General features: G+C 34.5%; 13 protein-coding genes and 2 pseudogenes across 18 annotated transcripts; 7 read left to right on the top strand and 8 right to left on the bottom strand.

Moving 5' to 3' along the window:
- Positions 1 to 7,882: 7,882 nt before the first annotated feature.
- On the top strand, positions 7,883 to 11,176 carry LOC140812436 (ATG8-interacting protein 2-like). Of its 2 annotated transcripts, XM_073170698.1 has the most exons (5): positions 7,883 to 7,987; positions 9,516 to 9,972; positions 10,027 to 10,325; positions 10,694 to 10,771; positions 10,919 to 11,176. In XM_073170698.1, the coding sequence occupies exons 2-5, from the start codon at positions 9,516 to 9,518 to the stop codon at positions 10,931 to 10,933; spliced, it is 849 nt and encodes a 282-aa protein (XP_073026799.1). In that variant the 5' UTR covers positions 7,883 to 7,987; the 3' UTR covers positions 10,934 to 11,176. The 2 variants fall into 2 exon arrangements, with proteins under 2 accessions (XP_073026799.1, XP_073026798.1); XM_073170697.1 differs by having other exon boundaries at positions 9,516 to 10,325.
- An 815-nt stretch (positions 11,177 to 11,991) lies between these two features.
- LOC140811450 (cytochrome P450 86A8-like) lies at positions 11,992 to 15,666 on the top strand. The gene has a single exon (XM_073169338.1). It carries the CDS (start codon positions 13,572 to 13,574, stop codon positions 15,228 to 15,230), a length of 1,659 nt encoding a protein of 552 aa, XP_073025439.1. The 5' UTR covers positions 11,992 to 13,571; the 3' UTR covers positions 15,231 to 15,666.
- A 4,898-nt stretch (positions 15,667 to 20,564) lies between these two features.
- On the bottom strand, positions 20,565 to 23,613 carry LOC140811718 (probable glycerol-3-phosphate acyltransferase 8). The gene is made up of 2 exons (XM_073169773.1): positions 22,945 to 23,613; positions 20,565 to 21,679 (listed from the first exon to the last, which is right to left on the bottom strand). Exons 1-2 carry the CDS (start codon positions 23,611 to 23,613, stop codon positions 20,804 to 20,806), a joined length of 1,545 nt encoding a protein of 514 aa, XP_073025874.1. The 3' UTR covers positions 20,565 to 20,803.
- Positions 23,614 to 25,637: 2,024 nt separating this feature from the next.
- LOC140811751 (signal peptide peptidase-like 4) lies at positions 25,638 to 31,313 on the bottom strand (annotated as a pseudogene).
- A 441-nt stretch (positions 31,314 to 31,754) lies between these two features.
- Positions 31,755 to 39,758, bottom strand: LOC140811749 (U-box domain-containing protein 33-like). Its single transcript, XM_073169813.1, has 9 exons — positions 39,037 to 39,758; positions 38,562 to 38,683; positions 38,195 to 38,316; positions 36,994 to 37,098; positions 36,337 to 36,778; positions 36,076 to 36,213; positions 34,073 to 34,603; positions 32,451 to 33,209; positions 31,755 to 32,139 (listed from the first exon to the last, which is right to left on the bottom strand). Exons 1-9 carry the CDS (start codon positions 39,335 to 39,337, stop codon positions 31,957 to 31,959), a joined length of 2,703 nt encoding a protein of 900 aa, XP_073025914.1. The 5' UTR covers positions 39,338 to 39,758; the 3' UTR covers positions 31,755 to 31,956.
- A 7,205-nt stretch (positions 39,759 to 46,963) lies between these two features.
- LOC140813313 (uncharacterized) lies at positions 46,964 to 47,784 on the top strand. Its single transcript, XM_073171815.1, has 3 exons — positions 46,964 to 47,307; positions 47,405 to 47,472; positions 47,553 to 47,784. The coding sequence occupies exons 1-3, from the start codon at positions 46,967 to 46,969 to the stop codon at positions 47,594 to 47,596; spliced, it is 453 nt and encodes a 150-aa protein (XP_073027916.1). The 5' UTR covers positions 46,964 to 46,966; the 3' UTR covers positions 47,597 to 47,784.
- An 11-nt stretch (positions 47,785 to 47,795) lies between these two features.
- Positions 47,796 to 67,650, bottom strand: LOC140811297 (ribonuclease 3-like protein 2; annotated as a pseudogene).
- A 12,537-nt stretch (positions 67,651 to 80,187) lies between these two features.
- LOC140811515 (uncharacterized) lies at positions 80,188 to 85,158 on the top strand. Of its 2 annotated transcripts, none has more exons than XM_073169443.1 (7): positions 80,188 to 81,003; positions 81,404 to 81,635; positions 81,747 to 81,814; positions 81,904 to 83,521; positions 83,612 to 83,811; positions 83,972 to 84,158; positions 84,251 to 85,158. In XM_073169443.1, the coding sequence occupies exons 2-7, from the start codon at positions 81,482 to 81,484 to the stop codon at positions 84,820 to 84,822; spliced, it is 2,799 nt and encodes a 932-aa protein (XP_073025544.1). In that variant the 5' UTR covers positions 80,188 to 81,003; positions 81,404 to 81,481; the 3' UTR covers positions 84,823 to 85,158. The 2 variants fall into 2 exon arrangements, with proteins under 2 accessions (XP_073025544.1, XP_073025543.1); XM_073169442.1 differs by having other exon boundaries at positions 81,895 to 83,521.
- Positions 85,159 to 88,629: 3,471 nt separating this feature from the next.
- LOC140812854 (pentatricopeptide repeat-containing protein DOT4, chloroplastic-like) lies at positions 88,630 to 91,276 on the bottom strand. The gene has a single exon (XM_073171218.1). It carries the CDS (start codon positions 91,151 to 91,153, stop codon positions 89,225 to 89,227), a length of 1,929 nt encoding a protein of 642 aa, XP_073027319.1. The 5' UTR covers positions 91,154 to 91,276; the 3' UTR covers positions 88,630 to 89,224.
- Positions 91,277 to 93,030: 1,754 nt separating this feature from the next.
- On the bottom strand, positions 93,031 to 96,259 carry LOC140812537 (uncharacterized). Of its 2 annotated transcripts, none has more exons than XM_073170833.1 (5): positions 94,944 to 96,259; positions 94,710 to 94,768; positions 94,478 to 94,606; positions 93,957 to 94,092; positions 93,031 to 93,476 (listed from the first exon to the last, which is right to left on the bottom strand). In XM_073170833.1, exons 1-5 carry the CDS (start codon positions 95,646 to 95,648, stop codon positions 93,366 to 93,368), a joined length of 1,140 nt encoding a protein of 379 aa, XP_073026934.1. In that variant the 5' UTR covers positions 95,649 to 96,259; the 3' UTR covers positions 93,031 to 93,365. The 2 variants fall into 2 exon arrangements, with proteins under 2 accessions (XP_073026934.1, XP_073026933.1); XM_073170832.1 differs by having other exon boundaries at positions 93,031 to 93,471; positions 94,944 to 96,258.
- Positions 96,260 to 104,075: 7,816 nt separating this feature from the next.
- Positions 104,076 to 104,864, top strand: LOC140811296 (uncharacterized). The gene has a single exon (XM_073169162.1). The coding sequence runs from the start codon at positions 104,076 to 104,078 to the stop codon at positions 104,862 to 104,864; it is 789 nt and encodes a 262-aa protein (XP_073025263.1).
- A 346-nt stretch (positions 104,865 to 105,210) lies between these two features.
- Positions 105,211 to 114,689, top strand: LOC140811628 (acyl-CoA hydrolase 2). Of its 2 annotated transcripts, none has more exons than XM_073169635.1 (17): positions 105,211 to 105,346; positions 105,459 to 105,551; positions 106,300 to 106,367; positions 106,465 to 106,546; positions 106,843 to 106,889; positions 106,971 to 107,096; positions 108,262 to 108,339; positions 108,557 to 108,644; positions 109,296 to 109,408; positions 110,711 to 110,773; positions 110,853 to 110,908; positions 111,741 to 111,845; positions 111,943 to 111,999; positions 112,986 to 113,087; positions 114,125 to 114,173; positions 114,249 to 114,317; positions 114,393 to 114,689. In XM_073169635.1, exons 1-17 carry the CDS (start codon positions 105,223 to 105,225, stop codon positions 114,468 to 114,470), a joined length of 1,398 nt encoding a protein of 465 aa, XP_073025736.1. In that variant the 5' UTR covers positions 105,211 to 105,222; the 3' UTR covers positions 114,471 to 114,689. The 2 variants fall into 2 exon arrangements, with proteins under 2 accessions (XP_073025736.1, XP_073025735.1); XM_073169634.1 differs by having other exon boundaries at positions 106,837 to 106,889.
- Positions 114,690 to 115,191: 502 nt separating this feature from the next.
- On the bottom strand, positions 115,192 to 120,317 carry LOC140811627 (ferric reduction oxidase 2-like). Of its 2 annotated transcripts, none has more exons than XM_073169631.1 (8): positions 120,027 to 120,317; positions 119,836 to 119,935; positions 119,545 to 119,742; positions 119,127 to 119,361; positions 117,079 to 117,406; positions 116,650 to 116,893; positions 115,676 to 116,382; positions 115,192 to 115,537 (listed from the first exon to the last, which is right to left on the bottom strand). In XM_073169631.1, exons 1-8 carry the CDS (start codon positions 120,196 to 120,198, stop codon positions 115,398 to 115,400), a joined length of 2,124 nt encoding a protein of 707 aa, XP_073025732.1. In that variant the 5' UTR covers positions 120,199 to 120,317; the 3' UTR covers positions 115,192 to 115,397. The 2 variants fall into 2 exon arrangements, with proteins under 2 accessions (XP_073025732.1, XP_073025733.1); XM_073169632.1 differs by having other exon boundaries at positions 119,545 to 119,736; positions 120,027 to 120,316.
- Positions 120,318 to 120,747: 430 nt separating this feature from the next.
- On the bottom strand, positions 120,748 to 124,977 carry LOC140812203 (ferric reduction oxidase 2-like). Its single transcript, XM_073170425.1, has 8 exons — positions 124,697 to 124,977; positions 124,181 to 124,283; positions 123,433 to 123,624; positions 123,074 to 123,308; positions 122,655 to 122,982; positions 122,044 to 122,287; positions 121,199 to 121,905; positions 120,748 to 121,110 (listed from the first exon to the last, which is right to left on the bottom strand). The coding sequence occupies exons 1-8, from the start codon at positions 124,884 to 124,886 to the stop codon at positions 120,971 to 120,973; spliced, it is 2,139 nt and encodes a 712-aa protein (XP_073026526.1). The 5' UTR covers positions 124,887 to 124,977; the 3' UTR covers positions 120,748 to 120,970.
- Positions 124,978 to 138,975: 13,998 nt separating this feature from the next.
- LOC140811887 (probable serine/threonine-protein kinase At1g01540) lies at positions 138,976 to 142,753 on the top strand. The gene is made up of 8 exons (XM_073170010.1): positions 138,976 to 139,687; positions 140,032 to 140,333; positions 141,045 to 141,149; positions 141,227 to 141,349; positions 141,598 to 141,768; positions 141,883 to 142,012; positions 142,111 to 142,320; positions 142,419 to 142,753. The coding sequence occupies exons 1-8, from the start codon at positions 139,397 to 139,399 to the stop codon at positions 142,569 to 142,571; spliced, it is 1,485 nt and encodes a 494-aa protein (XP_073026111.1). The 5' UTR covers positions 138,976 to 139,396; the 3' UTR covers positions 142,572 to 142,753.
- Positions 142,754 to 144,179: the final 1,426 nt, after the last annotated feature.

Here is a 144,179-nt window from a genome sequence, read left to right as displayed (position 1 = left end):
TTAAAATACACTGAATCTTTATATTTAATCTATAATTTTGGGCCATATTATCTTCGGAGCTTTACCAACTCAAAAAAAAAAAATATCCCTTGAATTGTAGATGTTATGCCTTTTTTCTTAGAATTTTCTTAGTTTTATGGGCTTTGTTGAATTGTAGCCTAACTTCATGAATAATTAATTTGTGTTTATTTATTTATCTTATTTTAGGTAGATTATTTGCTTATATTTCATTGGAGTGAGTCTCATGTGAGACCGTCTCACGGATCTTAATTCGTGAGACGGGTCAACCCTACCCATATTCACAATAAAAAGTAATACTCTTAGCATAAAAAGTAATACGTTTTCATTGATGACCCAAATAAGAGATCCGTCTCACAAATATGACCCGTGAGACCGTCTCACACAAGTTTTTGCCATTTCATTGACTTCCGTGTGCTTTAAACAATAAAACTCAAAAATGTATTAGTTATTAATATTAATTAATTAACAAGACAAAAAAGATAATCCGAGAAACTATCTTAAAATCAATAAGAATGATTTAGGATTAAAAAAGCCATGAAAATGTAACATAAACTTAAAATGTTATTAATTATTAGTGTTAATATTAATTAATTAATTAACAACAATAAAGGGAAACCAAGAAGCTATCTTAAAATCTATAAGAATAATTTAGGAGAAAAAAAATCAACAAGGATAAATATTTAAAGTTAAGCTAAGATTAACAAGAAAAATATATGTGGTGTGTCTGTACGTTCAACTGTCCCTGATATATTTAAACTAATGATTTGGCGCACATATTGTGTGCTTATACAATATCTGATTTTTTTGAAAGTTTTATTTGTAATATAAATTAAAAAATTGTTCAGATTATTTTGACAATTTATGAAATTTCCATCGAGTCAAATGTCATTCTAGTTAACACCTAATTAAGACGTTTAATTAAGTGTTCTTAAGCACAATTAATCATATCTATTTATTTTTAAATTTTTTATTTTGAAGATATATATTTTTATTTTAAAATAATAAATTTGGTTTATAATTTAGATGTTTATTTTTTAATTTTAATTATGATTAAACATGTCTGATAATGACGTGACAAATATTTAACATTTTTTAATATGGTCTAATTGCAAAAACAAATGAAGATTATAATTTTGAGATTTTCATGCATTTATAAATATGAGAATTAATGTATCAAACTTAAATTTATCATATTTATGTATTATTTTATTTATTTATTAGTTTGAGATAATTACAATTACACTAAAGATAAAAAATGTTTTTTCACGCTTAAGCATGTGCTAATCTCACTTAAATTTGAAATGCTTGGAGCTCCACATCCGCGCTTCGAGACGCTCCACGCTTTTTAGAACCTTGCTTATAATATTAATCTTTGTTCTTTTTGTTGAAATATTATTTAAAATGTGAAAAATATTTGTGTTGAAAATGTGAATGTTGAATGTTGAAAAATAGGTGTTGAATATTGAAAATTAGTGTGTGATGATGTAGGTAATGATGTATTTTATTTTTGGATTATGTGTAAAGATTTCCTATAAATAGATCTCTCATTTGTGAAGAAAATCACAATTGAGTAGAGAGAAAAATATTATAAAGTGTGTAGTTTGGTAAATTTTGAGTGTTTGAGATTTTTACTTTTTACCATAAATTTTTACTTTTTCACAACACGTTATCAGCACGAAGCTCTAAAAGTCCTACATATTTTTCCAAGCTCCAAACAGAAGAAAAAGGTAACAAAAGTAATTATATTTATTTTACTGTTATTTGTTTATTGTGTAATTATTTAATATACAATATAATGTTATTATTAGAAATAATAAAAATAAATTTTTCATAAACTTGTTATAAATCCTGGGAGGATGTTAAGACGACATCCCACACTCCCGGCAAGGGATACAACAAGTATAAAAGCCTATAAGGTTTTTAAACAAAATAAATTATGACAGTCGTTATAATATTATGATATGATATATATAATTATTTAAACATGTCTAATATTATATATACCATATTATTACCATAAAATTATACAAATACATACATTTATTCTTTTATTCACCAACGGTTATAAACGGTAACAAAACGGCTAGTTTTTGCCCTATAAATATGATCTCTCAAACTCATTCAATCACCCCAACTTTCTCTTCTTCTCTAAAAATTATTCTTCATCAAATTTTCGGAGAAAAAAGAAGATGGCTTTCGCAAGGTTATTTTTAATTATTTTAGTTATCATACTCACGAGTCTTGTATTTATCGGAGAATATCCTCCTCGTGTGTTTTCTTTATTTTTACGAATACTTGTACTTGTTGTTTATCCATTACTTTGTATTGCAATATTCATTAACTAATAAAATGCATCGTGATTTTTAGTACCACCATGGCAAACTTGACAAAGCTCGAATTCATCGCTCTTGACATTACTCGGAAAAATTATATGCCATGGACTCTCGATGTAGAAATGCATCTTGAGTCATTAGGTCTAAATGAGACCATAAAAGAAAATGGCATATGCACATCATAAGAAAAGGCAAGAGCCATGATATTTTTGCGTCGACATCTCGACGATGGATTAAAATGTGAATATATGACTGAAAAAGATCCCATGGCTTTATGGAAGGGATTAAAAGAAAGATTCGAACATATAAGGGAAGTTATACTTCCGATCGCTAGGGATGAATGGAATACATTAAGATTCCAAGACTTTAAAAAAGTCAGCGATTACAACTCGGCGATGTATAGAATAATCTCGCAGTTGAAATTTTGTGGGCACGAGATTACAGAATTGGAAAAGCTTGAGAAAACATTTTCCACTTTTCACGCATCGAATATAACTCTACAACAACAATATAGAGTGCGTGGATTTTTGAGATATTCTGAACTTATTGCCTGTCTCCTTGTGGCGGAAAAGAATAACGAGCTATTAATGAGAAATCATCAGGCACGACCTACTGGTTCAACGGCATTTCCTGAAGCAAATGTCGTAAGCAAAAATGAATTTAAATCTGACAACCAAAATCAAAGTTATAGACAAGATTTTGGTCGAGGACGAAATCGAGGTCGTGGTCGTGGTCGTGGACGTGGTCGGGGACGTGGAAATAGTCGTGGTCGTGGACGCGGCCGTGGTTTTGAAAATAATCGAGATAGTTACTTCAATAACTCATCTCAAAGGAACGTCCCAAATCATCCACCGAAAAGGCATCAAGAGAACATGAGTGTAAATGAAAATCACTCAAAAAGATTTGAAAGTTCTTGTTTCAGATGTGGTACTCCAGGACATTGGTCCCGTATTTGTCGAGCCCTTGAGCACCTTTGCAAACTTTATAAAGAATCAATAAAGGGGAAAGAAAAGGAGACCAACTTCGCTGAAAACAGTGAACCTTTGAGTAATTCAACTCATTTTGATGCTGGAGATTTTCTGATTGATTTCTCAGACAATGATCAATTTGCGGGTGGAATAAATATGTAAAACATTTTATTTTTCATGTAATTGTATGATAATATTTTATCGTGTGTTATATTTTGGCATATGTATTGTATTGTATTTTTATAAATGTATTGTCAGTAATTTTATTTCATTGCATATTTTTTTGAAGTTCAAATATGGAAAATACTATGAACAAAGATGAAGTTTGCATACCTGATAGTGGTACAACACACACTATCCTCCGAGATAAAAGATATTTCTTGGAACTAAAACCAACAAAAACAATGGTGAATACAATATCAGGTCATGTAGACTTGATTAAAGGTTGTGGTAAAGCACAATTTTTGTTACCTAATGGTACAAAATTTTTTATCAATGATGCTTTATATTCACCACAATCGAAAAGAAATTTGTTGAGTTTTAATGATATATATTCCCATGGGTATGATACTCAAACAATGAATGAAGGGAATGAGAAATATATGTGTCTTACCACATATAAATCAGGAAAGAAATATGTAGTTGAAAAACTACCAATGCTACCTACTGGATTGCATTATACATATATAAGTCCAATTGAATCAAACATGGTAGTTGATAATTCTTCAATACTGATCAATTGGCATGATCGATTAGGACATCCTGGTTCAACAATGATGCGGAGAATTATAGAAAATACACATGGTCATCCATTGAAAGACCAGAAGATCTTTCAGAATAATAAGTTTCAATGTAAAGCATGTTCTCTCGGAAAACTTATTATAAGACCATCACCAACCAAAATCCAAACTGAATCACCAATGTTTCTTGAACATATTCAGGGTGATATTTGTGGACCAATCCATCCACCATGTGGACCATTCAGATACTTTATGGTATTAATTGATGCCTCCAGCAGATGGTCACATGTATGTTTATTGTCAACTCGAAATGTTGCATTTGCAAGATTACTTGCTCAAATAATAAAATTGAGGAATCAATTTCCCGATTATACAATCAAGAAAATTAGACTTGATAATGCTGGTGAATTTACTTCCCAGACTTTCAATGATTATTGTATGTCTATGAGAATCATTGTTGAGCATCCTGTTGCTCATGTACATACACAGAATGGATTGGCTGAATCATTGATTAAACGTCTGCAAATGATTGCTAGACCAATGATTATGAAAACAAAACTCATTATTTCTATATGGGGACATGCAATTTTACATGATGCTGCATTAATTCGTATCAGACCAAGTGCATATCATAAATACTCCCCATTGCAGCTTGCATTTGGTAAAGAACCAGACATTTCTCATCTGAGAATTTTTGGATGTATGGTGTATGTGCCTATTGCACCACCACAACGAAAGAAAATGGGACCTCAGAGAAAGGTTGGAATTTATATCGGTTATGATAGTCCATCAATCATTCGATATCTTGAACCTCAGACAGGCGACGTGTTCACAGCACGTTTTGCTGATTGTCATTTTAATGAGGAAATCTTCCCAATGTTAGGGGGAGAACAGAAACATACCGAAAAGGAAATTACGTGGTATGTATCATCATTGTTACATATGGATCCAAGAACAAAACAATGTGAAAATGATGTACAACAAATTGTACACTTGCAAAGAATAGCAAATCAAATACCAGATGCATTTGCAGACACAAAAGGGGTAACTAAATCATATATACATGCTGCAAATGCCCCTGCTCGAATTGAAATTCCAAAGAAACAAATTGAAAGTAATCATGATGTCATTAAACGCCTGAAGCGTGGAAGGCCAGTCGGTTCCAATGATAAAAATCCTCGAAAAAGAAAATTCATAGAGAAACACGATGATCACAAAATAGATAATGATGTTCCTGAAGAAACACATGATGATCACAAAATAGATAATGATGTTCCTGAAGAAACACATGATGATGAAAATGTTCTGTCAGAACCACAAACTGACGAGAATCGTGAAATATCTATCAATTACATTAATACTGGAAAAATATGGAACCGAAAAGATATAGAAGAAATTGATGATATATTTTCTTATAATGTGACAATCGACATCATAAATGATAATGAAGATCATGAACCAAAATCTTTTGGTGAATGTAAAAATCGACAGGATTGGGTAAAATGGAAAGATGCTATCCAGGTTGAATTGGATTCGCTAAATAAACGTAATGTTTTTGGACCTATAGTCCTTACACCTGAAGGTGTAAAACCTGTTGGATACAAATGGGTTTTTATTCGAAAGCGAAATGAGAAAAATGAAATAGTAAGATATAAAGCTCGACTTGTTGCACAAGGTTTTTCTCAAAGGCCTGGAATTGATTATGAAGAAACGTATTCTCCCGTGATGGATGCAATTACGTTTCGGTATTTGATTAGCTTGGCGGTATCTGAAAATTTAGAAATGCGTCTTATGGATGTTGTTACAGCTTACTTATATGGATCACTTGATAGTAATATATATATGAAAATCCCTGAAGGATTTAAGATGCCTGAAGCACAAAGTTCAAAACCCAGGGAATGTTATTCTGTGAAATTACAAAGATCATTATATGGGTTAAAGCAATCAAGTCGAATGTGGTATAATCGACTAAGTGATCACTTGATGAAAAAGGGATATGTAAATAATTCAATATGCCCTTGTGTTTTCATTAAGAAAACAACATCCGAATGTGTAATTATTGCTGTATATGTTGATGATTTAAACATCATTGGAACGAATAAGGAAATTCAAGAAGTTGTGTCATACTTGAAGGAAGAATTTGAAATGAAGGATCTTGGAAAAACCAAGTATTGTCTGGGTTTACAAATTGAACAAAAAGAATGTGGAATGTTTGTTCACCAGACAAATTATACAGAAATGATCCTTAAACGTTTTAATATGGATAAAGCAAATCCTTTAAGTACTCCAATGGTTGTTAGATCATTAAACATAGAAAAGGATCCATTCCGTCCATGTGAAGATGATGAAGATATTCTTGGTCCAGAAGTACCATATCTAAGTGCCATCGGTGCCCTTATGTACCTTACAAATTGTACAAGGCCTGATATATCTTTTGCCGTAAATCTGTTGGCAAGATTTAGCACATATCCAACAAAGAGACACTGGAACGGAATTAAACATATATTCCGTTATCTACGAGGAACGACAGACTTGGGACTTTTGTATTCAAAAGATGATAATTCAAGTATGATTGGTTATGCTGATGCTGGATACTTATCTGATCCACACAAGGCACGTTCCCAAACTGGATATGTATTTACTCGTGGAGGCACTGCAATTTCTTGGCGTTCACAGAAACAAACGCTCGTAACTACTTCATCAAATCATGCTGAGATTATTGCACTACATGAAGCAAGTCGTGAATGTGTGTGGTTAAAATCAATGACCCAACATATCCAAATCTCATGCGGATTATCATTCGATGAGAAACCTGTGATACTATATGAAGATAATGCTGCATGTGTTGCTCAAATGAAAGAAGGATACATAAAAAGCGACAAAACTAAACATATTCCTCCTAAGTTCTTCGCATTCACCAAGGAGCTTGAGAAGAATAAATGTATTGATGTTCGTCACATTCAATCAAGTGAAAACTCATCAGATCTCTTCACAAAGGCACTTCCTACGTCAATATTCAGAAAGCACATATATAATATTGGGATGCGCAATCTACGAAATTTGTGAAGAATTGTTCATGTCAACATCAGGGGAGTTTACGTGACTGCACTCTTTTTCCCTTACTATGGTTTTTATCTCAATGGGTTTTTCCAAGTAAGGTTTTTAACGAGGCAGTACAAAACACGTAATGAAGACATCATCGTATCATGATCATCATCACAAGGGGGAGTGTTGAAATATTATTTAAAATGTGAAAAATATTTGTGTTGAAAATGTGAATGTTGAATGTTGAAAAATAGGTGTTGAATATTGAAAATTAGTGTGTGATGATGTAGGTAATGATGTATTTTATTTTTGGATTATGTGTAAAGATTTCCTATAAATAGATCTCTCATTTGTGAAGAAAATCACAATTGAGTAGAGAGAAAAATATTATAAAGTGTGTAGTTTGGTAAATTTTGAGTGTTTGAGATTTTTACTTTTTACCATAAATTTTTATTTTTTCACAACACCTTTAACGTTTTTATATTTCAATCATAACTTGATATTTTTATATATATATAATTTTAGTTTTTTTTTTCAGATATGGCGTAAATGTTTTTTTTATAAGATAACGTTATTATTAGCACTTCTGATAAAAAATAAAAATAAATTTATAGAAAAATTGAAAAAAAATTATAATATTAAAATTTGACAAGGTAGAAAAATAAAATCAAACTTGCAATTGAAAATGTAATTTTCCAATACAATAATATTTTATTTTTATTTGTTTTAAAAAACACTATAAGATGTGCTACCGGCAATGCCGGTTATCTCGCCGGAAAAAAGGCCGTATAAATTTCGGTTTCTCGTTTCTTCTCCTCATTTCTGAGTCATAGACATCACCTCTGCCCCTTAGCTTGGAAGTTTCTTCGGAATTAATTTTGTGAGTAATCAAAGAGTAGAAGATGCTACATAATTTTTTATTTTTTCCCCAAATTGATCGGCTGGAGTTGATTCAATTTTTTTTGTTTTTTTTTGTTTATTACTATCTTGATTCAGATAAACACGTAGATCTGAACTTAGTCACCAGCAATTTTTCACCTATTTGAGTTGTCGCGATTTCATATGTTTTTTTCTTAAGTTGCTTGATTTTGTGATTTTATGAATAGTCACCGTTGATAAAAAAATTTGCTTTATTTTTTAAAATTGTTTATATGATCAAGTTTTGTGTTTGCTGCTAGTTTACTGAATCTTATTTATACATCTAAACGAAGGTGTTGTCTCTACCGATACATAGGATTTATGGTGGTTATTCGCTTTTATGCTTGGATTTTTATTTTTCTAGCCGCTTGTTTAAAATTATATGATTCTGATTTTTTTTTTTTTTTTTTTTTTTCGATGAGCTGTTCATTGTTCTGTGCACAGTGCAGAGTTTTTGGAAGAATGAATTTCGTGGATTTTTTTAGATGAATATGATTTCCAAAATATATGTTTTTTGGTGAATATGGTTTCCAAAATATATGTTTTTTCCCTTACAAATACATTGAACACCAAGAAAGGAAGTGAATAAGGAAGGCATTTTCTTTAATTCCTCGTGTTATAATGGATGATCTGAATCGAAGTAAAGAGGAGAATAATGAAGACAATTTTTGTTCTCATCTCATAAAGGAATTCGAGTAAAGAGAAGACTTTAACCATTAAGCTCATTGAAGATGTTGAATTACAATATTACTGTATGAATTTTATGCGTAATTGTTACCAACGCTCTCATATTTTTAAATATCACTTCTGTAGATAGAATAGAAAAATGTGCTGAATCTTAAAAAATATAATAGTAGTTTTGTTTGGATGATTTGACATGTAAATGATGGTGATGGATTAGGGGGCCTGTTTGTGGCTGATATTTTTACTATTATGTCTTGATATTTAAGATTTTCAAGCATTAAGTATTAAATGATTAGTAGAGAACTCCAATCATAACACATTGTAAGAGAAAACATAAGCTAGTTTGATATATTCTTTGATTTTTTTTGTGAATTTTAATTTGATGTTGTGTTATTAATTTGGTTACATTTGTCTCTAATGGGATAAAGCGGAATTGCATGCGTGTACCATGTAGATTGTGAGTTTTGTGTTGAAGCAGCCTATATCCTTGCATTGGCTCTTGTACTTGTGTGAAAACACAAATTTGATTGTCATAAATCTAGCATATCAATGAAAAAAACTTTCTTCGAAACATTCCCCGAGTAGAAATTAAGGGACATATGTCGACTTCACATATTTTATGCTTGAAGTTATTTCCTTCCATAATGTGTGCTCAAAGTCAGCTGTTGCTTATAATTTCTATGTAGTGCTTTACATGGCCAACCTTTTCTTTTCTCACGAGCTTAATAGGTTTGAGATATTGCACATTTGTGGCCTTATCTTGTCTGTATATTGTATATATGTTCATGACTGAGAGATTCCTATAGATGGCTGATAAGGAGGACGAAACCATGCCCAAGGGAAATGAATGGGAGGTTTTAGCTCTCACGAACTCTGAGTATGCTGCTGCTCCTGGTCCCAAACAAAGCCCTCTGGATGATAGTCAAAGCATTTTAGTTGGGGATGACGCTGCTGAAACTTCAAATCCAATGTTTATGTCAGGCCATTTTGTATTTCCACGTAGTCAGAATGAGAACTTGCAAGAAAAATCTCAGCACAAGGTAGAATATAGTGGAAAGGGGGATTTTGATGATGTTACTGAAGTGGCGGTTAATCAAGAGGGTACACCGGATTCAAAGCATGAAGAAGATTTGATTGATGAGGGATTGATTCCTGATGAATTTCCTAGAAGTTCAAATGTTGATGAAAAGGGTGATGAGATGTTCTTTAACTTTGCCGATGATGCTTCCTCCAATTTGTTAGGAAAAGAGCAGAGCGTGCAAAGTAGTGTGAAGTTTGATTTGCATGACAGCGAAGCAACTTCGCTCAGCAATGAAGAATGCTCAGGAATTACTGAACCATCTGAGTCTCTGGACGATGCTGAGAAGGCAAGCCTATCAAATGCACAGCAGCATGGCAAAGAAGTTGATGATAATGATGAATTGCCCGATCTTCCGTGCGAAGCTTGGTGGAAAAGGCATGCTGCTTCTTTATGTGACCATGCAAAAAACACAACTCCATTTTGGTCTATTTTTGTAGCTGCAGCTGTTATGGGACTTGTGATTCTTGGTCATCGGTGGCAGCGGGATAGGCAACAAGCTTGGCGACTGAAGCCACAGTTGGTTATTGATGATGAGGTACTTAACTGATGTCAATTGTTTTCACGTGCTGTTCCTTGCATGTTTTGTTAGCATTTTATGAACAATGTTTATATCATTATTAAATCAGTACCATGTTACCTGAAATTTTTAGGATTCAAAATGACTCAACTTTCCTGCTTTGCGATTATTTCCTCTCTAAAGTATGATTAATAGTTCTGCGACAGACCTTAATATTTAGCTCTGCCTGATTTAAATTTATATCAGATTATTATTATTATTTCAAAAAATGGTGTTCCAGATCCATCGACTGGAAACTACAAACTTCGAGGCTGTGAACACATGTACAGCATGCCTGCCGACAGACTATCTTATCTTCTCTCGTATCTCATATTTCTTATGTACAGGGCACAGGCTGGATACTTGGTCCAGTTTCTCGACTTAAAGCTGTTGCTTTGGGTGGCCAGCCTGGTTCATACATCAGAGTAAGTACCTCTGATAAAACTTAAATGCTCGAAGGATAGCAATTTATTGTCGAAGTTTCCTTCTAAAAACTATGAAGTCAGTGTGTTCTGACCAACTGTGACCTGTCTTTTTGAACACTTGGCTAAAGAAATAGTCTGAATTTGCAGTTCGTATCTCAGTAGAATCGAGATTTGCAAATGGTTCGACTCTCCAACGTCAACACCCATAAGGTTTGCCGTCTTGGTAGCGTTGGAAGGCGAAGAAGGACATTCTTATTGTAATGTAAATTCGACTTGTGTCCCTGAGGCCTTGGAACATTCTACGTGTGTTTTATGGTGATGGAGCGACTGCCGTGATGTTCTTTATACTCAGATTATTCTGTTTTATGATAATATGGGTGTTTACGGAAATAGTTTTGGATTTTATTGTCGAAAATTAATTCCACGCAACAATATGTGTGAAATAAAATACTAAATATGGTCTTTGATCAATTTAAAAATATCAGTATATTTTTAAATATATTTTCTTAATATTTATTAGCTTTAATTACGAGGCTTAATCTTCCCAGATGTTACCCTGGTTAATATCCAAATTGGTAAACAAATTTTGATAATGTTCTCATTGCTTGATAGCCTTTTTAATTCAATTTGATTGCATTTCCCCTTGTCTTCTCTTCAATCAACTAGTTCTGGCGCTAGTCAGCCAACTTTTTGGATGCTACCCGAGGTGGGTACATGCATTGCTTGGTCACCTTTCTAATTCAATTTGATTGCATTTCCCCTTGTCTTCTCTTCAATCAGCCAGCTTCGACGCTAGCAAGCTGACTTTTTGGAGCTAACCGATGGATAAATGCAGACGAGAATATGATGATATACTAATCTAACCCATATGGCTAGATATGTCCGTTCATGCTAGTATTACCATTTCTAGCACGTAAGACTGATCGTCTTACACTATCTCAGATTTTTTTTCACTCAAAGCCCGTGTTTTGGTTGCTGTAAAATAGACCAAAATTTCACGGTTTAACTGGAAATCAATCGTTTGGGTATGCTATTGATTGTGGTTTAGTTTATCGTTGTAGTTAAACCTACGTCTGAAAAAATTCCACGAGTCAAGTTTTGGGCGTTGCCACAAAGCCCAACAAGAACTGTCAATATCTGCATAACTCGGATAAATACGTGTCCTTGCCTTTAGAAGTATTCCTAAATAAAATTATATACTGGCTTGGTTTGTTTCAAAATGAGTGGATAACATGCATATCCTGGTCGATGGTCGTGCAAAAAAAATCATATGGCGGTGTCTTTTCAATCTTTAAACCACCTAAGACTGTATCCATTTCCTTAAACTTAGCGATTGCTTGCAAACGATGTACTCTCTTGTCAAGACTCTGATGCCCTCTTTAATGGATACTGATTCAAACTCTTATCTATATTCAGTTGATGAATGTGAAAATTTGTCAAATGTATCTCTGTTGATTGTCAGTGACCAGAGGGGGAAATATTATATCGAAATCTTGTTTTTTACACTTGGTGGGTTCTCAGATGAAGTTTTCACGTGTCGTATGATTGAATGTGTGACTAGTGTCCGGTACATTGTCGATAATGACGTCATTACCTTTTCAAATGCAAATATTTTATGCTTTTAAGTTTCTTAGCCTGTTATGGAATTTGAGGTCCTGTGTGTTTGATTCCTCTGAATTACCATATCTTGATTGCCCACAGATTGGCATGCCAAAAGGCTCAAAGTCCAACAGCAGGTAAAGATTTGTGTTTTCGAAAAAAGAACTGACAAGGTCGACCTTTTCTTGGCAGGAAAAACATGGCAGAACGGTTGACTTCCGTCTTCTGCACCATTAGCATTGAAGAGGGTCGGTCAACTCTAGGTTGTGAAACCGAGATTAACATAGAAAATTTACTGGGTTTTGTGAGTAAATTCCAATGGAAGAAAGATAAAATTTTGGTCACGCAATTTAAGCTGCTTATTATAAATTGTTGTTGAGTTGTTCACCCAACTGTAACTAGCCACAACCCATGTTTCATTTATGATTCTCTAAAATTATGTATAAATCAAGTTCACGGAGTGAAAAAAGAAAAGAAAAGAAAAGTGTTGTATATAACCAAATCATTACAGTTTTCCTTATTTTCTGCATTTTGTCTATGTATACCGAAATTCTTTTTTTTTTTCCTATGTAGTTTCTCAACCAATCTCATTTATTTCCATTAATTGAATGCTCGAATTTAATGCCACCAGCTCCTTTTTTGCAGAAATTAGTTGGAGAGAGAGGGAGAGGAAGTGGTTTGCTTTGATGAAAAACCACTGCGAGTTTCTTTATTTTATTTATTTTTTATTTGCTGGTTTTTTAACAGGGTTGTTTCCTCATTTGGTTGTTTTTAACACTTCTTCCTTAAAAATCTTCAACTGCTTCTGCAATGCATTTATGGTGGTGCCATCTGATTGTTTAAGTTGCACAAAGTAGGGGGTGGAGTAATTCAAGACACTGACTGGCCTTAACTTATTACCTTTCATTGTCTTCTCCTCTATAAATTCCCTTTTCTGCTTATCTTTCTTCATCCCAAACACAAGTATAAACTCGAGTTTTTTTACCTCTTCCTCCTCCACAAGTCTTTCTGGTTTTTCTTGTAACTCGTTTCCTCATATGTAGGTCATTTTTGAAAGTTCACTGTTTTTTTGTCATACCAATTGCTCCACCATTAATGCAGTTCTTGGTGGAGTCATTTTTATTGTTGTGCGTTTTATATTGTGGTCAAGGTGAAAGCCTTGTTGTAGTTTGGAGATTCTATAGCGAAAACTACTGCAAACATGGATTTATCCTTTGCAGTCCTGTTATTTTCTGGTGTCACTTGCTACCTGATGTGGTTCACCTTTATCTGCAAATCACTCAAGGGTCCTCGTGTGTGGCCCCTATTGGGCAGCCTCCCGGGTTTAATAGAGAACGCCGAGCGGATGCACGAGTGGATCGCCGACAATCTCCGAGCATGCGGTGGCACATATCAGACATGTATATGCCCTATACCTATTCTTGCTAGGAAACAAGGCCTTGTGACGGTCACCTGTGATCCCAAGAATTTAGAGCACATTTTGAAAACTCGGTTCGATAATTATCCCAAGGGTCCAACCTGGCAAGCAGTTTTTCATGATTTTCTTGGCCATGGCATCTTCAATTCTGATGCTGACACTTGGCTTTTCCAAAGAAAGACTGCAGCTCTCGAATTCACCACAAGGACCCTGCGCCAAGCCATGGCCAGATGGGTCAATCGAGCCATCGACAATCGTTTCTGTCCAATTTTGAAGGAGGCTCATCTTGCAGCCGAGCCGGTGGACTTGCAAGACCTGTTGCTTCGGCTCACTTTTGACAACATATGCGGTTTGGCTTTCGGGAAGGACCCGAAAACTCTGGCTCCAGGGCTACCTAATAACATCTTCGCATCGGCTTTTGACCGAGCTACCGAGGCTTCTCTGCAGAGGTTCATCTTCCCAGAAGTCGTATGGAGGTTGAAGAAATGGCTTCGGCTTGGACTGGAAGTCAGCTTGAGCAAAAGCCTGGGCGAATTGGACGAGTATTTGACCGGAGTCATCAATGCACGCAAGCTTGAACTGACAAATCAGCAGAAGGATTCTAGCCAACATGATGACCTGTTATCAAGATTCATGAAGAAAAAGGAATCATACTCGGACAAATTCTTGCAACACGTGGCACTCAACTTCATCCTAGCTGGACGGGACACGTCATCGGTGGCGCTGTGTTGGTTTTTCTGGCTTCTCACGCAGAACCCAAGAGTGGAAAGAAAAATTCTACTCGAGATATGCTCGGTTATGATTGATTCGCGTGGCGATAATATGAACTCGTGGGTGGATGAACCACTGACATTTGAAGAAGTTGATCGTTTCGTGTACTTGAAAGCTGCATTATCAGAAACTCTCAGGCTGTACCCTTCGGTGCCGGAAGATTCTAAGCATGTTGTGGCTGATGACGTCTTGCCTGATGGCACATTTGTTCCGGCTGGATCATCGATCACTTATTCTATATATTCTGCTGGGAGAATGAAGTCTACTTGGGGTGAGGATTGTCTGGAGTTTAAGCCAGAAAGATGGTTGTCTTCTGATGGAACCAAGTTTGTGATGCATGATTCTTACAAGTTTGTGGCATTCAATGCCGGGCCACGGATATGTCTAGGCAAGGATCTTGCGTATTTGCAAATGAAATCAATAGCAGCTGCTGCCCTGCTCCGCCACCGATTCACAGTGTTTTCCGGCCATAAGGTGGAACAGAAGATGTCATTGACGTTGTTCATGAAACATGGGCTTAAAGTCAATGTTCATCAAAGAGACTTGGGTCCATTGGTTGCAAGTATTAGGAAATATAGAGTAGAAGGTGAAACTTGTGCCGGTAAATGTGGTGGATACGGTAGTTATGAGGCAGATGCCGGCCGTGGAATAGAGGCTGAGGCGGTGGTTTGAAGTGGTGGTGGTGGTTGTAAATGTAGGGTGGCCTATTAATGACTGAGGTTTTTAGCATAACTCAGTGTGAGGCTGGCGCTCTGACATTTGGTGCAATAATGGGACAATGTCACATGGAAGCTTAATTTTTTGCCATGAATGCATTAAACTGTGTTAGCTACTCAATACACATGGTGTACATGCTTAGAAGGTACAATCATTCAATTGAGCAAGATGAGAGGTGGTGGATGGAGTCATTAATGAGTTGAACAAAGAATGGTTTCTCTCTTAATTTTCTCTTCTTTTTTTGTGAGTCCAATTGTTCTCTTTATATCACAAAATAGTTTTGGCACTTTTAGTTTTTGTTACAAATTTGGTTTCTTACCATTGTTTTGATTCTTTGTAACTTTTCTATATTTATTTGGGTAACAATAATGAAATATATCTTTTCAAATAAGTGTGTAGAACATAGATAGATGTCTTTACTTTATCTTGTACTTGTGAAAGTATATGCTTCACCAAGTCTAATATAATGCAAGTTAGTATGATGGTTGAATCTGTCAATAAAAATTTATCATATATATTGATTATCAAATGTTAAAAAAAGTTGGAACTTATTAATTAAGAATTATTAGATATACTGAATATTGTAGAAGATTTTTTTCCTAGACCAAATAACTATTAGATTTGTTATATATACCATTTGGGTTCTAGATATTCTTGAGATTTCCAAATATAATAGGAGTAATCTCTTGTAAGACGGTCTCACGGATCTTTATTTATGTGACGGGTCAATCTTACTCATTTTTACAATAAAAAAGTAATACTTTTGACATAAAAATAATATTTATTCGTGGATCACTTCAATAGAATATATGTCTCACAAAGTTGATATGTGAGACCGTCTCACGTAAGTTTTTGTGATCTTATATATATATATATATATATATATATATATATATATATATATATACAAAGTTGATATGTGAGACCGTCTCACGTAAGTTTTTGTGATCTTATATATATATATATATATATATAATCTTAAGAAAATAATTCAAGTACAAGTTCCAGGAGAAGAAAATGACGCTGAATTAAATCAGGGTTAACCCGAGACTAAGTTTGGAAATTGGATGAAAATCAGGCCTATTATGAAAAAAAACCCATGGTTGGCTTTAGTCCAGCTTTTTGACCCAAATTTTAATTGGAGTAATGGGGTGAGATCCAATTTGTGGGCAATTGTTGAAAATTTAAAAATGATTCTAAAAAAATCTCATAGGATAAATAAATAGGAGTATGTCTATTGTGAGACGGTCGAATCTTTATCTGTGAGACGGTCGAATCCTACCGATATTCACAATAAAAAGTAATACTCTTAGCATAAAAACTAATATATTTTTTAATGGATGACCCAAATAAGAGATCCGTATCACAAAATACGATCCGTAAGACCGTCTCACACAAGTTTTTGCCAATTAATAGGTCATGAAATCAATTTTCAAATGATACTTGAATTAAGTTAATAAATTTCATGATATAATACCGAACTCAGGTAGCTCGACTCTTTACTTGAGCCGAGTTCTAGTTTTAATTGTTTATAATCGAGTATCTCGCGAGCGACTTGAATAATTATATATTGAGTCGTGTTGATGGAATTATGTAATATAAAATGGTTCCATTTTATATTTCAAGCTCGAGGTCGAGTTCAAACTGTTGAATCAATTTTATTTATATATGTGATAATTATGTGTTGTGAGTTGTGTATTAATTTATGTTCAAATCTAAGTAATCAGTTAAATTTTTGGTTATTGGGCTTTAATGTATCTAATAGGTTGTGGATATTTAATGTTTAGAGACATAAATATAATTTATGTTTTTATGAGGGACCAAAACATAAATATCATTAGATAATGGTATTTATTATCTATGGTTTATTGACCTCGGATCGCGAGTGATCAAGTTTTATATTATTTACCCACATTATAGAAAATAGTTCTGAAGAAAAACTGGAAGATCTTCTCAAATAAAAGAGCGTGTAGATCTGGAAGATCAAGACTTGTTCTTAAGGCGATAAAGATTTTAGATTCAGGTACGGTTCCGCTTAAGTTTTTAATCAAATTTTTAATGATTTAACATTATGCGTTCTATTATTATTTACATTTTCTCCCAACAAGTAGTTTCGAAGACACTCATGCATGAATCATTGAGATTTGTTTAAAGTTTTAGATATTATTTGGTTTAAAAGTTATAAAGCTGAAGTTGAAAATCAACTTGGCTTAAAGATTAAAAACGTCAGATATGGTATAGACGATTTTTCAAGATGCGACATCAGTTTTCCCCAACACGATCTCGAGCTTTATCATACTACAAATATTTTCGAGCTTTTCGAGCATGAGCTCAAGTAACTCTAAAATTGAATACTCGATCGAGTTCGAGTCGAATTCGAGCCTATAAAAGTTTAATCGAGTCGAGATCGAACAGTATGATATTCGAGCTCAACTCATACATAATTGCACCCTACTCGGTTTATCATAGGCTTCAAAGTTGCATATCATAATATTTTGAATTGATTTATTATATACTTCGATTTTAAGGCCAAAGTAATTTTTGTTGAACAAAAAGTATAAAGTAATTTGATCCAACTAACATTATAAATTTCGTCACGCCACATTAAAATTTCCCACCAACCATTTAAATTGGGCATCAACCGTAACGGTTCGAAGTCAATGCTTTTTAATAGCCTCATCAAGAAGGAAATGGAAGAATTTAATTGGTGATGTAGAAATCTGCATGTAATAAATAAGATAAAAATGAAATAAATAAACAAATAAATCAGGTAATTAAAAATTTAAAATTAAAGGAGATGTGAAACGAAATAAATTACTAATTTTTCGTATGAGGAAAACGAATATCCCAATCGAAGTGGCTTGTGTCGATTTATCCATCTATTAAATTATACGATAATTCTTTAATTCACATCACAAATAGTTATGTCGGCATTGGAAGATCAACAAATATGGTCGGCTTTTTTTTAATTTTATAAAATAATGTTTTAGCAATCAAATTATGAGTATGTCTATTGTGAGACGGTCTCACGAATTTTTATCTGTCAGAATAGTCAATCCTACCGATATTCACAATAAAAAGTAATACTTTTTTCATGGATGACTCAAATAAAAGATCCGTCTCACAAAATACGACTCGTGAGACCGTCTCACACAAATTTTTAACCCAAATTATACTTTAAAAGCATCATTACATAGCATATAATTTAAATGTCTAAACTAGGACAATAGTCGATGTCCCTCCTAGAGATTTTTTAAAAGGAAAACTTAATTATAATTTTCTTTTTAATCAGCGCATTAATGGGCAAAAATGATGGCAAACCCTTTTATATTAACATAAAACACAAAGGAATGTAAGAAATTGGTTATAAAAGTGTCAAACTTTGACTAATAATTCGATGATTTTTGGATGAATAAAATGACTTGTCACATAGAAATTGTATAAAGCCACAATGGGATGCATTATATACCTCAAACGAACCAAATGTGATAAGGTCCGAAAAGTTTAGCCTATCGACATCTCCAACTTTTAATGAACTATAAATTGAGCCATGCTGAATTTTGCATAACAGATTCCAATACTTGCATTTTGCATTCGCATAAAATTTAGTAATTTTTTTTTCTTCGGCCTATAAAGTGAGTTCGAAGCACACCGAGCTCGAATGTTTCATGATTTACCGTGTTATGTCATGGAAATCATATATCCATAATGTTGTAATATTGTCCATTTTGAGTTTAATATCTTATTGATTTGATTTTGAATTTTACCCAAAAGGCCTCATTATTTCATCTTATTATCTCACGATCTTCCTCTCGATATTCCAATATAGGACTTTGGTTCCATTCCCAACAATTATCCTCTCAAACGAAGTTCTACTATTATTCTCATTGTCTGGACCTCCTCTCAATCCTTAACATGAAATACCAGGAGCATCATCCACCTCGATAGCTTATCAAATATTTTTACCGAGAACTCTCACTGCTTTCATTTAAGTATATGAAGAACCACCCACATGGTTCGATCTAGACCATGATTTTGATCCCACTTGTTGTGGCATGGAAGTCGCATATCTTAACAATGGTAAGCATTATCCAATTTGAGCTAAGCTCTCATGGATTTGTTTTTAGACTTTACCCAAAAGATCTCGTAACAATGAAGTTATTATTTTATTTTACTAATTTATAATCTTCTTCTTGATATTCTAACGTGGGACTTTGATTACATTCCTAACAATAGTACTATTATTTTATTTTACTAATTTATAATCTTCTTCTTGATATTCTAACGTAGGACTTTGATTATATTCCTATCAATAGTACTATCATCGCGATATTTGAGTGACTATAGTTTGGAAGAGGATTGCCGAATCTCACTAGCACCTTGACTTGACAAGGGAAATTTGTCCTAAAATGAAACGACTGCCTACATTATTACTCAATCCATTTCGAATTTGCGTCCCACCATTCTACCAAAAGGAATTTGTACACATTTGTTATAAATTGTTTTAAAAAATTTATAACATATCGCGTTCCAGATAGGTCGTATTTTGGTCCATTGTGAATTTGTGATACTTGTTTGACAAAAACTTGTATGAGACGGTCTCACGGGTCTTATTTATGAGACATATCTCTTATTTGGATCACCTATGAAAAAGTATTACTTTTTATGCTAAGAGTATTACTTTTATTGTGAATATGAATAGGGTTGACTCGTCTCACAGCTTATGATCAATGAGACGGTGACTCACTATGTTTGTTTAGTGTGATCATGGGCCAATAGTTCGTTATAAACACTTCATGTTTTGTTTGAGTACAAAAAATTGTAATGGAAATATGGAGGACGAGAAATTATTAAAAAAGATTAAAAATTCTCAAAATATGCACAGTAGATTTGGAGCACGAATAAATAGTTCATTAATCCAAACACATAAAGAGTACTTTACATTATGGAATAATACATAAGTCAACAAAAGTTTTGATAACAAAGAACTTAAGATGTAATGCATAATCCATTGGAATTTTGAAAAAGCAAAATTATTCGCTCTTTGAGGTGTCCTTTTTCACTTAACACATGACAAATGTACTGAGTAGATAAATCGTAGTCACTCATTCCATCGTGATGTATAGATTAATGATCATGGTTCATCACTCAAGACAAATATTATGCGATGAGTAAGTGAGAGCACTATCTACATGAATAACATCTAACAAGCTCTCTTGGGGTATTTGTGAAGGTTTAAATATCTTTTGGAATTGAGGTCATTATCCACAGGCAGTGAAATTTAGTCGAAAACAGCCCAGTAAAAATTTTATCATAAAAGACGAGAAGAAAACTAGTAATTTTACAAACATCCAACAAATGACCAAGATCATGCAGCAGTTTTTACACAGAATTATTCTTGGACAAAATAATATTTGGTTCTAATACTTCACGCCAACTATACTTATATATCGACCTTTAATCTTCACTTAGAAAATAAACCCCCCAAATTATTGATGGACAAACTTGGGTAGCATGTCATGTCCTTATCATTTCTTGGAATTCATTGATTCCACTTTCCCATCATTTCCACCAAGCAGCATATACTTGTCCTTCCTAGTCAACTGAGTGCTTTCAAATCCGAGTGAACCAGCCAAGATTTTCTGCACGTGATTAGCCACCTCGATCGATGATTTTCCGCCGGCCTTCACTGTCATCTCCTCTGGAAGCCTCTCGAGAAATGTGATCTCGTACGTCGGTCGGGGATTCATGAAGTAGTAGTAACAATCCCAGAATTTGACACCCCTCACAGTTGTGCCATGGAACATGCTTTGCTTAGGATTGACTGCCACTGGCACAATTCTGTCGCTCAATTCAGCGAACAAAGCGCTAAATCTCAGTAGATATGGCTCCCTGCAAGTGGTCCCCTCGGGGCAAACAACTAGGTCTCCTTTTTGGAGCAAGGCCTTGATCCTAGCAGCATCAGCCTCGCGGTCACGAGTCAAGGCAATAGCTGGGATTGGTGAGAGGAATCTAGAAAGCTTGCTGACACTGTATGTCACACATGAAACTTTACGGCCTAGAGCAATGGCAATGACGATAGGATCTAGTGCAGTGCGATGGTTGCATACGTAAAGGTTGCCAGGGGTGCCACGGGAAGGCGCAGGAGGCGGGTTGCCCTTAATAACTAGGTGAATACCAAGCATTTCATATGTGAAACGTACGATTCGTTCAGGCAGGGGGAGGTTGAAGTACACACGAAATATAGAGAGTATGAATCCAAATGGCAGCCAAATGTAGGTGATGAGGGCGTTGAGCGGTGTTGGGCGCTGGACTAATCGACCATCGTGGAAAATCAGTCGGCTTTTCAGGCGATCAAGTGGCAATGGCCTAGCTGTTTTACGTGGGTGCACCATGTATCCCTCCTGTCGAACATGGTTTAAAATTAAATTGTGATGAAAGAAAATTATGCGTGTATCATGGAACTAAACAGTATAATACAAAGATTGTACTAGTCACATGATCCATCCACTATATTGCTGACAAGGGCTCTCCAGTTTATTTCAACAATTATAGCATAAATTAATCTTAAAACAGGCTTAGTCGGAAAGTCTTGGAATAACGTTTGACACGAGTCCTGTTCAACTAGTTGGGCTCATGACAGATAGTCATGGTAAATGTTGTGGCATTAAGTGCATGGCTCTTTAGTATTATTACTGCCATTGATAACATTTAATGCCTGTGAAAAGGATGCAAACAATGAACTTGTAAATATTGACAATCACTTCTATCTTCTACAATGGCTACATCAAGATATATAATAGTATTTGGACAGGGTTTCCGAAGCTGTTGATTAAGAAAAAGATTCCCAAATTTGGCAAGAAAGAATATCATCATTTTCACGATCCTTTACTCCTCTTGAGAGTTGGAATTATACGAACAAAATTAACATCAGATCGAGGATTCTAAGAAAGCAAAAATTTGTGTGAGACGGTTTCACGGGTCATATTTTGTGAGACAGATCTCTATCAATGAAAAAATATTAATTTTTATGCTAAGTATTATTTTTCTTGTGATTATTATTAGGGTTGATCCGTCTCACAGATAAAAATTAATGAAACCGTCTCCTAAAAATCTACTCTTCTAAGAATTGTACCGACACCACTCATCACTTAAATCAGAGTTGTATTCACATAATAATTATAAATCAGGTCATTGACTATTATTTTATTCCATTTACGTCAAGATTTGTTCACTAAAAAATATATGGTTCATCTTTATCTTCAGTTTTATTGACTAGATTATAAAAACGGATTTGTATTCCTTCGGTAAAAATACAAATAATAGTAAATCCCATCTCTATTATAACCAAGAAACAAGTCGTACAAATCTATGCTATAGAATCTGTGATTTTGGATGGAGAAAGTTTTCTTTCTTTGACATAGTTTTGACTTTTGAGTTCTTATGATAACTATGTTCATACTTATTTAACAAATAAAAAGAAAGTAAGCATGGTTTTCCCAATTTCAACTAATGCACATTTCAAGTTCAACTAAATTTACGACGATTTTCACCGCATAATCAAGCAATCTGGGCACATACTGATTGTATCAATTTCATCAAGAAGTCACTTTCACGGAAATAGGCCAAATTTGTTTAGATTTTTTTTTAAAAAAGGAAGATTAATTACCTTGCAAACGGACATGAAATCATGATCAGATTCCCGATCTCCGATCCCAACATCTGGTGTCTCCTCCCCGAACTCTTTCAGTACCCCCAATTTCTTCCATTTCCCCACCAGCACGCCCGGATTCTTCACGAACCCCGTGGCCCTCCTCGTTTTCGGATCCACCTCAATTTCCGTCCCGATCACCTTATCTCCCCCCAAGAAATCCTTCACGAACGGCTCCACCATTATCGTCGGATTCGCCGTTATAATCACCTTCCTCTTACACTTGTCAAAGACCTCGTAACTCTCAGCTCTCACGTCACCGGCATAAAACTTGGGCAGCACCGCGCGCGACACTAGCTCAATGTCACGCACTTTGAGTCCTGAGAAGGAAATATAGATCATCATTTTTATAGCCAGGGCTTCGGAGATGAAGAGGTAGGCTATGACGATGAGTGGAAATGAGAGGAGAAGGATTAGCCCCCTGAGGAAGCTTCCGGCTTCAATGGCGACCAGCATGAAGTAAGGGAATGAGGAGCGGGAGATGAGTAGAGTTCCGTCGAGGTCCGCCGCGATGGAGTGGCGGTTCGAGGCGGAGGTGTCACATATTTCTATGGAGGGGAAACGAGAGGCGGAGGCGGCGGCGGTTTTCCCCATTATGCGTCTGCGTGTGAGCAGTGAATGCTGCATCCATCTGCATGCGATATATGTTCATGGGAGTTGGGGAGATGGAGTAGGACCCACTTCGTTAAAGACTTAAATGCTTGCTTTTGACAGACATAATTTTATTAATATTAAACATTATTCTTTTAAATAATAAAAATCATATAATAAATTTTTTAGTACATCGCAAATATAAGATATACAAAATATTAAAAAAAATCGTTAAATCTCGAGTTACAATTTATTATTTTAAAAGTAGCATCGACTAGTTCTAGTAGATAAAGTTGGTGGACCATATCTCCACATTATATGACGGATTACGGGTGAGAAAGCTGTAATGTTTGGTGACTGAATTTAACGCAGAAATAATCGAATATTTTTTCTGGTAAAATTATTAATTATTGTTTCACTTATTGCCATGAGTTGAGTTTAGAATATAAATCAACATCTTTTAAATAAAAATAACTTTGCAGATCGTATCCCCATAAATTCCACAAAACAAGACTTACAACTTAAATTATTACTATTATATCATCCAGTGTTTGTCATTTTATCAAAAGTTACAACTGACTATAACGATACAATTCTAATATTTTAAATCGTACAGCAGTTCAATCGTCATGTTTCGATTGTTCTACTCAACATGACATTTGTTTTACCACAACTATCATCATCTTTGTTTCTTTACTATTTTGACTGTTTATATTGTGAAATTTCAATTTTAATTATTTTTATTTCAATTTTTAGCAATTTTAAAAAAATTGGTTAAGATACAAGACCAACGGCATTCGGTCTCCTGGTGGATCTAATTGTACCGTAGCATCGAAGGTATTTTTCCCCCACAAAAAGTGAATCTTTTGAAAATTACTTTGAGATGTTATTCTGTAGAGAACAAACATGTCTATTGGTTATTTCCTAGTTATTGCAAATTATTATTGAAAATTATTGGTTGTCAACCAATGTGTAAGGGCATCAAATTCAATAAATGAATGATAGTTGGGCATCGAAATTCAATTTAATGAACAAATTTAATTTGCCAGCAAATGGATCGGAAACATTATTAATTTAGACGGAGATATATCATATATGAATATAAGGTCACGGACCCTTCAGATTTTAGTACACACACACACACACACACACACACACACACATATATATATATATATATATATATATATATATATATATATATATATATATCAAAATCGAGATTGCTAGCTTTTTCACAACACAACAATACACACACACACACATATAGCAATCTCGATTTTAATGATAACAAAATTTGTTGTATTTCTAATATATTTATTCAGGTGTGTAGTTACGTCAAGTTAAAGTAGAGTATTTTGATAATATCTCACAAACCAATAATCCAAATGACGGGTCGGTCGAGTGAATTAGGATATTATCGAGCAAAATGGTAGTCGCAAGATATGACCAACCAAAAATCTTCGAGTCGGATGGCTCGATATATCAGCTCTGGTATTTTGGTCATATCATTCAACTCAATTATCGTAATGGAATGATTCATCATGCGATGGAAAGATTAGACACAAATCTACAAATCATATACAAAGGCCAAAGTCTGAATCGTAGCTTAAAAATCTGATAATTCGATATGAATCTACTAGTTCCGCATAAGTTGCAAAAATAGTTCAAAAATGTACATAGTCAAGTATGCCAAATATATCTCTTTCATATGAACTTGAAATCGAGTTATTCTTGAGTTTTGGAAATATAAAAGAAAGTGCTACAACTTTCATGTTTAATACTTTGCACAAAGATAAACAGATCAAGATTTATATTCATCATACCAGACTATGTTTCACTCAACCGTTTTGCTCATTCACTCAATCGGGTTTGGTCCTGGAGTCGGTTCGCACCAGCAACTTGCCAGAAAGTCAAATACGATTAACGTAATTAATCCCTAAAAATTTGAATTATTTTTTGATTCAAGAACTAATCCCTCGTAATTGAGAATGAACTTGTTATAATTGACGCACTTTTCAGAAAATCACTCCACCGTGGAAAAAAGAGGAGAGACACAATAAATTAGGAAAACCAAATCCTATATATTGGGCTTGAAATCAGTATAAAATATGTCTAATTCCTCAATTTATTCTTCACACAACAATCACAAATCGATAGAATTTTAGGACACAAAAACTTAACCCACCTTCCATCCTATGTGGTCTGTTTCAACATTCAAAATATGTAGTGAACTTCACGTTTTTGAGCTCTGGCTGTTTCGATTTCCACCTTCGAGCTTTTAAAATGATTAGTTGGGTTAACACACAGCTCACCTAATCGGCCCATTTACAATCCAAATGGGCTGGGAAAAGTACGAGTTCGATGCAATAAATACACACACAAGTAAAGAAACTGTAGATCAAAGCACCACCAATTTCCCTTCTAATGTACATAGAATGAATATTTTTCTATGAGCAAATTTTAGTATATTCAATTACTGGGTTGTTTTTCATCAGATTGAAGTCGAACGTGGGGGCAAGAGCTGCCATCGGGCTCCCCTCGAATCCATAGATGCTTCAGATCGCCTCTCGTCTTCCCCAATGTTATCAATGTACCTAAACAACATGCACCACATCATTTACATAATATATCAGGTGAAAGTTTGAAAGTACCTTTGTAACGTACCTAAGGTGAAAGGAACGATATAAAGTAAGGCCGGTTGACCATGACCATCCATCAAGTTCAAAGCCACATATGTAACCAAAAGACCTATCAAACAAAAATTTATAACATAAGATAACACCTTTTTTCATAACTACTAAGATAGATGAGTGCTCTGGTGCAGAAACAGGCTTTGCTAAAAGCCAGCTCGATTTATTATCACGTATCAGAACTAAAATCATACCTAAACCGTAAGCGAGCATTGCCCAGAGGAAGTATCCAGCTTTTAGACTTTTCTTACAGAGCCAGTCGTACCTGCAAAGAGAAACTGAATAGATACAGTTCCTTGATCGATTTTCTTGAGATTCAGCAAGCTCGGGAACACAAACCTGAGGGAAAATGCTACTAGTAGTCCTGGCAAGATGATATCGCCGAATCCAATGATGCTGTATCCGCCCCATGGATCAAACATTCTCGGAATTTTCAATAGCATTGGAATCCCATCTTCTCCACTTCCATCACCACGAGCTACCTACAAGACACAGTGACGAGCTAGTTTTTAGTAGCTTTGAAATTTGAATTGGCTTTAACACATCAAGAACAACATTCCATATAATTCTTCAAGATTTATACGACTACTCACCACTATCATTACACTTTTATGGAAGAACCACTTGGAGATGAAGACCCAAAAGATATCGTACATGAAAGCACAACCAAGTAAAACTGTTCCCACCTGTAACATCAAGCAAATATTTTGATATCAATTCAAGTGCATCTCAATAAATAGCTCTACGATACCATATTATCCAATATAAAATATTATGTTCAAACAGTGTCGAAAGAATGAACAAGTAATCCTAACAATTTTGACAACATCAAGAAAAAGAAGGATATACACAGTCAGTTAAGCAATGGACGAGTCCCCACTACTACCTTCAGATTTGGAACTCGTATTATTTGGAGAACGGTGACTATTAATGCAATGCCCTGGTGCAAAGGGAAAGAAAGTAAAGTTTTGTTCAGTCCATTGTTCCAAGTCAACATTAACACGAAGACAAATCAAACTAGATAAAAGAAACAGATAAAGCATTATTACCAGTATATCTTGACCAATCCAAGCGAAGGAAACATGGCGGTAAACTGCCCACAAAACAGCAAATGATATGCACAATGGAGAAATAGCGAGTGTCAAATATGAAACGGCTCCAAGAAATGGTACTTTAACGTGGCACTCTGCAGCAGGTCCAAACCATCTGAAACTATATTGAAGGATGGTCATTCCATGCATGAAAAAAGCCGTAAATATGTTAGGAAGCCATTACAAAAAAAATTTCCCTAACCACACTATAATAATTATAATTATATTCTTTTGTGCTTATGAATAATGTTGCAAAGTAGAGCGCTTTATTGTGTAGTGAGCCAGCCACGGAAAGAGTATCCGTCTTAAATAAAAAGTGGACCTGGGCTTGACGATATAAATAAAATGTCGAAAGATAAAGATACCCTTTAGTCATTTATAATTATGATTATACAGAACCAAGAAACAACAACACTTTGAAAATATAACTGCATACCATGATAATAGCGCAACCAAGGCAAGTTTGCAATCCCTGTAGGGCAATAAGATTTAAAAAATCAGCTTCTTCTTAGAGTCGCATGCAAGTACACACACACAAACATTGCATGTGCGCCTAGTTTTGGTGAAATTATCTCATAGAGAATGCAGTCCTGTGAATTTGAATGATCTTCTCTACACGTTGTAACTAACTCTTAAGGTACGCAAAAAAAATTGTACCTCTACACCACCAATACAAAATAGAACCACCAGAATCTCAATAAATAAGTGAGACATAAACTTGTAGAGCATGAGCAAGAAACATGAGGCGATCACAATAAAGCAAACTGCTGATAAAATGTTGATGTCCACAACACCACCCGAATGATGTTTCTCCTTGCTGAGGTATTCATCAGAACCATCCTGCAGCTCAAAATAACATAATAGATGCATCAAGAAAATTATACCTTTGATGCTTGTTAAATTGAATAAATATGTTCTAAAATCAAGTTTTATATTTATTGAGACTATTACCTATCTTTGGTATTACTTATATGTGAATTAAATTATAGGAAAGATTTACTAGCTTCATCTATATAAAATATAATTATTTTCTAAATTAATAGAGAATAATAAGAGTTTTATACCTTATCAAAATTTTGGGAAAAGTGGTTCCTAGCAATGTCATTTAGGAGAAGACGATTATTTGCAAGGGTGTGAGTAGGTTACCTTTAAGAGCTTGTCCTGCTCAATAGATGCTTCCCTGGCACTCCATGCTGACCAATAAGATGCACATAAGATGGTACCGACAGCCATTAGCCATAAAAACACTTCAGCTACATCAACCAATGGACGATGTGGAGAGTACATTTGAATTGAAACTGAAAAACAAAGGAATGATTTAGAGTGAAACGCGAAGAAACGAACCACATTCTGACAGATTCTCGAATGATTGAAAAAAAGAAGAAAGAGATAGATCGTACCATTTGAGCTGTTCCTCATACTTAGCTTCAAGCTTTTTCCTGCATCTTTTGGAAGCATGACGACAGGTATTCCAACAATCACGTCAGTTTCATTTGCTTCACAAACCATCTTGAAGAGCTCTGAAAATTGATTTGATCAAGTGGAAAATATAAAAAAATAAACAAAGATGGAAGATATAATTAATGCCATAATCTGTTTACGATTATGGTTTTACCATGATAACTGATTATTTTTAGTATGATGAAGGCTTTAACAACAACCAGATACAAAAATTGAATGATTTTCATATACAATAAATGAATAAGGTAAAAATATATTTTTCCACCAAAACCTTTTAGCATTTTAGATTTGTCCCAGCTAAATGAAGTCCTGGTTCTGCTCCAGCAAAAGTCCCCATAAAGTTTAACATGAGAAACTTGAGGAAATTAACTTAGTATTTATTGGTTTGATCATAACTAACCTGTCTGGTTGTTTATGATAAGTAAAGCTGATGCACCAGCAGCTTCAGCAACATTTGCTTTGGTAATGAAACTGCAATTTCCCCGATGCACCAAGATGGCCTTGCCTGTCAGCTACAAAAGAGGGGAAAAAGGGCTGAATGGTGAGGAAAGCAGTAAATAACGACGCCTAAAGAGTTTTTATATTAAAAAAAAAATTGCCCGAGGAACACAAAAGTCGTGGTCATAAAGTCAAGCCCTCAGTAAGGAAGAAAGGACCTTATTCTTTGGTACACTGCAACAATCAGGAGGGTCTGCAAGAGAAACTCTAGTCTGGTTGGCGCGCTTCTCTTTGGATTCTAAGGTGAGCCCAAATCGAGCACCGACACCCACAAACTCCGTAATTTCTTCTCCATCAACCCAAATTGGTACTTTTACCTGATGAACATTGGTGCTTTATAGGCTTCATTAGAGCAATATAAGAAGTGTAAAAACCACCCATAAATTTCAACATAAGAAGTTTATAAATTTGCGAAATATAACAAAATTTGCACTGATAGAAGGAAAATTATATTTCCAACCAGGATGGCAAAAGTGATGGTTCTCAGAATTCTAAGCTCTTTTCTTCAGGACTTTTAGAAAAAACATAAGCATTATATTTGATAAAAACCCCGAATATTGGCTTCCTAGAAGAAGAACCAGACAAGGAAATCAATGAAGTATTAAAGACTTCTTGAACATTTGCAAGGAGGAAATATGCTATGGGACATTACGACATTAAAAGCTTCCATCAATACAAGTTCATTTGATGGTTTCTCGGAAAGAAACCCCCTGCTATGAGAAGCTAGAATCTTCCCTCAACTGATTAACAAGTAAAACAAGAACAGAATTTTAATTTGCAAACATAAGACCCTCCCAACCCCTCAATCTGATATTTTCTTTTCCTCACTATTCCAAAATCAGACAACGCATCAAGATTCATTTTGCTTTTTTAGTCCAATTAAAACCCATCTATATAACCAAATAAAAAAACTGAAAAAAATTTCCTATTTAGTAGAAACAAAAACTTGCCAAATACTCCAAATGATAGTTTTCCCCAAGTAATAATGACATTTAACATATCAAACCCAAAAGTCAAAATGATAAATATAGCAAGATTAATTACAGTAAGTGATTGTTAGAATAGCAAACCGGCAGAGTTCATTTAAAATTCACTTGTCAAAAATAAAATAAAATAAAAATAAAATAGGTGTACAAAATAAAACCCTCCCCAAAACAACCTTCAAAGATATAAGCAAGAAAAAACAAACAATAAATACCCTCTGATTTATAAGCGCCAAAATCGAAAGCAACAATACTCCAAGAATTGCAAGTCAAAAAATAAATTGATCGAATAAGTACGAGAAATGATCGAACCCAAACAGCCTATTTCCAAAACACAAAACAAATTGCACAAGGAACAATATTTGATGTGGGGAAAAAGAAAAGATTGAATTTTACCAGCACAAAATTGTTATCACAACCAGGCCTCTTCGGAGCAACGTCATCCTGATGAACTATGTCACCAGCAAACACCACAGAACTACATAAAAACACAGCCACTGCACAGAAAGAACAGTAGAGAGCTCTGTTCCTCAACTCCATCAACTGAAGACAAAAAAAGAAGGCCGTAGAAATCGTAAAATAAATTATTGGTTTTCCAATCTTGAGATGTGGAATGTGGGGACAACAAGCGGTCGCATATATGCAAACGAAAATACCAGAAAGAGAAGGCAAATGGTTAAGCTGTTTGGCTATCCCTTTTCCTCACTTTTCGTACGTTGGCACGACAGTGTTGCCGAGATGTAACCGTTGATCTATTTCTCCCTTAATTTCTCAATGAAACCCTTCAGAGATTCAGAGTGAAGCGTGCAAAACACGCAATCGAGAAACCGTGATGCAATCAAACGCGCCGCCTGCAAGTGGGGAAAAAGGCAAAGCGATCACATCGGCTTATCTCCGTTATTTAGCCGTACGGATAAGGGCCGGACACTAAATACTGACTGGAATTATAGGTAAACAAACCGTAATTGATCCACTGGATTCAGCCGCCGTACACTTCAAAAATATAAATATAAATATAAATATAAAATAAAAAGAACCTGGTCATAGTTATATGGGAAATATATTAAACTAAATTATTTGTATAACTAAAATTTGAGTTTTTTTGAAGACACGCCCTATATTTGTATCCGACATTCATTAAACCTTCGGACATTTTCAATTATTTATTTATTAAAAACAAAATATCTACATGATTTTACTCAATAATAATAATAAATCAAAGTGTGTATTATTATTATTATTCGCATCGATTAACAATTTGTTGAGTGATTCGAATTAAAAAGTGAAGATTGTAAAGGACGAACAAAGGGGGAATAATTTACAAATCCCATTTGTCCAATTATTGAGCCTGGGGACAAATGTTTGTTGCTATCTAGGATACTAAAAAATCCAATGATTGATTTTCTTTTACAATAAAATAAAATTAAATACACTCTTTCAAGCATTGAATTTAGCATCAAATTTGTACAACAGGGATGATCAGATCAAGTATATTACAATTGTTACATCTGAATGCCAAAGAAAAAAGATGTACCACCCAAAATGAATCCCCAACCGTCTTATTTTCTATCATATTAGCAATCAAATAAACTTGTACCAAAATGATACAGGACAAACATTTGATCGACAAAACAATAAAATTTTTACAGTGCCTCAATGTTGATGCAGCCACTCTTGTATTGCCGAGCGGAGAGCATGGTTAGGCACGACGTTGTTGTGCGGGAGAGTGAGGTTTGTCATGGGGGATGTATCGTGTCCACTCTCCAGCCAACCTTTGAGTGCTTCAGCCTCGTAGGTGAACCCATCAGCTGCAACCACCGGATCTTGCATGATTTCCTGCAAATACCAACAAAAACCAATATATACTTGGCTTAGACTACGCTTTACTAACATAGATAGGACATTTACTCGCTATCGAAGACATGCTGAAACAGCTTGAAGAGGCGTAATATATCTTATTGAAATTGTTCTATTTCCATAAGCTAGAGCTTTTCTAATTAGTGCTAAATTCAACAATTACACATTAAAAAATCTGAGGTGGAAAATCCCTGGCTGCTAATGTGCCAACTCTTTGGGATTGTACCTCGTCATTCAAGAACTCAATAGCCAATATTAGAGGAATATTATAAACTAAAAATTATACCAACCTGAAAGATGGGGCAAACAAAATAGGATGGAATCTGGCAATATTCATCAGAACCAACCCGAAAAGATGAAACACCACTCCACACTCTCATTGGCTCAAGAACCCTCCAAACCTCAGTACAAAGATCAGGTCGACCCTTACGGTTTTTGTCTGCACAACTTACAGCCAGGTGAGCCAACTGTTTTGCCTGCACAAATGGCCAATCCCCAGCTGTTGAGTCCAGCAAATCTTTCAAATTCTCCTTCTCTAATGCATTCTGAACTTGTTTAACTATTCCTAATGCTGGTCTTCCAGTTAACAGCCGTAATAAAATGATACCAAATGAGTACACATCCGACTTTGAAGTGATCTCTCCTGTTGCAAGAAACTCAGGGTCCATGTACACGAAAGTTCCCTTTGGATCAGTTCTGCAAAATAGCGTATTGTTGCCTGAAAATTCCTCTCGCGGGAGGACTCGACATATTCCAAAATCGCCAAGTTTGCAGACAAAGTTGGCATCGAGTAAAATATTAGCGGGTTTCAGATCACCATGGATGACTCCCCGGGGGCGGCAAGAATGTAAAAAGATGAGAGCAGAGCATATCTCGGCAGCAATACGGATTCTAGTTTGCCATGTCAATGGTGGCGTATTGTTCTTGCAGTTGAGACGGTCTTCGAGGCTACCATTTGGAAGATACTCGTAAATGAGAGCCCAAGTTTCTGGGCAGGCTCCTATCAAAGTGACAATATTTGGATGCCTCAACTTGCTCAAGATGTTTACCTACGTAAGATTATAAGAACCATTACGTAAAAACTTAATTCGCATAAAGATTATAACTTTTGCATGGTAAGACATGTGGAATTTAAAGAGTAAAATGCCCAAGAAAGTTCCAAAAAATCTCCCACTAAAAAACATTATAAAATGCCAGCATAGCCAAAATATTTTCCAATAATAGAAGGTAGTCCACCCTACCACTGAAATATTAGAGGATTTTATTATATAGTTAATATAAACCTTTTATCAAAATCTAATGTGGGATATGGCATTATGACATTTGGTTTTATATATCGAACATCCCTTTCTCACATCTAATATGAAAAGAAAATTTGAGCAGAATACAAGTAGCGCTTAAGAAGCACTTTCTACATTCAGATCTTCTAAGCACTTTCTACATTCAGATCTTCTATTTTTGGTAGTGATTTAAAAGAGCTAAACTTTTGGGCGAACTAGTCAGGCAACTCTCAAGTCAAGAAGCTTCAAAAACCTAAAGCTGTGATAATAACACATGCCAGATATAGCTACATGATGATTTAATAAAAATACAAAGCTGCATCAGGTAAAAATTAGAAAGGGGAAATGAGCGTCGAAAGCATTCATTCTAGGTTCTTTACCATAACTTCCAACAAAAAGAAGGAAAAGAATTAAAGCGATCAATCCCCACGCACACAAAACAGAGTGTGATAAGATGAAGAAGCATTTTTTTTCAGAAATAAAAAACATTTCTTCTTACAAAAGTTGATGCTTAATGGGCATTTATAATTTCATAAGCGCAGAAAATGTCAACCAAGAACCCAATAATCATGGCTTTAGAGCTTCCCTTTCAGCTCTTATTCAAATATTTTTTAAAAAGAACAAATTGTTACCTCCTGTTGAAATTCAAGAGGCCCTTGCAGGCTATCCAGATGCAGCATCTTTATTGCAACTTGAGTGTTCCGAAGCTTCCCTTTATAGATACTTCCATAGCCTCCTTCACCGATCTTCATCGCTTGGTTAAAGTAGTCCGTTGCCTCTTCAATTTCTGAAAAAGAAAATTCAGAGAAGAAGTGGGATACAGATGAGCTTGACGCCTCCTCCGATTGGTTTTTCCTGAGCTCCTCAGCTGCCCGCAGAGCATGATCTAGCTTCACTTGCAAGTCATCTTTTTCCGTCTTGTATTTCTGCAACAGACCAACAGCGGAGAACATTTTTCCTTCCAACTCCTCCACCATCTTGTCAGAATCTGCAATCTGACGCTCCAGGGAGGATTGCTGTTCTTGGGCGGATCGGAGCTCTTCTGAGACTTCATCCAGTTGGCGTTTCGTGATTTCAATTTCCAACTTGCCTCGTGCTAGATTTTCTTCGATCTCTCTCCTGCGTCTGAGCTCCTCGGTATACATGGCTTCAGATACCTTGACCTGTGATGTGATCACAACAACATCCAGTGATGTAATTCATCAGAACACTTTGTAGCAAACTACTGCGAAAGAGACTCTTTATATTTGGTATCTGACTTTTAATATAATATAATATGACAACTCTCTAGGGGGAAGCTTTGATTAAGGAAAATATTTTCAATTTATATGGAAAAAACTGGGAAAATTTTAGGTTGGTTAAAGGGTCTTAGCTGCATTTAGAACGAAGGATTTCAAATCCAATTATTAAGGTGAATTTGAAGGGTGGAATATGTCTTTCGTTAGACGGTCTCACGAATCTTTATCCGTGAGACGGGTCAACCCTACCGATATTCTCAATAAAAAGTAATATTTTTAACATAAAAAATAATAATTTTTCATGAATAACCCAAATAAGAGACTCATCTCACAAAATACGACATGTGAGACTGTCTCACACAAGTTTTTGCCTAAAGATGTATGATCTTAATTTTCTAAACAACAAAAATGTATAAATTAAGATCATACACTTCAAATTTACTCTTATATATTTATATAATATTTCATATTAATTAAAATGAATTTCAAATTCATCTAATTAATTTTACTTTTTTATAAATAATATATAAATAAGTAAGATGTGAATTTAATATTTGATTTATTTTTTTATTTTTAACAATAAAATTATAATCATTAACTTACCAATGTATACCAACTCTGAGTAGACCTAGTCACGGTCCGGGTTTGGTCTGGGTCAGAAAAATCCCGACCTTTAACCAGCCTGCTCGCGGCCAGTTATTGTCCGAGTCAAGGAACCGGCAGTTCAGGGCCCGTGTCTGGGTCTGGTTAACCTTCGATTGTGACTCCGGTTTGACCATTTTTTAACTTTTTAATTTAATTTAAAATTTGAAAAAATGGATAAATATTTCCTTATTTAAATACTTTGACTAGCATGTAGAAGTATAAAATTATGAATTATAATTTAAGGGATGTGCTTCTCATTTAGTCTTGTAATTCCTTCTGTTTAACTAAAATTTCGATGTAGGTGAATGAATATTACCTTCAATGCTTAAGCATTGTCTCGTATCGAAAATTTAGTGAAAAAGGAAGGATTACGAGTCTATAAGATAGTCAATCCATTAAATTCTCAAAATTGTCGCCATAATTTTCATCTCTAACAATTTCAACACAGAGACATTATACGTACAACGATCATTCCATTTTAAATTTTTTTAAAAAATATTAATAGTCGACCCGCCCATTCGACAAGTTTTCTACCCGTAACCAGACAACCCTTAGGCGCTCGCGGCCATGGTTTCGAGTCAAACCTGTTGACCATGTTAACCGACCCTTTGACCACAGGCCGGTTCGGGTCCGGGTCAAACCCTGGCCCTTGGCCAGGTATTACTCTAAGCAACATCTTTACAAAGAGAGAATAAGAAAACATCGGTACAAAAGAAAAGGAAGGAAAAGAAGGAAAGTGGTTGAAATGTTACTCGGTGAATAGCATCAATGGCATCCTTTTCAGCTTTTTTCCGTCTAATTGATTCCTCAGACACTTCTCTCTGAGAACTTTCTGCTTCAGCTAAAAATTGCTCAAGCTTGGCATGAAGTTCATCGTTCATATTCTCTTCCTAATGAAGTTTATCAACTAATGAATATAGATACAAATACAGCGTTAAAAGTACTGCTAAAAAAGCCATGGTTTGATTATATTTTCCTGATGAATTATATATATAATATAACAAAAAACTCACTTTTAGTGGTGGTGATGTACTTGTTTTTGGAGTGGATTTAAGTTCTGGTGCTGCAGAGGAGTGACAATAATCTCTGTTAGTTTGCTCAAACATAGGTGACTCAGAACCAAGTACACTCCCCTCCCTATTTTCACTGGATGACGTTGAAAAGCGTGACTCTACTGGAGGGCTACTCCTCGAGACACTATCCCAATCAATGGTCCCTTCTGGATTGCTACGTGGAGATGCACCTCCAGAGCCGGAGGACAGTGCAGATGGTTGCTTCCGATGATTGACGGACTTGAACCTACGGTAGTCCAGTAACGAACCCCATGAATGTCCCCGACCCTTTTTCCCTTCTGCAGCTGAGAGTGATCTTAAGGCTGGTGTTGTCTCCATATTGGAAATTGCTTGAAAAGATGGAGAATATTCCTCTCCATTGAAACCCCCTAATTTACTTTCCCTGTATGATTTTAAATCGCAGAATAATTCATCAAAGATGATGGTAATAAGTCTTATCAATTAATGAGTCTTATCAATTTGAACCAATGTGCTGCAAAATATTTTGCCTATTCACAATGAAGTTTGGATTCGGAATTGAATGTCATCACGTCTATATACTTTCATACAGAAATTCAGAAAGAGCACAGATTATGATAGTTGTTGCGTACTGTGTACCTAGTATTTATAAGGTTTCCTTTGCATACAAACCAAATGTGACAGAAAGGAGGTGCTTCTCGGCTCACGTGGATTGCTTTCCTGGATCTGGGTCTCGTCATTTTGCTGCAAGGTTCAACATAACTGTAAACGGACGCGCTGATGGAGTAGGTATAGGAGGAACAAGTGTATCTTAGTGTGCAGAGAAACATGAAACCACATAGGGGTACATTATCTGCCATCAATTTTTAATGTCTACAGGAACTAACCAGTTGGAGCATATCCACTAAAAGAAACTGCTACAAGTACACAGAGTATACTGATTAACAGAAAACGGAAGTGTTCTACAGTTCCCATCAAAGAGAGTATGCTAAACTGCGGTCTCTTTCCCTTGAATGAAAGGACCAGTTTTCAGAAATTGTGAAGCTATTCTTCTGAGGCCCAACCCAATTAATCAGTGGCACTCATGAGTCAAACTAGAAAGTGGCAAGCAGAAAATATAGATTTTGAACCCAATCATTAACAAGTACAAACTTTCTCGCATGATCAACCGTGAGTGTAACATATGATATACTTATCACCTTTCATCAGGCTTTCTATGCCTTGCATTAAGTACAAACGATAACTGAGCCACATTTCACGAGGTTGGTGTTTTAGAAAAAGTGGTTTCCACCATTATACAAGGTAAAGATGTCAAAAGTTTTCCTTTATATTAAGCCAGTCTTGCATGGCAGTGTTTGGTGAATGCTGCCAAATACTCCACAATATGCACTTGTACAGCTTGGATATTAATCCTGAACCTACATCCCCAATTTTTCGGCTTGCTCATGAATAGATGAGTTACAACTATTGTTAAATCGTATAATTATACTCGAGCTTTTCTACTCTATCTACAAACCAACCTGCACTAACAGTTCCTTGGGTCAAACTTAATAGTTGATACCTTTTCATCAAAATCTCAGCCGCAAGCAAGACTCTACAACAACTCAACTAGCATTTACTCCACATTCAAGCATATTGCAAAATTAGTTAAGTTGCTAGGGAAATTCGTCTAAACTACTTATAAACAGGTAACAACTCCCTTCCACAATGTTGTGGGAAGCTACAGCTTCAGTCACCAGTATATGTATTGCAAGTAGTAAGATGGCAATCACAAAATAATTACATAAATTAGAAAGTTTTTTTTATTGGCACTAACAATCACGATATCATGACATTGTACCTAGAATAAGATTTATTTGCTGCAGCTCCCATGACTAGCCACTTGATATGATGATCATATATGAGCTGTACAATACCCTTCTCAATAGACTTCATCTCTGTACATAGTTTCTCGGCTCGTACCTGAATACGATCAAACGGAATAGAACTGAAAGTCGAGTTATTGGGGGTGAGAGGATTAAACTACAATGAAAATAGCACCAAAAGTTGGATTTTTATGTAAACAAGGATTAAAAAAACAAGGTCTATGAATACATCCTTGGCTGTTATATGTTCATATTGCGAGTGTGAGATTTCTATGACAGAGTAACATAATAGCTGAAGAAGACAATGAAATTCTTTGGAAATATTTCAAAAGAGGACAGTACCCCTGCTCTCTCACAAACTCGAATATACTTGTCCAAAGTCTTCTGCAACTGTTGTCTCTCATCTTCATGATATGCTTTCACTTGTTCTTCTTCCAGAAGGCTTATTGACATTGTGGTACCCACTGTAAACCAAGAAGCAACACACTTACAATTATAGAAATCAACACAATATATTACAAGATTTCTCAATCAAATTTTAAAAAAAAAACCATATTTAACAGCAATTTTTAAATATGTTCCTAGTTTCATAGATATACGCCCACACAACCACAATAGGTTCATGAATCTCAAGCCGGAAAGATCCCATCACTCATAATTTCTCGAAGAATCAAAATTCAAGCAGATCAATAATCAGTAATTTTCATACAGATAATTAATAATCACACACAAGTTGAAACTAAATCAAAATCCCATGACCAAACACAAAATAAACATAAAGGAAACGCTAAAGCCAATTAGTTGTCAAAGTACTAACAAATGGGCATTTTTTGAGCAGGCTGATGAACATGAAGTATGCAGATTTTCATCCCTTTGCAATTATCCACCGCATAAGTCAAAACTGCACCACCCTCCTCCACATCTTTTCCCAGAGCCACACACAAAACTTCTTCCTCTACCACCGGAGACGGTGGCGCTATTGTCTCCACCTCCTCCGCAATTTCACTGCCACCACGTCGGCCACTCGTCCTGGCTCCACTTTCCAAATTCATCAGAGTAATATTCATCTCTGAGCACCTTAATCTGCTAGTGGGCAATGGAATTTCCACCACGGCCATCTCAAGAACCCTTTAACATCAAACTTCAGCTAGCGGAAATCCAAAAAGGATTATGCCCAGATAATTATATCTTGGTAGGTGGATGGTTGTTTCATCTCAAGAACCCTTCAACATCAAACTTCAGCTAGCGGAAATCCAAAAAGGATTATGCCCAGAAAATTATATCTTAGTAGGTGGATGGTTGTTTCTGCAAAAGGGATTGCTTGTCTTGTGGTATATAGCGTTATACGACGACTATTATTTATGGACAGATAGATTTACGATGACCGAATCAGTAAAAGGGAGGATTTGTTGGGAAATTGCATCAGAAATTCTTGGAGTGAGGAATGATAGCTGTATGTCAAACATGATTTTGATGTCAATGTCAATCTCCTACGGCAGCGAGACTGCTCGAAACGGACACAGTAACTGTATTGATGTAAAGGGAAAAAAATCTCATGGGAGTTCTATATATTCGATCCATTCGTCAAAGAACTGGTCTTCTGTTGTAACATCGTTTCACGAATATTTATCTCTATCGATATTCACAATAAAAAGTAATAATCTTAGCATAAAAAATAATATTTTTCATACATGACTCAAATAAGAGATACGTCTCACAAAATACGATTCGTGAGACCGTCTCACACAAGTTTTTATCTTCATCAAAATTATTGATTTTTATATTAAAATTGTTGATTTTTATTATAAATATGACAATCGAGTGTAGATATTAAACGAATTTTTGTTCTACGTCTCCGAGCTATATATCCGCGTTTAATTCTGGTCATTTAATAAATAAGAATTTGATAAATAACTAATTGATTTCTTTTCTTTCGGTTATTCTTTTCCCTTTTCTTGGTCATTAATAATCAAACCAAATTTTCCAATGTATAAAAAAATGATTCCAAGGGTTTTGGCTACTATAACCTTCCCAATCATGTTTTTTCTTTTTGTAGGTATTTTACTGCTAAATACGAAATAAATAATAAATTTTCTTTTGCTAGGTGTCAAAAAAAAATAGAGTCAATAAAAAAAATAAATATAAATTAAATAGATTAAAGAAATAAATCGAGGTTACATGACTTGAGATGATTTTGTAGAAAATATCAGTTTCATATTAAATAAATTTTTATATAAATCAAGAGATCATAGTTAGTATTTGGGGATCGTGGCACGTGGTCCCATAAATGGAAAATTGAGTTTTAAAATTTTAAAATAAAAATTATTGACTTTTTAAATCAAAATAATATGAAAAGAAATATAATTAAAAAATATAGAATATAAAGTTAGGTTGATGTATATCTAGAAGATATCAATAGTTATTAATTTATGGTGTTTAACTTTAATTAATAATATATATATATATTTATATAATACGAGCAAGTCGTGACACACATAATATATATGTTTCATAGAACATAAGAAGATGTTGGTTGTTTATTTAAAATGGAAGTTATCAATTTATGAAACTGAAATGCTATGAGAAAATATGAGATGTAACAGAAATGTGACTATGAAATTAAATAGTTAGAATATTTTTTAGAATTATAAAATAAAAAAAGAGTGGGTCTCATGTGAGACCGTCTCACGGATCATAATCTGTGAGAGTGGTCAACCCCACTCATATTCACAATAAAAAGTAATACTCTTAGGGTGTGTTTGGTTGAGTGGATTAAATAAGGATAGATTAATAGTCAAATATTTATCGTTAAAATTTTAAGTTGTTTTAATAATTATTTTGACTCGGTTTAAGATCCAATTTTATGGATAACTATTTGATTAATAAAATTGGATCTTAAACCGGGTCAAAATGATTATTAAAACATCTTAAAATTTTAACGATAAATATTTGACTATTAATCTATCCTTATTTAATCCACTCAACCAAACACACCCTTAGCATAAAAAATAATACTTTTTCATTGGTGACACAAATAAGAGATTTGTCTCACAAATACGACCCGTGAGACCGTCTCACACAAGTTTTTGTCAAAAAAAATTCACCAGCTTGCCAAAAAAGAGTAGATCTCATGTGAGACCGTCTCACGGATCTTAATCCGTGAGACGGGTCAACCCTACCCATATTCACAATAAAAAGTAATATTCTTAGCATAAAAAGTAATACTTTTTTATGGATGACCCAAATAAGATATCCATTTTACAAATACGACCCGTGAGACCGTCTCACACATAATTATTTTAATGGCTCTAACTTTAACTAATAATATATACTCACACTATACTATATTTTATATTATAACATGTGAGAGGCATATAGTAACTATTTATGGGGTCACGGAAAATCACCTTATAAGATTAGAAATATTAATATTCATATTACCATCTTATTTACACGTGGTGTATTTATATATTTATTTTTTCGTTTAATGTTTTTTATTGGTAGAATTTGACATAATATTTTTATTTTCATTGTTCATTGTTTTATGTAGACTCTCGGCTTAATTTATTTTTTCAAGTTATTTGGGATAGTTATAAAAAAAATATTTAATTAATTAGGTATATATTGTCTACTTTTGTGAACAGTTTTTATTTTTGTTGGATAAATTATCAGAAAAAAATTAATTAAAAATAAATGTGGTTGTTAGATTGAAATATATTCATTTTAGTGAGAACAAACAACATCGAGTTGTTTCGGAGTTCGGATATTAGTTCTGCGCGATTACATGTTTTTAGCTGGATACCATGAAGTCAAGCCTAACAATTATATATTCAAATATTCTTGCTAGACTGTACATTCAGACAATTATACTAGAGACAAGTTGTATATCTACCTGCTTAAACAAGCTGCTTTTAAGACTTTCGTCAGATTAAATAAAAAGCACAAGCTGCAGAATGTTATAGGTGTACCTGCTCAACAATCAGAAGATCAATTAATCATATCAATGCATATAATTCGACATCTCTAGTTGTCTAAGAATATCTCCTAATAATACAACTTTTTAGAAGATGTTACTTGTCATTTTTGGATAAAATGACAATGTTCATTTATTGGATAAATGGCAATGTTCATTTATTACGTCGTACTATGAAAGAAAAAGAGACAAAGACATCTTGCTTTTGTACAAGATATTAGTACATATCCGTTTACAAAAGATTTTGCCTTCGAGCTTCCATACTCCTTGTATTATTCATTTTCAGTTGCTTAATTTTTTTCTGCTTCTAATATATGTTGGGTTAAAAATTTTTCAAGTGAATATATATTATTCATTTTCAGTTGCTTAATTTTGTATGCTTCTAATATATGTTTGGTTAAAGGTTTTTCAAGTGACTATATATTGTGAAACACTAGTCCAGCTAGACCTTTCGGCACTTGAAAAATTATTTTTAGTGGTCAAGCTGCATCTAGCTACTCGAAAAATAACCACTAAAAACTAACAACTGTTATTGCCAGCTCAAGTTTAGAATAAAATTTCAACGAGTTTATTCAACATCCTTTCTAAACTCTTTTACAATTCTAACAATTGTAATTTAAATTTGAAGTGGTCACACCAATGTAGTTATACCAAAGTGCTCTCTCTTTATCGTATATAATACTATAGATGACAATTTCCTCTTTAACATGTTGGAAGATTCAATACACGGCCTTAATGAATGATTTTTGGACGCGATTAAATAATTAGGTAATTGGGTATAGGGATTTCCGGGTTCGTGGATAAAGGTTGTTCTTATACAATCTCACTTATACTTGAGCCGATACCCGATTAAATTAATATATATAGTGTGTGTGTGTGTGTTTGAATGATAGAATTTGAATGAAATGAAAAAAAATATCTATAGTGTTGACGTTATTTTTGTCGGATAATGATATTAGGATAAATTATTCCTAAAATTTTGTAATTTCTTCTATAATGTTTAGTTCGCTGATTTTTATTTTTGATCTTCTTTATTATTGTTCTCTTAATAATTGGTAAATATCAATAGCTTCATCAAAATAAATCAAATTTTAAAAAAAAATGCAATTGTAGATGATAATAGTAATTTGAGTATGATATAAATATTCAATCATCCGACTGAATATAAATGAAGATGGATGTGTACATAATAAATGAAGACGAAGATAAAAGACATATAATTCTAGCCAAATTTGATCCATTGACATTCCTATTACGTGCCTATATGTGATATACATCAAAGTTAGTTACTCTAAGTATCTCAAATTTAATAATATAGTGTTATAAGGATTATTTCACCCTACCCCTGCAGGCACTGCCTGCATGAGTACATCCAATTCTGGCCCAATTTTTTTTTTTTTAAATTTTTTTATTCTCCATGATATGAATCTCAACCCTTGATCCTGGGTGTGGGGGATCCTGGGTGTGGACAATGCCCCCACACCCAGGATCGAACCTTCCGTGTTATAATCTATTACAATAATTATTAAATTAAAACATGATGGATGTGAATTACTTTTTTTTTTTTATCAAATTTATCCAAATAATATAATGCTCTCGAAATAATGTAATGACTAGATCGAAGTACACCCAAAGCTTATTTTGTACAAAAGTCATTTGACATCTGTGAAAATTATTTAAATAGGCTTTAGAAAAATGTTCGAGACTGAAATATCTTTTATTCGACGAAAGATTATAAATTATAATTCAACAAAAAAATAAAATAAAACTAATTTATTCAAAGGACTTTGATATTTTCTAAGTCAAAGCCAAAACAATTGATTTCACCAATAGTCCACGCGGTGAGAACGGAATACACCCCAGATATTCCTTCTATTAAATGGACACCGATTATATTATAACATAATAAAATTGTACATCACGATGAAAGCTGAGTTTTGTTTAGCAAACACACATTTAATATTACTATTATTATTAAAATTAAGATTTAGATTAATATTTTATGTTAACAACGCAATGGACTATTCATCTCCAAATAATAAATAATTCAAATATATATATATATATATATATGTATATATATATATATATATATATATATATATATATATATATATATATATATATATATATATATATAGTGTTGCTATGTTATATACATATATGACCGACCACCAATAAATTGACACTGGACTATCGAATGTGATAAAACATATCAAAATTATATGTCCAATAAATGAAAAATTTTGGTATTATATATAAATATATACATTTTTGTGTCTACCAACGAGGTGACACTCACCTATTAGATGTGAATAAATATATCAAAATTATATATCGATCCAATAGTTTGGTAATTTTGTTATCATGTAAATAATAAGTTGTCATCACATATATTTGGATTCATAAAATTATATAAAAAGAGTTGATCGGATATATAAAAAAAATCCAATGGATATAAACTTTTTGAATTCGACCTCACGAAGAGTGGACTCGGCTGAGGAGGATTAAAAAAACAATAACAATATATATATATATATATATATATATATATATATATATATATATATATATATATATAAATATATATAAAATTTTGATATCCTGCACACTTTTGTGAGCACCGATGAGGTGTCACTCACCCATTGGATGAACAATTTTTCTATATTTCATTACATCCAATAGGTGAGTGACACCTCATCGATGCTCACAAAGGTGTGCAAGATATCAAAACTGTATATATATATATATATATATATATATATATATATATATATATATACAATTTTGATATGCTACACATCAACCGTGCACCGTGCACACCTTTGTGGGCACCGATGAGGTGTCACTCACCCATTGAATGTGATGAAATATAGAAAAATTGCGCATTCAATGGGTGAGTGACACCTCATCGGTGCTCACAAAATTGTGCACGGTAGGTGTGCAGGATATCAAAATTATATATATATATATATATACAAGAATGTTACCCTACACACCAAATGGTGTGTACCTCGGTGGGCGCCGCTGAGTTGGCGCCCACCTCATTATTTTTTTTTTTTTGTAGTTTAAAAAAATTATAAACAAAATTCTCTTGTAACAACTTCTCAACATTGAAAACTTCACGCCTCCCTTCTCCACCTCAACAATCGGCAACTCCCACCGAACAGCACCACCGCCGTCTCCCACAGCCAAGAGAATCTCCCTCCCAAAAAATAATCGATCGATTGTTACCCATCACTTCACCGCCCCAATCTCCACCTTAGGTTATAAACTCATCCACCACCCGATCTTCGCCATAGTTTCCCGATCTCCGCCAAAAACCAAGGTATGCACCGCTTACCTCTCTTCTTGTTTATTTGTTGAACAAATTTCTTTTTATTGAATTAATTAGGGCATAGTAATTGGATGGTTAAATAAAATATTTGTCAAATTTGAGGTTCTTAAATTCAAGTTCATTCGCTGATGTATAGTGCAAAATCTCCGAAGGTAGCATGATTCCTTGTTTGTGCAATAGGTCTTTCTGTTAATTTAGTATCTTGAAAGCGTCCAAGCGGTTGATGAAATCTCTTGCCGTGCTTAATAACGAGGAATGCTTGTTAAGTCATGACATTTAATCATCTTCAATAAATATATCATTATGTTAAAGAATCAGTCAGATTCGTTGAGTGTGACAGATTCTACCTGGAGGATATTATGTTAAATTGCTACATCTATTCTAATTCTCTGATCCCTCATAATATTTTCTGAAGTTAATCGATTTATGTTGGAACAATGTGATGTTTGAGTTTCATTGAACTTAGGAATTAATTTTAGTGAGCTACGTTGAACAGATTTTTTTTTTTAAATTAGAACAAAACATGACTGATTGGTGGAACATTTTCTCTCGAATTTTTATTATTTTTTGTCTCCTTTTATCATAAAAGATAGTCATTGCACAAGTTTTCCCTAAAACAGTGCATCGATATTGTTTGTGGCACATATTGAACAAATTCCCAGATAAATTAAACCCTATGACTTTTCGTGACCACTATCGAAGCATAAAGAATGTCATTCAAAATTCCACAACACCTGATGAATTTGAGAAGTCGTGGGAAGATGTTATCAAGTGTGCTAACTTGGAGCAAAATGATTGGTTGTCATTGATGTATGAATTGCGACAGAAGTGGGTGCCAATATATTTTAACCATATATTTTGTGCTGGAATGTCAAGTAGTCAGAGATCTGAAAGTTCACATGCATTTTTCAAGAGGTACGTCTCTAATAAGAATTCATTGATGGATTTTATCACCCGTTTCAATAGGGCACTCCGACACCAAAGGCACAATGAGTTAGTTGCTGACCATATTGATATGAATGAGCATCCCAAGATCAAGACAAACTGGCCAATGGAAGCTCAAATGGTTAAGGTGTATATGAAAAAAAAATATGTGGAGTTTCAAAGTGAAATATGTGAGAGTCATGGTTATTACGTGCAACAAGTATGTGTAGGAGCTGAATTAGTGGTTTACAATGTGATGAATTTTCAAACTTGTTCTTCCTCCAAATCAAGGACGCTCACTCACAATAAACAGTTGGATTATATATCATGTAGTTGTATGAAATTTGAGTTTGAGGGCATACCATGCAGACATATGTTAGCTTTTTTTCGTATCAACCAAGTGTTTCAATTCCCTGATAAGTATATATTCAAACGGTGGACACGAGATGCAAAGGTTGGAGCAATATATGCTATGGCTGAGCAAAATGTCATCGACGATCCAAAATGTGTTTGATGTCAAGACACTCGAGGTTATCCTATAAAGCTTCTGTAGTAATTGATGATGCATCATTGACTGATGAAGGAACAAACTTCTTAGATGAACAATTAGATTATATTTTAAAAAAAATTAAAGAGGTTAACATTAGTAGAACAATCAGCAATGGAAGTCAAAAAAAGAAAATCATGGATGGGATCTTTGGTATTACCGATCCTTCTGAAGTAAGAACAAAAGGATGCGGGAAGAGGTTGAAATCATCAAAAGAGAAATCAACCTCGAAGACCAGGATATGTCGTGGATGCGGGCATCGAGGTGTGTCACATGACAAGCGCAACTGTCCAAATTTGCATGACAGGTATACGTTGATTAATTTTTTGTTTGTTTTATAATATTTTTACAAATCAATTAATATCATTATTTTTTTGTAAATATGACTATTTATCATCTACCAGATCAACTGTAGATAATCATCATAACAATGATGACAACACAAATGAAGAAGATTTTGCATCGATGACTGGTACTTGAAATGCTTCATCTTTTTTAAACAAAAGTTTCGCATTAAAAGATTGACATTTATAATTATCTTTATTATTGCAGGTTCTAACAACATGTGGACAAGTGGAATAAGTTTGGATGAATGAAATTCATTTATGCGTCATGTTGTAGATGACTATTATTTTTTGTTCTTTTTTTTTCATTCAATTCCAACGATGAGATAAATAAGTTCTTTAGTATTTGGCGTTTGTTTAGTTATTTGATTTTCAGAATTGTTTTTCTATTCTACTGATTAGTTTGGGTTGTTTGGTTATTTTTTAACAGCTTTTGGTAAAGCATTTCAAATGGTTGAAAACACATTTTTGCTAAATAAATAGTATTGATGATTTCACACAATAAATCACCAGAAACAAATATAATTACAATTCATACAAGCACTCCCCTGGCACAAATTGTTTCGGCCATTTAAATACAATGGAATTTTTTTTACTTCACAGATACTAAGACTCTTGCAGTCCAGGTAGCATTGCCGAAGCTGCAGAGTTCTCCGCTTCTTTCACTTTTGACTTCTCATTCCCCTTCACAAAGAGTATACCTTCAGTAATTTCAATTTCAACAGAACAAATATACTTCTTCTTATGAGCCAGACCAACCTCTTCTTGGATCATACACATAAATATAATATATGAAGAGATCAGCAACATAACATAACGAAGAAAAATAAACTAATTCAAATGGAATGCAAGGTCTGAATTTATCACAAACACGATTATGTCTTAATCAACTTAATTTTTTACAGATGCAATAAATTTTAACACAATGAGCTTCCACCAAGAAAACTCTTACTTGTAATTTGGTTTGGGCCATTTCTTCTTGACACATAGCTCATGCAGCTTATGCTTTGCTCCTTCAATTTCATTATCCCCATTGAGATGGCTGCATGTATCGACCACCTTCATATCAATAAATACACAAGACAACCTCCGAAGAGCTATTTTTGCAGCATGAAGCTTTGCATTTTCTTTTTGCTCAGAAGAAGCTGAAGCCACAAGTACAACAAGAGAATTAAGCCCTGAATCTTTAAACAAAGAACTCAAAAGCGACAGTGCTTTTAGTGCCAAAAAAGAGCTATTTACCAAAAAGGGAAACACTTAGGTACGACCTTCGAACCATACTAAGCAAGGTGACAAATAATAGAAAATTTCCCAAAGAATACAGAGCAACACACCTTCTCGTCAAGGGTGGTGGCGTTGTGGCGGACATATTTGTACAGCTGGTGACGGACGGAGATGCGCGCGAGCTTCTTTGTGCTAATGTTGGCGGCTCGTATGAGGGAGAGCTTACCTGGGTCAAGGTCTGGGTAAGCCACAAAAAGATAACTATTAATTGCTAAGCTGAGAGCCGAATCGCCTAGAAACTCAAGCCGCTGGTAGGAATTCAGTGTAGGAGGAGTGAGTGAGTGCCTCCTCCAGTAAGCTCTTGTTCTTGAAAGAGTATTTTAGAAGCTTCTCCACCAGCCTCACCGAAATCACTATGCCCTAATTAATTCAATAAAAAGAAATTTGTTCAACAAATAAACAAGAAGAGAGGTAAGCGGTGCATACCTTGGTTTTTGGCGGAGATCGGGAAACTATGGCGAAGATCGGGTGGTGGATGAGTTTATATCCTAAGGCGGAGATTGGGGCGGTGAAGTGATGGGTAACAATCGATCGATTATTTTTTGGGAGGGAGATTCTCTTGGCTGTGGGAGACGGCGGTGGTGCTGTTCGGTGGGAGTTGCCGATTGTTGAGGTGGAGAAGGGAGGCGTGAAGTTTTCAATGTTGAGAAGTTGTTACAAGAGAATTTTGTTTATAATTTTTTTAAACTACAAAAAAAAAAAAAAATAATGAGGTGGGCGCCAACTCAGCGGCGCCCACCGAGGTACACACCATTTGGTGTGTAGGGTAACATTCTTGTATATATATATATATATATATATATATATATATATATATATATATATATATATATATATATATATATATATAAAGAAAGATTAAATTTTAAACATAAAAGGCTTTATAATATACAAATTAGTTGAAAATATTTTATCTAATTATTAAGTTATAGAATAACAGAATATGCGTTTCAAGTGCGTACTATTAAATTTTTTTTAAAAAAATGAATTATTGTTACTATGAGTACTACAATTTGAAAATTAAATTAATATAAACCAGCATATACAATGTATGATAATACGTAAATACATAATAAAATTGCCAGGAAACATCCTGAAACACGGTATACGGATAGAGCTGTGCTCAAAATAGTCAATTAATAATCACCATAATTTTTGAACTATTCTTTTATTTATAAATATTATAGTAACGATCGTTTTTTGCTTTATCAAAAACTATAATTAGTGGTAATTATACAATTCAAACTTTCTAAATTATACAACATACTACACAAAGTAAAGTACCCAACAATCATTCTCCCAATAAATGAAAATTGAACGGGTGACCTAAGTTCTGATATAAATTGTAAGACCGATCGTTTGACACTTTACCAAAAGTTATATATGATGGTAACGGTGCAACTCAAATTATTTAAATCGTACGACATCCAAATACCATATTTCGATTGTTCTACCTAACAGAGAATTTGTTTTATATATATATATATATATATATATATATATATATATATATATATATATATATATATGATGTTTGTGTTGTGAAAAAGTAAAAATTTATGGTAAAAAGTAAAAATCTCAAACTCTCAAAATTTACCAACCAACACACTTTATAATATTTTTCTCTCTACTCAATTGTGATTTTCTTCACAAATGAGAGATCTATTTATAGAGTTTCATTACACATAATCCAAAAATAAAATACATCATTACCTACATCATCACACACAAAAAAACTTTACAACTCTTATTTTCAACATTCAAATATTCAACTATTACTTTTTCAATATTTAAATATATTATTTTCAACACTCCCCCTTGTGATGATGATCATGGTACGATGATGTCTTCATTACGTGTTTTGTACTGCCTCGTTAAAAAACCTTACTTGGAAAAACCCATTGGGATAAAAACCATAGTAAGGGAAAAAGAGTGCAGTCACGTAAACTCCCCATGATGTTGACATGAACAATTCTTCACAAATTTCGTAGATTGCGCATCCCAATATTATATATGTGCTTTCTGAATATTGACGTAGGAAGTACCTTTGTGAAGAGATCTGATGAGTTTTCACTTGATTGAATGTGACGAACATCAATACATTTATTCTTCTCAAGCTCCTTGGTGAATGCGAAGAACTTAGAAGGAATATGTTTAGTTCTGTCGCTTTTTATGTATCCTTCTTTCATTTGAGCAACACATGCAGCATTATCTTCATATAGTATCACAGGCTTATCATCGAATGATAATCCGCATGAAATTTGGATATGTTGGGTCATTGATTTTAACCACACACATTCACGACTTGCTTCATGTAGTGCAATAATCTCGGCATGATTTGATGAAATTGTTACGAGCGTTTGTTTCTGTGAACGCCAAGATATTGCAGTGCCTCCACGAGTAAATACATATCCAGTTTGGGAACGTGCCTTGTGTGGATCAGATAAGTATCCAGCATCGGCATAACCAATTATACTTGGATTAGCATCTTTTGAATACAAAAGTCCCAAGTCTGTCGTTCCTCGTAGATAACGGAATATATGTTTAATTCCGTTCCAGTGTCTCTTTGTTGGATATGTGATAAATCTTGCCAACAGATTCAGGCAAAAGATATATCAGGCCTTGTACAATTTGTAAGGTACATAAGGGCACCGATGGCACTTAGATATGGTACTTCTGGACCAAGAATATCTTCATCATCTTCACATGGACGGAATGGATCCTTTTCTATGTTTAATGATCTAACAACCATTGGAGTACTTAAAGGATTTGCTTTATCTATATTAAAACGTTTAAGGATCTTTTCTGTATAATTTGTCTGGTGAACAAACATTCCACATTCTTTTTGTTCAATTTGTAAACCCAGACAATACTTGGTTTTTCCAAGATCCTTCATTTCAAATTCTTCCTTCAAGTATGACACAACTTCTTGAATTTCCTTATTCGTTCCAATGATGTTTAAATCATCAACATATACAGCAATAATTACGCATCCGGATGTTGTTTTCTTAATGAAAACACAAGGGCATATTGAATTATTTACATATCCCTTTTTCATCAAGTGATCACTTAGTCGATTATACCACATTCGACCTGATTGTTTTAACCCATATAATGATCTTTGTAATTTCACAGAATAACATTCTCTGGGTTTTGAACTTTGTGCTTCAGGCATCTTAAATCCTTCAGGGATTTTCATATATATATTACTATCAAGTGATCCATATAAGTAAGCTGTAACAACATCCATAAGACGCATTTCTAAATTTTCAGATACCGCCAAGCTAATCAAATACCGAAACGTAATTGCATCCATCACAGGAGAATACGTTTCTTCATAATCAATTCCAGGCCTTTGAGAAAAACCTTGTGCAACAAGTCGAGCTTTATATCTTACTATTTCATTTTTCTCATTTCGCTTTCGAATAAAAACCCATTTGTATCCAACAGGTTTTACACCTTCAGGTGTAAGGACTATAGGTCCAAAAACATTACGTTTATTTAGCGAATCCAATTCAACCTGGTTGGCATCTTTCTATTTTATCCAATCCTGCCGATTTTTACATTCATCAAAAGATTTTGGTTCATGATCTTCGTTATCATTTATGATGTCGATTGCCACATTATAAGAAAATATATCATCAATTTCATCTATATCTTTTCGGTTCCATATTTTTCCAGTATTAATGTAATTGATAGAGATTTCATGATTCTTGTCAGTTTGTGGTTCTGACAGAACATTTTCATCATCATGTGTTTCTTCAGGAACACCATTCTCTATTTTGTGATCATCATGTGTTTCTTCAGAAACATCATTCTTTATTTTGTGATCATCGTGTTTCTCTATGAATTTTCTTTTTCGAGGATTTTTATCCTTGGAACCGAGTGGCCTTCCACGCTTCAGGCGTTTAATGACATCATGAGTATCTTCCATTTGTTTCTTTGGAATTTCAATTCGAGCAGGGGCATTAGCAGCATGTATATATGATTTAGTTACCCCTTTTGTGTCTGCAAATGCATCTGGTATTTGATTTGCTATTCTTTGCAAGTGTACAATTTGTTGTACATCTTTTTCACATTGTGTTGTTCTTGGATCCAGATGTAACAATGATGATACATACCATGTAATTTTCTTTTCGGTAAGTTTCTGTTCTCCCCCTAACATTGGGAAGATTTTCTCATTAAAATGACAATCAGCAAAACGTGCTGTGAACACGTCGCCTGTCTGAGGTTCAAGGTATCGAATGATTGATGAACTATCATAACCGATATAAATTCCAACCTTTCTTTGAGGTCCCATTTTCTTTCGTTGTGGTGGTGCAATAGGCACATACACCATACATCCAAAAATTCTCAGATGAGAAATGTCTGGTTCTTTACCAAATGCAAGCTGCAATGGGGAGTATTTATGATATGCACTTGGTCTGATGCGAATTAATGAAGCAGCATGTAAAATTGCATGTCCCCATATAGAACTAAGGAGCTTCGTTTTCATAATCATTGGTCTAGCAATCATTTGCAGACGTTTAATCAATGATTCAGCCAATCCATTCTGTGTATGTACATGAGCAACAGGATGCTCAACAATGATTCCCATAGACATACAATAATCATTGAAAGTCTGGGAAGTAAATTCATCAGCATTATCAAGTCTAATTTTCTTGATTGTATAATCGGGAAATTGATTCCTCAATTTTATTATTTGAGCAAGTAATCTTGCAAATGCAACATTTCGAGTTGACAATAAACATACATGTGACCATCTGCTGGAGGCATCAATCAATACCATAAAGTATCTGAATGGTCCACATGGTGGATGGATTGGTCCACAAATATCACCCTGAATACGTTCAAGAAACATTGGTGATTCAGTTTGGATTTTGACTGGTGATGGTCTTATAATAAGTTTTCCAAGAGAACATGCTTTACATTGAAACTTATTATTCTGAAAGATCTTCTGGTCTTTCAGTGGATGACCATGTGTATTTTCTATAATTATTCGCAACATTGTTGAACCAGGATGTCCCAATCGATCATGCCAATTGGTTAATATTGAAGAATTATCAACTACCATGTTTGATTCAATGGGACTTATATGTGTATAATGCAATCCAGTAGGGAGCATTGGTAGTTTTTCAATCACATATTTCTTTCCTGATTTATATGTGATAAGACACATATATTTCTCATTCCCTTCATTCATTGTTTGAGTATCATACCCATGGGAATATATATCATTAAAACTCAACAAATTTCTTCTCGATTGTGGTGAATATAAAGCATCATTGATAAAAAATTTTGTACCATTAGGTAACAAAAATTGTGCTTTACCACATCCTTTAATCAAGTCTACAGGACCTGATATTGTATTCACCGTTGTTTTTGTTGGTTTTAGTTCCATGAAATATCTTTTATCTCGGAGGATAGTGTGCGTTGTACCACTATCGGGTATGCAAACTTCAGCTTTGCTCATAGCATTTTCCATATTTGAACTTCAAAAAAATATGCAATGAAATAAATTACTGGCAATATATATTTAAATATAACACATATCATAATTGTATAATAAAACATTATTACATGAATACATGAAAAATAAATTATTGTACATTTATATTCTACCATTAAATTGTTCATTTTCAGAGAAATCATTGAGAAAATCTGTAGCATCAAAATTGTTCATTTCTATCCCACCAACATGTTGATCATTTCCAGAGAAATCATTCATAAAATCACCAGCATCAAAATGAGTTGAATCACTCAAACGGTCACTGCGTTCAGTGAAGTTGGTCTCCTTTTCTTTCCCCTTTAATGATTCTTTATAAAGTTTACAAAGGTGCTCAGGGGCTCGACAAACTTTGGACCAATGTCCTGGAGTACCACATCTGTAACAAGAACTTTCATATCTTTTTGAGTGATTTTCATTAACACTTGTATTCTCATGATGCCTTTTCTGTAGATGGTTTGGGACGCTCTTTTGAGACGAGTTATAAAAATAACTATCTCTATTATTTTCAAAACCACGGCCGCGTCCACGACCACGACCAATTCCACGTCCATGTCCACGTCCACGACCTCGACCTCGACCAAAACCTTGTCTTTGAAATTGATTTTGGTTTCCAGGTTTAAATTCATTTTTACTTACAGCATTTACTTCTGGAAATGCTGTTGATCCAGTGGGTCGGGACTGATGATTTCTCATTAATAGCTCATTGTTCTTTTCCGCCACAAGAAGACAGGCGATGAGCTCAGAATATCTCGCAAATCCACGTACTCTATATTGTTGCTGTAGAGTAATATTTGATGCATGAAATGTGGAAAATGTTTTTTCAAGCATCTCAGATTCTGTGACCTCATGTCCACAAAATTTTAATTGCGAGATTATTCTATACATCGCCGAATTGTAATCACTGACTTTTTTAAAATCTTGGAATCTCAGTGTATTCCATTCATCCCGGGCGGTCGGAAGTATAACTTCCCTTATATGTTCAAATCTTTCTTTTAATCCCTTCCACAAAGCCATTGGATTTTTTTCAGTCAGATATTCACATTTCAATCCATCGTCGAGATGTCGACGCAAAAATATCATGGCTCTTGCCTTTTCTTGTGACGTGCATATGCCATTTTCTTTAATGGTCTCGCTTAGACCCAATGACTCAAGATGCATTTCTACATCTAGAGTCCATGGCATATAATTCTTTCCCGTGATGTCGAGCGCAATAAATTCGAGCTTTGTTAAATTTGACATGGTGGTACTAAAAAAAAATTACAATGCATTTTATTAGTTAATAAATATTGCAATACAAAGTAACGGATAAACAACAAGTACAAGTATTTGTAAAAATAAAGAAAACGCACGAGGATGATATTCTCCGATAAATACAAGACTCGTGAGTATGATAACCAAAATAATTAAAAATATCCTTGAGAAAGCCATCTTCTTTTTTTTCGAAAAATTTGATGATGAATAATTTTTAGAGAAGAAGAGAAAGTTGGAGTGATTGAATGTGTTTGTGAGATCATATTTATAGGGCAAAAACTAGCCGTTTTTTACCATTTATGACCGTTGGTGTACAAAAAAATAAAGGTATGTATTTGTATAATTTTATGGTAATAATATGGTATATATAATATTAGACATGTTTAAATAATTATGTATATCATATCATAATATTATAATGAGTGTCATAATTTATTTTGTTTAAAAATCTTATAGGCTTTTATACTTGTCGTATCCCTTACCGGGAGTGTGGGATGTCGTCTTAACATCCTCCCAGGATTTATAACAAGTTTATGAAAAATTTATTTTTATTATTTATAATAATAACATTATATTGTATATTAAATAAATACACAATAAATAAATAACAGTAAAATAAATATTATTACTTTTTGTTTAAAAACCTTATAGGCTTTTATACTTGTCGTATCTCTTACCGGGAGTGTGGGATGTCGTCTTAACATCCTCCCAGGATTTATAACAAGTTTATGAAAAATTTATTTTTATTATTTCTAATAATAACATTATATTGTATATTAAATAAATACACAATAAATAAATAACAGTAAAATAAATATTATTACTTTTGTTACCTTTTTCTTCTGTTTGGAGCTTGGAAAAGTATGTAGGACTTTTAGAGATTCGTGCTGATAACGTGTTGTGAAAAAGTAAAAATTTATGGTAAAAAGTAAAAATCTCAAACTCTCAAAATTTACCAACCATCACACTTTATAATATTTTTCTCTCTACTCAATTGTGATTTTCTTCACAAATGAGAGATCTATTTATTGAGTTTCATTACACATAATCCAAAAATAAAATACATCATTACCTACATCATCACACACAAATTTCTAACTTTACAACTCTTATTTTCAACATTCAAATATTCAACTATTACTTTTTCAATATTTAAATATATTATTTTCAACAGTTTGGTGTATTATTTATACTATGTTTGTTCCCAAATAATTCCGTAACACTCTACTGAAGTGTACAAGAAGGAAGATTAATTTATTGCTATTTGCTTCAAATGAAAATGACATAATTAATATTTATTTATTATTAACAATTATTAATTATGAAAAGTCAAGAAGAAACTACAAATGGATAATCTACTATTCTAGTTACTCTTTGAAGGAACATTACCTGTGACTTTGGTTTCTTAGGTGTAAAGTTTGTATTCTTTGATCGAGTTATAATATGTTTAGGTTCGATATGATTTGATTATGTATATAATATTTCAAATATGATATATATATTCGAGCTTGATTTTTTTTTAAAATGAGAAACCTATTTATTTACAAAATTATGCATATAATTTAAAATTTTAAATAAGGGTAAGTCATGAACTCGTCTCTTATAATATACTTGTGAAATTTTTGAATTTGTATACCTCTGAGTTGGAATTAACAAATTTTCTGGGAACAAGAAGCAAATAACTCGTTATATAAAAATAATTGTAAGTGTAAAAAATGTTGCAATTAATGGGCCACAATTAAGCCCAAGAACAAAACTTATGGCCCAATTTGTCGTGATATGCCATTGGCAAATGAATATATTTTTATTTTCAAACTCGGCATTTTCTAAAAATAAAAAACTTTAGTAAACTTTCTCAATGATTAAAATCTATATCATAATCACTACTATAAAGTCAATATTTTATTTACTAAATCCCATCCCTATAATTTTGTCATCCAATTTAGGTAGATTACATTACTATGTTTAGGGATGAGATAATCGTGGGATCATATTTTCGTGTTAACTCTGAGTCAAATTAATTTATATTTTTCCATATATATATATATATATATATAGAGTGGGTCTCATGTGAGACCGTCTCACAGATCATAATCTGTGAGACGGGTCAACCCTACCCATATTCACAATAAAAAGTAATACTTTTAGCATAAAAAGTAATACATTTTCATGGGTGACCCAAATAAAGATCCGTCTCACAAAATACGACCCGTGAGACCGTCTCATACAAGTTTTTGCCATATATATATTAAATCAAAGCAAAAACTTGTGTGAGACGGTCTCACGGGTCGTATTTTGTGATACGGATCTTTATTTGGATAATCCATGAAAAAATATTGTTTTTTATGTTAAGAGTATTATTTTTTATTGTGAATATGGGCAAGATTGACTCGTCTCACAGATTGAGATCCGTGAGACAGTCTCTGTGGGGACCCGGGCTCTAACTCAATTCTTTTGGGATTTAATTGGATCTTTGTTCGAAAATGTGGGTCAAAAATTTTCACTTTCTAACATTTAATCGAATGTTAACATAAAGCGTCTCATTTTTATTTAAAACAAACATCAGTCATCAAACATTACATGTCGTGATCTAGTAGCCTTACTTGATATACATGTTATAAGAACAACATAACATCTCTAGTATCAACATGAAACTACTAGTACAACATAAGAAGTCTTCTGCTACACCCGGCATCACCACGCTATCAACTCTCTCGTCCTCGTCGTGACCCTGATCCTGCCCCACCTGTTGCCATGCACACATACAGACACGACAACAGCCGGATAACTCCGGTGAGAACATATCCCAGTATAAAACATGGATGCATGCAATGTCATAACTCATGTACAAAACATAGCATATATTAATTAACATGAATAAAATCTAAACATGTAGAAGAATACAAATCTGTATTCAACATTCAAATCTTGACTCGACTCATTTCTACTCTAGGGATCCCGGTGTGAATAAGACGGTCTGTCACCTACCCAACCACTCGGGGCAACGGTACGTCTTATTCCTAGACTTCGGTCAACTCTGTATCGAGGGTCTACACATAGAGTAAGTCTACTACTATGCGACGATACACCGAAACATCTAGTTTTGGCAAATCTGCCAATGTCTCCTATCTCAGGACTCGAATATAAATCAATAAACGAAACATTACATAATCAATGTAATAACAATCTAGTATGTGATTTAGGGAAACTCGTATCAAATCTGAATCGAGTTGTGCAATCCCAAGACCACATGAATTATACCTTTCTTGTCGCACTGTCTGTGTCGTAGTCGAAGTCTTGAACTCAAATAACCAATACAAATCTGAAATGGCAATGTGTGAACAAACTTATCATAATATATCTCAATCAACTCCATATTCAAAGCTGAATTCGATTCAAATACAATTTGACGGCATAACGACGTATTTCTTCGATACCGATAACTCAATACTATCATACTTAATCACCATCAACTCATAATCTCATCTAACGTCACTATACATGCTGAAATTTGCATATTCTCAATACAATACATGCTGGAATTTCGAAACAACGTCATATAGTATCTGAAAATCAATCCGATAACGTTTCTACGATGCTCATACTATCAAGAACGCATTTCTCAACTCAAAACATAATTTTCTCCAACATATGAATTTCGAATCATACTGGAATTATATAAAACTTACATCCTTTCGTAGCCAACGATGCAAGGATCACAAATCTTAACTCGGAATATAAATCGGATGGCTAAATCATTCAAAACCACAATTTAAAGAGAAAAAGACATGAAAGCTCCTCCCTCCCATGCTCTCGGTTCTTAAATCTGAATGAATGAGGAAATGAAGACACATAACCATTTAGGCATGCAAATGAACAAGTGTTACGTTTTCCAATCAACACGCATTACCGCGGGTGCGGCAGTGTAAGGGCGCGGGTGCGCTGAGCTCTCGGCAGCCATATCATTTTCAGAAATTCACGCACCGCGGGTGCGGCGCTTGCACCGCCGCGGGTGCGGTCTCAGCACCGCGGGTTCGGTCGTGCGCGCACCGCGGGTGCGGTGTTACTTCGAAAAATCTCCCAATTTTCTATCACCTACACCGCGGGGGCGGTAGTCTTAGCACTGCGGGGGCGGTGTGGCTTCGGCCATGCTACTCAAAATCTCATTTAAATGTCATGCATTCTTACTTCTATGAGTCTAGCATCAATGCCAGTTGATAATTCTCGAGCCTTACATTTCCCCCCCTCTCAGATAAGAGTTCGTCCTCGAACTCATAAGCAAGTAATCATGCAATTATATACAAAACTGTAAAGTCACAATGGGAAGAAAGACTCACATCATAAGAATAACTCGGGATGCCTCTGTCTCATCTCAGACTCTGTCTCCCAAGTTGCTTCCTCGATGCCATGACGACTCCATTGGACCTTCACAAGCGGAATGGTCTTGGTTCTAAGCTTCTTTTCCTTCCGATCCAAAATCTGTATCGGTTGCTCGACGTAGCTCAAAGTCTGATCTAACTCGGCTTCGTCAGGGTGAATGACATGAGACTCATCTGGCATATATCTGCGCAACATCGATACATGAAAAACGTCATGTATACCGGACAATGAAGGAGGAAGAGCAAGTCTGTAAGCTCGATCGCCAATCTTTTCAAGAATCTCATACGGACCGACGTATCTAGGAGACAACTTTCCTCGCTTGCCAAATCTGACAACGCCCCTGAAAGGTGAAATCTTCAAAAATACTCTGTCTCCTTGTTCGAATACTAACGGTCTACGTCTAATATTGGCGTACTTCGCTTGCCTATCCTGTGCCGTCTTCATTCGTTTCTGAATGATCTTCACTTTTTCTGTCATCTCACGAATCATATCAGGCCCTAACTCTGGTACCTCAGAAATATCATCCCAGTACAACGGAGATCTGCACTTCTTTCCGTATAAAGCTTCGAACGGTGCCATCTCTATGCTCGTCTGATAGCTGTTGTTGTATGAAAACTCACACAACGGCAATGAATCTTGCCAACTAGTACCAAAGTCTAGTACTACAGCTCTCAGCCATTCCTCTAAGGTCTGGATAGTCCGCTCTGACTGTCCGTCTGTCTGGGGATGATAAGCAGTGCTCAGGTGTAAAGTCGTACCTAAAGCCTGCTGCAAACTGTGCCAAAAGTGAGAAGTGAATCGTGGATCACGATCGGATACGATCGACTTCGGCACACCGTGCAATCTGACGACCTCCTTGACATACAACTCTGCCATCTGATCATGTCGATAGGTCATCTTGTACGGAATAAAGCAAGCTGATTTGGTCAATCTATCAATGATGACCCAAATCGAATCACAGCCCCGGGATGATCGAGGTAACTTCGTCACGAAATCCATGGAAATGTGGTCCCATTTCCATTCCGGAACAGACAAACTCTGAAGTAAACCTCCGGGCTTCTTCCTCTCTGCCTTCACCTGTTGGCAATTCAGACATCTAGACACAAATTCTGCAATATCTGTCTTCATTTGCTTCCACCAGAATTGTGTCTTCAAGTCATTGTACATCTTCCTGCCTCCAGGATGAATGCTGAACCGACTACAGTGTGCCTCTGACATGATCTGTCGTCTCAAATCTGAAACATCTGGCACCACTAAGCGGTTATTCACATACAGAACAGAATCTCTAACCTGATACTCTGATATATGACCAGCTCTGACCATATCAATCGATCTCTGGATGCTCGGATCATTTCTCTGCGCTTCTTTGATTCTCATAATCAAGTCTGGCTCAATCTGAATCGCAGCAAGTCGCAACGGTCTACTCTCTATATCAAATGTCAATCCAGACAAGCAACAATCTTCTACTAAACTCGATACACCTACAGTCGACAAGGACAAAGAACATACCTTTCGACTCAAGGCGTCTGCCGCTGCATTCGACTTCCCTGGATGGTATTTGATCTCGCAATCAAAATCTTTCAGCAGATCAAGCCATCGTCGCTGTCTCATGTTCAACTCTGACTGAGAAAAGAGATACTTCAAGCTCTTATGATCGGAATAGATCTCGAATTTCTCGCCATACAGATAATGACGCCAGATCTTCAAGGCAAAGACGATCGCCGCCAATTCAAGATCATGAATCGGGTAACGAGTCTCGTGCGGTTTCAGCTGTCTAGAGGCGTACGCTATCACGTGCCCTCGCTGCATAAGAACACATCCTAACCCTCTGTGAGATGCGTCACAGTATACAACGAACTCACCTGTACCTGCAGCAATCGTCAAGACAGGCGCACTAGTCAGCCTCTTCTTCAGCTCTACAAAACTGGCTTCACATTCTTCGGACCACACAAATGGCATATTCTTCTGGGTCAACTGAGTGATAGGCTTCGCTATACTGGAGAAATCTCGGATAAAACGTCGATAATACCCGGCTAGACCCATGAAACTGCGTATCTCAGGCACAGAATTCGGTCTCGGCCAACTGATCACAGCCTCAACTTTACTCGGATCTACCGCAATACCATCTCCAGATATAATATGCCCCAAGAAGACAACCTGTCTCAGCCAGAATTCACACTTGGACAGTTTGGCATACAACCGCTCATTCCTCAAAGTCTTCAGTACAATTCTCAGATGATCTGCATGCTCAGTCAAACTTTTCGAATACACCAAAATGTCGTCAATGAACACAATCACAAAATCATCTAAATATCTCTGAAAAATGCGGTTCATCAAACTCATAAACACCGCAGGTGCATTCGTCAAACCGAAAGGCATAACAACAAACTCGTAGTGTCCATACCTGGTTCGGAATGCAGTCTTCGGAATATCAACATCTCTAACTCGGAGCTGATGATACCCTGATCTCAAATCAATCTTCGAATATACCGAAGATCCCTGTAACTGATCAAATAAATCGTCGATGCGAGGCAACGGATACTTGTTCTTCACGGTCGCCTTGTTCAACTGTCTGTAATCAATGCACAGTCGCATCGATCCATCTTTCTTTCTGACAAAAAGCACCGGAGCACCCCAAGGAGATACACTAGGTCTGATATATCCCTTGGACAGAAGATCCTCCAACTGTGCTTTCAGCTCTTTCAGTTCTATCGGTGCCATCCTATACGGAGCTCTCGAGATAGGAACAGAACCGGGCATAAGATCTATGCTGAAATCGACCTCTCGACTCGGAGGCAACCCTGGAATCTCATCAGGAAAAACATCTGCGAACTCGCAAACCACTGGCAGATCTGCCAATGCTGGGCTCGACTTCAGTAAATCTACTGCATATACGAGAAAGCCCTCTGCTCCTCTCTGAAGCAATCTACTCATAGTCAGAGCAGATACTAAGGGAATCCGAGATCTGGAACCCTTGCCGTAAAATTTCCACTCGTCTGTCATTTCGGGTCTGAATCTGACAATCTTGTGGAAACAATCTACCGTGGAAACTGAAGCATACAGTGTCTAACAGTAGTCGCAGATATCAAGCCACTTCCCAACGGAGAAGCTATAGACACTACTGTCGACAACGACTCAACAGGCAATGAATGTCTCAATGCAAAATGTTCAGATATGAATGTATGAGATGCCCCTGTGTCTATCAACACATATGCAGGATAACCGCAAAGAAAACAGTTACCTGCAATGACGTCATCTGGCGCCTCCTGCGCCTGCTCCTCTGTCAGGGCAAAAACACGTGCCTGCTGTCGGGGAGGCTGACTCACCGTCTGACTACCTCCTGGCCTCTGCTGTGTCTGTGTGGAGGGTGGCTGAAAGGAGTGTACAGAGGATGCCTGTCTCTCCATCTGTGGCGCTGGTGCTGATGATCCTGTGCTCTGGAATCGTTGTGCACCTCTCTGGGGACAAACTCTGGCGAAGTGTCCCTGTTGCCTACAGATGTTGCAGCGTCCCAGAACTCCTTGACACTGCTCCGTCGCATGTCGCCCTCCGCACGAACCACAGTATGCGCCACTATAATCTGACCCCTGACCTCTCTGTCGAGATCCACTCGAACTCGATGAACTGCTCCCAGATTTCTTAAACTGTTTGCCCTTAGCCTTCAGAAAATCCTTCTTGCCACTACCACTAGCTCCACTGTCAAAACGAGGAGGAGGTGGTGGAAACTGTACGGTCATGGACTGTGGCGGTCTCTGCCCCTGAACACCGTAGGAAGCTCCTCGCTGCCTGATCAAGCCAGCCTCGGCTCCCTTCGCTCGGTTCAGTGCATCTGAAAAAGTACTAGGCCGGTCCGTGTTCACCAAAGTAAAGACATCGGGATTCAGCCCGTTGATGAACTGATCGGCCACTGCCTCGTCGTTCCCGGCCACATGCGGTGCAAATCGTAGCAATGCAGAAAATTTAGCAACATACTCCTCGATGTTCCACTGTCCCTGCTTCAGATTCGCAAATTCAGCTCCTTTATCTTTCCGGTAGGAGACGGGGAAGAAGCGCTGATAGAACTCATCTTTGAAGACTTTCCACGTGATGTCAATGCCTCGGTGCTCCAAGGCTCTCTTCGTAGTCAACCACCAGCTCTTGGCAACCTCCTGCATCTGATGCCCTATCAGCTTAACACGTCGTTCGTCAGTGTAAGCCAAAGACTCAAACAACATCTCGATATCATCGAGCCAGCTCTCGCACTCTACTGCACTCTCTGTGCCCTTCAGGGTAGGCGGATGGAAAGACTGAAATCTCTTCAATAAAGTCTCCATCGGCGTAGCAGTAACATCCATCTGTGCACCTGATGTGCTACCCTGCTCTGGCTGTGGCACTCGTCTAGGCGGCATAAATCTGATTATCAAACTGATTAGCACATAATCAATATCATCTGTCTCAGCCCTCCTCTGATCATATACCTCTGATCGAGAATCGGTTCTGATTCAGGTTTGAAATGCTGTAAATCAATTCAGATAATACAACAACATATAATAGGGAAAGCAACAAACCATGCTAGCATCTCAAAAGCAAGGAAGATAACTCGATCTACCCCGCTCATTCTATTCTATTTCAGTCTACAGAACCTACTGCTCTGATACCACCTGTTGTGGGGACCCGGGCTCTAACTCAATTCTTTTGGGATTTAATTGGATCTTTGTTCGAAAATGTGGGTCAAAAATTTTCACTTTCTAACATTTAATCGAATGTTAACATAAAGCGTCTCATTTTTATTTAAAACAAACATCAGTCATCAAACATTACATGTCGTGATCTAGTAGCCTTACTTGTTATACATGTTGTAAGAACAACATAACATCTCTAGTATCAACATGAAACTACTAGTACAACATAAGAAGTCTTCTGCTACACCCGGCATCACCACGCTATCAACTCTCTCGTCCTCGTCGTGACCCTGATCCTGCCCCACCTGTTGCCATGCACACATACAGACACGACAACAGCCGGATAACTCCGGTGAGAACATATCCCAGTATAAAACATGGATGCATGCAATGTCATAACTCATGTACAAAACATAGCATATATTAATTAACATGAATAAAATCTAAACATGTAGAAGAATACAAATCTGTATTCAACATTCAAATCTTGACTCGACTCATTTCTACTCTAGGGATCCCGGTGTGAATAAGACGGTCTGTCACCTACCCAACCACTCGGGGCAACGGTACGTCTTATTCCTAGACTTCGGTCAACTCTGTATCGAGGGTCTACACATAGAGTAAGTCTACTACTATGCGACGATACACCGAAACGTCTAGTTTTGGCAAATCTGCCAATGTCTCCTATCTCAGGACTCGAATATAAATCAATAAACGAAACATTACATAATCAATGTAATAACAATCTAGTATGTGATTTAGGGAAACTCGTATCAAATCTGAATCGAGTTGTGCAATCCCAAGACCACATGAATTATACCTTTCTTGTCGCACTGTCTGTGTCGTAGTCGAAGTCTTGAACTCAAATAACCAATACAAATCTGAAATGGCAATGTGTGAACAAACTTATCATAATATATCTCAATCAACTCCATATTCAAAGCTGAATTCGATTCAAATACAATTTGACGGCATAACGACGTATTTCTTCGATACCGATAACTCAATACTATCATACTTAATCACCATCAACTCATAATCTCATCTAACGTCACTATACATGCTGAAATTTGCATATTCTCAATACAATACATGCTGGAATTTCGAAACAACGTCATATAGTATCTGAAAATCAATCCGATAACGTTTCTACGATGCTCATACTATCAAGAACGCATTTCTCAACTCAAAACATAATTTTCCCCAACATATGAATTTCGAATCATACTGGAATTATATAAAACTTACATCCTTTCGTAGCCAACGATGCAAGGATCACAAATCTTAACTCGGAATATAAATCGGATGGCTAAATCATTCAAAACCACAATTTAAAGAGAAAAAGACATGAAAGCTCCTCCCTCCCATGCTCTCGGTTCTTAAATCTGAATGAATGAGGAAATGAAGACACATAACCATTTAGGCATGCAAATGAACAAGTGTTACGTTTTCCAATCAACACGCATTACCGCGGGTGCGGCAGTGTAAGGGCGCGGGTGCGCTGAGCTCTCGGCAGCCATATCATTTTCAGAAATTCACGCACCGCGGGTGCGGCGCTTGCACCGCCGCGGGTGCGGTCTCAGCACCGCGGGTGCGGTCGTGCGCGCACCGCGGGTGCGGTGTTACTTCGAAAAATCTCCCAATTTTCTATCACCTACACCGCGGGGGCGGTAGTCTTAGCACTGCGGGGGCGGTGTGGCTTCGGCCATGCTACTCAAAATCTCATTTAAATGTCATGCATTCTTACTTCTATGAGTCTAGCATCAATGCCAGTTGATAATTCTCGAGCCTTACAGTCTCACATGAGACCTACTCTTAAATCAATACCCCAATCGATAAACTTTTTCAACTATATATAATCGAAGTATATTTTAATCGAATCCACATTATCATGATCAGTGAATAACATATGGAATTATAGTGATATCCCGATAGTTAAAAAACCATTCGGTTGGGAAAGACCAATGACAGTTCGGAACTGTCGGTTGGTTTGGACCTTCCGAACTCACACAGCCAGAAAAGTACTAATGTGTCAAATGAGCATCGGCACGTAGGAGTTCGGAGCTTCCGAACAGTGAGGTGTCGAGAAGGTAACTTTTTTTTTTCGCGAAAACTTAAACTCTTGATCCTATAATTAGTATAATAGTTATGACTACTTGTTCGATTCTTATGGATTATAAGGTGTGCAATTATTGAGATATTGTTGTGAAAGAATAATTGCTTGTAGTGAGAAATTGATATGAACATTGTGTTTGAGCTAATGTATTGATGTGATCCGTGTAAATCGGGTGAGTTGGATCGGGCGATTTACTGGATCGAGTCTAAAATTAATGGAGAATGAAAGCATAATGAGATGTGTCCAAACCAGATGTTTTTCTGTCTGGAAAGGCTAAGGTTGACCTGCAAACACGAACATAATCACGTGAATGGGCGTCAGAGAGGTGTCAGGCGTGACCACTCCAATACTAAAATCAGCAGATGAACAAAGAAAACCAATGCATCAAGAGAAAAATATGCCAATGGTCTATCAAAAATCTCGTAGTAAATGATGTGAGCAATATATATATGTGCATGCAAAATCCAATGCATCAAGAGAAAAATATGCCATAAATGCTAAACAAACCTAGTATTTATTGGAAGAAAGTAAATGATGACCTTGTTTTCAGTGCACACTTACTAATTATGACAAGATTGTTGCTCATAACCGACTTCTCTGACACGTAAAACTGTCCCCATTGTCTTGTCAAATCCATATGATTTTGACAGTAATGATTACCAAAATAAGACGTATATCATATATGTGTGCACTCGATTGCGGTGTTCTTATCGAGGTAACCTGGGTAGAGAGCCATTACCCGGGAACTCGTCGGAAAGCCCAGATTTATGGTAGCCCGAGAGATGATGTCTCGAGCTGTCATTTGTTCGGCTGGTATAGGATCAGCCCAAAACTTTTCATAACCTGATCCATGACCCGGGATCATTCAGAACCCACGACCCGGACCTCCCGAGGGTATCATGTATGATTTAAAATATTTGAACTGCATAATTATTAGATATTAACTATAGTTGTTGGTGAAACAACAAACAATTGATTCTACAATTTCGATTGGATATTATCCATCTTGGAAAAGAATACTCAACAAGATCCAATCTTGGCAAAGAATACTCAACAAATAGATAACATTTATGGTACAACTACCGTTGATTTGCCATACCTCCATTGCTTTAGTTAATGCAAATGCTAGTTCTTCGCAATCCCAATCAACAAAAGAGTTACGCACACCCGAAAATCTAAGTTTCAACTTCTGCAGATTTTTATGAAATTTGGGCCTTTGATAATGTTGTTTGTTAACTGCATTTTTCTACGTTTCTAGAAGAAAAAATAAAGGTTAATTACATCTACATTTAAATAACCAAAAAACGAAGAAAAGAAAGTGTGTCGTAATTGCCTTGACCTAGATTAAAAACATATAATATAGATTAATATAATTATAAATTAATTTATGCATCTTTAAAGCAATGAACTGTGTATCGAATATGTAAAGTTTGAAAATTTTCCATGGAAATTCTTATTTTTCAATAGAAAATTCAGGAGAAAAGGGGGTCCTGTTTCGTTGGCCAAAGAAAACGTGCATCATGGGGACAGACTTTCGGTTAGTTTTAAGATCAATTTAAAGAACAGCGTGAAGTCCCCATGGGATGTTTTCACTTTAGTAGATATTAATAAATGCATCCGATCTGTAAAGGAATGCCATTACGTAATAATAATAATAGTAATAAGTCTGCTAGTACTATGAATTGAAGATTATTGATTTGAATTATATCATATATGTGCTAAAATTCATTTTCTTTTTATATTTGAGTTAGGGGATGGATTTTGTTACAATCAAATTTTGAAACAACATCTTGTATAAAATTTGAGATTTTGGTATCAGATAAATTATACGTTTAGAGCTGAATCTGTCATGAGACCAACCATGTCATCGCCTCAAGATTCGGCTCAATAAGGGTCTCCTATTATTGCTTTACTTTGCTTGTGTTCAAATCCAAAACCGTGTGTCTCTAATTAAACCCAATGTGTTCCATCTATCTTTAATGTCAACTTCTTACCTTGTTCACCAAATTGCAAATTCCAGTACACTTAAATTTTTTCTTTTTTTGATTCGATCGGTTTGACGTCACAACTCAAGTTCCTTGATATTTTCTAGTGGAATTATGATGTCATAAAGTGTAAATAATTTGATCACCTAAAGACACGTTAGGTAGACAAAGAAATGATTATAAACACTTTGGATCCTCTGGCCGTCGATAATTTTTCCTACCATCCTACACAAAGTAAAGTAGGCCAGATTTTACTCCCATGGAAACTATAACCAAGTGATTCCCTTTTTTTTTTAAATTACAATGGGGGTTGGACTAGTACTAAGTAAACGTTTGATCTGATGAGCTAAATTATTTTGAAATTTACGAATGAGTAGGTCTCATGTGAGACTGTCTCACGGATCCCAATCTGTGAGACGGGTCAACTCTACTCATATTCACAATAAAAAGTAATACTTTTAGCATAAAAAGTAATACTTTTTCATGGATTATCCAAATAAAGACCCGTCTCACAAAATACGACCCGTGAGACCGTCTCACACAAGTTTTTGCCTTTACGAAATTATAAGTTTCTTGAACGTTAAACTTTTGGTTCAATAATCAACATAAAATGGGAAAAACACAAGATTTTCATTTGTTTCAAATTATATACTTGAATAAGTAATAAGAATGGCTAAATAATTGTACCCATAATTTCTTTCTTGATTATAAAATTGTAACATTAAATTGAGTGAAATGGTATGGGCTTTGCTTACTTTACACGCGAATTTAAAGTTCTTTAAATATAATCCATTACACCATCCCCAATATTGATCTTCGTGTATTTACAAGAATATCATTATTAACATGGAGTGTCGGCCAAGTTCGTTGCATTTCATTATTGTCTCCATTATGTTATATATATATATATATATATATATATATATATATATATATATATATATATATATATATATATATATATAGATGCGGCATTATTTGCGATTGTGTTGCGATTGTGACTACTTCCAAATCGTTTACTTTAAAAAATCGAATTTCAAACAAATTGTCGGGTTACGTGTGCAAGGCGATAGAAATTCGAGAATGAACGACCTACTGATTTTTATTTTATTTTATCTTATTGTTTTTATGTTGGTGACAATGCACCGTTTGATCTGACATGACTTGGTCAGCCGTAAAAAGAGAAGCGCTAGATCTTAATAAGTAAGACGGTCTATGATGAGAAAACACAAATATTTAGGTAATGGTAAGAATAATATCTAGATATTGATATATCATGCTGCAAGGCACGATCCCAAAGCTCCTCTCGGATTCATGGGTCTAGCTAGAGGTGCAAACGAACCGAATCGAGCCGAATAATAGTAAAAAATCAGACTCGAATTCGGCTCGAAATAGGTATATTCGAGTTCGAGCTCGATTCGAAGTTCGATAATTTCAAATATTTGGGCTCGAGCTCGGCTCGAAATGAAGTTCGAGTTCGAGTTCGGCTCGAAATATTCGAATATATTCGTGAACTATTCGAATTATTGCTCGGATATTAAGGTTTGAAAGCTCGAAATGCTCGAAATATTCGAAATGTATATATATATATATATATATATATATTATATTAATAAAATATTAAGGCTCGCGAACTATTCGCGAGCTATCGAACAAAATAATTTGGGTTCGAGTTCGGCTCGAAAAAAAGTTCGAACGTGTTCGAGTTCGGCTCAAATTCGATAAGTTCGAATACGAATCGAATATTTATCGAGCCGGCTCGAAAAACTCGCGAACATGTTCGGTTCGTTTGCAGCCCTAGGTCTAGCAGCCTAGCTCATTGGCACTCATATCAATGCAGCTTTTGTGTCCACATGTCGCTTAATATTTGGTTTTGTGATGTTACAAGTATGAAGAAATAAATTTTGTCTTGGGTAATAACTATAGTTCTTGGCCTATTAGTAATCGTTTGATCCAGACACATATAGTATAATGTAGTTCGCATTTGGATCCATGGATTCAAAATAATTGATTTCGAAACCTTAATAACAAATTCATTTGTTTGATCCAATAAATTTACTTAACAATTGAGTCGTTTCAATTCACTTTTACAAGTGTTTCTTCAAATCCAAATTTCCAATCTAAATACAGCTTCTAGTTTTATATTTTAATAGATCAGTACATATAAGTTACAAATCGAATAATATATATGTTAGAATTTTGTACCCTGGATCTTTTAAATCTTTAGTACCATATTAAAATCACAAGTCGTAACTTTTTTTAAAAAAAATAACACACCTCATAAAAACTTTATAAAATTATTGTGGGTTTTTTTAATTAATTATTGTACTTTTGCAAAACATTTAACAAACTAAAAAACGTTTGCTAAAAGTGTTGTAAAAGTAAAATAATCAAATAAAAACGCAGATTATTGAATATTTTCCTTCCACAAACTCAAATTATTTAAATAAACTATTTCAATATAGGTATCGTTTGATTCGCTATATTATTTATCCATATTTTATCCACATTTTTATTCAATCTGATCTCATATCTGATGCATCATATTGTTTATCTATCTACTACTCATTTATCTTACATCAACCAAATCATTAAATAAAATTATAATATTACCCTTAATAAATAATATTATAAATATTTTATTAATATCTTCAAAAGAACAAAACGATAATATCACATAATCTTAAATTTAATCAGATTAATCTATCAAATAAAACATTATATCAACTATCATTTTTATATATTTTATTATTAAAAAATATTATTTATCTCGTCAAACAAAATGATACTTATAGTATACGAGCCATGGCTTAGAAGTTCCATATTCTTGGTCTTATTATTTTAGTTTCACCCAGTTCCCAGAGACTAGTTGACGTGAAAATATACGGCCAATTGATTTAGTTTTTTTTTTAAAAAAAAAACTAATCAATTGATATATATATATATATATATATATATATATATATATATATATATATATATATATATATATATACACGAATTTGTTACCCTGCACACCTGGTGTGCAGGGTATCATGAGCACCGCCACGTATGATTGGTCAGTCTTTTATTAAAAAAACAAAACAAAAATTTTGTGTGGTTGTGGGCGTGCCACGTAGGCAGACGCCCACAGGTGTGCAGGGAAGAGGTGTGCAGGGTATCATTGCTCATATTTTTAATTAATGTTAAATAAGAACTTGCATTCCTTTAATTAACACTTTTTTTTGCCTTTTTAAGAGAGAAAAGAGAAGTATATCAAGCGATAGAGAGAAAAAAAACTTGATACTTATTGTTAGATGATCATATTAATAATAAACAAAAAATTGTGTGAGACTATCTCATGCACAGGTCGTATTTTATGAGATATGTATCTTATTTGTGTCATCCATGAAAAATATATATATATATATATATATATATATCGTATTTTATGAGATATGTATCTTATTTGTGTCATCCATGAAAATATCATAAAATGGTTACTACATATTAATAATATTATGGTGGAGAGCGCTTAATCATATTATCCCTACGGAACAAAATCTACTTGCACATCATGTTCCGGTTACTGGAAGGTGTCCAATGTGTCAGTTTAACTGGGATACTTCTAGTCATGCCCTTTTCTCTTGCCCGGCTGTGAAATCTTGCTGGAAAAGAAGCTGGATCTGGTCATCACTTAAACAACTCCGACACCTGGATGTGTTTGATATATTTCTAGGGATGAAGGAAAAGTTGAGCAAACCTGATTTCGAGATGTTTATTATGCGCACTTGGGCTACTTGGAATGAGAGGCTTCGCTACCTTCATGATTGTAATGGCAAGGTTCGAGAATTGGATGCTGACTGGTGCGAAAATCTGCTCCGAGAATATCGTACAGCTCGTGCATCAGTAATGATCGGCACAGAATTACCTTTGATCAGCTCTCCAGGAACTTGGTCTGCCCCGTCAGTAGGCCAATTTCGGCTGGATGTAGATGCTGCCTATAAAGAGGATTCCACTAGTTGTGCAGTTGGTGGTGTGATTAGAGATCATGAGGGACAACCGATTTTGGCTTTCGGGGAATTGCATGCAAAGCCCCAATCTGTTACACTAGCCGAGCTTCTCGCCATCCAGATTGGCTGAAATTCGCAAGACACTACAACATCCAGATTCATCAAATCACCTCGGATTCTCTTCTCGCAGTGCAAGCAGTCACAAGGCCAGAAGAGGATCTTAGTTATGTGGGTTCTATTGCAACGGATATTAGCATTCTTATGGATGCTCTCGAATACCCTCATCTTATTCATGTTCGGAGATCGGCTAACCGGGTGGCTCACTCGCTAGCTGCTTTTGCTTTTTCATCCTCCTCTCATTTTATTTGGGAGCATGGATCTTTTCCTTTGTGGTTGATTAAACTTGTAATTGCGGACTTATCTTCATCTTAATAAATTACAAGATTTCAGCTGTCAAAAAAAATAATATTATTTCAACATATTTATTTTACAATATTTTGTCAATCTTTTTTAAAATACCGGTTACTTCGATATTTTCGCAATAATAAATTCTAAATTAGTTCGGTTTTTTTAAAAAATCCAGTTAACTCGACTAAGCAAACAAAATAAAATGGTTGTAATACATGTGCACATCCATTATACGATGAAATTAGCTTAAAAAATTATTTTGGTCCTCCGGTTGTCGGCATCTTCGTACCATCTCCTCCAATGTCACTTAATTAAATGCTCTGCACATTCCTTTCAAGCCAAACAACCAAGCAGTTAAAAAAAGATAAAACTTTTATTTGGAGTAAAGGGTTTCCATAGAAATAAAAATAATTGTTCTCATAAAATTTGAGAACATACATACATACATAATGGACTGTACAGTTGAAGAGGGTTTAAAAGATTTGATTGGTACTACTCATATTACGAAGTTGCATCTTCTTTTCGGTAGCTCATTACATAAGAACTCCAAAGTTAAGCGTACTTGACTTGAGGCAATTTTGGGATGAGTGATCTCCTGAGAAGTTTCCCAGGGTGCGTGTGAGTGATGACATAAGCATGCTGGAAAGACCCGTCTTGATACAGTGAGGACAGTCATCAAATTTGGGATGTTAGTCATCGAATCTGGGGCGTTACAGTATGTATGTATAGATCCATGATGTTTTTTTAATCGATTACAAGTCTTCCCCTTATTGTGTTGTTTAATAAGCTAAGTGGTCCTTGTTTGGCAGCTCATACAATTTTGTATTTCCACTCCAATATTTCCAATAAATTTTCATAACATTTATTTATTGGTTTTTAATTCGGCCGCCCATTCGAACAAAAGATACGTTATTTCTCTCAATATAATATCATATATATTTGTAGAGTGGCATATATTTCATGCTTCTTCAATTTTTTATTATTATTTATTTCTTACACATAATATATCACTGGTGAAATGTTATTGTATATTTAAAAAGAGTACAATTTTATTTATAATTTTTTTATTATGTTGTGATGTAAAAATGGAATTGCTAACGAATAATTTATAACATTATTATTGTCATTGGAGGAATGGTTCTAGACATTTTTCTTACACATTATTATTATTATTAAATATTTCAAAGGGGGAATTTCAATTAAGTTGACCAACTCCCCATCCAATACCGGATTAATGATGCGGGTATAAAAGGACGGCTTTAACTTTTGGCTTTAAATAACACAATCAATTCTTTTTTAAAAACAAAAACTTATGTGATACAGTCTCACGAGTCGTATTTTATGAGACATATATTTTATTTTGGTTATCCATGAAAAATTATTATTTTTTATGTTAAGAGTATTACTTTTTATTGTGAATATCGATAGGGTTGACCACGTCTCACAGATAAAGATTCGTGATACCGTCTCACGAGAGACCTACTCTTATTTAAACGATAATTGCGCTATTATGTAACATTTTCAATAGTTTTTAAATGTTTGAACTAACTTTATTAATTATTTGCATACCTTTAAGATATTTTTATTACAACGACTCAATTTGCAAGAACTTTTTAAATCAGAATAAAATATTTTTAGCAAAAAGGTCATCATGTTTGGACGTGGAAGCATAAACTACTCAAGGAGATTTATGGAAAAAAATATTATAGTTTTGTGGTTAGAAGGTATTTGGATACAATTTTTATGCCTTATAAAAAAATAGAATATTTTTATTCTATTAAAATTTCACAAAAACTCATATAAGATCGTCTCATAGATCAATTTTACGAGACATTATATCACATCCGATCAAATTCATGAAAGAAAATATTATTTTTTATGTCAGATAAATTAATTTTCACTCCAAATATGGATCAAGTTGACCGTCTTATACATCAGACCTACTCTTAAAATTTATACTTAAAACTTCATTCATCCTCTGAAGATTGTGTGAGATCTAATAATTACAATCTTAAACATAACGAATATTTCAAATTACTTTTTCATTATTTTCAAAAGCATTTCAACGTTATACTTTATCCTTACTCAAACACAACCTTAAAATCTGTAGCTAATTGTCTCTTTCAGATGGAGATGGATCCAATAGTGGTAAGAGCAATTGGAATTATATATTAAAAAAGCAATAAGAAAAAGAAAATCAAATTTGCATATATATTTATGTAATATAATTACTTAAAAGTTCATCTAAGATATCGTTATATCCAAAACAATTCTAATTACTTTTTTCCCCTGAAAAATAATATCTTAAACCGACCGAAAAACAAAACTCATCAAAATTTAGCATAACTACTGGCCACTGGGGGTTTTATGAAAAAATGTTATTTGAAAAGTAAGTTGAATTTGCTATCGTTGGTTCATAAAAAAAATATTTTATGATCGAGGAGCAATATTTTCTCTAACTCAACATGATGTCTAAACGGTCGTATGATTTATAAGATTTGAATTATACTAGTGATACCTCATCGATGAGCCCATTATTCATGGCTCATCTCTAACCCAAATAGAGGACATGTTTGAGTGTTTAATTCATGCATTCACTATATTATTTTTCAGTAGCATCCTCAGCTGCTCGTCATTCATATCCTCAATCTCTGACTTGAGCGTCGGAGGGGCTACGTCAGGACATCCTCCTGGCCTCCTTCTAACGGTCTTATTCGTGATTTCAGACTCGGGACAATTCTAACACATGTGTCTGGACTAGTGGTACTTGATGAAAGCAGACCCTAAATTTCCCGTGACGAAGTAAGAAGCACTCAATAACTCTCTAATAAATTTATCTTTATTAGTGATAATAAATATATTGGGTGATGGTTGGTTGGATTGCTAAAGCTACTCGACAAGTGTGTAGCTGCTAATTTACCCAGCTGAATTGACAAGGTTGCTTTAACAACTCTAAAGCCAATCTATTTTAAACCAACCAACTGCTCTCGAAGCCTGCTAATATTTGAAGATCTCATGTTGATCTATTGAGCTGAATGAAGACACTTTGCTAGACATTGGTCAAGTATATCAGAGTACACCAATGAATCACTGTAAATGTCATAAATCACTTTCTGGACAGATTGTGTGGGTATATCAATTGAAAAGTGGCGCTTAAAGATGTTATATGATTTAAAAAATTTGAGTTGTACCATTACCACTAGCTATAACTTTTGATAAAGCGGTAAACGTTCAGTTATACAATTGGTATCAAAGACAAAATCACGGGTTCGACTTTCATTGATTGTAAGAAATGCAATATTGGATACAATAATTTTTTTTATCCCTACTGGGTAGATCAATCAAAACGTGATGCTTGAACTGCTATACAATTAAGAAGATTTGAGTTACACCATTAGCACTAGCTATTATTTTTGGTAAAACGACAAACGTTGGATCCCACAATTGATATCCAAAATCTATAGCTGTTAATCAAGATGCAAATTTATTTTATTATACTTTTGGCAGCGCGGAGTACACATACTTGAGTGCTAATGGGTCGGGCTGTTAGGCCATGAATCTATGGAGGTGTGTGTCTATCTGCTGGTACGGTCTCACATTCTTTAGATATCAGTCTTACTCTTTCTCTACAGTCGATCATGTCCCCAACAAATACAATATTACCAGTTAAGATACGACGTCACTCTTTTACGGCCCACTTAATCAACCAGATCCAACAGCGCAACGTCAGGAACTTGACATACGAGAACTTTCCAGGAGGTCATCAATCTCAGTACTACTCTTATTCATACACTCCCAACCCAACAAATTGAGTTATTTTCGAATTGCTAGGAGTTTCAACATATTAGAACTTAATACCAACTAAAATAGATTTGTACTGTAAACCAAATTTTATAATGGATATATTCCTCCAACGAAAGAAGAGGAGATGTATGAGGAATTCCTCTGAACTTTTTGAAACAAATCATGTCTCATTTACTTAATGCACTTTACTCAAATCACGTGTCATTTACTTAATTTAATTTACTTTACTTTATGTTATATTTATTCAACCTAATTGTCTGGATCTTGTTATCTTAGTCCTAATTGTTTTATAAAATTATCCACCGAGTCGAACACGTGATTTTGCAACCAACTGAAGTAATTCAAGTTTAAAAAATTAAAGTTCAAAATTTTTAATCACCAAACCGATGCTAACACAATTAACAAACAAAATTAATGTTTTTATGTGGTTTTATTATTTTATTTGACTTCAATGAAAATTGTCTATTGATGGCAACACAAAAAGTTCTTCATCAAAAATGTAAAATTTCTCAATTTAAATGACTTTTTTTTAAGATGTAACCTTGTCTATCAATATATCGTTCACTTTAATTAATGTTTGCCTCATAGAAAATTGACAAAAACTTGTGTGCGACGGTCTCACGAGTCGTATTTTGTGAGACATATATCTTATTTGGGTCATCCATGAAAAAATATTACTTTTTATGCTAAGATTATTAATTTTTATTGCGAATATCGGTAGGGTTGACCCGTCTCACAGATAAAGATTCGTTAGATCGTTTCACAAGAGACCTACTCTAGAAAATTTTCAAAATTTGTTTATTAAATTTTTCATTCTTGTAATTTACACAAATTAGGAGGTTTCAATTGGTTGATTTAGTAAGTTAATTGAACCTCTCAAAATTTGAAGCAGTCAAATTTATTTTTGAATTAATAGAATGCAAATTAATTATATTGAATTTACATTTAAAAAATTATTAAATCAGTTGAAATAATTTAATTGAAATGATTGCACTTATCAGATCATAACCAAAATACATGTATGATAAAAAGAGTACATTTCTCAAAAAAAAAAGAAAAAAGAAGTGCGACAAAAACTCATGTGAGACAGTCTCACGTGTCGTATTTTGTGAGACAGATATCTAATTTGAGTCATTCATGAAAAAGTATTATTTTTTATGTTAAGAATATTACTTTTTATTGTGAATATGATTAGGGTTGACTTGTCTCACAGATAAAGATTCGTAAAATCTTCTCATAAGAGACCTACTCAAAGAATGCATGTTAAAATTCTAAATTCCTCAGATTAGTTAATTTCTTTAATTTTGTACCGTTTCGATTAGGAAAAAAACTAGCTGACCAAACTAGCTAAAATTCTAAAAAATATCATCTATAACATTTGAAAATTCCATATAACTTTTTGACATGGTATCTTGCAATATATTCTATTCTATTTATTCAAATGCTAAATATTACAAAATCACTTATTTTACACTAACACATGCCTATAATTTTTTTGAGAAACATATCGTAGGATCGAATACTTGTCGTTTTACAAAAATCTATAGTTGGTGGTAACAATATAACTCAAATATTTTAAATCTTACCCTCAAAGCTAATTGAATTCAAATCGAATCCTTAAATAAATTACTCATTGTATTTCGGCCACTAATTAGTTCACGAAATTATTATCAATTAAAATTTGTACGACTTTAATGAAACATTATAAGATAAAAGATGCTTTACTCATTTATAATATAATAATAAACCGGTCCTTTTCGTTTTTCGCTAACGTGCCATCCGATTATAGGGAAACAAAAACTAGAAGTAATCAATATTAACGGCCTTTTTGACCTCTTTTTGTGTTCATTTCTTGAAATATTATAGGGACAATTAGGGGAAAACTCTTTACTAATGCAAATATATTATATAATTTTGAAATTGTTCTAGAGTCCTTATATAATAATTAATTTAAATCATTTTTTTATATCTGATTAAGGTGTTTTTGGTTAAAATTTATAATTTTTAAACATACCATACTCAAAAGAGTATATGAATGAGAAGAAAATATGACCCTCATGTGTGTCGTTTTTGTATGTATGTGCTTCTACAAGGGATTTTTTAGATGGGAAAAAAATATCATTATAGTGTATGCTTCCAATTTGCATGTTAATGTGAGCCGATGTTCTAAAAAAACGATAGACGGTATGACGGTATGTGAGTTTCCACTCATCGTCTAAGCGGTTTTTTTTAAAATATCTAAATATCTAATTTTTCTTATTCATCTCCATATTTCTTCAACACTTCATTTATATCATATTTAAACATAAAATTAATGACATAGTTCTTATCTTTAACGGATAAAAATTGATTGAAAATATGACGAACAATTTTTTTTAAAAAAATAGAAATTAAAATAAGTACAGTTGTTTTATATTATATTGTACGACCACCTAGATAGTTTTCTGAGTCGCCTAAGTAGCAATTAGGCATCTTAGGTGGTCGATTTTTAATAACGTCCAAAAACATCATATTCGTAAAAATGTGAACCGTGGAACATACACTACACAACTTCCAAAATTGGCCTATATCAAAGAAGAAGATAAGAAAGCATTCAAATTCACAATAAAAAGTAATACATTTAGCATAAAAAGTAATATTTTTTAATGGATGATCCAAATAAAAGATATATCCCTCACACGAGACATGTAACGAGTTTCTGATTCAAGTTAAATTTATCATAAGTTTACTCTAGAATTATTTTACAGTTTAGGGATACAATTATTCATTGGAAATACAAATTAAATGAATTTTACATATTTGAAATACTATAAAAAGTACATACTTTTTTTAAACAAAAAAATAAATGACTTGGAAGAACTGCAAACAAATATTTGTTTCACATCTATGCTCAGACAAGGAGCCTGACAGGTGCCTTCATAGAATCCTCCCACAAATACTTTTGTATGTATTATATAGAGTTGTCTTTTTCTTTATTTTTAAATTTTTTGGTATGCGTTATATATATATATCATGAAAATAGTATTAGTGTTGTCAAGTGGTATTTTGAGAAAACTTACTATAAAAAAAATTGTATGATATTTGATAATTTATAATTGAAATTAAACTGAAGAAGGAAATTCATTATAAAAAGAGGTTTTGAAATAAACTTTAAGAAAATAAGACTAAGAGGTTAGAGGCCATGCCATTTTAGAAAAAAGATCAAAATAATTCATCTCTAACATGCTATTTTGACTGTCAATAAATAATTTTTAAATATTTTTTTGTCACAAATTAAGAAAATCATCGCAAAAATAAAATTTATGAACAAACATTTTATTTTTACTCATCAAAATTTTACATTTTCTAAGGTGTAGTTGATAAGAAAACATAAGTAAAAAAAAAAATTAGTTAGTAAATATAACAAGATTTCTAATAGTTATTAAATAAATTGGGACGAGGGAGTTGCACTTTTCAAATGCTTTACCACACCATTACTCACACTTTCCCACCATGTTTTATTGTTCTTTCTCTTTCATTTTCTGTATTTCCGAGTTTCTGACTTTAATGGCTGCCCCCACTCCTTCAGTTTTCTTCATTTAATTTAATGGGTTGGTGATCTTCATCTATGGTAGTTGTCTTTTTTGTCGGTTTAGGTTTAGATTTAGATACTTTCCCACCCAAACAATAAAGCTTTAGTGTTAATCTTCTCTTCTTTCTTGCTTGCTTTGTGCTGGAATGCTTTAGATTGAGTTTTTCAGTTCCTGTTTTACTTGATATGCTAATTCCCAGAAGAAAAAAAATCAATCTTGACAGAGAAAGCTTCAGTCTTGATCGGAAATTTCCCTTTGTGATTCGGGTTTCACAGGTTTGGGAAGATTATTCGTAAATGTTCCCTGAATATTTTAAATTTTGATTATAATATCTAGTCAAATCAAGGCAAGTTGAGGAACAACCACAGTGCCTTGGAGATGGAGAGTTTTTACCTTTTATCTGAAAAGTAAAAATATAGCAGAATCTTTCTCGAACGCAAGAATGGATGAATCCGAACATTTTGATCATATCTTTTGAGGGCATAAAAGCTTTTTGGAAGCTAATTTTTCGGATTAATTTTTTGTTGATTCATTGCCAGTTTCCTAGCGTGTGTGGCGAGAGAAAATAAAGGCAAAAGGTTGTGATTCCTTGCGAGATAAAGAAGGCTACATCTTTAGCCTTTACACTTTCAATAACGCTTCTACTTCTTGATTTCTTCAGAAACTTAATGTGGCTGCACGTTGCTTCAAGTTTCAGGTAATGATCCTCAGAATTTTTTAATCTGTCATCCTATATAAAAATAAACTCTATTATCTTACTTCCCATTCCTTTCATTATATGCTTTTTATTATGTTATTTGTGATGTGCCAACCACCTCTGTAAGTATATTATTATTGTTTGTCCATTTGGTTTCTTGCAACAAGTAATTTGATGCTATTGTTTCTCTTGTACATGTCTTGCCTGCGCTAGTAGTGCAAGTAAAATTTACAGCGATGAACTCTTCACAAAGTGGCAAAAAAAACTTTGAGAAATTGGCAATATGGGTTCTAAGAATAGTATATTTTTGAAAGGAAGAAATGGTATTTGAAACATCCCTTTGATTTAAAATCAGCATATTATCAGCTTTTGACAACAGATCTTTAAAATTTAATTGCAGTTTCCACATATTTTCACTGAACATAGCTTGAGGATAATTAAATGCATGTAAAGCATTGAATCGAGGAGACAACTCTATATGGCGAAGAGATCAAAAAGGCGTCCTACACGGCACAAAAGGGATGATCAAAGGAGTTGTATGTGGGGTCTGATTAGTATGTTCGACTTCCGACAGGGTCGATCCACCAGAAGACTGCTATCAGATAGAAGACAAGTGTGTGAGCAGTCTGTCGGTATGTGTTTTGTGTAGAAGTTGATGCTACAAGCATTATCTTGTTGCACAATTTGTGTAATGTTCAAAATCCGATCTTTGATGAAATGTTTGGTATTTTTATCATCTGTAGGTGCTGAACACTCAAGTACTAAAACAACTTTACAGGGTTCAACTGAAAAATGCGAAGATGCATTGGCGGTGAGTGTAGGAGTTCGTTACATTCTAGTTGACCTGTGATCTGGCTGCTTTATTTTATTTTTATTTTTGAAATCCTCGAGGATATTCAGGAAGATGAAGAAAACACAATGCTTATGTTGGATGTTATCAGACCAAGCGTGAAGGAACTCATGGAGGAAGAGATGATCAACGAGCAAGGTTTAAAGAACCGGCGAAATGATTCCGAAATGGGTTTATACCAAGTTGATTTAAAATATGGACAGCATAAGAAAAAGAATCCTAAAAGAAAGAACCGAATTTGCAACAACTCCAGTGATATGGATATCTTTGAGTTGGGTATCAAAAAATACTTGGTGCCTGGAAATTTTGAAGAAGTTCCTGGACAAAAAACAGTAGATAGTCTTGATCTGGAAACAATAATGGAAGAGTTGGCCAAGATTAATCAGAGAAGCCCAAAACACGAGAAGCCTAATCTTGATGGTGATCTTGAAGTACCACGTGATCAAGCTGTCACAATTGTTGAAGAAGAAATAGTAGCAGCAATGAAGCTGTTCATAGAACAGAGGGAAAGTAGCAATGTCAAGCATTTAGGGGAGGAGGGGAAATCCTGTTGCTCCAGAGAGTTGGCAGATGCTCTGCAAACGTTAAGTACTAATAAGCGCGTATTTTTGAAATTATTGAAGGATCCAAACTCTGTGCTGGTCAAGTGCATCCAAAATTTGGACCATGCTCAGATAGAGTCTGGATCCTATCTGTCGGAGGAGAAGCCGATAAACCTGAAATCTGATGAACTTATTAGCCGTAAACACCACAACTTTTTCCGTAGAAAGAGCACGTCCCTGGAGAGTGACCTGAGTGGAAGGGACAAAAATAATCAATCTTCAAGTAAAATTGTCATCCTCAAGCCTGGGTCAGAAGTTTTAAGGAGTCCCGAAATGGGTGTTGATGTCAGAGGGGTTTCATTTCAGTCAAATTACTTGGATAATAAGGGGGGTAACGTGAGAAATTCATCCCAATTCTCGTTCCATGAAATTAAAAGAAAGTTAAGGCATGCAATGGGAAAAGAAAAACAGGGTATATCTCTTGATGGGCTCGCGGTTAAACTTTCTTCTAAGCACCGAAATGGGAATGGTGGAGAGAAAGGTGTCTCCGGGGAAAATTTTGCTTGGAGTTCTCCTAATAGGAACCATTTCTACACTGAAAAATTCACTAAATCGTCCACTAGCTTGAAGAAGGGTGAACAAGATGGTAAGATGAAAGCTAAAGGGTCGGCAATGATGGATGAAACATGTCAAAATGAGAGACTAGGAGTATCTAATATTTACATCGAGGCTAAAAAACATCTGTCTGAGATGCTGAACAATGAAGATGAAAATTCTGAGTCAATGACTGAGCAGTTGCACAAATCGTTGGGTAGGATTCTTTCTTTAACTGATTATAATAGTTCCCCTTGCTGCAGCCCCGGGAAACACGGAGATGGCATCATCATAACTGCTCACATGAGATTATCTCCACATGGTATGGTTACGAATGGGCATTTGCGAGAAGACTATAACAATTATCCGAGTTCAAGTATGCCAAACTTGGATAATCAACACAGCATCTTTGTTAGCAGTTCCAATGACAAAGAAAAGTCACTTGGTCTGAATGTTGATGTTGGAGTCAGTGATGACCAAGAATGTTCTTTTGAAAATCAATCTGTAATTGGAGGAACTATTATCAATGAGGGTAAATTATGGCCTTGCTCGAAAAATGAAGTTGTTATAATAATCATATTATATTATTTGAATGTAAGAGAATTTTTTTTCAATGCAACAGTTTCAAATTCATCTTCGAGAGTTGTTCTGGTTGATGAAATGGCTGAATCAATGCTTTATGAGGACAAAGTTTTTACTCTTACTTCTGAAGCAATCACTAACTCGATAAGTGGAGATATCCGAAATGTAGATTTTAAAGAGGGTGATAATCAGGAAAGCTCTACCAAACATTTGGAAGACTTTTCATGCAGATTCAAATCGGTAAATTCCCATTCTTTGGTTATTTTATAATTAAAGGGATTATTAAGACAATCTGCACGAACACAAAGCTTTACATGGACATGAACCCACATTTTCAACGGTTTGACTAGTGTTTCTCTTGTAGGATTTTCTCCGTTCTTTATCTTTCTTTTGTTTCCAGGATTTTGTTGTAGAGGATCAAATATTGTCTTCTCCAAATGTATCTCCCACACAATCTCCAGTAAGCTGGGAAGTTGAAATTTCAGATTGTGTACATGACAAAATGGAGCGTCCTAGTCCTATATCTGTTCTTGAACCACTGTTTCCAGATGATGATATCAGTCCCGCGAGCACCAACTCACAACTAGGTAAGATTATGGATGATAAAGTATAATAGCTTCCTTTAGATTTCTTTGCATGCTATTTTTCAATCTCAAATTGAAATGTTTGTGAAATTCAGTTGAAAAAGACATCCCACCGCTACGAATCCATTTTGAAGAACAATCTTCTGCTTCTGACCAAGAAATTTGTGTTAGAATCTCTCTCGAGGACGAGGAATCTGCGTTTGAATACGTGGAAGCCGTATTACTTGGCTCAGGTTTGAACTGGGATGAATTTCTTTCAAGATGGATTTCCTTATATGAAATTCTTGACTCCTCATTGTTTAATGAAGTCGAGTTATTTTCTAGTCGACCACATCACGATCAGAAACTACTATTTGATTGTGCTAATGAGGCTTTAAAGGAGATATGTGATCGTTATTTTGGATGCTTCTCTGGGCTATCAAACCACAAACAAAATATCCGACCGGTAGCGAAGGGGATGGATCTTATTCACGAGGTATGGAGAGTAGTCGAGTGGCATTTCTGTGAGCATCAGTCCCCCCGTTGTCTCGAGCAGCTTGTCGAAAGAGACATGGCAAGGTCTGGAAAATGGATGAATCTCCAATCAGATCTTGAAGTTATCTGTTTCGAAATATGGGAAACCATTTTTGAAGATTTGGTGGATGACGTCGTTCCGAGCTCTGCATAAATGATGCCTCAGAACAGCCTTGTGAGTTGTGAAGCGTAACCAACTGATCTCTTTCTAATTGCGAGTCGCCTTTTCTATCAACCGAAACACATCAGTGGACATAGGATTTTCCAGTACATTCGACACTTATGTGGGTGTCTGTTTCATGTAAAGACTAATCAAGTTCATTGCTTCAGACTCAGGCACCTGCAAGGTAATATTATTACATTACATGTACAGCAATTTTAACCCGAAAGCTTGAGCAGGACCCGGTTGAGCTCGGTTATATGAATCTCTTCTCTGTATTGTGTGTAGTTTGAAATTCGAGTTGCGATAAAAGTTATTATTTTCAGGCTTTCCTTGCGTTTGCTGTATATTTGTATAAAGCATGTTTGAGGTTTTGTTTTGTTTATTTTTTTATGACGTGACAACGAGGGGTGATCAAATTTTTTTATTAACCGTCCGACCGTCCGAATCAAATTGCACCGCACCGCTTTTCATAATATTTTATAAGAACCGTGATTAAAAATATTAATCATAAACTGCACCGTATACGCGGTTCGATTATTTTTTTTGCCAAGAACCGCATCAAACCGCACCGCCTAAAACGTTTGTATAATATTGGGCCTCAAATTATAATAATTTATAAATAACATATTGAAATAAAGAAGTTATCATTCATTATATATCAACTCTCTTCAAAATTATTATTCTTACCGATAAAACTTATCTTTTTCTTAATTATTCTTCATATCAGTCTTTTATTGAAGCATCATATATTGTTTGAAGTTCGAAAGTAAAAAGAAATGATAAAATCGTGCAAGTGTCATTTTTGTTGTGAATATGTTGTGTTGTTAAATTATTACCTTAAGATTGAATTTTGATTATTGTTTTATCTATTTTGATCTTTATATGCTTTGAACTATATTTTGTATTTGAAGACAATATAATGTTGTTGTTTTCAAATAAATTAGACATCTATTCTAATATTTTTCATTAAAAAAATCGTAAAACGACTGCAACCGCTTGAAACCTCTCCAAACCGTGTGACTAATTTTTCATATAAATCCGTGATTAATTTTTCAAAATACTAAGCGACCGCATATGGCAATTCGTTTTGATTTTTTTAAAAAAAAAAACTGCAAAACCGTACAGTGATCACCCATAGTGACAACCCGCTATAAGGTCCAAATATGATTACGTAATCGAACTGCATGCAAATCTAGGGATAATGAAAAATGACTAATTAAATAGTTTTAATTACATGAATTAATTATGGTGTGCATGTTTACATGTATAAAATAAGTTTTCTATTAAAATGTTTAAAACTGTATTTTTAAAGTTATTCGAGACATGATCGAAGTATGAGACCGGACACCATATTAGGGAAAATATTTTTATTAAATAATTATTTTTAATTGTTTAATGTGTGTTATATTTTAAATGGAATTTTCGAAAATGAGATGTTTTGAAGTGTTTTTATACACCGAGTCGTATTTTAAACTGGTAATCGATTTTCGATGAAAATATGGACTTTTTGAGAACTTGACTAATATTTCACAAAATTTCCTAAACAAAATATTTTAAATATTATCTAATGTGCTTAATATACTAGATTAATGGGCCTAAACTTGTACCACATGTTTTAATTAAAATATAAGCCAAAAACTCTCACCCAAAAACCTCATAACCTACGCCCCTTCACTTAAAAATACTAGGACTCTTTCTTCAGCAACACAACCACACACTCACATGTATTTCAAAGGAAAATTCACGAGAATTCAAAGGAATTCAGCAAGGTCCCTCTCCGCCGAGTTCTTCATATCGCAAGTTGATTTTCGAGCGTAATAAACGCAAAGACACCTTAATCTTCCTTCAAACATCTTTCACATCATATTATGTGTGCATTAAAAATATGATGCACTAATTGTCTTTTGGTTTTTATGGTTAAATATGCATAAAACTAGAGTTTTCATTTTTTAAAACTCTTGCTAATGATGTATAAAGGGGCTGTCATGGTAGAGATACTTGAAGGGATGTTTTTTCCACATGTTTAAGGGTACCTAGATACATAGATAAGGGCTGCACGTGAAGGGCTGATGGCTTGAACGAAAATTTGGTTATTTGTGAGTTAGGGTTCGGCTAAGGTTTCCTTAGAGGGTCACGGTGTTAGCTGTTGTTAGGGCATGACCAGTAGACCTAAGGGGGCGGTATGATGGTCCTAGGGTTGCTGCATGATGGCTGGTTCGAAGACAAAAGGGATCGGGATGTAAGGCTTGGACACATGGCTAGGGGCGATCGACTTTGAGGGCTGAGGCTTCTAGGCGTGGTTAGGTTTACCCAGTAGCTTGCTATGGGTTCGATCATGGTCCTAGGAAGGTGGTCTAGGGGCTGGTCTTGTTGGTTAAGGGCTGAGGCCGAATGTTTCATATGTAGGAAACTAGGGTTTTTGAAAAATAGGGACAAAAAGTTCAGTAGTTGTCCATGCATGTTCAAGGGTCTTAATTAGCTTGATTTGAGTTGTATATGGTACAGTTAGTTGTTATTAAGCTATGGTTCAAGTTTGGTTAAGTTTCAAGTCAATACGAGTTAAAACCGAGATGTACGTCTAAGTTTAAATACAAATCACTAAACTTGTCGAGAAGCTTAAGTTTAGTCTAAAAATATTTATTGTTGTATTCTAAGGTGTCATGTTAAGTTTGGATGGATTTGTGTCGTCGTTTTAAGGTCTAAGGATAAATTGAGAAAGTTAGGGTTTCTGGGGCAAAACAGTCATTTTAAACCTGAAAAATGTTAAGACGTTTTGGCAGTATCTTGAATGCTGTAAGATATGTTAGAATGTTTATTTCAAATGATTATGGAATTTTATGATGAAACGTTAATGCTATAAAATATGTTGCATGTTTGGTTTAAAAGAAAAACGATTTATATGTGAATGTATTTTTATAAGTAATGAAAATATGAAAAGGAGTGGGTCTCATGTGAGACCGTCTCACGGATCCTAATCTAGTGAGACGGGTCAACCATACCGATATTCATAATAAAAAGTAATACTTTTTCATGGATGACCCAAATAAGAGATCTATATCACAAATACGACCCGTGACACCGTCTCACACAAGTTTTTGTCTATGAAAAGTTGAAAAAGGTGAATTGATTGTGACTAATACGATGATATGTATGGCCAATGCTTAGTTGACTTTTGAGAATATCGCTGATGTCCCCGCCATCCGGTACCGTGGTAATACGCAGATAGATCTATCGACCTACAGCTAATATGAAAGTCACAATTGAGGATCTGAATTCAATAAAAAGGGAAACATATACGTATATGATGAAAGGAAATATGATATGATGAAAGGAAAAATGTTAGTTTATGTTAATAAAAAGCTATTTTATTAAAAGTATTTTTAACTGTTGTTTGTGAATATATATATGTATTACTTGCTATCTTGGTTAAAGTTTGATGAGTCAATAGATTCATTAGGTGTTATCGATACAGGTGAGCATGATGTTGATATTGATGGAGAACTTGATAATTGAACTAGCTGGACTGAAGATGTACACAACACAAGGATCGTCGCTATTTTTCCGCAAATAAAAATTATGTTTAAGATTTAAGCTACTTTAAAATTTTTTTTATGACTTATAATATTTTTGAGAAGTTTTTGAGAGGACGTTAAAATTAATTTTATTTTTGAAATAATGTTAGCTTAGGATTGGTTGACGTGTATGATTTTATGTTTTAAATGTATTCTTTTGAATTTTCTCAGAAATATATAGACACCAACGACGCAAGCCAATAAAATCGAGTTCAATGACCACGAATGATTCAATTTTTTTAATAATCTTTCATTTTCACTTGTGCAACAATCTCCGAATGGATTACTTGGATTACAACGGGGAATCATACGGGATTTCAACATCAAGGAACTTGCACTACGAAATGAGTGAGCATCAACAGTGGCCGACCCAACTGAGGAGGGTGGTTGCCTCGCCTCCCCTGGAGCCATAAAAATGGAATTTTTTGTGTGATTTTTCGGTAAATTCCTGTCTTCTCCCTCTCTTTACATCTCGGCTCCATCCTCAAGAATCCTGCTTTCGGCCAGGGTCGGGTCTTTTCTTGTCAGCCTTTTGTATGTTTCAGCTTCTCTGCAGCACATCAATGAAGCAGTTTCTTAAAGAACTTCTCAAGTACTATCTGGGACTGTTGCTGATCTTCCGAGAAATTATCGAGAAAACATCTCCGGGGCCTCGTTCCCCAGTATGTGTTGTTTCGAGTGCTTCCCTTCTTTTGTGTTTATTGTTGTGATCCTTGGGTCACTTTTTTATTCACAAAAGAATAGGTTTCTGTTCCGATCGACAGTCAATTATGTCTCTCCTTAAATCAGACTCGAAGCTTACCGGATTATACTCGATAAATCTAGCTCAAAACAGTGGTATAACCCATAATTTTCTTCAAAGATTTGTTGTCTATCATGTTTCTCAACTTCTCAACTTCTTCCCATCTACCATGCTCTGCATACAAGTTGGAAAGAACAACCAAGTAGCTGGTATTTTCAGGGTCCAAACTGTTCAGTTTCTCGACAACAAGTTCTAAAATATCAATATTTCCACGAGTGTTTTGAACCCCAGCAAGAAGAGCTCCCCATATCCGCTTATCTGGTTGAATAGGCATTTTATACACAAACTCAAGAGCCTCTTCAACGTTTCCTTGTCGGCTAAGCATGTCCACCATGCAAGCATAGTGAGCAAGGTTTGGTCTAATACCATATGTCTCTTCCATCGCATAAAACCAGTTCCAACCCTCATACTCAAGACCACTGTGGCTACAAGAAGAGAGAACCGAAATAAAAATTATATCATTAGGTTCTATACCTAAAGACAGCATGTTCGAAAAACACTCAAGAACCTCTTCTCCGCAGCCATTGATCGCATAACCATTAATCATTGAACTCCAACACATGAAATCATTGGTGAAATTTTCACTGAAAATGGACTCACCTTGCCTAACTTTTCCAAATCTGCAGTACATGTCAATTAAAGAAGACATTATAAACGTGTTGTTTGAATATCCGTCTTTTATGATTTGTGCTTGTATGCTTTCTCCAATCTCTATAGCATTAATTGAAATGCAAGCTTGTAACAAACTAACATAAGAGAACTCATTAGGTTTCTGGTTTGCTAATTGCATCTGTCTTAAAAGATCAAAAGCATCATTAGGTCGACTACTTTGAGCATAAACTGAGATCATAGCACTCCACGCAATAAGATCTTTCCTATCAAGCTGGTCGAATAAGCTTCTAGCAGACTCAATATAGCCAAATTTTGCATACACTCGAAGAAGCTCAGTAACTACAAAAACAAATCCAGTAAATCCTGTTTTCAGAACAAGGCTATGAAATCCATTCCTGATAAAATTCTCAACCAGTTCAGAATAAGCTCCGATTACTTCTAGGATGATAAATTCATCTACTTTCTCAAAACTAGAACATCGGAATTTAAGAAAGAGCTCTAATGCCTGCCGTGGAGAGTCGTTTTCAACACAACCGTGTATCACAATCCTCCAAGAAACAATATCCTTATTCTGCATGTCATTGAAAACAAGAAGTGCTGCCTTCAAATCCCCACATCTAGAATACATACCCAGGAGCGAATTTTGAAAAACTGTGTTAGTATAAAACACCTTTTTGATACAATGATCATGAATTTCTTTCCCGATATTCAATGCACCAAGACCAGCACACACAGGCAATATACTTGCAACTGTCACATGATTTGGCTGCACGCCGAAAAATACCATTTCCTTTAATAACTTAAAGGCCTCAAGATACTCACCATTGCTCACACATGCTGAAACCATTGCACTCCACAACACTACGTCTCTATTAGCTGTCTGATTAAATAATTTCCAGGCATTTCCCATATCAAAAGAAGAGTAGACACCAACAAGCGCTGTTACAACCGATACTTCTGAATCAATACACCCCACTTTTATTGCATACCCATGAATCCCAAACACCATATCTTTCGATCTAATCAAACCAACAGCCTTGATCACACTCAAAACCGTCACAAAATTCGAGCTTCGTCTGTTTACGAGAATTGACTTGAAGACGCGTATGGCCTCTCGGGGCTGGTTTTCCCTAACCAAACTCGATATTTTTGACGCCCATGATTTTGGGACGTCGTTCTCGTTAAAATACTCAAAAGGATCGACCAAATTTGGGCTTTTTAGAGGAAAATTACTGCGGCTTCCGCGGTTTGCTGTGACCTGAGAAGATGCAGGGCCTCTCACGGTGATTGCCTCGAACAGTTGGTGTGCGACTCTACAGCGCAACGCATGGGACATACGAACGTAGAAATAGACAAATTTCAGGAGATTGATTTCCTGAGACCGATTCAACTACTTTCTATCAGCTGCGGAGGCACCATCGGTCGTAGGGGTGGGCATAAAATCTTCGGTTTTAACGGAGGATTATGGTTTTAAAATTTATGAAATTCGATTTTTTGTTTAGTTTCGATTTTTATCGACAAATAATCGAACTGGCCATATTATTATTAAGTATATGGTTTTTGTGTATAACGAGTCATATTATTGTTAAGTATAAGATTTTTTTATATATAATGACCTATTAAGATTTAGTAACTTAGTATCGTTGAGCCTCAATTTTCAATCCGATCGTTTTTCATCTTTCTCACCATCCACTTGTCGGCGTTTTCTTTTCTTTTATGTATATATTTTTTTAATTTTTTTCGTAAGATGATTGGTGTTCCATTCGAACTGGTTGACACATTGTTATCATTCATATCACTGGATATTCCTTTGGATTCATGCATTTTCTGTGTTTACATGGTTAATTAGTTATATATTGTTATTATATTCGTATGACATGTTTGTACACAACACATTTTATATATATAACCGGCCGTATAAACCGAACCGTATTACCAAAAAACCGAACCGAACCGTAATAAAAAATTTTGGTTTTCGACTAGAGATATTCAAACCGAAAACCGAAAAACCGAAACATTGCAGAGTAAAACCGAGCCAAACTTACCGTTGCCCACCCCTAATCGATTGTCTATGGAAATGCATCGTAGCGCCTGTTTGGATTTAATGTGGCGGGTGAGTCCAGAGCGGTTTAAAGTTTGACCCGGAAATTTATATCACCGACAATCTTAACTTCTTCTTTTTTGGTACCACGAAATTCAACATTTCCCTTCTCATTCAAACAATTTTTCGTAATAAAATTATTTTATCTTTATCTTTAGTCATACCGAAAATGACTTAAGTTTTATAATAATTAGTTAAAAATATATGTTATCTTTATTACTTAATTTATTATTTCAACTTTCATCGTACTTAAATTATTTTTAAAAAAATTTTGAGTAATCTTATCAGATATGTGTGTAGATGAACTGCATTGATCCGAATATAATAAAAACTTTAATGCTTGAATTAGATATATTCAATCTCGAATTTCATTCGAAGTTCAAGAGTTTTAATATTTTTTTGCTTAAATTCGGTTCAAATTCAAGTTTAACTCAAAATATTCGAATATATCCGCGAACTACTAAAAAATAAATGTTCAAAATTTATTTTTTTAATGGCAAAAACTTGTGTGAGACGGTCTCACAGATCATATTTGTGAGACAGATCTTTTATTTGGGTCACCCATGAAATAATATTACTTTTTATGGTAAGAATATTATTTTTTATTGTGAATATGAGTAGGGTTGACCTGTCTCACAGATTATGATCCATAAGACGGTTTCACATGAGACTCACTCTTTTTTAATATATAATTATATCATATCGATAAAAACTTAAAGTTCATGAGATGCTCGCGTATTATCAAACAAAATAATTTGACTTGAGTTCTCAGTTAGGGAAAAAAAGTTCTAAGATGTTAAAATTCTAATCGAAATCAATAATTTCAAAAGGCTCGTACGATCAAATCCGACTCGAAATACTCATGAACCAGTTCGATTCGTTTAGACCCTAATAAAAATCATAAAAGACCTCTAGTTATTAGATATATTTGTTTATGAATTTCTAAATATATTATTTTTCATTTCATTTTAATAAATGATAAAGAAGATAAATATTAATCTAACACTTACCAATCTATTGACCATTTATAAACTCATAAACAATTAAATTTGGCTCAAATAAATGCAAACTATCTTGAGCTAAAGTCTATCATCAAAATTATTCCCAGCTACTTCATTAAAGAATATATAACTCGATTTATTCTCTTGTATACAACAAAGATTCAAGATTCATGGAGAGGGCAATTTCAGCATTTACAATAAAAGAATGAATATCATAACCTAAACAACTAATGATTTTTACACGCACCATGATTAATGAGAATCATACATTTTCTACAAATGATCTGCAGCCAAAACAGGTGTTGTTTCATATATCTCGTCTCGACTTTTTAAAGACAAATAAGAAAAATCTGCGTTGCTACTTGAATTTTCACCTAGCTCGGGTTCCTGAAAAGTTCCATAAGACGCTGAGTAGGCTCGAGGAACTTCCAGTGAAATTGCCCTCTCTATTGCTGCTCGGTGCTCCTCCTGGTGTTCTTTGGCAAGCGATGCCTGCCGTTCCATCTTCTGAGCTGCAGGAATACCCATAATTGGCTCGGCTTCTTGCATAGACTGAACTAAAGAAAAGAGAACATTTTAGTGTTTCCGTAAAAAATGAGAACCCACGATTGATCTCAAGATGACGAGTTTCTTCCATGTCATTTTTCTCGTGCTAGGACCTATCATATTTTTGAAAGCAAGAGAAAACACCGTTATGCCTAAGGAGAGAAACCATCTCAGGTGGTTTAAATAATCACAAGTGTCTCCTTCTAGGCTGCTATTCTATCCAACTGACTCCACTATCAACTATTCCATATACATCCTAAGTTTTCGAAAATAGTTGACTTAAAGTTGGTATAAGAGGCCACTGCATAGTCTAATAAAGTCATTCTTACCTCTTTCACTGCCTGATATGGATCAGGATCTTACAATAACAATGAGATACAAATGATACAGCTCGAAATTCTCAAAGTTTATGGTAAATAATTTGAAGAACATTATCATGATTATGGTACGCTACACTATACGAGTGAACTAATTATAAATTGAGAGCTTACAGCGAGTGCTCTTTGAGATTCTTGGAGTATCCAAATAATGGCGTGATCTGAAGTTGAGTTGCATGAGAGGACCATGTGCTCAAATCTACCATCCACAGGTACTGCTGTCCTTACATGAGGTGAAATTTCATCACAACTGCACATAAAACAAAGAAATAAAAATACGATCTCAACTCAGAATAATGCAGAATCACTCAAATAAATTGAATAAACAATGTTCATACAGCTGTATGTCCAATCATATAATACGTTATCTAGGATATCACCAAATTTGCTTCATTCGAGAGGAATCTCATCTTCGTGTTCTGTGGCAATGCATGCCTTGATGATTACTCAACATCTTTCCACTTTCATATCTTAAAGACGAGAAATTTTCGCTCCCCATATAGCATATAGAGCAGATCCAAGAATTATAATTTTTAGGACCCTCTATCAGTTCCTTGTGATATCTATTCCGAAATCTCCAAATCTAGAGACTTCATCAAAGTAGTACATCATGTTATAAGACTTGAAATGCATACCTGAAGGGCTTCCGCACGATTATGTGATAGAGGCGACCAGGTGCATACAGGCGTCTTGGATCCTTGAGCATCTTTTCTTCTAGTGTGCACGTATCTTTCAAGCACATTACGCACATCAGACAAGGGAAACTATCAAAGGGAATTCGTATTAGCTCAGCATTCTTTTACTTCTGATAGTGGTTATTTCGTAATAAAGTAAAACAGAAAGGCGGCAAGACCTGCAATCTTTTACCAGAAAAGGGATTTGAAGAGATTTTCCAGCGCAACTGTGGTACGGGGTAAGAAATCATCCTGGTAAACAAAGATACTGACATAAATAAAAAAAAAATGTATCTAGCCAGCCAAAAAACATGAGCTAAACTCGAAGAAAGTCATGAACAACATAAGTTGCACCAGAATATTATGTTATTGAGGACAAAACAATACATAGAGTAAAGACCACCAAAAATAAACACAAAAATATCACCTGAAGCACAACCGAATTAATTACGTCTGCATATCTCACGGCCAAGTTCAAAGATATACACCGAGCAGGAGCAATTGCGAAGCTCCTAATTCTTTTCCTCTCAATGTACCCCAGTTTTTCTCTATTCTTCACTACCAACATAGTTAGCAATGTTACGACTCCTGCACCGAGCGAATGTCCAGCAAACGTCAAAGTATAATCAGGATTCTCCTCAACAAGATTTCTTAAAATATCACACTCTTGTTCAAGAACGTATTGAGCTGCCTTCAAAAGCCCGTTATGAACATAACCGCCATCAAATGTCGTCTGTCCCAATTTGTTATCAAGTAAGAGCAGAAAATCACATTCTTTAGCCAAATTGAGGCCTCTAATCGCTACAACTATATCTGAGTTCTCGTGATCAAGGTAAATCATGTACGGCGAAACTCTCCCAAGTGTATCCTTATAATCTTTTTTTGATACCACCCAATCTGCATTGATTCCATACCCTTCGGGAGGAGCCCAAAGGGGGTTTTCAATATCTTCTTCATAGATGGATAGGATATATCGACAGAGTCGAGGTACGGGCTCGAATTCAGTGGCTGTTGCAAGACCCCAGTTTTGGCTTTCATGGCCTGCGGTGTATAGGAATTTCTTCCACACCCAACGAAGGCAAGCTAAACACGATACACATTCAACAAGTGGGAGACAGCAGGCAACAGACATTGATTTCTAAAAGCTAAATGAGACGCAGAGGTGAAGACAATTTTCACAGCAAAAATATGAGATGTCCTATGAAGCCAACAGATTTCTACAATCTTGGCGAAAGTCAAAAGGGCAGTGATTTATTATTCTATGTTTTCGAATTTTTTGAAATACTGGATGGATGAGAGATGCACAAGGGGTAGTTAAATCATGGTAACATAATCTACAAGAATGGAAAATAAAGGGTCAATGAATCAAAAGAAATGAACTTTTCCACAACCAAATATCTGAAAAGTATGCGTCAAAAGCATGAAATGATCAAACTGCAAAATCACCAACCAAGAACTGAGCCAGAAGAATTAGACCAAGGAATTTTCCCAGAAGCCTCGATGGGGTAGTCATAAATCAACTACCTCACTTCAAAATAGCTCAAGAAAATCAAGATTAAACAATAAATAGGAGTTTCAGGTATAACGAACTTATCTAATAAGCAAGGAACTAATTAATCTGTGGAAAAGGCAAAGGAATCGAAGTTTCCCAATGTAAACAGGACGTTGCCCATATCGCCATCACGAAGGCTGCTAAGAAATAAAAATAGAAACAAATTGTTTTGAGTAAAATTTTGTGATTCTGGTCGTATCGCGTGCAAGTGTATCAATTTATGTAAAATATTAAAAAAAAATCAATTTCTACAAATTCAAATCACTTGTGAATCAAATTTGATCTTTAAGTTTTGATCTTCTAAAAAAATATTTGAGAATTGAAGAAACAATTCCATATATTTACAAATAATAAATTCACAAAACATGTAAAATATAATAAATGCTTAAATATGAATTAATGTAACTTTGTAGAGAATTTGTTGTTTTGAGCGATGTTTGAGTTATGTATTGTTTATGTCGATGCTTCCCTTTTTATTCACTGTTTGGGCTGTTCTTCTTGTTACCCATTTTCATTCTTCGCGATCCAACTCGATATGGTCTACAAAACTGATTGCTCATTGCTAGGCTAATTCAAAATGATCTGAAATAAATATTGGGTATTCTTTGTGCAATTTTGTTCTCTAAAATTTTTATTGGCCTTGAGTAATTGTATATAAATTCATATTTTATCTTCACCTTAGCAACTTGTAGTCATTAGGTCAAAGTAGAATTTAGGAATAGGACTCTTGTGAGACGGTCTCACGAATCTTTATCTGTAAGATGATCAACACTACCAATATTCACAATAAAAATTAATATTCTTAGCATAAAAATTAATATTTTTTCATGGATGACCCAAATAAGATATCTATCTCACAAAATACGGCATGTGATACCGTAGTTATATATATATTACTTGCTATTATGATTAAGATTTGCTGAGTCAATCACTAGGTGTGATCGATACACGTGACCATGATATTATGGATGACTTGATGGTTGAACTATCTGGACTGAAGATATACACAACCCGAGGACCGTCGCTAGTTTTTCGCAAATAAAATTATGTTAAAAATTTAAGTTATTTTAAAGATTATATGACTTATGTTGCTTTCGAAAGGTTTTTGAGAGGATGTTAGAGTTATGTTTATTTTTGAAATAATGTTAGCTTAGGGTTGGTTGACGTTTACGATTTATGTTTTAAATACGTTATTTTGGATTTTCAAATAATAGTTTGGGTTATTTTTAAATAGTGCAAAATATTTATATAAATATATATGTGATTCGGCCGAGTGGTATAGAGGTAAAAAAAGTTCTAGTATATTTTAAATAAAAATTAGTAGTGGACTTTTGAAGTTGATTGTGAAGTGGTTTGATGGTCTTATTGACTTGTGGAGTGTTCTTCCAAAAAAATACTTGAACTAAATGTTTTTCCTCTTAACTCTGAACTGAACACGAGTCAGAGTATGGAAGAAGAAAATGATAACTGTCTTCACTTTTATATTGTCAACTCAACTTCTTTGCTTCAAAATCATAAATAGTTTTTCAGATATCTCTACTGTTTCAAATTCCTGCAAAGTTTGCAAATATCTCATTAAATATCTCTACTACTTCAAATTACTTCAAAGTTTACAACGAAATTTGCTAATTACACGGTCTCTGGTTATCGTTGTTTTAAATTTTCCTGCAACTGCTATGGAGTATGTTTATTTCTTTGTACTTATGATTGGTTATCTCTCGGATTCTTGGTTGTGTTATTGTTCTTTTCACTTTTTTTTCAAAAGTTGATAGTAATGCTTATATATTGTGCGCAAATTAACTTTTGTAAAAAAAAAAAAAAAAATCAAACTCACTTGATGCCCTAGAAAGACAAGGTCATCTTTGGACTCGGGCAGGAAAGGAGGACCAAAAGTAGGATAAAATTCCAAGTTGCTCCCGAGAAACTGAGGTCACCCGACCAAGATTCTTCTCGCTCGACCAGGATCCTCTCACCTGACCAGGGTTTAGGTCACCCGACCAGTATGGGTCATCATGCATCATTAGCATAACAATCAGTGTACATGACAATATCAGACCAGTATTGGTCACCATGCATCATTAGCATGACAATCAGTGCCCATGACAAGACCAAAACAGTATGGGTCGCATGTCTACTGACAAAGGACATGACATGGGCAATTGTCAGAGGACATGGCATAGGCGGCCCTTCTATCATTAGGGTAATGATCCATCAATCTGCTATGCTAGTTTTTTTTTATGAGGCACAAACGAGGGAATTTATTTTGAAAGCGGAAGAACTGCTGGAACTACGCAAATCATCACAAGGGTTTATGTACAAAGGATGTGGAAACATTATGGGTTGTATCTGAAGACCTGGAAATAAACGTTTTTATGCCAGCAACAGAAACTCAAGCTTATAGAATTATGTTCAAATTTGGAATATTGTTGATTATCAACTATACTTCGATGGTATGCTTCAAGATTCTCACTTGCTTCAAAAATCTTAGATACAAAATGATTTTTAATATTTTGTCATTTTATTTTTCGTTACTTCTTTTGAACTACGATGTCAAATCCCACTCGGCGAAAAAAATGCATTTGTTTCTCATGGTCTAATATAAATTTTATACTGAATGTGAGAATATTGAATTCTTTCAAGAATACAATATTGTATCACATATCATTAAAAAGTATGTTCTACTAATCAATAATTATATTCACCATGGATAATGTCTTGCTCTACTCGACAAATAAGTGTGTGGGTGTTTTTAACTATTTTTTTGGAATTTTTGCTTCTTAAATAATATGATTCATGAAAAAGTATTGATTTTTATTTTGTTGGAATTTGATGTTTCTAATTTGACTTGGTGCATTTTTCCTTAAGAAAATGTATCAATGCTTGGAATAATAGTTTAAGATCATAGTTGTTCTAAATATTGGTCGATGTCTTTCTTCACTTCATGATATCATTTTATACTAAATCAATGAATCCTACTTATTATGTCTTCGATATTCTTGAGTATTATTGGTGAAGAATAACAAGAATGGGGTTTCAGATACTTGCATCAAAAAACATATATAAAAAACATATTCGTTAAAGAATTTTGCATTCAAGTGTTGAAATAATATCTTTATCGTTGAGTTTTAGAAGTTATAACACAATCTCATGTATATGTATATACAAGTATTTAACTCGTGTAATATACATGATGATATCATTAAAAATTAATTATTATAAAAAATGAATATATATTTAAATTGCAAAAAAAATTATATATAATTATAAAAAAAATAAAAATAAGAAGCTATTTTTTCCCTTAATTTTGAAAAACTTTCTTAAATATAATAAATGTCAGATTCATTTTTTTTGGTTAATAACCTGTAATGTCCGAGATTTTATATCATGTTAATATGAGATTATTGATTATGAATTGATATAATTATAGACGGGCTAGTACGAGACCAGATTGGCCAAAACATATGAAGGGTGCAATTTTTAGACAGAACTATTGGCGTCCGAGCGGTAGAAAATAACCGCCCGAGCGCCAATGTTCAACATGAGCATGTTTCGGGCAGAAGATGTGGCGCCCGGGCGGTAGTTTGTGACCGCTCGAGCGCCAATGAAGGATAAGTTAAACCTTCGGACAGAAAGCTTCGCGCCCGAGCGGTAAAGATTAACCGCTCGAGCGCCGATCGAAAAACATGAAAATGTGCCACGTTTCTCTATCATGCAAGTTGGTATATAAATATAAATTGCATGTAAATTCGTCACAATTTCAGAAAGAAAATCGAGAAAAGTCTCTGTGAAGTTATAGAAAATCCTTACGTCTTTTGTGAGAAATCCGTCCGTCCGAATAATCTGACTTCACTACTGTAATCCTATCAACGTAAGCTACAACTTGACGTAAGTTTTGCTACGTTTTGACATGCTTTGAAATTATGTCATTGTCAGAATTGAATATGATTTATATATGATGTTCTTGATATGTTAGACATCGTAGAATCGAAGTCAGATTAAGAAACAGCTTGATTATGGAATTGTTATGAATTTTCAGACATATATCAGTTGATATTGGACAGATTTGAATTATAGATGATTGTAGAATGTATTAGATATGGGTTATGGATTGTAACTGTTATCTGGTGATGTTGTATTGACGGGGATACTGAGTTTGTACCGTTATGCCGATGATTTGAATAAAATCCAGATTAATCAGATTCAGTGTTGAATTGAGAATGGAACATTGATATTATGATTCTCGATATATCGTTTCAGATTTACAGAGACAGTCTTAAGTTCAGAACCGATATTGCTTCAGACCGAGACTACAAACGAAAGGTATAAGTCAATGTGGTATTGGGAGATCGACTTGAGTCGGTTTAGACTTGAATTTCCCTAAATCACATACTTTATTTTATTGCATTGATATTTGCATGTATTTGATTGATATACTTGTTCTCTTGATATATAGATAGCAGGTATCAGATTACTTGTTCTCTTGATATATAGACAACATGTATTAGTCGAGTAATCTTGTAACAGAAGTGCCTGATAGTGGTGGGATCGCCACGGGCACATTGCACGATGTTACAAGATAGTCTATTGGCGATAGAGCCAAAGTCTGTCACCGGAGGATTGGCTGTCGATGTGGATATAATTTGGGTTTCTTCTATTACTGTTGATCGATATCGTATCGGTGTGGATAGAATTGGAGCTTCTTCTATTACTGGTGATCGATATTATATCGGTGTGGATAGAATGAGAGTTCCTTCTATTACTGGTGATCGATACCATATCGGTGTGGATAGAATCGGACCTATTTCTATTTCTGGTGATCGATACCTTATCGACGTGGATAGAACTGGAGTCTTTTCTATTACTGTTGGTCGATATAGGAATGCCAACTTCTGGAAAATCGGGATCCCTAGACTAGGATTGAGTCTACTCTAAATTTTGTAGCTACGAGTATTGTCGACAGTTTGATATTAATTATGTTTCAGATTTTGATACATATTGCTGTTACCTGTTACATGCTTTATATTTGTTTATATGATTGCATGTTTCGTTGATTTATACTGGGTTTATATTCTCACCGGAATTATCCGGCTGTTGTCTTGTTTGTATGTGTACTTGACAACAGGTGGGACATGTTCAGTGTCCAGGAGATGAGGAGAGATCGTGATTAGAGTGGAGGCTCCGGACTTAGATTAGAGATAGGGTTTGGACACTTGAGATTAGATGTTAAACCTTAGTTGAATCAATGTATGTAGTACATGACTTGTACTTTTATATACTGAGATGTATATATGTTTTTATATCACTACGTTCCGCATTATTTAAAAAAAAAAAATTTAGACCCTGTTTATTATAATTGATTAATTAGTCCCAATGATGATTAAGAACATGATTAGCGTCCGGGTCCCCACATAACCATTATCATATATCAAATTTTTAGATTGTGTTAACCTAAGGCAATGACATGATGCTTATCTTGTTGAGTGTACTAATGTCGACACCAACTTAAATACATATTTAATTCTTTAATTTTTGAGTATTATATATTATTATTTTTTAACATGTGATAAATAAATATTTTAAATCAAATTCAATGAAATTAACGAGAAATACTTTTTTCAAAATTCAGTACTAATTTCTTTTAAATCCCCATTCACATACAATTTTATAACAGGGTATGTATTCGACACATTTGAAGGATAACAACAATTGCTTCATCAAGATCTTTATCCAAATAGGTTGTGATTATATCCACAAAATCTCTGTATAATTTACACAATAGCCTATTATTCTTAAAGTAAAATGAAATATGTGATTATAAATAAATTATGTATAAATCAAAAAAATTATTTTATTAACATTTATTGTGTGTATTCTAAATCAATGTCAATAAGTTTTAAAAGGTGTCTTCTAATAACATGTTTTTTGAAGAATTGGTTTAATCTTTTTCATTATGGGACATTTTATATTATTAGGTATCCGTGAACTTTTTATTATAGAAGAAAATTATCACATTAAGAAATGCGTAATAATTAAAACTCTGTCAAAATAGGAGAATAATATTTTTTATTAACTTATATAAATAAATTATGTATAAATCAAAAAAGCTATTTTATTAACATTTATTATGTGTATTCTAAATCAATGTCAATAAGTTTTAAAAGGTGTCTTCTAATAACATGTTTTTGGAAGAATTGGTTCAATCTTTTTCATTATGGGACATTTTATATTATTAGGTATCCGTGAACTTTTTATTATAGAAGAAAATTATCACATTAAGAAATGCGTAATAATTAAAATCTGTCAAAAAAAGAGAATGATATTTTTTATTAACTTAATATCTCGTTGTTTTCTAGGATATCATTCTAGGATATGAGACTCTATATTGGATTCGTAGCCGGAAAGAGGGAAAACAAAAATATGCAACATTGAAGCTAGACATGAGCAAGGCATACGACTGAGTTGAATGGAGTTTCCTTGAGAAAGTTATGGAAAAGTTGGGCTTCTCTAACAATTGGATCGAAAAGGTGATGAGATCTATTCGAACAATTCACTACACATTCTCTCTCAATGGTGAACTCACGGAAACTATAACCCCTCAGAGAGGTGTGCGGCAAAGAGACCCACTCTCACCTTATTTATTTGTCTTGTGTGCCCAGGGACTATCTGCTCTACTTCTATATTACGAAGGTCGCAATCTGTTTCCTAGAGTCAAAATAGCAAATTCTTGCCCTTCTATATCTCACATCTTTTTTGCAGATGATAGTCTAATACTCTTCAAAGCTACTGTGGAAAATTGTGCTGGTCTTCGACTTTGTTTCTCTCTATATGAAAAGGCTTCAGGGCAACTGATTAACTTTGAAAAATCTGCATTATCGTTTAGCCCCAATACAACCGAGGATGTTGTCAATAGAATTAAAGGGATGCTTTCTGTACGATTTGTGCAGGGACATGAGTTGTACTTGGGTCTTCCGAGTTTTTTTATCCGACAAAAAAAGATGCAATTCCGATATCTTATTGAGCGAATTGCGGATAGAATAAAAGGATGGGGTAGCAAGACCTATTCAGCTGGAGGTAAAGAAGTCTTAATTAAATCTGTTCTCCAATCAATACCTTCATATGCTATGTCATGCTTCCGCATCCCAAAATCCATCTTAGATGTCATTGAAAAAGAGTGTTCGAACTTTTGGTGGGGCAAGGTTGATGAACGGAAAAGAATGCATTGGAAAACCTGGAACTCTCTATGCAAACCAAAATGTTTAGGGGGTATGGGTTTTCGTCATCTGGAATCATTCAACAAAGCTCTTCTTGCAAAACAAATTTGGAGAATAATGACTGATCCGGAATCACTGGTCGCGCGTGTCCTGAAAGCTAGATACTTCAAACACCAAGACATCATGAAGGCCACTATCGGGAGCAATCCGTCTTTCATATGGAGAATTGGAGATCATTATTATGGAGTAGACAGCTGCTTGAAAAAGGAATTAGTTGGAGAGTTGGTAATGGTAAGAGGATTCAAACATTTTGGGACAATTGATCCTTGGATTTCAAATCCATTGCATGCACTAAATGAACAGGAGCAATATAAGTCAGTTAGTACTCTTATCCAGGGAGGAGCATGGAAAGAAACATTGATACATCAACTATTCCCTTCCTATATTGCTGATGAAATACTGAACATCCCAATCGCAGGTGAGCTAACAGAGGACTCAAGATTCTGGAGGCAAGACCCGAAAGGACGCTACTCGGTGCGTGATGGGTATAAAGAGGGAAATTGGTTGCTATGAAACCCCACTGAATTGTTCCGTGTTCCAATTGAGAAGTTGGTGGAAATTCTTACGGGCATTCTCGATCCCCTTGAAAGTCTGTATTTTCTGGTGGAGAGCCCTTCATAACATAATCCCAACCGAGGTAAATCTCTTAGCTCACCATGTTCCAGTCCAGGGCCATTGTCGTCTCTGTAACTTTGGGTTTGATACAACTGAACATGCTTTATTCCGGTGCCCGATAATGAAGTCATGTTGGAAAGATACGGTATTCAAAACACTTCTTCAAAGAGTTAAAAGATATGATATTGTGGATATTTTCTTGTGGATGAAAGAACGACTCAATCAGAAGGAATTTGAAATTTTTGTGATTCGCACCTGGGGAGTTTGGCATGAAAGGCTACAGATTTTACACAAGGATAAACGAAACTTAGCCACTGGTGACACATATTGGAGCATTCACCTGTTGAATGACTATAAAGAGGCTCGCACAGCCCTTAGTATTGAACCAACTCTTAGCTCATACATTAACAAAAGAAGCTGGAAAAAACCAGATATTAACCAACTACGGCTAGAAACAGACGCGACCTACAATGAAAACTCTAATAGCTTTTCGGTGGGTGGAGTAATTCGTGATCATGAAGGGAAGATTGTACTAGCTTTTGGACATCAAATAAAGAAGACCACATCAGTGGTGTATGCAGAACTTGAAGCAATGAGAGAGGGACTTAGGAAGGCGAAAGAATTTTCCTTACAGATTCAAGAAGTCACTTCGGGTTCTTTACTGGCGCTCCAAACAGTCACTTCCCCAGTTGAGGATTTGAGTTACACAGGTGTAATTGCACATGAAGTTCGTAGGCTACTTATGGATTTTTGTGGAATTACAGTTAATCATGTGCGAAGATCAGCTAATGTAGTTGCACATTCCATTGCTTTTTTTGTTATTTCTTGCCTTGTTCCCTTTGTGTGGGCGCTTGGGGACCTTCCAGTTTGGTTGATAAGCCTTGTAACAAATGACATGAATTATTCTTAATAATATTACAAGTATTTACCATCAAAAAAAATATCTCGTTGTTTTATATATAGGTAGTTCATATCTATGACCAAATATGAGATTAGGCAAATAATTGAGTGAGGTGTATTCAATGTAGAGATTTAATGACTTTCAATGATTTTTTTTAAATGATAGATTTCCGTGGATTTGGTAGATTTTTATTGCCTCTTGTAGAATTTCACAGATTTGTAATCAAAATTCCATGGACTTTTGTAGACTTTTTATAGAGTTTATAAAAATCTATGTTCAATACCTCCAGACTTTTAAACTCTACAAAAATCAATAAAAATAATTAAATTTTTAATATTGAATACATCCCATAATTTCACGTGTCAAAATGGCTACGTGTCGGCGGACTGATTTGGAAGTAGTGTCAGACTCACAGCAGATATTTTCTCGGCTCACTATAGTTTCTACGTTCCGCAAAATTGCAGCTTTTGTTGCCATGAACTCCGAGTTGGGTATGCATCATTTCATAGCCCTCAAATTTCTAATAATTTAGGCAAATTTTCTTTTTTTTTTTTGAGGAAAAGAATTTACTGATTTAGCGTTTGATGTGTGTCGAATTGGCAGTGATCGAGTTCTTGGGTGGTGTGCCGCTGCTGCAGAGGCTTCCGAGATCTTCGCTTAAGAAAATCGCTCAAGTAGTTTCTTTCAAACGATACGGTAAATCGATGGCACCACTTTTTGTGAATCGACGTGTCTGGGGTTTGAATTGTGGGAAATACCGGTCAGGCAGCTCATGATGGATTTTGAATTTTGGTGTGCTTGTTAAGGTTCAGTTGGGTTTTGATTTTCTGTTGAGCTTGTTTGATGTTTTGATCATTCAACTTTCAATCTCAAACGATCACTGAGCGACCCAATTATTTTGTCTTTCTTGATGTATTTATGAACTTTGACCTTATTGATCTGGGAACAGTAAAAGTTTCGAGCTTTATTTGTTTTGGATATAAAGATCAATGTTTTATGAGTCGAAACTCCAAATAAGTTGGTTTTATTTTTTCTGTCCATGCCTGCATTGTATTTAATACTGATTTTGAATACTGATCCGTTTTTTATTTTGTGCTTTAAGTTGTTCATGTGATCTTGCAAATTTGTGTATATGAGTGCATTGATTCCGAAAAGAAAAAAATGATAATATGTTTGAATTAAAATGGGATTAATTCATGAGTGGGCATAGATTAGAAAATTAAAATTAGAATGGAGTAGTTTATTATTCCAATTCTTCTAATGAAAAATATTTTCGAGATTGACTTAATTTTTGTGGTTGATGAACCATGTTAGCTTGCACAAATATGATATAATATTTTGTATTTCTGTTGTAACGAGCACCTTTGAGTACTGGGTCTTGACACATGGGTGAGTAGTTTCTAGTCTCATATACCGAGCTCCTTTAACACACTCTTTGATCTAGATCAAGGTGAATATGTAGTCCGTGAAGGTGAAGTTGCAGATGGCATATATTTCATATGTAATGGAGAGGTATTTTTATTTCTTTTCATCTATGTTCTAAGTAATGTTATGCTAGTATGACCATTTTCTGGTTTTACAGCTATGGGTCTTACCTTTTTTTTTCCAGGCTGAAGTATGTGGCTCATTTCATTCCGATGATGTCAACCGCCTTGAGTTTCAGCTAAAACAATACGACTATTTTGGTCATGGTTAGATGCTCATTTTGAGAAGTACCAAATTTTTTCGCACGTTTTATCGTTTTGTTTATGGGATGATATTCATGATGACTCTTGTTCAGACAGTTGTATTTGAATTTAACTTGATTCATCATGACTGTTATATGCAAGTTAAGTGCCCATATTATTTATGGCCTGCTTTGTTTTTTGCACAAATTGTATCTGAGTGTAGCATTTTCTATCGTCATGTACATATTCTCGTGGTCTTGTTAGCATAGTATTCGTTGCTTCTGTACGAGTACTATTACAGGAGTCTGATGCAGTTGCAGGTATGACAACATCTATTCATCAAGCGGATGTGGTTGCTTTGACCGAGGTTGGTTGTTTCAATTCATTCTGTTGCAGCTCTTCACTCAGTGTTATCCTATGCTTCTGAGACCACTGTCTGTGATGGCAGTTGACTTGCTTAATTCTGCCTACCGAGCACGTAAATTTACTGAAACCCAAATCAATCTGGAGTTCGGATGAGGCATTGGAGAAAGACTCACTTATGGAGCAGATATTACATCTGGATCCTGTAGATGTATGTTCAATATGTTTCGAACCATGTTTAATATTCTCTTCAATTCGAAATGTAAGTCGATTTATACTTATGAAGGAAAGTACTGAGAGGTAACAAATGAAAAACACTGCTATTCACTTATTCACTCAAACTAAGTTGGAAGGAGTTTATAAGGCTGTTTTATGTGAGTTGGTACTATTGGAGAGATTCTAGTGTGCTCTCTTTACATTTTTGGGAAGGACCTTTTTGATAGCATTTGGATGGATGCAGTTGATTTGGGTGGATAGATCTAATTTGAGGAGGTATTTGAAGTTTAAGTTTCTTATAACATAATAACACTGATGTTGGTATAAATTGAGAGATGATGAATTTGAAATTTCCCTTGGTCGAATGCTTCATCCAAAAGCATGTTAAAGCCATAGCAATCACAACTTCGGTTATTTCTTCTAATAATAATTATCAACGGTCTGAACTTTCTCCCCATGACATTGTAGGTGCACCTTGAGGACGAGAGGTAGTTGAGTAACTAGCGTCTCTGCCAAGTTTGATTTGTTTGGAGTCTCCTCAATTAACCTTTGCTGGAGTCTCCAAAAATGTCTGGCGCTTGCATTTTTATTTTGTTTATTGATTTCAGTTTTGATGGGATTTAATGGTGAACCCCCTCGTGTGGTGGATTCATGATTTTCTAATGAATTGTGATTTTATGACAGAAGGCACTGGGCTTTCTTTTAATTGTTAAGGATTGGAAACATATTTCTTTAAACATCGAAAATATCTCCATCCTGGTTGGATTGGTTATCAATCACCATGAAGAAAAGTACTATAGTCTGGGCTTTTTTGTTTACTTGCAGAAAATAAAGTCATGGAACTAAAATGTCTTTTAAGTGATAGTTGATGGTGTCATGGTTGTGAGTTTCGCTGATATTTTAGATTTTGCCATATTAACACCTTATATTGATTGACTTGTCTTTGTTATGTTGCTTCTAGCAAGTACCATCTTTGGTTTTGGATTTTTCAAATCATCTCATGGGAGATCTGGTGTTCTGTATTTGGAGGAATTACGACTTGAGATCTTTATTTGATAATCCACTTATTTCACGGGACTCATGCTTATTGATACTCTATTCTCTTTGTGCTGTCTATATGTGCAGGATTTGTTATTCATTTGCACGTTTTCTGTCCATAGGTTAACATTTTTCAAGGAATCACTTTACCAGATGCTCCCAAATTCGGGAAAGTATTTGGAGGGCAGTTTGTTGGACAGGTATGATAAGTATTCTTTTTAGTTCATATGTCTGAGGTAACGTTATTAGGTGCTTGGTTCAGTTGTCTTCAAATTGACATCTTGAAGGATTTTGTTTTTGATGTTCAATTTACCTTCTTCTAGCTTGGCACAGCCAAACTTCTTAACTTTTAATTTTTAATTTTATCCTCTTGAGCATTTATTTTAGTAGGAGTTTGATAGTTGTCCATGATTGCAGGCACTGGCTGCGGCATCGAAGACAGTCGATTGTCTTAAGGTTGTTCACAGTTTGCATGCATACTTCCTGCTTGTTGGAGATTTTGACAGTAAGTTTGCATAAACTTACTTGGTTTCACTGTCTAAACTTTCCTATCGAATTTTGATGAAGTAGATGACAAGATTGGCAACGCACCGATTTCATGATAAACCACCACATTTGTTGAGTTCATACATGTGTTGCCACTTATGGAGCTATATTTCACTTGATTGTCATTGGAAAAACTTTCCTAGATGCAGAATGAAATCAAATAATACAAGGAAACTGCTATTTATTTGACTTTATCGATATAGAATGGCTATTGTTTCAACATTCCCCATAATACTATACATTGGATTCAATATGTTCTGTGGTCTATGGATAGTAAAATATCGTCTACCTATGCAATAGCTTTATGACTCCTTGTTGAACGAGATACTAGTTCACTCTTGGTGTGATCTGAAATTGATCGCCTTTTCTTACGAGCTGTGTACAATGGAGCAAGTATTACCTATAGCCATTTTGGGTGACATATTTTTCTTATTTTTCATATCAGTTTTAGTTAGTGGTTTAGAGCACCCTGCGGTGGTGGTGTCCTATAATTTTCTAATTTTCCTATTTTAGGTTTACCGCAATCTATTAACAACTATTATGATGATGTTTATTCGGCATGCACTTGGTTGTTGGCCTGAGTTTAAATGAGAAATTTCATTTATTTCAGTGCCGATTATCTATCAAGTGCACCGTGTGCGTGATGGAAAAAGCTTCACAACCCGAAGGGTAGAAGCAATTCAAAAAGGGAATGTTGTATTTACATTACTCGCTTCTTTTCAGGTATGCCTGCCGTTAATTAGGAATAATCCGACTGTATTTGTTCACGAGCAACCTTTATTTAGTTGACACCTCGATATGCTAAATTGCTAATTTTGTATCAGCTGAGCTGTATAAATAACACCGGTTGCAGGCTTCCAGTTTTGTGGAAGTATTTCTGTAAAGAATTAGATAAATAAACTCTTGTGTTTTTCAATAGCATGTATGTGCATTTATACACTTACAAGGCAAAGTCTCCTAAAAATAATATAAAATAATACTTAAAGATTGGAATTTTTAACTGAACAGTTCCCTAATGTATGGTAATTGAAGATACACCCTATCAATTTAAGATAACCACTATCAATCTAAGATATATAAAATCAATCTGATATCTCTAGTTGATCTTCTCATAATCTCTAATAATTCATCATTTTCACTTTTTTCATGAATCAGCATTTTTGTGTAGCAATTGCTAAATGTTAACTGCAACATTCTTTTATTTAATGATGTTAGCTCCCATAATATTTTAATTTAAACAAATAATTTGTTATCATTAATGAATCATCAAGGCAGAATTATTTTCCCGAAGAGTAATTGAAACAAGTGGTCAGCCCTTTCAAAATTTATTCTTGAAATCAATCCACTAGTAATGCTTTGAAGATCGGAGTTCTGGATCGAAAAAAGATGTATAATATGTTTACAACACTTAAGATTCTCAATTGGGATCTCCCCTACATTGAAAACCCTATGGTTTATCCTACATCGCCTAAGTTAAAAATTAAGGAAGCATCGCCCAACTCTAAATCTGAATCATGATACTTCCTCTGGTTTCCAGCTCTGAAGTGGCTTTTGGACTATAGAAACTAGAAATTGAGAAATATTGCATTCAACTCTAGTCACGAGGTTAAAAACATCTAGCTTCAGTGTGAATATATAAATGCTGAAAGTCAGTTCCTGTTTTCTGGCACATTAATCTTTAGCTTGCTTGCGAACTTCAAAAAACCATGTCACTCGTCCTAACTTAGTGGTCATCTTCTTGGATGATCTTAATCATTGTCTGTGATGAATGGTTAACGATTCCTTCTCAAATTTCTTGTATGGGTTCTTACAGCTACCATTTTCCGAACATCTAGAATTATTTACTGTTAATGCATCTTCATATGTACCACTTTTACCATATTTGTGGTTTGCTACAATTTTATGGGAATTATTACCTGGCTTTTCATAGAGTTGATAAGATACAGAAGCCTTGAAATCTGATTCATTCATTTTTGAATTTTCATTTGTGTAAACGGCAACCTCATTGCATAAACAAATTTTCAGAAAGAGGAAGAAGGATTCAATCACCAGTTGGCAACAATTCCTTCAGTGCCTTATCCTGAGGAGGTTCTCAAACTGTGGTTTAATTGGTGTTAATAATTTGTTTGTTTCTTCAGAAGAAGTTGACATTGTGTTTATTTATCAGCTCTCATCAATGGAAGATTTGCGTGATAGGCGTATTTTTGACCCCCGCCTTCCCAGGTTAGACTTCCTATCCTTTAGTTTTAATAGGTGGCACTTTTGTTTAGGTTTGAAGATCAGTCCATAGGATTTACTCCACCAAACGAACAGGGGGATAATGAACTACAAGTAGTATACTGAATAGGGGTGCAGGAACGAGAGCGGAGATGTGGTTGCAAGATGTTTCAATGCATCCTTTAGGTGCATGTTAATGTCAGGAATCTGCAGAACAAGTGTTTGAAAAGCTTTGTTTTAGAGAATGCATAAAGTTTTGAATGTTCGTGGATGCTCTTGGATATTTTAATAACTACTTTCCAATCAATAATGACAAGCAATTCGAGACAAAAACTTAGTCGTTCATACCTTTAACTTTGTTCGACTGTTGTAATGTTATTGAGCAGGTACCCAGATATAGGCAATCATCCCACGGCCTTCAAATTGATAATCTTAAGAAAGTGGGTGATGGTGGTGGTAGACACTGCTTAGAACTGAATAACCTTTTAAGTTTGTCAGTAGTTTGGCAAAGAAAACAAAGATGCCTTAATAGGCTGGCAGAAGTTAGGGTCATAAGTGTCCTACTCGGTGAGTTTCTCTTGGCTGGAAAAAAAGTCCCATGTTGACATAACAGACTGATAATATCTTCCAATCTTTTTCTTAAGATGGTAACATATGAAAGATGTCTTGGATTGAGGTTTGCTTTTTTCAATCCATGTCCTGAAGATTGATAGATTGTTTCCCTCTGTTCCGTGATCAGGAATTCTTTGAATGAGTTGTCATTGTAATGAGTTTTCATTTAGATAATGTGAAATACTTGCTACATGTATTAATTGATTTAATATTTTACTTTTAACAGGAACTACAGGAACAAGGTTGCCACTGCTAAGTTTGTTCCCTGGCCCATAGAGATTAGGTTCTGTCATCCTAATACTTCCACTAGTTACACAAAATCACCTCCAAGGTTTCTAAAATTGAATTTATTATTAATTTTTCTTGACAATGAAAGACTTGAAAAGCTTTTCAGTTATTTGTTTTTATGTATTTGCAACACTCTGCAGTTTAAGGTTCTGGTTTAGAGCAAGAGATCCACTCTCTGATGATCAGGCTTTGCATAGGTAAAAGTGTGTCCTAGCAGTTCCCTATTATTGTATATTTGATTGAGTACAGAGGTGAAGCTGACGTTGCTTATCGTTAAAATTGAACAGCTTCTGAATTGTATATGATCGGTGCCATCATTTTCCTTATTGACCAGATTCCTTGGAAATGTGCTTTGCTATATGTAGGTGTTTTAAGTTTCTTTTCCCTGCCTTGACATATGTTACGACCACAATTAAGTACACAAAATTTCAAACACAAAATCAATAAAGGAAGCAAATCAATTCAACAACAATTTCAACCAAGTAATGTTATATTATTATATTTAGTAAACCCTCGTGTATAAAAAAGAAATTTAGTAAAATCAACTATCCCATTACTTTCACTCAAGAACGAATTTCCCCTGCCCTAGCAAAGCTAGCACCCACATAAACAAATCTGTCCTGTCTCATTATATCTTTCCCCCTTCCCATGCATAACTAACTACCTGCTCTTTCCCACGTGACACCTGGATCTTCTTTGATAGGCTTTATAAATTGGCGGCCTTTTTCCATGGGCCGTTGACACTGGCCTAATATCTTCTGAGCTCCAATATTATTCCCGTTGATACGTACAACTTGTCCTCTTTGATACACTTATCGTGTATTAGTTATAAGTATATCTGTGTGTCTAAACTACTACTGCGAGTTATGCATTTCTTATTTCTGTTATTTATTTTATGTTGTAGTCTAGGATATTTAATTTTCCGCCATGTATAATATAATTTTTGGAATTGAACCAGCAGTTTTGAAACTTGGATAGCTGTCATGAAGTTCCAGAATCTTAGGAACAGAACTGTTCGTTTAGTTTTATTTTGTATCTTCTCTTTTTTTTTCACAAAAATGTGCATCCTCATTCAAAAACGTTGAATGTTATTATTTCTCGGATTACTATTTTATATGCAGTTTAAGTTTTCACACATTTGCTAAGACTGATGAGCATATATCTTTGGGTATTTTTTTTCCAGATGTGTTGTGGCATATGCGTCTGATCTAATATTTCTCCAAGTTAGTTTGAATCCTCATCGTGAAAAGGGTCTGAAGTCATCTAGTGTCAGCCTGGATCACTCGTGAGTATTTACATCTCTCGCCCCCCACAGATTCTCTGCCGTTTAATTAAACTAGTTCTTGATTTTTCATGATTAAAGGATTATTTCAAATGCTTGGAAAGACTAAAACAGTAACATCTGTGCCGATTGATACAGATACGTCTGTGTGTCAGTCTGACTGCCACGAAAATCACCGCATAGCATATCTCTGTCGTTCTATTAATTTTATCAATTGTCCGAGGTTTATATTTTCCCGTCTGAATCTGATGGATCACATCTAAAGGTGTCCATGGTGTAGCACCAATCCTATTGAATTGCTTCTGCATAGGTTTATTGTCCTTTCTCTGAATGAATTGTTTTGTTTGATTGTATTGTGGAGCGATCATGAAATAGCGGTCTGACCACGTTATGTGGCAGCCTCCAACCAAGATAAATCAATTGCAAGTACTTCCTTATTTTGAAGTCTCTCTTATGTTTCTTTTGCTTGTGATGTTGAAAGGAGGAACTATGTTCAACTAGTTTTCCTAACACCTCGAGATATTAGCCAAGTGATTGTATTTAACTTGGCCAACATTACAAGAAAGTAGAACATCGAATTGATAGAAATATCTCTAAAAAAAATATTGATAGAAATATTGTTATTGTTTGCCAAGTTTTCTGCAACCCCCTTATCTTTACAACCATTGTTCGGTAAGCGTTCATGCAGACATCAAAATGATGAAAACCATTATATAGGAACTTGCGAGAAACTTTGAAACTCTCAATAGCCGTCTTCTGAATCTATTGTGGTTGTTCATTGGTAAACCATCTGTTATTTGATCTCTAGCCTTGCTCATCTTTTAGCTTTCTACCATTAAATGTCATTTGGAAAATCAACTTAATAGGCAGCATAGTCATGGTAGTTATCCTTCAAATTACAAAACTTCCCACATATGATCATACAATTATAGAAATTTCTTTTTTAAAAGCTCAAGAGTTTCAAAATATTGGGATTCTTTGTCTTTCGCTTGAGATGCACCTAAGTCCTAATACTTGCATAATCTCCATTCTTTTCCCAGGATGTGGTTCCACAGGACCCTGAGGGCCGATGATTGGCTATTGTTTGTGGTAAGTAGCTATATGATGTGTAATCAACTCATTTCGTCTTTAAGTTCTAATGTGGAAGTGTTGCATACCTCCTAGATTGATAGCCCGAATGCTCATGCTGCTCGTGGATATGTAATGGGACAAATTTTCACGAGAAAAGGAGAGGTAAATCAACGATTCTTTCTAATTTATATAGCAGATGTCTTGAATAAATGCCTGTTAACAACTTGTAAAATGCAGCTTGTAGTTTCAGCTACTCAAGAAGGGTTATTAAGGAGGGCCAGAACACCAACTCCTTCAGCAGCATCAAAATTGTAATCGGTCATAGAGCGATATATCGATTTAATAGCTGCTGAGCTATAGAAGTAAAGGTCTTATTGTCTTCGATTTTGCTCGTGTTACTGTTTACGGTAGTTTTCTAAATCGAGTGTATCCGAAGTGTTCATTTTCTTAGTAACTTCAATCTCTCCACTCTCGGCTGTGAGTAACATGTATTGATATTGATTCAATAAAGAGTAAGGGTATCTCCCTCACTAATGATATCGCAATTATCATGTATCAATGTGTGCTGTTACTGCTTGCACAAGTGCAATAATCATGCCTTCAAGGATTGGTTCTGCAGTTTACGGGAACCAAACACGTGCCTTTGTCTTGATACCAAATTTTTATATTCAGTTTGCTATGTGATAAAAATTAAAGATGATTCTAGCAGGTACATGATTAACAAGTTAGAAACTTAATATTAGTTTAAACGTCATATTTCGATTATTCTATGAAATCCGCATATGCATATGATAGTAGATAATTATTAATTTTGTGTCACAGTGGAAAGACATTGGTTTTATTTTGAGAGCTTTCAAGGAGGAGGAGTTCCAATTTCTGGCATTGTTTAGTATTGGTATGTGCCGAAATTGCTAAGTCTTTGAGGTAATTACATATCATTCTTATTTATTTTTGCCGACCAAGATTTACATGAAAAAAATATATGCCTTACAACGCATGTTATTTCGGATATATACATATGTATATATCAAGTGCAGAAGAGAAGGAAACATTGGTGATCATAACACACACACACACACACACACAATAAGCTATTAAGAAGGATATCCCACAGTATTTTATCAACCTCTGCTAATTATATATTCTAGCCATTTCTCATGCACGTGCGTCATACAAACCATTTTTATGAACACATATGACAATGTAGTCCATGTTCTTCAATTTAGCTAGTAACTTTTATATTCACCAAGTGAAGCTGATGGATTCGAAGTGGAGATTATCTGCGATCCCAGATGAGCAAATCGCCGCAACATCCCGCTTCATTTTCTGGGGGCCGCTAACAAGTGTTCCAACACTTGATTCTTTGATGTCTAACAAGAACCCTACAAGTAGAAACAGCAAATTATGTCGTGATAAATCAAAGCAAATTTTTTTAAGACAATGGGGGGTTTCCAACAGGCAAGATTTTGGATGAGAGGGGCATTGGGAGGGAGGGACTGTAAAACTCGGAATTTTCTTACTCTCGAGATCTGGCCTTTGACCATAGTGCACATTGGTAGATTTGATGATTGATTGTAGGGGAAGGCTTTCCAATTCAATATCGTCTTGATCAAACGATGAAGTAGTCGTTTTACTAGCTATAGTTTCCTCCATATATTGAATTTGTTGAGCTTCCATTGCATTACGCTTCTTGTTCCACAGAAACGCGAAACTTGCTGTTACAACTATTGAAAAACATATGAACAACATGTTCATCAAGCCTTTCTTCGTATATGAATACAGCATATTGGTGTTTTGGTCAATAGGGTAAATGGCGTATCGCGTGAAAACTCCTAATAGCACTAGGAAGATGATGAAAGAGGATGAGATAATTGCAGCAAGCCAAAGCCAACTATGGGGTCCTAAGGTAGGAGATATGGGTGCATCGGACGGATTCGGCTTGAAAAATATGGTTCTTGGTGGTTTTAATTTGTCTTTTGGATACCCTTTTTCTCTCGTCACATAGGCCTCGATTTGTAGTTCTAAGTTGCAAGAATTTGCTGCTTTTGTGGAACTTGGAATTATAAGTTCTAAAAGGGAGAGATTTGAGGAATTCTTGAATACACTAATGAGTGTCACCTTTGGAATCTTGCACTTTTGTGTCGAGCTAATGAATATAAGCTCTCTAATGATAGAAAAAAATGGTGTGATTCCACTTCCTCCACTGATCAACACTAGCATGTCATGCCTGCAACATACCATGTTCAGATTCTGTCATCAAGTACATAAATCAAGAAAACGATGAAAATGCATATATAAATCTCGTGAATCTAGCTGAGCTAGATAGGGGAGGTAATTGACTAATTTGCTCCGTTTTCATTTGCAAAAAATTAAATTTTATTTGTAATTTTGTCAAAAATCTATACTTAATTCCAACATATAATTCCAATCCCTTATCTATCAATTTCATACCATGCTATACGTGCCTATTTACGTTCAACAAACTGTTGAGTACCTGAGAAAATCGGTCGTAGCAGGTCCATACGGTCCTTCAACTGATACTTGAATACGTTCAGCTACGGAAGGGGATGCCATCAAATCATAGACCTTTTTGGTCCAATTTCCCTCGCATTTCATAAGAACACTTAGCCTATCTGGTTCTAAGTTACTGTTTGAGGTTACGGTAAAAGGGTGCCATTGTAGTTTGGAAATGGTGGGCATATTGATGAACATAGTACTTGTTGGAGTGTAGTTCAAAGCTGCAAGAAATGAGTTCATAAATCTTGTTAAATTCTCTTAGGCCAATGCATGTTTCGACAAAAAATAACGTTGAGTGCAAGGGATTTTTTTGGTTTTTTTCTACTCTTTCAATCTCATCATACATATTACTGATTCTGTGACTTGAGTAGCAAAGATCATTACATATATACATCTTAATTCATACCTCGACTTTTGGAGAAGTTGAGCTCAATGGTATCACATGGTAGAACCCGAGCCGAGACTAATTGAACGTTATCTTTCGACTGCAAGAACCTCAAGTATCGATCGATGATGAAGAGATAGAGACCAGGGAGCATAATTGTGGCAAAGCCAATGCCAATGTGTAGGATGAAGAAAATGATGAAGAAGATGTAGAGATAGTGAGTGTATAAGAATAGCTCAAACATTTTCCTTCTTATGCTTGGATATGTTGTCATCCACATCACCAATCCACACAACAGACACATCTCCCCAGCTATGTTTGATACATAATGATCGCCCCATTTCACCATCTACATTTTTTTTTTACAACTAAAATAATTGGTTAGAATGGAAATATAAATCTCGAACTATATATACACTATACATACAATTCTGAAGTACTCCTATTCCAAAATTGTGTTCCAATTCACGTGTCATGCGTATATATGAAAGATAAGTGTATAGATTTCGGCAATTCTAAGCCATGGCTAGTCAAGGTTCTATTATGGGTCGGGTCGGGTCGGACATGAATGTGATCTAAACTTGACAAGAATCTGTTTGAATTGGCAGGCCCGATGTGATAATTTGGTCCATACAAATGAGGCCAGTCTCAGAATAAGCCTAGAGAAGCCCAATGGGACATGTCATCGTGATGTAACCATTGCATAATGTTTCTCAATTTGTTTCCATAATATTTTTTTTTAATAAGAGGTTTTGGTAGTCCATTTCATCAATTGATTCGCTGTCACATAATATTTCTGCATGATAGAACAAAAGGACTACATGCGATAACTGTCCGATCACTTTTTTGATAATGCCATGCAACCACATTTCCATTATGGGGATGAAAATATATATTAAACACGAAAATATATGAGACGGTCTCACCTATGATTGTTGACAGATATTTAATTTAGTCGCTTATAAAAATTTACTTTTATTGTAACGTAATCGAGTTGATCCCTCCACAATAAAATAAGAACCGTATACAAGGACCTACTTTAAATTTTATTGGTTTTGTTTGCAATTCTGGCTGGACCACATTATTAAACCAAGCACTCAATATCCTTTTATATATATGTAATTTATTATTATATATATTATAGATATATATTTATCTTTCCATTTCGAGTGGGTTGTCATGCAATTTTTAAATCGAGTCCTTAAAAACTTAATATTTTGTAAAAATGTGCATTAAATTGAATTTTTTAAAGAACACAAATACAGTACTCGATACAGACAACTAAAGTAGAATTTGAATCTTTCTTTTTTTTCACATCTTGTCAAATGTGAAGCCACCTAATAATAAAATTCTATGTTTAAACAGAAAAGATTTTTTTTTTTATGTAACTTCATTTGTATTTGATAATTCCATTTCATGAATCAAAGTTAACAGCATTATCAACCGACGAAATGACAAGAAGTTTTAATCATTTACTCAAACCAAAGTTTTAACTAATTAATTTGTAATAAGCGAAAAAGTCTTAAAAATAAGCAGTGTCATTATGAATAAGGTCGAGAAAAGGGAACTTTTCCATCTTTACAATGATTTAACTATGATGGATAGTTAGTATATATAGGTAGAACTAATGAGATTTTTTATGAATAAAGTATTCAATTTTTTTTAAATTTTATTTTTGACTTGCAAAATGATATTTAGGACAACTAGCAAAATATGATTACTCATTTTTGCATCAAACTTTCTTGTTAACTTGGGCAAATCTACAACACGAAAAATCCTCAATATCAAACTTAATTTTTGCCCTTATATTCTATTTGTAAATGTTATTTGATGAACAAAATAATACCTCACTTCCCAATACTACACAAGTTTTCGCTTAGGGGACCGTGAATTATTCTCTTTTTACTCATTGAAATTTTGACTTGTACGTCTCTATCAAGAAATAACCCTTCCCCACCAAACCCATTAGCCATATAATCAAACTATGTGAGAAAAGAATCCAAGGATATCCTTGCGCGATAGGCTAGAATATTGAAAGAAATAGGAAATAAACAAGTGATTTAATTTACCTCTGATAATCTGTTTGTGATAATCCAATAGACAATGTAAAGGAATCCATGAAGAGTGAAGAGTATCATGGCCATGTGTCCAAGCCAATTATGGTACTTAATGCTGGATTCTGATGTTAGGCCAAGCATAGGTAAAATGGATGACCCTCTTGTCACAGGATAGAACAGAAATGTCAGGCACAAGTTCCCTGTAACCCCTGTAACTATAGCTACTCTATCCAACTTGGTTTGCCACCTGCATAAAATCGAATAACCAAGAATAGTGCACAAATTCCGTAACTGATGATATGTACAAAGCTGGGAATCGGTTTTGAAAATTGTTTTTTAGTTTTCTTGAAAGTATGGACGTCCTAGAAGCGAAACGAAACGAAACGAAATGGGAATATCTCTTGTTCTTGGGATATATATAGTTTCTTACACTTTTTCGCCTCTTGTCATCGAGCGTACAAGGACTTGCTTAAACCAGTGGCGCACGTAGTCTGAAAAGTACCAAACACAAAGAGCAATGAACAAAGTGAACAGCAACAGTTCAGTAAGAGTGACAATCCCGAGCCCCTTTACGATCATTGGCCGTTTCAAGAACCTAAATTCTTGACCCCGCTTGCAGTTTCTGCACCTCAGTTCAAGAAAACAGAAAGACGGTATAAAAATAAATAGTAAGACATGCATAAATATATGTAACTTATATTTATAATCATATTTTACATACCTTGTTGTATGACTAGTTACTCTCTTTCCCAAATGAAGATAAACACATCCCAGAACCGCAATAAACAAGACAGGGAATGTGAAATCCAGCATTATTGGACCTGTGAAGAAGAGATATTTCACAGTTTTCGCCTGCAAAACGAGTTTCCGAACTCTAGAAAAGATAAATGGAAAATGTTCTAAGGTAACTACCTTGTATTCCAAAGTAAGTTGAGTTTGTATCAGCAAGAATATGGAGTAACCAGTCATTGTAATACGTATCGGTAGGCATGATAATCCACATCATAATATTTCCAAGAAACACCAAAAGGGCTAGCATCAAAATTGCTCCTCTGATAGCTGAGATTACTCTGTAGGAAGCCATTGATCTAGGTTTTCTTGATGTTCTCTTTTCTTTCTTTATCTATATATATAGGTGCATATGAATATATATAATCTTTAAATTGGCTGTGAAGCTTCTTTTGGTGGAAAGATGGGGAAATAATGTTTGCCATTCGTGTAGCATATATACAATGTCTCAGTCTCACACACATGAAAGAGTTGGTGAATGGTAAAATTGACAAGGTTATTGTAACTGTTAATGGACTTGTGACCATATTCCATCTGTTTTCAATTTTTTACCCATAGCTAAGTTGAACTAGCCTGAAATTTTTGCTCTTGTAGATTTTTGGGTAACAAATGAAATTTAAAGTTTGGTTGTTGTATGGTTTAAATTTTCTTAAAAAAATCAAGCTTTGATACAATGATTGGGTATGTAACATGTAAAAGAGACCGAAGGCGCAATTGGAAAAACTTCAAACATGCAAGACTTTCACCCAAGTGTTTAACAATCAATCAACATCAAGGTAGGTAAAGTGTTGAAATATGCTCAATTTCTGAAAATTAAGTTAAAATTAGAGATTGATCCGTATGATATGGAGAATAAAAAAGGATTATTATTAATATTATGTTACAAGAAGGAAGGACATTTGACACAAGTCTTCCCCTTTACACTTGAATTTGATATTGATCACTCAACCAAGAGAACAAAACAAGAAAAAGGACCCAATAGTATTAAAGACATAAAAACAAGCAAACATTTACAAATGCCCTCCTTTTTTAAATCAAGACCACCATAAACAGCGAGAAAAAACGTTTCACCAACTGAAGCTAATGGATTCAAAATGCAGGTTATCTGCCAGACCAGATGAACAAATATTCGCGACTTCGTGTCGCATTTTCTTCGGTCCACAAACGAGAACTCCCACGCTTGATTCCTTGCGCTCAAACAAAAGTCCTACAAAAAATGAACAACTTATAAGTTGAAAATCCAAACTGTTAATAAGATTAGGCCATGCTATTGGTCCAAGAAGTTCGTAACATACGTTTAATATCTGGTCTTTCACCATAATGCACATTGATACATTGAGAAATTGACTGCTGAGGCAAGCTCTCAAGTTCCCTATCTGCATTATGGTACGAAGCATTCGGTGTAGCCATCGGTGTCGCCCCTTCCATGTGCTGAATCTGTGTACTTTCCTTCGAATTTCTATTCTTATTCCAAAGAAATGCCAATGTTGATGATATAACTATGCCGATACATATGAATAGTATGTGCAGCACGGCTCTTGAGGAAGTAGAATAAATCTTATTAGTATTTTTATCAATGGGGAATATGTAGTATCGAGTCAAAATACCGATGAAAATAAGATAGATTATGAAGGATGACGAGATTATGGCACCAAGCCAGAGCCAACTGTTTTGGCCTAAGATTGGACTTATTGGTGCATCACGTGGATTAGGCTTGAACCATAAGGTTCTGATGCCCTTGTTTTCTTGCGCGGTTGGCTCGTTTTCTCGTGTAACATAGGCTTCGATTTGCAAACCCAAGTTGGAAAACTTTGATGGGGCGCCCGAAATCGGGAGGATCAGGTCGAGCATGGTCAAGTCGTTTGAGTTCTTAAATGCACTGATGAGGAGAATCTCAGGCGTCCTGCATTTCAAAGTCTCGCTTGCGTAAACGAGCTCCCGGATGATGGAAATAAATGGCGTTATGCCACTTCCACCGCTCACCATCACCAGCAAGTCGTGGCTGCAGAAACAAGTTTTATCAACATCAATGAGGCATAACCAAGATTTTGAGTCGAAAACAACAAACCAGAGAGTGATGTTCCCCAAACTTATTGATCATTCCACAATGGCTCATTGGAACAATATATATCTTATATACCTTAGAAAATCAGTTGAAGCAGGTCCATAAGGTCCCTCAATCGAGACATCGAGACGATCAAGGGAAGAAGACGAAGAAAGCATCTGGTAGAGCTTATCGGACCATTTTCCTTCAACTTTGATCATGACATCAAGTTTATCCGACTCCAAATTGCTGCTAGAACTTATGGTAAATGGATGCCATTGCAACTTAGAAATGGTAGGCACATTCATAAACATGATACTGGTTGGGCTGTAACTTAAACCTGTCCAAAAAATATATCAAAACAAAGAAATTACATTATTCATCTGTATATATACATGTGACAATTCCATGTACATATCTTAACCTTATGGGGCTAATTAGCTAAAAGATACATTATCAAGGGTAAATAGCAATTATTTTCATGCATTTTCTCGCTTGAAAACTTGTTAGCTAATTACCCTCCCGTGAAACAAGTACAGGGCAAGTCACCCTTCTGGTAATAAGGAAATTGGATTAATTAATCCTCTTCCAAAACATGGAGATAAACTGTGTATTATTAGATTCTGAGGTAGCCCTCATACAAATTATCTGAACTTCAAGACGTATTTTATTTCAACTTTAGATGGATGATATAAATATATACACACCTTTGCTTTTGGAGAAGCTGAGTTCAACTGTTTGGCAAGGCAGAACCCTGGCAGACAAGAGACGAACGCTTCGTCTTGATTGCAAGAACCGAAGATAGCGATCGATCATGAAGAGGAAGAATCCGGGGAGCATAATGCAGGAATAGCTAATGCCAACATGGAGTACGAAGAAGAGCATGAATAAAATGTATAGGTGATGGGTGTAGAAGAAGAGCTCAAACATTTTTCGCCTTATACCGGGGAATGTGGTAGCCCACAAGCCCAATCCTGCTAGCAAAGATAACTCTCCTGCTACGTTGGATATGCCAGTTTTCTCCCATGCCAGCATCTAAATTTTGATTTGGAGCAATGCAAAAGTCACTATATATATTGGTTCTTGTTACTAATCAACTATATGTGAAAATTAATTAGTTAGTTACCTCCGATAATTCATGTGTGGCAGCCCAATATATAATATATAAAACGCCGTGAGCAGTGAAAAGGGTCATCATAATATGCCCCAACCATATGTGATACTTCACACTGGCCTCCGACGTAAGACCGAAAAGTGGGAGCACCGATGACCCGCGCGTCACCGGGAAAAATAGGAACGCTAGGGCTATGTTCCCGACCAGTCCGAGGTAGAACCCGGCATATTCTAGCTTCGTTTCCCACCTGCAGTCAGGCATGCACTTTCTTAATAAATTATGCATATATTTCATGATGCATAGTGATTCATTTTTACAAGTGAATATGTAGAATGTGTGGCGCGACGTGCGAGTATATATAATTTACTTACATTTTTTCTCCCCTTTTTGCTACCGACATAGGCGTAATTTTTGCATAACTTATACTCAAATAATTGGCGAAAGTCCAGACAAGAAGAGCTATAAACATTACAAAAAATGCAAGCTCAATTCGAGAGATAATTCCCAATCCCTTTATTATCAGTGGCCTCTTCCACACTGCCATTTTATGCTCTCCTTTTGATCTGCATGTTTATCATATATACCAAAATAAATAAATAATGATGTTCAAAAAATTGATTATAACATGTAAATTTTATTAAGCTTAATAAAAAAATTAAATGTTGTTAAGAAAATTATTAATATGAAATAGTTTTGTACGTATACATTAATTAATAATCACATGCATAAAATCATATTTGGAATTAATATCATAGTTTGAATGCCAAATAATCTTGACTAGCTTCTACTCCGTGGAGAAGCTAGCTTAGTATGATGAATTGTAGTAAATGTCATATTTGGAAATTCAATTATATACAATACCATTAATAACTTTAACCTCAGTTAAAATTAGAATTTATCAGATAATAAGAAGATCATACTTCTGTAAATCGAAATTTTCACCTATTTCATTGTTGTAATGTAAAAAAATAGTTATCAGAAAAGTAAAAGATTATAAACAAATTTTTGTATTTATCATAATATGATAATATATAGCAGATACTCTGCATATGCCCCGGAATTTATGTAAATTTTTCGAGTAATAATTTTTTTTTAAATAATACAACTATTATTAATTACCCTTTGGTGTGAATATTCGTCGATTTCTTTCCCAAGTGAAGATACACACAGCCCAATGCAGCAATGAATAACATGGGGAACGTGTAGATCAAATAAGTCGCGCCTGCAAATAAATAAACTTACAATTAATTTAAAGATATTCAAATATATATAATATCTATAAATTCATTTCTTCTTCGGTGACACCAATATCAAGGAAATGAAGGCTTTGATCTTCTTTACATATACATGCATGGCGACGACACCTGTATTCTTTTTTTAGGTTTAATTAATTTAAACTTAAAAAAACACTTCGTTTAGCATTGAATATTAAATTGTATTAAAAACAATTTTATTAATTCAAACTTATAATCATGGAATTTATAAAACTTTTGCAAATCCAAACTATAATTCCAGCATCAGTCTGCCTCCATGCAATTTTAAGCTACTGGTATTTATAATTAAGTTCGACTCATCTGTGTTTCTGCACGTGAAAATTAAGGGGGGAGGAAATTATAATTTATTTTTTCACCAAACCTTGATTTGTTCCAAAGTAAGTGGAGGCGGTCTCCTTTCGTAGCTTCGGCAACCAAGTTAATCTATAAGGATTGGTGGGCATCATGATCCACAAAAAAAGATACCCAGCGAACACCACCACCAGCAAAGCCATTATCGCCGCCCTGATGGAATTGTTGCCGCCGCGAGATGGTGGCGCCCCGGAGTCCATTTCAAGTGATATTAATTCCTCTCTTTGAATGGAACTTTATTGTATTTTTTGTGTGGAATGATATTGTATTCTGTGAGGGAATGTTTTAAGGGAATGTGATGTTATTTATAGGGAGAATTTGAAGTGAGTGTGACGTATATTACATTTTTTTGTAATACTACTACGTCTACTTGCTAGTGGACTTAGAAATCCGGCAAGAAGCACGGCTCCATCCACAAGTACGTACTCCCAATCATAAAAAATTATAATGATATTTGGAGTAAGAGTAAATCTAGTACAGATATATGCTATAATAGCTACCAATTATTGGTATAAGTGTGAAAATATTATATTTTAATTTATAGATAAATTTATTTCAATTCTTTTTCTTCTTTTTTGAGTTTGCGAAGAGTCTGTCGCAATTGGATTTCGAACATGTGATTTCGTCTCAATCTGGGATCTTGGTAGCACGCGGGCATTCGGCAAAGTTATAAATCTTTAGATAAATGATCGTTTTTTTGTCAAAAATTTCGAATCGCTGCTAAAAGTTGTACTTGTTTTCGTTTGAGAAAGGATGCAAGTTGACATTTTTGCATCAAGTCAAAAGCTTGCACACTTCCATCCGAGATTACTCCGCATGCTTCATGCAACAAATGTGTACGTCATTTGGCAACTTGATCAATAGTTGCTTTACTTCTTTCTAGCTAGTTCGCAACTCATCTTGAAGGTTAGTATTTCAAAAATGAAAAGACAATTCAAAAAGTTTAATTTAACTAAGAATTCAACTTTGTGTACTATTACAACCAAAATAATTTCTTTTCAAAAAAGGGCATATAAATTATTATTATTATTATTATTATTATTATTATTATTATTATTATATATATATATATATATATATATATATATATATATTTTCTTAAATTTTTTTATTTTTATTTTTAACGTCTTCTTGAAAATATTAATGCGCCGAGTGTATTTCTTACATGCATGTTCCACTCTTTGGCCGCGTGTTTATACTAGTTGAACACGATTGTGCTTTATCAAATACTCCAAATGCGTTTTGGTGGTAATGTAAAATGTCAAATCATTTATTAAGGAGAATTTAATATTCATACATATTATAAAATATATATATATATCAATAAATGGTATAAAAAGGGACTTTAGCTTTGCATGCTTTTTGTTTTCTTTTCTACGGATTTTTATGATGATTACATGTAGTATGCTAAAAAAATTAAATTTTTGAATAGATGGAATATTATTTTTTAATTCAAATGGCCTCTGAAATTTATAGGTTTAAGAAGAAATTATTTATTTATGACAAAATTATATATTTTGAAGATTTTTAAAATTTTATATATGAACTTTTGTGTTTATTATAACCATTTGAAAAACGAATATATTTTTCATTAACGGAAATTATTGAGACAAATATTGAAAAACAAAATAAAAATGAATAATTTATGCGGGGGCTCGTGGCTTTGCAAATCCTAGAGTCATTGTCCGCGTGCTTCACGTGTGCCTCAACCTCTTTAGATACCTACTAGGCTAAATGACACGCTTCTTTCTTTCCTTCTTTTTTTTTTAATATATATATATATATATATATATATATATATATATATATATATATATATATAATCATTGCTCATTTTTACATGTGTTTCGAAATGATTCGAGAATTTTCAGTTCCATCTCATCGTCTACCACAAAACTAGATTAATTAGAAAAAAAAAGTGGGAAAAATATAAAATCTCGAGGGATTTTTCTAAAAAAAAATATCGAGGGAATTATTTTTAAAAATATTGAAAATCATATCCCACTCAAGCTAGGATTCTATTCTAGTATTTAAAAATATTCTTAATTATATATAAGTTGTGTTAAATTTAGTGAGTTATTTTTTTACCATAATCAATATATATATACAGTGAGTTATTTTTTTACCATAACCAATATATATATATATATATATATATATATATATATATATATATATATATATTGTAATAATTTTTTATTGATAGTACACATTTTTTTGAGGAAAACTTGCAAATTTATTAAGAGAAGACAAAATTTTACGAACCAATAAGGAAAACTCTCATTCTTCCAAACAAAAGGATCGAGAGAAAAAATAGCAAAAGAAGCTAGAGCATGTACAATCGTATTAGCACATAACATGAAAGAGATGTCGAATGCCATTTTGCTCAAAAAGTCGTCTAATATCCTCCGCACAAGATCCAACATAACTCAGATCTTCCTCTGGACACTGCTTGCACCGCCAACGCCAGAAGAGAATCCGAGTTAATGTGATTAATGAGAATATTATGCTCCTGCACCACCCTTATCCCAGCAGCAATCGCTCCAAGTTCGGCGAGGATCACCGACTGAGGCTTAAAAATCGTCATACCAAACGCTAGTACCATTCCTGCCTTCAGTGAACTCTTACCACCCCGCCAATCGTAAATTGATTAGAGGTTTCCTTATACGCTGCGTCCACATCGTAATCTCTGTACACATATTGTTACTCGAAATGTTACATATAATTTCTACTTATTAAAACTCTATCAATATTTTCGGGCTTATAAAATGATAATTACATCGTTTTCAAAAGTATTTTCGATTGTAAGATTTTTAAATTTGTTGCTATAATTTAGTTTCGATATTTTTATACACGTTAACCAAATGTGACCACTTTAGCACTCCGAACGGCGAAGATTAATCAGAATTCAATTATAGAATGCGACAGGACATTAAAAGGACTGCCAATATTTTCAGCATAATTGCAGTCAACTCAAGGTTGCACCAGAGGGAGAGGAAAAAGGATGGCGGTTGTTTTTCTTTCAAGGTCTAGATATCCTCTTATAAATATCAGGTTTGATTGTTCAGTTATGCTATTCACTATATTGTTTTCAGCAGCACTTTTGGATGCTCCTCATATATCATCGTTCTCTAACTTGAGCGTCGGAGGGACTACGTCAGGACATCCTCCTGGCCCCCTCCTAACGATCTTATTTGTGATTTCCAGCTCAGGGTAATTTCGGAACCTGCGTCTGGATTAGTGACACTTGCTGAAATCGGACCCTAACTTTTAATTTTAAATTCATCTTTATTGATTACGCTTGGTTATTATAAAATTGAGTGTATTTTTTACTCCATTATTGAATATAGAGACATTGGACGCGCGCGGAAAAATTTTAACAAGCTTTATTAAAGTCAAACATGTACATGTTCAATGAACTACAAGCGTCGAAGTACCTAGCAGCCTCGTGCTTGTTCAAGGTCACAATCAAGAATAGAGTTTGAACTCCATGAGCACTCGGAGCTTGAATTTAAGTTTTGTTTGATTGGAAGGATTGACCATGAAAAAGATATTTGCGCACTTATTTTTGTTTTTATGGAATGGTGGAGATGTCGATTCGAACTCACCTGTCTGTCATAGTGGGAGAGTGTGTTGACTAAATAGACCCATTTATTATGTTGAACGAGGTCTTAGGCGAAAAATAAAAAATGAGTCCTTTCGAGGCTGTTGGCGGGATGTTTGGCGACTGGCAAGCAGTGGAGACGAGATACTGCAGACGTGAGATTGAAGGAGATACGGTTTCAGACCTACTACAGACGTGAGAGAAGAAAGATTATTTACGAAGATTGATTTGTTTGCTTATTGAGTCGAGCTTTTTTAATTGGTTCATCATTAATAAAAATGTCTTCACAATAAGGCCCACATATTGTGATTGTGATCTTATCGTTATCAGGCCAATCTTTGGGCTTATTTACATGTATTGCAATTTTTTTTAAAATATCTTTTTAAAAAAATAAAAATAAAATCAAGCCTCTTATTAGGTCAGACTCTGAGACGATTGTTTGGTCATTTTGTGAGACGGTTTCATGGATCAATTTCATGGGTCGAATCTCTTATTTGGGTCATAGATGAAATAATATTAATTTTTATGCTAAGAGTATTATTTTTTATTGTGAATATCGGTAGGGTTGACCCGTCTCACAGATAAAGATTCGTGAGACTATTTCACAAGAGACCTACTCTTATTTGGTTGATCTCGTAAGCTCCGAGGCTTTTTTAAGTCATTACTCATTACTTATTGTGTTATTACTGCTAATATTGTTAATAACAGATAGAATAATATATGGGCATAGGTAAAATAATATTGCTAATATTGTTAATAAGAGATAGAATAATATATATGGGCATAGGTAAAATAATATTCCTATCGATGCTATGGTAGCCAAAAAAAAAAAAAAGAACGTTACAGGTATATCATGAATCAGTCGATTAATGTAGAAAATTTCATTTCAGAGAAATGTTTAATTTGAGAAAATTGGATCTCAAATTCACTTTAATTTAGTTCAACCAAAAAAATCAAAGAATCTACGATTTATCGTTTCAAATCCATCAATATTCTTCGAACGAATATCTACAATCCGTACGGGACAAACTAGTACAAATACCAACGCATACACATATATAGACCGTGACAATTGTATTCCAATTTGTGCCTAAATCTTACTTTTCTAGCAATATATATAGGAACGATATATAATCACCACGATCATAGCATTTGCAAGTATATTTTAAGAATCAAATAATTAATCACTTTGTAAAGAACGCAAAAAGAGGCTTCGAGTATGTACATAAGAATGACATCCGGGCGACTGTAATTTATTAATGGGCTACGAATTATTAACACCCAAACCAAATTATACAAGGCCCGTTAAGAATATAAGGGAAAAAAAGAAAAGAAGGCAAGGTAATTGATCCTAAAGTAACCAAATTACAGCTGTCGCCTGTCGGATTATAGAATGGCAAATTACCCTTGTTATAAAATCACCAAACGAAACAAATTTGTACGACGAATCTTCAATCTGATTTGTCTAATGAAAAAATATAATTTTTTATTTTAATTATTAATCAAGTCGACTTAGCTCATGAAATAAATTTGTAAGACCGGGACGACAAGAGTTTAGAAACTCCTAAGTTTGATATAAAAATTATAATATTTTAAATTTTTGAACTTACAAAATAAAAATGATATTAGGTAATTTATACCGTACAATATCTTACTGTATCTTTCACTTCAGACTCAAGCGAGCCGATCATGAGTAGAAAGTTTAATTGCTTCTTGGATGAACCTTCAAATGTCATGCATGTAGTATTAACTTCAAACATGGCAACGGGATGAATTCATTATCGAACACACTCTAACCATATTTGAGTGGTTAATTTACAAATCATTGTTTAGGTCTTTATCTGTTCAATACAAGATCTACACGTAATTTTTTTATTGGATTCGAACTTACAATATGCTTATTTCACATGACTTAAAAATCAAATTTAAAATCACTTATGATGAATTTTTATGACAATTTGAGTTACTAATTTTCACAAAACGAAGAGCGATTTACCTTTGTTTTTATAGAGTCCATTGTGTAGTCGTCCAACTGTGAGATTAGATCAGGGTATGTCACAAACAATGTGTCATAACTCATACCTTGTGCAAGCGTGATGAAAATTATAATTTTGAATATGTTTTTATGAACACATAATTTTGAAATTTTTTTGTTAAAGATATCTTTACTACGTCAAAAAATTTCCACCTAAATAATGAATATATATTTACCGCGCAAAAAAAAGAAGAAGATGAATAGTTATTGGATACAGCTATTTTGTTACGACTTAACTCAAGTTAAATACAAGATAATAAAAAAGAGAGTGTGTCTCTTGTGACACGGTCTCAAGAATTTTTATCTGTGAGACGGGTCAACCCTATCGATATTTACAATAAAAAGTAATACATAGGATAACTAATTGGATTGATGACAAAACTTAAGGGAATGATATATAATGTGTAGTGATGAATAATGTTTTGTTTGGTAAGATTTTAATGAGAATGATAAATTTTACATTTTTTGTTGTTGAGACAAAAATACCCTAAACTAACATTGATGACAATTAGATATATAAAATGATATTTGTAGCAATGTTTTCAAAATCATGTGGGTAAAATGGTAATTTATGTTATATTTTAGGAATTGTATTCTCAGTCCTCCGAAAACAATGGATGTCTTTTCACCCAAATAAGTTTTTTTTATCATGAGCTTCATGATTAATTGAACACATAAAAAATGAGACAAACATGTATTTAACAATCTATTATTTGCTTATCAATCATACCAAACATATTCTTAGCATAAAAAGTAATACTTTTTCATGGATAACCCAAATAAGATATGGTCTTAAAAAATACAACTTGTGATATCGTCTCTCACAAATTTTTACGTAATAAAAGAATCGTCCGATCATATCAATTTTTAGTATTATATATTCAAAGGACGGTAGCAATTAGAAACTAAATAAAGTTTGTCTAACTTTATCGATGAGCCATTAATTTTAAATGGCAAAAAAGCGTGCTTATCTTTCTTAAGAACCACCAACTCCATAAAAAATAATATAATTTTACGCGTACCAAGTTGTCCAAAGAAGAAGGCACTGCGAGCACTAAGGTTAAAAGTCATTTGTTCATATGTGACTTCGTACCAAGCTTCGATCTACTTTCTTTAAAACAATGATCTTCAGCTGGTTTTATTATTTTTTAAAAAAAAAAACGACGTTCAATTAGAAAAGGGGCATATGAAATTATTATACATTTGTTGTTGAAATATTTTAAATAATATGGAGTGGATTCATTTCATTTTATTTATTTTTATTAAATATAAAAGTGACAAAATAATTTTTTTTTTAAATAGTTGGAAGGTAATACATATTTTTGCAAAGAGAGGGATCAAAAAATGAGATTTAAGTTATTATATGGTTATTATATTTAAGTTCTATTGCTTTTGGTATAATGACAAATGTATGTATGAAATGTTATTAAATTTCAAATCGAAACTGAGACGACGTGTTTTCATATATAAAAACTAAGTATTTTGATTATCAAAGCCAATAAAAATCGACTTATTTTATATCCAAGTGCAATCCTCTCTTACCCATTATTATGCACTTTGTAATACGTACGCATTTAAATTTAGTATCTAAATATATTATATTAATTATTACTCAAATTAATTATTAATGTTTCTTTCACTTCTTGCCTTTATTATAATACATTAATATCTAGTATTTATGGACATATAGAGATATAACTAAAATTATTACAATAGAAAATTAATTATAACATAATAAAATATTATTAATATTTTATTATGGACATTTCAATTTCTTATTAATAATAAAATATTATCAATATTTAATCACATATCTTTATTCATAAGACTGGTCAACTATATACATATTTATAATATAAATTAAAAAATTTCATGAGTGACTCAAATAGAAAATATGTCTCACAAAATTAACTCATGAGATCGTCTAATTAAGAGTTTTGTTTTAAATTACATAATAATTTATATTTTTTAAAAAATTACATAATATTTTATATTTATTGCAAGAATGTATGGATTCATCAAGTTAATATGATTTAAATTAAATATTCGATGATTGAACATGCATGTGATATTCGTTTACTTAATATCTTTTATCTTTGTTTATTTTTTCATATGTTTGAATTTATCGTGTTTCGCCCAAATAATTTAAATGATGTTATATATTAAGCTTAAAATGGGTAATGATAATATAGAAGTTGAAATTTGATATTATTGTAATACTTCTACAATAAATTGATATTTGGTTATGAAAAGTTTTTTTTTTAAAAAAAAATTAGATTTAAGAATTTTAATAACAAATTAAAAAATTTAAATCCATAATCAAATATTTCTTGTAATATTTTATTATAATTTTAATTACATATAACTTATTTTAGTTAAATTTGATATTGTTCCATTAGACGGAGAAGCAATTGTTTAATAATATAGGTTCTGCAATACGTATATTAGTTTAAATACAAATTTGATATCTTAAAATTTAATCAATGTTTTTACTCTTTTTTAATAAATTATATCAATATGTACGTGTACACATATATATTTAAAACATAGATTTAATATAGTCTTATAGTTTATAAATAAAATAAAATAAAATTTATTTGAACCAACAATTTCTAATTTAATAATTTTAGTTTTAGCTCTATATTTCCATAAATGCTAGATATTGTCGGATTATAATAAATTTAAGAAGTGAGAATATGATGGTTAATTTGAGTAATAGTTTATTAAGATTTTTTGTTACTAAATTTAAATGTACAGGACGAAGTGTAGGTAGAGATGTTAATGTGTCCGGGTTTTACCCAGGTCCGCAATGGACCCGTGTGTATGGAGTGGGTTTGGACATACTAAATGGGTCATGGGGTGGGTCTCGGATCCAATTTTTCAGACCCGTCCGGATATGGGGCGGGTCATGGGTCCTATAATACCCGTCCCATATATATGTGCATATAAATACTCTAGGGTTTTAGTTTTATTAATTTTCATTTTTTTAGTAACTCGCATCAACTATAACGATCTTACCTATTCTTATGTCAACTGTTGCATTTGAATCTTCTTTTAGCAATAGTGGAAGAATAGTTGATATTCATCTTAGTAGACTTAAATATTGTCTATTCACTGATTTTATATTGATCTGTTTAAATAATGTTATGACTTTTTTTGGGGATGTCAAGATTTTTTTGGAGAGCTAGTAACTCTTTTTTTATGTAATTCTTTATGTCGTGAAAATACTTTGTTTGTTATTATTAAGTGTGGTCGAAGACATGAATTAAGTTTCCACAATGTTGTATTTAGAGGCTTGTCTGTTTCATAATTCAGTCATGTGAGAAGAAAGATTACTTTTTTATTTTAAAAAAATTCGGGTCTCACGGGTCTACCCGGCCCCATTTCATATTCGAGGTGGGGTGGGTCCGAAGATATTTAATCGGGGTGGGGCGGGTAATGGATCAAAATTTTTTTCATGGAGAGGGTCTTGAATTTAGCCAAACCCGCCTCATACCCGCCCCATTGACATCTCTAAGTGTAGGACAATATGTAGGAGACAATTGCACTTGTTTTACATTGGATTTTCTTCATGTGATATTTTCTTATTGATACTAGAAATAATTGGAAATTTAATTTTAATCGATCTTTCTATTTCGATGTCTCTAAAAACATTATCGAGTTTTTTGCATTTATTTTCTATGTGCTTAATATATTTGACATCTATTTATTTATATATAATAATTTTTAAACTAAGATAAATGTCAAATATGAAGGTAAATATAAAAATTTCATATAATATCATATATTGGTCACACATAAAATTTATGCAACTTATACATTTATATATGCTACTTTGATATAAATACTGATCCAAACTAAAATAGGGTTTTGTCGATCCTGCAGGGCTAGATCATGACATGCGTAATATTTTAACAAATGTCATGATCTTGCTCGGACACAAAAACTCAAGGCTGAGGCACGGGTAAGATCAAACTAGCCATACTGCTTTCACGGATGAGATCGAAAAGATCGCATAACATATATTTTCATGCCTCTTTGCAACCATTTAACATGTCTGTAGGCGGAGTAGGTCTCTTGTGAGACGGTTTCACGAATCTTGATCTGTGAGACAAGTCAATCCTACCGATATTCACAATAAAAAATAATACTCTTAACATAAAAAGTAATAATTTTTCATGAATGACCCAAATAAGATATTCGTCCTACAAAATACGACATATTACACCGTCTTACACAAATTTTTGCCATGTAGGTGACCACATGTAACCATTTCCAATGATACAACAAAAAACATTGATTATAAACTACTCAGATCAATCATTTCCAAAATAAAAATAGTTGGTTGGTAATCACCAAAGGCAAAAACTTGTATGAGACGGTCTCACGGGTCGTATTTTGTGAGACAGATCTCTTATTTGGGTCATTCATGAAAAAATATTATTTTTTATGCTAAGAATATTTCTTTTTATTGTGAATATCAGTTGGGTTGATCTGTCTCACAGATAAAGATTCGTGAGACCGTCTCACAAAAGACCTACTCATCACCAAAACCAAATATTTTACAACTTTAAGTAACTACTTTTTATTTATTTATTTTTATTTTTTAAAAAAGAGAGATTAGGGATGTAAACAAACCAAACCATTTGCGAGCTATACGGAGCTCGGCTCGATAAAAAGCTTGTTTGAGTTCGTTTGTTAATCATATCAAACCAAGCTCAAGCTCGATTTTGAGCTCGACAAATTAATCAAACCAAGCTCAAGCCTAAGCGTATTCGGCTCGTGACCTCGCAAACATGTTCGTTAATAGGCTCGCGAGCTCGAACCCGGCTCGTTTAGGTGGCTCGTAAGCTCGAGCTTGACTCATTTGTTGAGTTGACAAAGAAAAATATTAGTACTAATAAAAGTTAAATTTTTATGTCTAATATAAAATTAGGTCATAGCTATATTTAATTTTAACAAGCTCGAATCAAGCTCAAATTCGAGCTCAATTGTATGTTTTACGAGCTCGAAAATGAGCTGAGCTCAAGCCAGGCTTGTTAAATATCATAAACGAGCTATTAATAAACAAGCTCGAGCCCGGCTTGATTAACATGATAAACGAGCTTTTAACGAGTCGAACTAGAGCTTTTAACAAGCTTAGTAATTTCAAGACAAGTTGAATTCTAGCCTGATGATAAAAGCTCGAATAAAGCTCGAGCTCAATCTTAAACGAGCCAAACTTAAGCCAGATGATAAAAGCTCGAATCAAGAGCTCGAGCTTGAATTAAACTTAAACGAACCAAACTCAAACCTGATACTGTTCGACTTGGTTTGGATCATTTACATCTCTCTTAGGGATAAAGCATACCATACCAAAAACCACTAAACTTAGACAGCTTCGCAAGGCATCCTCACACATAATTCTTATCGGTTGTCCACAGTAGCTAAAATATTCAATTACTATTTAATGATCTAGGTTTCTTTTTCGTTCTCTTTAAATAAATTCCCTAAACTCATGACAGAAACCGACAATGATCGAGTTAGGAATACGACTCTATCCGAGTTAGAATTTTAAATTTTATAATTTTTTAATATTTTAAATTGATCTATTTGAACTAATATAAAATTAATTCAAAATTTACACATAAATTTTTAAAATAAATTGGGTCACCTGGGTTTTAGCCCGGATGCCAATGAATATGCTCCGCCACTGGAGACTGGGGTTGGTGGATTTCTATCAATCTAAACAATCCATACAAGTTAAACTCTGCCCCCAATGCTAATTAGGTATTGAGGTCTCCTAAGGATTATTTGCATAAGTAAATGTATTTCAACCTAAAAAAAAAAAAGTTGTTTTTGAGGTTTGGCCCCTACATTTATATTTTTTAATTATTCTATTAGCGGAGGACGGTGAATTTAGTGGACCTTTGGCTATATTTTATTGACTTGAAAATTTTATAAATAATAATTGTTGGAAATGTTTCAGTCTTGATAATAATATGTAACGTGTCTCCGAAGAGTATTTTCAAAATGGCAAAAACTTGTGTGAGACGGTCTCATGGGTTATATTTGTGAGACGGATCTCTTATTTGGGTCATACATGAAAAAGTATTACTTTTTATGTTAAAAGTATTACTTTTTATTGTGAATATGGGTAGGGTTGACCCGTCTCACAGATTAGTATCCGTGAGACGGTCTCACATGAGTCCTACTCTTTCAAAATTAAATAGGTACAAATGTATGGTTTTTAAAATTGTAAATTTCTTTATTTTTTTAAAAAATATTATATTTCTTAAAGCAAGGAAATGAGATAACTTCGGCCATTTTTTTTGGCAAGAACTTGTGTGAGACTGTCTCACGGGTCGTATTTGTAAGACAGATATCTAATTTGGGTCATTCATTAAAAATTATTACTCTTTATGGTAAAAGTATTACTTTTTATTATGAATATCGGTAGGGTTTACCCGTCTTACTGATAAAAATTTGTGAGACGGTCTCACGAGAGACTTACTCTTTTTTTTTTTTGGCTTCATATTACTATTTTTATTTTTGTATTTAAGGAATAAATAATTATATGTTCCTTTGATCGTAAAAATGAAATGAAGACAACATGGCCTATATTTTTGGACTTTTTCGAAGTTCATACATTTGTAATATTCGAGTAATTACAACCAGTCCATATGATTTCGAGAATATATGTTAGAAAATTAAATCTAATTTTTTTATTACAAAAATATTTAAAAAAAGGGGAGAAGGAAAATAAAATGTTAATTTAAATAAAATGATAGAGGAGTGGATATTTATTTAGCGACTAGCTAGTCAGCCAATCGCGAATTTTAAGGACATTTATTTCGCACTTAATACGTACAGGACTTTTTAATTTTTATCACTGCGCCAACCTATTTTTAAAGTTCGCTGAATTTTTTATGTTTCAATACGAATTGGTTATTATATTTCAATTATACAGTCTCAATTATATTTGACCCTTTTTTTTGTTAATGTATTTTCTACCATTTTAATTAAAATCATAATTAAACTTTAAAATACGAATTTGTGTATACATACATATATCGACGTTGTATACACGGGCGATAGCCCAGACGGCTAGGGTTTTTCTTATAATATGGAGACTCTATTTCTCAATATCAGGCCAAACTTGGCTCAATTTTTTTTTAACTTGGATAAAAATAAGAATACTGGCTCCGCCACTGGTTGTATATAACACAGACATGATACATATGAAATTTTTTACACGTATATTCCATTATGATTCCTTAAGGGGAAGTTGATGAAAAATCCTCAATCAAAACATTTTTTTGGGTTGACTCTCTACCCAAAAAATTGTGGTACTATCTCATACAAAATATGATACACTTCATGTAGAAATATGATACTAAAAAAACACTTAAGGACTGAACACAAAAAAAATCGACGGCTAAAGACTAAAAGCCAATTTCCCGATTCCTTAACCTGTGAAGTGAATAGTGATTATTATAGCACATCGTAAAAGTTAAGGAAATGAACAAAATAGTTTCAAAATTTAGAGGTCCATCTCTTCATTCAATGTACACTAGTGTACATATCTAATAGTTTTGTGTTGGAGTGTCAGTGACGCATCGTGCCAACTATTGAATATTTATTATTTGAATTTAAATTCAAGTTTCTATTTATTGATCTAAACTGAAATTTAAGTTTTCTGTTTGCGTTTATAATTTATCGAACACTATCAAGCGATGGCTTTTGAAGATCTTTTAAATTTGAACGGAAAATTGTAATTTCAATCATGATTTGTTTTCGATTTTACTATTGTAATTTGTCAAAGTCTGAGTAAATTTTTTTTTTTTTGGTTTTTTTTTTTTTTCCCATTAACCACCAAATCCATCTAATATGGTGTATTTAACTATGTTTCTCTCATACGTGTCACATGTGGCGAAAATTAAGCTCATATTACTCAAATTACAATTCATGATTATATTTTAAAATGACAGGAAAAAAGTTTGCATTTTTATTTTTGTTTATTTATATTTAATATGTGTAATATAAATTTTATTCTTCTAACATGAACCACAAAGAAGAATATAAATATTAAATAATTAATATTCTATGAATTTAGTAGTTTCAGAGAAAAAAGACACAAAAAAGCAAAGTTATTAGATGAGAATCAAACTTTAGTAGGTTATTTGACTAGAACTCAAAACACGTCAACTTACCTGCTTAAAATACTTACCTGCTTAAAATTACAATTTTCTCAAATTTAAATGTGATAGTATATTTAGGAGTGATTTGCAATCTTTGAATAAAACAACTTGAAGTTTCAATTTTGATAATTTATATTCATCTATCTTTCAATTATTCAATAAATTATAGTTTAGTATCAATTTTAGTTATTCCCATTATAATCATTAGATATCATTAAGGTTTTACAAGCCCAAAAATAAATTAGATATCATTAAGGTTTTATAATCAATATGGAAAAGTCCAAAAATAAACTCCTGAACAAAATAAAATTCAAAATTGTTAGTTTTGGATAATTTTAATTATAAATAGATTCGATTATAGTTGAATTAGAATCTTGTTTGGATTAAAAAAATAATTATACAAATTATTTATTAATATTTCCACAGAAAAAGAAAAATTATAAACGTTTTCTTTTACAGCGAGTGATGATGAAAGACGCATTCAGACAGACACCATTCAGTACATAGATTAGATTCCCACTTCTCTCCCTCGTCCTCTCTTTCTAACGCACTGAAACCATTCTCCGGCGGAAACCTATCCGATTCCCGGCGGCGATACCTTCGTGTTGTTGGTGTTTTTCTACACCGAAACTCCTTCGATCCCTTCGCATTCCGCATGGAAAGGCATATACTCGGCGACAGATTTGATAGAGTGACGTATACATACATACATTTATGTACGTAATCTGTACACACAATTACGATGAATCTCCTTTTCTTGGAAACCGAGATTTATGCAATCCCGTTCAGATTCAACTTTGCATGGATGGGTTTTCGTTAGATTCACACTACGCACAGTAACACACTGGGAGTCGCGTAAGGATACACGCGCTGGTTGATTTTATAGCTAACATGTCTGTGTACAACACGGCGTTTGTTGACGCTCAGCTGTCGAAGAGAACCTCGATCTTTGGCCTACATCTAGGGGTCGTGATTGGGATAGTCGTCGGAGCTGTGATTGTGCTTATCCTCTTCCTGTTATCACTCTGTATCACAGCCTCGCGCCGCCGAAGCGGTGGAAAAGGCAAAACTCGCCGTCTAGGAAGTTTCTCCGGCGCCGGCGAGGCTACTCCGGTGGTATCCAAGGAAATCCAGGAGATTGTTCATGACTCCGCCGCTGAGCACCGGCCAGTTGTACCTCAGGTATTTCTGCAATCGAGATCTAGAATTGGACTCTTTTTTTTTTATTTTTTTATTGAGTGATCTGGAGTTTAACTGGGCATTTAATGGTAAACCATATTCATCATGTTAGCATTTATTTTTTGCGGAAGTTCCTCTGCTTTTTATTAAAACAGTTTTAATCCTGTGAAACCTCATTGTCAAATAAGATTTTTACAATCCTCTGAAATTTGATTTCCAATGACGTAAAAATTTGTTCTTTTAAATTTAACCATATGCTTTAGAGTTGCTTTTTGACAGTCAAGATGTGATTTCAGTGTCGTGCCAAATAATAGCTTATTCTTTTCTCGTCTTTTTGGAATTTTCAGGCTGAGATACAGATTGATATGGGGAAAATTGAGCATAGAGTGGTGTTTTCTGATAAGGGGGCATCGAGCGGCGAGAGTAGGGCTACTAGTGGAGCTGACACCGGTTCATTTGGAGGCAGCGGGTCGTTGCCAGAGGTGTCGCATTTGGGTTGGGGAAGGTGGTATACTTTGAGAGAGCTCGAGGCCGCCTCGAATGGATTATCTGACGAAAATGTGATTGGTGAAGGTGGATATGGTATCGTGTATTATGGTGTTCTGGCCGATAATACTCGGGTCGCCATCAAGAATTTATTGAACAATCGGTATGGAAATTTTTTTATGTCATCTGATTTCCAATATTGTTCTTTTTACACTGTAGCCAGTGTGACTGTGAATAAGTTTTGCGAATCTGTTCGCTATCAGTAATCTTGGATATACGACTTTCTCCACTTATTATTTTGGTGTTAGTTTGAGGAAAGGATTGGATTGCCTTTGCTCTTGTATGTTCTCGTGATGTCTAGCTCTGGAAATATTGATTGCTAACATAATATCATGGCCAAGCAGAAATGTGGAGCATTCCTTTAATTTTCATTGAGTTAGTATTGAATTCTTTTTAATGAGCCTTTGTCGCTTGATACTGACCAATAAGCCGTGTTAAGCTTTGGATATCTATTTCGGATATATGTTTATCAGTCTCTAGTTGACACCAGCTGAGGCATATTAGCTTATAGAATTATTATCGAGCCACATTTCTATGTGCTCGAGCTTTTGGGATAAATTGTTTCTAATAGTCTTACCCCTCAAAAACATCATTGTTAATGAGTTCAAGTTTAGGGAATTGCAAGTAAGAATTAAGTTCCATGTTACAAATGTGGTAAATATTATCTTGTACAGAGGGCGACAACACTTGTAGTTACTACAAAAAATATTTTACTTTTTGACTCAAATTGTGGAAGGTATACACTTTTCAACATATGCATGTGTAGTTCCCAGTTTGCTTGAGGGCTGAAACTTGAGCTGCTGATGCATTGCAGGGGTCAAGCTGAGAAAGAGTTCAAGGTGGAAGTGGAAGCAATTGGACGTGTCCGGCATAAGAATCTAGTAAGACTTCTGGGGTACTGTGTTGAAGGAGCTTACAGGTATTTCCGCATTTCATTACATTTTGTTAGTTGTTTGTTTCGACTGTTACTTCAATTTATTCTTTTGTTCCATGTAGGATGCTTGTTTATGAATATGTGGAAAATGGAAATTTAGACCAGTGGCTTCATGGAGATGTTGGGGAAGTTAGCCCTTTGTCTTGGGAAATTCGGATGGGCATAATCATAGGGACGGCAAAAGGGTACGGTAGACTGTCACACCCTGGTCCGTTTTAACTAGATTCTGCACACTGAGTTTCGCTCACAATTGCTTTTCACTGGCTTCACAAAAAAAGAGCTCATTGCATTTTCATGTAAATCTATTACACTCACACCTCTTCGACCTTCTGATGTAGGATAGAGTGTTATACAATTTATTTTTATTTTCTTAGGATCACATAGAAGGTATTGTCTTTTTGTGGCTTATTTTTTGAGTTATTCTTTGTGATAGCTTGGCCTATCTCCACGAGGGTTTAGAACCAAAGGTAGTTCACCGTGACATCAAGACCAGCAACATACTGCTCGACCGTCAGTGGCATGCGAAGTTGTCGGATTTTGGGCTTGCTAAACTTCTGAATTCGGAGAGGAGTTACGTGACAACTAGAGTTATGGGAACATTTGGGTTAGTTTATTTATTTGTGACATTTTACTTCTTTTGGCTTGCTTTCTGTGGTATTAACCCCACTTCAAATGATCAATATGAAAAAAATTGACTTACTTTTCCATGGCTGACAAGTTATGTAGCACCAGAATATGCTTGCACTGGCATGTTGAATGAAAAAAGCGATATATATAGCTTTGGAATACTGATTATGGAGATTATAACTGGTAGATCTCCTGTTGATTATAATAGGCCACCGGGAGAGGTAAAAGTTTTAACAACCAAAATACTCAATTTTCTTTCACTTAATACGTCCTTGTTCTTGATTGTTAAATTCTAAACATCTCAAACGATAAAATGCAGGTTAATCTAGTTGATTGGCTGAAAATGATGGTGAGTGACAGGAAATCTGAGGAAGTAATAGATCCTAAGTTGCCTGAAAAACCTGCTTCAAAAGTGCTGAAACGTGTGATCTTGGTTGCCCTTCGATGTGTTGATCCCGATGCTCAGAAGAGGCCTAAAATGGGTCATGTGATACACATGCTCGAATCCGAAGACTTACTTTCTCGTGATGTATGCCTTTATTTATTTATTTTTTGTTCTTGTTTTTTTCAGAATTATCGTCAAGCCTGTTTTTGAATATCTCCGGCAACTAAGTTTTCGGAATGCAGGAACGACGAATTGGCCGCGTATCTTCAGGTTCCCTCAGAGAAAATAGTCGTCATGAGCCGGAATCGGTTGATAAACAAAGCAGTGAAGGTATATCTGATGCTCGTCCAGATGATAGCAGCAAGTGCCATAATTTGCCAAATAGGCGGAGATAGATGGTAGGAAGATCGCATACCGTTATATTATTCTATTATACAAATTTTTTGTATGCTTATTTATAACATTCCCTCATTAACTAATTATTGTATTTATCATCACAATATCACTAGCATTTGTATAAAATGAATGATTCTTTCGTTCCTTTATAGAAATAACAGCTAATTGCTTTGGCCTTTCATGGATTGTGCGAAAGACAAATGTGGCAGGCAACACTCTATTTCATCTTTTTTTTTCAAACCTTAAACCTATAAACTGTCCCACACAATAAAAGATAAATGTGTGGTCTGCAAGTTTTCCACTTGACTTCGTACTTCTGTTACCTGCGACTTCAACTCAAAACTGGGGAGATTCTATCCCCCACAGTGTTACACCAGGTGTGGTGATATATGCAAGAGCCCTACATGATTCCATGTGGGATCCATGCATATCAATGCCCCAGACTGCACCGGGCAGCATAGCCTCCCCTCAAAACTGGATCAGGGTTTTTTCTCTTGTAAAGTTCACTGACACGAAAGGATTGTAATCCTATGGCACCAGGTCAGGTCCCACTTGCTCATTTATGTGGACTCGGCCATTGTCCTCTTCAAAAAAAAAAAAAAAAAAAAAAATCTAACTTCATGATTACTTTTCTGAAATAATAGCCGGGGAGAGACTCGAATCCGAGACCTCGTCCGAAGTTGGGACAATAAATCATGGGCATTATCACTTATCCCCATTTTCTAAAAGAAATAAACTTTCAATTTTTGAGTACGCACCTCAGGACCAGGTAGAATAAAACCAACCAAGTAAGCAATGAACAGTGCATGGTGGGCCATTTTAGCCAGCTAATTTGGTCGAAATTCTTGTCCTGGTTGCTAAATGGCAACTAGGCGTGCACATGCAATGTTACATGTTGGAAGATTGCATTGAATTCAGCATGAATGCCAGTACAGGTCACATTGGTGCTATATGAGTGTAGATGAACTGGCAAATGGCTGTATTTGGTAAGTCTTACTGTCCCATCAAATATGTCCTTTTCTTTTGCCACTCAATGGATAAAACATAGATCGGTAAATATATTATCAATACAATGCTATATAAATACATCATCTACCATATTACAATCAATTCGATTTAGTAAAATTCTAATGGAAAAACAGGAAAACAGACAATAACCGAAAATTCACATTATTTTTTCTCAAGAAAATCGCATTTGCGGACTAGACGGAATCATCTTTATTAGTTTTCCTTCGATCACAAAATATATTTTATGATAAATGCGCGGGTTCCTCATGAAATTTCGAAAGAGTCACGAGATATGAGTAACTGTAATAAGTAACAACCAATAAAATTTGAGGGCTTATCGCTATCATTCCAACCGTGTAAACAAACAGTCCGATAAATAGGTCAGGCCCGTATATATTTTTGTTTTCGTTACGTTAGGTTGTCTTCAGTTTGGGCCCAATAATATCCAAAGAAAACTAACAAGATCTCAGTGGACTTATCAGCTCAGGCCCAATTGTACTTAGCCTGGTCCAACAATAATATTTTAGAATTCACAAAATCCAATAAATTACTTTTCTTTTTTCTCAAGAAATTTGTGATGCCAATTTTCTTTTTATGAA

This window comes from Primulina eburnea, chromosome 14 (genome assembly GCF_022965805.1).
Source record: "Primulina eburnea isolate SZY01 chromosome 14, ASM2296580v1, whole genome shotgun sequence".
Lineage (NCBI taxonomy): Eukaryota > Viridiplantae > Streptophyta > Magnoliopsida > Lamiales > Gesneriaceae > Primulina > Primulina eburnea.
Note: the sequence above shows the minus strand (reverse complement) of the source record. Positions and strands in the feature narration are given on the sequence as shown.

Bases quoted from the DNA above. Each gene is read 5' to 3' on its own strand.
- LOC140812436 (XM_073170697.1), top strand. From the start codon at position 9,516: ATGGCTGATAAGGAGGACGAAACCATGCCCAAGGGAAATGAATGGGAG. The intron at 10,326-10,693 runs GTACTTAACTGA...TCTTATGTACAG, and splicing joins AGTTGGTTATTGATGATGAG to GGCACAGGCTGGATACTTGG.
- LOC140811450 (XM_073169338.1), top strand. From the start codon at position 13,572: ATGGATTTATCCTTTGCAGTCCTGTTATTTTCTGGTGTCACTTGCTAC.
- LOC140811718 (XM_073169773.1), bottom strand. From the start codon at position 23,613: ATGCAGCATTCACTGCTCACACGCAGACGCATAATGGGGAAAACCGCC. The intron at 21,680-22,944 runs GTAATTAATCTT...CATGTTCGACAG, and splicing joins ATTTCATGTCCGTTTGCAAG to GAGGGATACATGGTGCACCC.
- LOC140811749 (XM_073169813.1), bottom strand. From the start codon at position 39,337: ATGGCCGTGGTGGAAATTCCATTGCCCACTAGCAGATTAAGGTGCTCA. The intron at 38,684-39,036 runs GTTAGTACTTTG...CTTGGTTTACAG, and splicing joins TGCTCAAAAAATGCCCATTT to TGGGTACCACAATGTCAATA. The intron at 36,214-36,336 runs GTGAGTTTTTTG...AAACTTCATTAG, and splicing joins GTACATCACCACCACTAAAA to GAAGAGAATATGAACGATGA.
- LOC140813313 (XM_073171815.1), top strand. From the start codon at position 46,967: ATGTCAAGACACTCGAGGTTATCCTATAAAGCTTCTGTAGTAATTGAT. The intron at 47,308-47,404 runs GTATACGTTGAT...ATCATCTACCAG, and splicing joins TGTCCAAATTTGCATGACAG to ATCAACTGTAGATAATCATC. The intron at 47,473-47,552 runs GTACTTGAAATG...TTATTATTGCAG, and splicing joins AGATTTTGCATCGATGACTG to GTTCTAACAACATGTGGACA.
- LOC140811515 (XM_073169442.1), top strand. From the start codon at position 81,482: ATGGCGAAGAGATCAAAAAGGCGTCCTACACGGCACAAAAGGGATGAT. The intron at 81,815-81,894 runs GTGAGTGTAGGA...GAAATCCTCGAG, and splicing joins AATGCGAAGATGCATTGGCG to GATATTCAGGAAGATGAAGA. The intron at 83,812-83,971 runs GTAAATTCCCAT...TTTTGTTTCCAG, and splicing joins TTTCATGCAGATTCAAATCG to GATTTTGTTGTAGAGGATCA.
- LOC140812854 (XM_073171218.1), bottom strand. From the start codon at position 91,153: ATGTCCCATGCGTTGCGCTGTAGAGTCGCACACCAACTGTTCGAGGCA.
- LOC140812537 (XM_073170832.1), bottom strand. From the start codon at position 95,648: ATGTCTGTTGCCTGCTGTCTCCCACTTGTTGAATGTGTATCGTGTTTA. The intron at 94,093-94,477 runs GTATGCATTTCA...TTTTATGTGCAG, and splicing joins ATCGTGCGGAAGCCCTTCAG to TTGTGATGAAATTTCACCTC. The intron at 93,472-93,956 runs GTAAGCTCTCAA...TCTTTAGTTCAG, and splicing joins AATCTCAAAGAGCACTCGCT to TCTATGCAAGAAGCCGAGCC.
- LOC140811296 (XM_073169162.1), top strand. From the start codon at position 104,076: ATGAAGTCATGTTGGAAAGATACGGTATTCAAAACACTTCTTCAAAGA.
- LOC140811628 (XM_073169634.1), top strand. From the start codon at position 105,223: ATGGCTACGTGTCGGCGGACTGATTTGGAAGTAGTGTCAGACTCACAG. The intron at 110,774-110,852 runs GTTCTCAAACTG...TTTATTTATCAG, and splicing joins CAGTGCCTTATCCTGAGGAG to CTCTCATCAATGGAAGATTT. The intron at 114,174-114,248 runs GTAAGTAGCTAT...CATACCTCCTAG, and splicing joins ATGATTGGCTATTGTTTGTG to ATTGATAGCCCGAATGCTCA.
- LOC140811627 (XM_073169631.1), bottom strand. From the start codon at position 120,198: ATGGCTTCCTACAGAGTAATCTCAGCTATCAGAGGAGCAATTTTGATG. The intron at 119,743-119,835 runs GTATGTAAAATA...TCTTGAACTGAG, and splicing joins GTAACTAGTCATACAACAAG to GTGCAGAAACTGCAAGCGGG. The intron at 116,894-117,078 runs GTATGAATTAAG...CATTTCTTGCAG, and splicing joins CAACTTCTCCAAAAGTCGAG to CTTTGAACTACACTCCAACA.
- LOC140812203 (XM_073170425.1), bottom strand. From the start codon at position 124,886: ATGGACTCCGGGGCGCCACCATCTCGCGGCGGCAACAATTCCATCAGG. The intron at 122,288-122,654 runs GTGTGTATATAT...TTTTTTGGACAG, and splicing joins CAGCTTCTCCAAAAGCAAAG to GTTTAAGTTACAGCCCAACC. The intron at 121,906-122,043 runs GTATATAAGATA...TTGTTTCTGCAG, and splicing joins GCTTCAACTGATTTTCTAAG to CCACGACTTGCTGGTGATGG.
- LOC140811887 (XM_073170010.1), top strand. From the start codon at position 139,397: ATGTCTGTGTACAACACGGCGTTTGTTGACGCTCAGCTGTCGAAGAGA. The intron at 139,688-140,031 runs GTATTTCTGCAA...TGGAATTTTCAG, and splicing joins ACCGGCCAGTTGTACCTCAG to GCTGAGATACAGATTGATAT. The intron at 141,350-141,597 runs GTACGGTAGACT...TCTTTGTGATAG, and splicing joins ATCATAGGGACGGCAAAAGG to CTTGGCCTATCTCCACGAGG.